At 39.8% G+C, this 144,179-nt stretch overlaps 1 long non-coding RNA gene and 1 pseudogene across 1 annotated transcript; one reads left to right on the top strand and one right to left on the bottom strand.

The window, feature by feature from the left end:
- Positions 1-26,634: 26,634 nt before the first annotated feature.
- LOC112605065 lies at positions 26,635-27,924 on the bottom strand (annotated as a pseudogene).
- A 36,245-nt stretch (positions 27,925-64,169) lies between these two features.
- On the top strand, positions 64,170-141,315 carry LOC112604855. Its single transcript, XR_003115292.1, has 4 exons — positions 64,170-64,346; positions 134,694-135,129; positions 136,071-136,245; positions 140,603-141,315. It is a non-coding gene; the product is annotated as an uncharacterized LOC112604855 (long non-coding RNA).
- Positions 141,316-144,179: the final 2,864 nt, after the last annotated feature.

The raw sequence follows: 144,179 nt of genomic DNA, 5'->3' as shown, positions 1-144,179 counted from the left end.
AAACCGCTGACACAAGTGGGTGTCTCTGACAAGGAGAGTTCTGAAAGGCGTAGGTGGCGCTGCGGCTGGAGGAGAAATAGGAGCCCTGAAGTCCAAGCATATTTGAGGAACAAAACACCCGAGGAGAAGCTGCAGAAGTAATTCACATACTAACGAGCAAAAAGCAATCAGTTTGTCCTTTGGCTAAATGTTTGTGTGTTTGTTTGTTTGCTTGTTCGGAGAGAGAGTCTCACTCTATTGCCCAGGCTGGAGTGCAGTGGCGCCATCTCAGCTCACTGCAACCTCCGCCTCCCGGGTTCAAGCGATTCTCCAGCCTCAGCCTCCCGAGTAGCTGGGATTACAGGCGTCCCCCAGCACGCCCCGCTCATTTCTGTATTTTTAGTAGAGACGGGGTTTCGCCATGCTGGCCAGGCTGGTCTCGATCTCCTGACCTCAGGTGATCCGCCCGCCTCAGCCTCCTAAAATGCTGGGACTGCGGGCGTGACCCACCGCTTTTTAAAAGCCTCCCACTGCCTCTCTCCAGCTCTGCTGCCGGGTCTGTGTGACCTCAAAGCCTCCCTCCGGTTCCTCAACTGTGGACCCAGAGGGTTGCTGTTCCTTAAGGTCCCTTCGATCCAGAAATTCCACTCCCTGCAATCCCGAGTGTCACTCTATCCTTGACAATTCAAGAAGTGGCATTTAAAATTTTAAAAATTATAGACAACCATTCCTCACAATCATCAGCCTTGTATTCCACCATTTCAAACGTTTTAAAACCTTGCTTGGTATCTTTTTGCTTCACACTGACAACCGCTTTTACTTTTTTTTTTTCTTTTTTTTCTTTTTTACAGTGCTTAGTCTTGAGATTTCTCTGGCTGTGTAAGTGAAGTCCTCTGCGTTCTCATTTATTTCACCTTTTTTTTTGAGTGGATTTCTGGTTGTGATACTGAACTGTGGATATTTGACCTAAATAAAGTGCCAATTTGGAAAAGAAACATGAGGAAAAGGGAGAAATGACAGTCACAAATGAGAGTGTGCAAGTGCAGTGCTCGGGCAAGCAGTTCAGTCTCTGCTTTAACTGAACTGTTACGGAAAGAGACGCCCTTTCACGACTTTCCAGTGCATTATTTTAAACCACATATATTATTAATATATGGTCAGTCATGGATTCTTCAAGAAAATGTTTTGAAACTCTAACATCTTAAACTTTGGCTTATATTGTTGTGAAGGTATTTATTCTTTCTTATTTTTCTTGAAAGCTTAGAGTTACTAATTGTTTTGTCATCAAATTTTCTGATTATAAATATCAAGGAGTCCCACCGTACACTACAGTTTCGTGGCATGGATTGTATTTTCCTTGTAATTCGAAGCTTGTAAATCACAAGGGCGTCAAAGGCCATGAGCTCTATAAACACCTTCGGACGACCACCAGATTTGGTTGCTACCATTGCTTTAAAAATAAAAGGTATGTAGTTCTTCCAAAAATTAAAAATGGAATATGATTCAGCAATTCCACCTCTGGGTACCTATTCAAAAGAATTGAGGCCAGGAGCGGTGGCTAGCGCCTATAATCCCAGCACTTTGGGAGGCCGAGGTGGGTGGATAATGAGGTCAGGAGTTCGAGACCAGCCTGGCCAATATGGTGAAACCCCATCTCTACTAAAAAATACAAAAATTAGCCAGGTGTAGTAGTGCACGCCTGTAGTCCCAGCTATTTGGGAGGCTAAGGCAGAAGAATAGCTTGAACCCTTGAGGCGGAGGTTGCGGTGAGCTGATATCAGACCACTGCACACTCCAGCCTGGGTGAGAGAGCGAGACTCCTTCTCAAAAAAAAAAAAAAGAATTGAAAGCAAGGTCTCGAAGAGATACTACTACACTCATGTTCACAGAAGCATTAATTACAGTAGTCAAAAAGCAGAAACAACCTGCAAGTTCATAACAAATAATAAACGGAGAAACAAAATGGGATCTATCCATACAATGGAATATTATTCAGATGTTTAAAGGAAGGAAATTCTGCCACATGCTGTGGCATGGATGAACCTCGAGGTCATTATGCTGAGTGAAATAAGACAGTCACAAAGGAATAACACTGCATGATTCCCACTGTATGAGCTAGTCAAAATCATAGAGACATAAAGTAGAATGTGTCACCAGGGGCTGAGGAGAGGGAGGGATGGAAGTTACTGTTTCATGGGTACGGAGTTTCCGTTTTGCAAGATGAAAAAGTTCTGGAGATGGATGGTGGTGATGGTTGCACAATAATTCAAATGTACCTAATGCCATCGAACTGTACACTTAAAATGGTTAAAATCAGGCCAAGCACCCTGGCTCATGCCTGTAATCCCAACAATTTGGGAGGCTGAAGTGAGCGGATTGCCTGAAGTCAGGAGTTCTAGACCAGCCTGGCCAACATGGCGAAAACCAGTCTCTATTAAAAATACAAAAAAACAAACAAACAAACAAACAAAAATTAGCCAGGTGTGGTGGCGGGCACTTGTAATCCCAGCTACTCAGGAGACTGAGGCTGGAGAATCGCTTGAACCTAGGAGGCGGAGGTTGCAGCGAGCCAAGATCGCCCCATTGCATTCCAACCTGGGCAACAAGAGCAAAATTGCGTCTCGGGAAAAAGAAAAGTTTAAATCACAAATTTATGCTAGTTATATTTTACCACAATTTTAAAAATACTGATATAAAAGTACAACTCATCTTCCTAGGAGATGATAGTACTGATCAACTGCCAGTCCTTTCTCATGGCACACTGTGGTTGTTACTTTGTGTAAACACAGAGACCGGATAAATCATCTGTTGGACAGCACTGAGAGACAGCTGTCTCAGGTGAAGTGTTCCAGTCCCGTTTCCGGAGGCTTGAGAAGCCCTATCATGATGTTTTGACTCATTACCCTGAGCCTTCATCAGCTGATGAAACTAATTTTTTTTCATCAGCTGATTAAGATTCAAGGCAATGAGTCAAAACATGCCAGTAGTAATTCCCAACTGCGTTGAAGACAAGATGTTAACTTTTCCACGCACATACATGCACGCAGACAGACATAAAATGAACCAACACAGCCTCCTTGCATATAGAAAAGTTCATTTTGTTAACGAAGGGGGTGACAATTACCACCTACATCTAAAAGGGGGAAACAAAAAATTGGTTGACCAAACAATTGAATTGATTAATAATTTTAATAAGAGAGAAATGGCATGAAATCAATTCATGAGAGAACACAACTGGAGGAAAGAAAATAAAAATCACACAGGAAATTGCCATGCACAAATCTAAACGAATTCTAGGAAAAACCAAAATTCCTAATGCTTTGTGCTTCCTCTTGAATCAACAAATGCGCTTCAGAATGTTTTTGATGGCAACTGTATCTCAGCTTAAAGTTCCAGGAATTTTCCACAACTGTTCTGCATTCTGCAGGCCTTTTGTCTGACTACAGAATATTGAGTTTTAGCAACAAAAGCATTTGATTGAATACTCTACCCCTTAATATCAGTTATATATGTATTTTAAATTCTATTAGGCATCCATTGGGAAACTACCTAATATTTGGAATGTGTTGCTTAACGTGCTAACTGATCTTATTTTCGTGTGGAGCTCACTGTCAGGGAGACCAAAGGCATAGTGACAGTTATTGCTGCTGCAAGGATTCTATGGGGGTGTGAGCAGAATGGTTAATGGACCTGCCGTCAGGGGAGTTAAGTATTTCCTAAATCTGTTAATAATCCAGCATTCCAAGAGCCGAGGAAGATTGGACATAAAATCTTCTGTCTATCAGCCTAGGTTTATCTCCTTCAGTAGTTTGAGTAAATCAACTTACAAGATCTGTTCTGAAAAGTGCCCCTCTGAAAATGTGACGAATGCTAAAACATGGCATGAGATGGTCTCAGTGGTGAACTGAAAGCAAACAGTTGACACTGGGAACAAACAATAACTGTGATCCTAATGTCTTTGAATTGCAACAACTGAGTGTGCAATGCTTTTAAATGCCAGATTCAAAACCAACCGAAAAGAGACCTGGTTCGCCCACAAACGATTAAGGAACACTTCTACCTACAGCCGGCTGCCGATCCACAGGCACTATGAAAGCTTTTCTGCTGGAATACTTTGTGAGAATTTTGTCCGAGGTTTTGGGGAGAGGGGAACGCATAGTACTAAAAAGATGTAAACATTCTCTTCTCTTTTTAACTGTTTTTTTTCTTTCTTTCTTTCTTTCTTTCTTCCCATGACGGCTGTATCTCTACTGTACCAGCGCCTGTCTGTTGCAGAAGAAACCATCACTGCTTAATAGGAAAGTAGTACTTCTGTTATGGTTGAGTTTAAAATGTGCTTTTTAGAGGCATCATCTCTCAGAGACCAACTCATGCATGTGTTCAGAGAGGGTCTTAATTGGTGCATGATTTACTACATGAAGCAAAACTTTGCTTGGACAGGCTGAAAGACTATGGTGAGGAAGAGCCCTTTATACAGTTTTATAGGCCTGTCTTCTCACTGGGAACATACATTTACTAATTGTATAATTGGTGGCACAGTTCTTCCATCATAAACATTGTTATCAGTTAATTAAACTTGAAATGCAGCTTTGTTCCACAACATGTTTTGTCAGATTGTTTTCCTTATTTATTTATCATCATAAAATTTTACTTGGTGACTGGCAGCTTCTCAGCCCTCCAATAATAATATAAATCAAAACATAAGATTTTAGTCTTCATGCAATTTCCTTTTGGTCTGAAAATATGAAACCAGATGTTTTTGGCATGCTAAAGATGCTTTTCATCTTTTTTTAGATTCTTTCAGTGCAGTCAAAGTAAATGCATTTTAAAACCAACTTATGAAAGTTAAATTCCCTTTGTTCATCTGTATGTAGTCTGGTTTGCATTGATGCCGTGGCATTGAGAGACCTTTCAGATAACATACTGAATGTCTTGGAGAAATTATACATGTGGGGCAAAAAGCTCAAAGGGCAACAGAAAGTGTATTAATAGTAGATCAATAGACCATGAACTGCGATTCACCAGAGGGTCTTACCAAGCAGCATGTGCAGGTTAGACAGCAACCAGTATAATCTTGACTATCTATATATTATCTGGGTGATGTGCCTAATTTGTTCACGTAGTTATCACATACTTGTTCCAGTTTGAAAATGTGGGGCCCATGAAAGCATAGCCATTGGAATTTCCTGTGACAGTGAATCTCATTTCAGCAGATATTACCATCTATCTCAGCCTAAGGCTATCGCTAAAACATCTAAACATTCCCAGATGGAACCTACTTTGCTGATATTAAAGGGATTTAGTGTTAGTGGAGAGGCTTGGGGTCAGTAAGTAGGAGCAGGAATAGAGTGACACATGGGCTAATCTCATTTGTACATGGCCTCAGATTGCCATTACATCCCTGGGCTATCTTGTGGTTTGGGTATTGGAACTCCTAGGACAGACTGAAATACTTTGGGATCTTGGTGGGGTGGTGTATGGAATTATTTATAATCAGCTTTGCTATCTCAGCTTTGATGTGGTTGCCCCATCCTCAGACCCAGGCTTCACTGCATAAATTCCATGGCCCAGTGCACAGGACACTTCTACCTTTTCCCCCATCCCCAACGATCATGGCACCCTCTTTACTCATGAAGAGGAGAACTCTGCTACTTCGTATCCTGCTTGATTTTCAAGGAAGTTTTCTTAGAATTATCCACATACGCAGACTTCATGGACTTCCTTATTACCCATTGCAATTGAGTTTCTATTTTCAGCATTCCACTGAATTTGCTATGTCTGAAGTCACCAGTGGTCTCTTAATAACCAAACACAATGTGTTTTTTCAGTCTTCAACATCGTTAACCCCTGTGACACTGGCCGCTTGCTTCTTCTTCAGTGTATCCTCCCTTAGCTTACTCAGACTAAGTTCTTTTGGTTCTCCTATTCCTCTGACCTTCTTTCCTAATGCCTCCTGCTCATTCCTCTTCCTCTGCCTGACTCTGAATATTGCACAGCACCTCCCCGTTATCCACAGTGGATACATTTCAGGACTCCCCGTGGATGCCTGAAACTGCAATGGTGCCAAACCCTATATACATTATATTTTTCCCCAAATGAACTTACTTATGATAAAGCTTAATTTATACATTAGGCATGGTAAGAGATTAACAATAACAAATAATAAAATAGAACAATTGTAACAACATTTTCTAATAAAGGTTAGGTGAATGCAGTCTCTCTCTCTCTCTCTCTCTCTCAAATTATCTTATTGCGTGCAACATTTTGAGACTGCAGTGGACTACAGGTAACTGAAACCTCAGAAATCAAAACCCTAGATAAGCGGGGATTGCTGTCTTCGGTAAGGTTCTGTTGTTGACCCTCTGACATCTTCGCTTCTCTTAATTTTCTGGGTGTGACACTGAGTCCCATCACTATCCATATGCTGATATCACCTATAATTCTGTTTCCCATTCATCTTGGTCCTCTTCTGAAGAGCACACTGTCTACCTGCCTAGTAGAAACCCACACAGAAAAGTCCCAAAGTCACCACAAACTCAGCATTTAAAAAAAAATTTTTGCTGAAATTATTGCTTTTCCTAAATAGTCAAGCCTAATTAATATTACCCAGACATCCAAGCCAGAAATCGACTGAGCATTTATGATTTTTTCACATAAATTACTCACACATCCATTTGCTCACAAGCTTCACAACTACCTTTGAATTATACAATGTTTAAAATAATTAGGAAATATTTGCCTCTCTGGAATTGGGTAAAATATTTCATTTGGATAAAGATTCTTGGCAGGCTAGCTTCAAGTTCTATAAACCATCACCTTCTCACAAATCTGACCTTGAAAGACACACAAAACATGGGAGATGTAAATTGGTAAAAATGGAGGAAGGAAAATGGCAAAGAGAGGCAAGGCACGAAGACAAGATAAAGGGCATTTCCCCAATTTCTTCTCCTCTTTTCTTATTTTGGAAAATGTTACTGAAATTCATCTGGTTATTTAAGTCAAAATGGTTTTGTTTCGGAGGTTTCTTTATTCCTTATTTCTTCCCTTTTCTTAGTCCTTAGGCCCAGTTGGATCATGAATGCTGTAGCGTCCACTTCCCTACCATCTTCCTAGACATTCTCAGTACTATGACCCACTTCAGGTCCTCCGGGGAGCTCACCTAATCTTGCTGCCCTGCTCTTCTTCAGTCTCCTTACTGCTCTCGGTGCCTTCCTCAGCACAAGAACTGCTTAAAATCCACTGATGCTGCCTCATTACTGTCAGGATAAAATCCACACTTCTTAGCAAAACAGTCAGGTCCATCATCTGTTTTGGTGCTTATCTCTGCTGTCACCCAACATTTAGGTGTGCTGAACGATCTGTATTCTAAAAGCGCCATTCTGATTCCTACCTTGTCCCTGCTAATGCTCTCTAGTGTCCTTCTCTCTTGTTATTCTCCACCACCTGCTGATTAGCTCACCTCTATGGCTCATCACTTCTTCCAGCTGCCCCACCGTCCTGGTAGAACTAACTTGACCGTACTTTTTTTTTTTTTAATTTCTCCTTAGGTAACCATATTAGTCCGTTCTCTCACTGCTATAAAAAAAAAATACCTGCGACTGGGTAATTTATAAAGAAAATTAATATTTTCTTTATATGTATAAATTAATATTAATTGGCTCACGGTTCTGCAGGCTGTGCAGGAAGCATGTTTCTGGCATCTGCACAGCTTATGGGGAGACCTCAAGAAACTTACAACCATGGCAGAAGGGAAAGAGGGAGTCAGCAATTCTCATGGTTAGAGCAGGAGGAAGGGGAAGGGGAGGTGCTGCACAGTTTTAAACTGATCTCGTGAGAATTCATTCACCATCAGGAGAGCATCTCCAAAGGGAGGGTGCTAAACCATTCATGAAGGGTCCACCTCTGTAATCCAATCATCTCCCACCAGGCCCCACTCCAGCACTGGGGATTACAATTGAACATGAGATTTGGGCAGGGACACAGATCCAAACCAGATCAGAAACTTTTACCATCTTCCTATATCTTTGTCCCTGTAGCACCATATGACGCCTCCATATTCAGTCTCATCAACTGGACGAGAACTCCTGAAGTTCCAGAACCATTCTCTGGCTGTGTTTGGTGTTCTCATTCTTAGCACAGTGGCATGAAACTTAGTAGATTAGTATATAGTTCATGATGTCTGCTCTGACTACTCATGAGCATGGCACTCTGTGAACCACAGGCCTGTGAAGCAGGTTCACTGTGCAGCAGTTACCAATCCCAGGCAATTATCCCACCATGTGGGGGATAGCAAAGTTCCTCACTACATCAACCACTAGGAAAAGGAGTCCAAACATTTCCACCCACTGCATCTTGGGCTGCAATTTATAACAGCTGCATAAGTTCAGTGAAACAGAACGTTTATGCAACAAGGTAAGCGAAGCCACTTTATTACTCACAGACAGGCAGGAAGGGACAAGAGCAGCCTGGGATTCCTAGTAACCCAGAGCCCTCAAGGCTCAGGAAAGCTGCTTGAAGTGGATGGAATCCCATCTGCTTATGCCCACATCACACAGCAGCTGAACAACCCCAAAGGCACTCTACTGTATACCACAGGGTAATCTGGAATCACTGGGCTACAGTGTGGTAGGACATCCTGTTCTAGGAGGGGTGGGCACAGAGCCTAGGCTTAAATGACAGGTCTTTCTTATCTCAGGATGTTATATTCCCAGTACATTCTACAGTTGTGAGAGCTGCAAGCAAGAAAGAGAGGAAGAGCTGAGTCCTTCAGGCTATTTTCCAGCATTTGCTGTTAGAGCTCTGATCCCAGCTCCACTACGCAAAGGCCAGCGTAACCTCTTTTTGCTTCTATTGTCTCTTCTGTCAAAAAATGATAACAATACAACATACCTAATGACATTGATGAAAGGGGACAAAAATGAGAACAATGGTGTGTCTGATGCAAACAGTGAGTGTTTAAATATGTTAGTTGTTATCATCAGCTTATCAGTGAGTGCTTATTAAAAAGGATTCGAAAAAGTACAAGAGGATATCAAGATGTATCAGTCCCATGAAACTAAGAATCATGCCTTGAGTTTCTTTGGGTCTGTTTGTTTTGTGTTTTTTTCCCTCCTCCATTTACTCAGCACAATGTCAAACTTAAAATCAGAATTGCATAAGTGTCGTTGAATGCTAGATCAAAAAGATAATAAATTGACGGGTTCAATTTCAGTTGGGGGGCAGATACAGGATCAGTAAACACAAAGAGGAAGAAAATTATCAAAAGTGGGTAGAGTCAGGGGCTGATCAGAGAGGAAGGAGACCAGAGAAGACCCCGGATCAGTGCTGAAGTAGATGTGGAAGAGGAAGCTCAGTCAAGTGTCCTGAGGTCATTGATCTGTGGGCCTTTGAGTGAAATAAGCCATTGTTCTTGTGAGGTACAACAGACAGGACAGTGAAATATTTCATTGACTAAGGAGGTAGTGAGAGGGTCCCCAGTCATTTTCTTTGTCCCTTTTCTTTACTGTTGTTCACTTCACTGAATTATTTGTTTTCTCAGAATTTCACAATCATGTATTAATTATCATAGGATATCTCAACGTTGATGTTACCTCTTTGTATTAATACATGTACCTAGATTCCTACTTCCATAACATCCTCACTAAGCTCCTCCTCCTCAGAGATTTAATCTCTCCCTCTAGATGAAGTCATCTCTGTTTGTAGTTAAAGGAACTTTGGAAATTGAGCTCTAAATTTGCTTTCAGATTTTAGTAAGTGACTGAGGTAAGAGGACCCCTGTCTCCTGGTCATGTTGAAATTACTCATTCAGCAAACTTTATTCCAACTTCCCAACTCCTGTGTACCTACTGTGGGTAAGAAAACTGAAGGTTGTTTGCTGTTAAGTAAATTAAATATAGTTTGCTTGAACTGTCTTTATGAATTTGAAGCATGTTAGAGGACACCCTTGGGAAATCCCTGAGACCTTCTGATATTGAAATGGGAAAGGTTCCCTTGTCTCCCTTGCAGGGCGTGCAGTGGGGGTGTGGCTCGCTTCTTTAGTGCCCCACTACTCAAACCTCTAGGGGAGCACACAGGTGGGCAGGCTGTGGGGCTCCAACCCTATTGCAGTGTCTAGGGGTGAATGTTTACAGTTGAAGCCTCAGTGGGCATGTGTTACAGGGTGCTCTTTTAGTTTGCTGTCTACAGGCAGCTCGTGTTAACCAGTTCAATTAGACCCTCTATCTTGTCACAAGGACAGAGGGCTTTCTGTATCCCAGGTTCTTGCCTTAGTGTACCAGAAGAATTGTATCACACGTGGGCTTGGAGAATGAGTACAAAATTTTGTTGAGTGGAAGTAGCTCTCAGCAGATGAGGAAGCCAGAAGGGAGATGGTTTTTCCCGCGGGCCCCGGCTCTCCTCTAACTGCCTCAGTCAAACTCTGCCTTGTCCCGCCAGTCAATGGCCTGAGGGTGTGCTGGCATCTGTTGGTGTGCTCTTCTGCTGGCGTGCTCCCTTGACATCCTCTTGCCTTCCAGCCACTTGTGTCTTCTTCTGGTGATGTGCTCCTCTCGATGTCTGGCTGCCTGTGTTGTCTGTCAGCTAGGGTCTCAGGTTTTCAGCCCAGGATGGGGGCGTGGCAGGCCAGAGTGGTCTTGGAAAATGCAACATTTGGGTTAAAAGCAGGAGTGCCTGTCCTCACTTAGGTCTGTTGGAGTGGAGCCCTAGCCAGGAACCCGCCTTTCTCTACCCAGCACTTCCCTTCCCAACTCCCGTATCAATGTAACTATACAATATGTTGTTGTCTTCTCATTGAAAACAGGCAAATTAGCAGGTTAACTGCTCTTTGTTTACTACAGGAAACACATGCCAAGATCAACTGACTTCATAGGTAATCCCTTTGCCTTCAAGTACCCACCTCAGCCCAGGAAGCCAATTCCTGCCCTGTAGAACAGTGGGCTAACAATGCAAACTACACTTCCCAGAAGCCTTTACCCACTGCTTCCTGTTAGATTCAGCCAATGGAAGCACTTACAGGAAATTAGAGGGTGGGTGGAGGAGGGGTGAAGCCATAGTACTCGTAATTCCTCCCTGTGTCCACAGGCTTTTCCAGCATGGGCTTTATCTCTTCTGGAAGTCTGTTCTCACCAAGCAGATCAGCCCTCAAAGGCCCCAGCTCCTGGACCCTGGTATACATGTACATATATCCCTTCTCTTTGCCCCTCCAACCCTTGTTGTGGTAATAGCTTCCTGCAGTTGTCAATGTCTGGATTGCTTCACTTTCCTTGTTTTCAGACCTTCTAATACCTCTGTAACTTGCTTTTGTATTAGACACCCATGATAAACCATCCGGGCATGAGCTGTCTTCCAGGCAGACTCTGACTGACATAGTCAAATCTGCTTCATACAGCCTTTGTGACCCGTATCTGATGTCTTTCCTTGGTGTGCACTTTGACCATGAGCTGATTTGCTGCAAGCACTTTAGAAACTGCCTTTTGAACTGGAGGAGAGAGGCTTCAAATTGCCTTTCTTCTTCAGTCTCACTGATTTGAGGGTCTCTTTGTCCAGGGTCCATTGAGGCATGCCAGACAGAAACTGCTGAGAACAGGCAGGGGGTGTGCAGGCAGCTTGGTTCCTTGGATTCTGATGGTCTTTGATGGAAGGTAGTTTCTCTCTGATGAAATGTTATTTTGAATATTATGATCCTTTGGCAAAATAATGCTGTCATCATCTGCGTAAGTTTGCTCTCTTCAGTAGCATTGCTGAAGGATGTTCAGCATTTTTATCCTACAGTGCACAGCTTTCAGGAAGAAAAACAAACACCTAAAGAGAAAACACACACGTGTTTGGTGGCAACCTCCAGATATCAAGACCTGGGTCACTGAAAGAGGTAACTCCATATTGGTTATAGTGAATTATAAGTGGTTTTTAAATAGTCAGTTGACTGCCTTGTCTTCCATCAGACCTACATCCCATCAATTTTCAATGCTGCTCAAAGAGCGTTCTTTCCAAAAGCCACGTCTGATCACATTTCCCAGCTTTAAAACCTCTATTGTATTTTCATAGCTTTCAGGACAAAGACCAAATATTTCAGCATGGTGGCATACCTCATACTTCAAATATGTAATTCCTGCCTTTCTCTGTAGCCTCCTGCCTGCTATTTCTGTCCACCCTCTTATTCCCTCTGGCTTCCCAAAGTTCCCTATATCTACCGTATTTTAAAAATATCGATCATTTTGTGTTTGGTGATCTATTTTCCCTCCTTTCTTTCTTTCTCTGACTCACCCCTAGTCTTTTCAGGCTCAGCTGACATGCCACCTAACATCGGCCCCTGCCTGCCTTCTGTCCTTAGCCCGATCTGGCACAAAACCAGCCCAAGGACTTCCATAGGAACTGCTGCATACGCTACACTTTACACAGAGTGGAAATCATCTGTTTTCCTGACCAGCTTCCTTGGCACACTAGCCATCTCCTGGGCAGGGACATCTTCTTGTGCTTCCTCATTTGTGTCAGCACGTAATGTAACCGGCTCTTAATACATGCTCCCACCATCAGTGCATAAGAGTTCCAAACGCTCCGCATTCTTATCAACTCTGAGTATTCTCAGTCTTTTTCAATGTTAGCCATACGAAGGCATGTGTGGTATTTCATCGTGGTTTTAATTTGCACCTCCCTAGTAACTAATGATGTTGAATTTATTTGGACATACTTATTAACCACTTATATATCTTCCTTTGTCAAGGGTTTGTTCAGGTCTTTTGCTCACTTTATTTTTATTTTTATTATTGATTTGTAAGGGTCTAATGAACACAATTTTTATGACTTGATAAGTACATATTGGTTTGGCAGAACTAAGAGAACTTTTGTCACAGTGTCTCTGAAATTTTGTTTTTACTTCTGTATAACAAGCAAAATGTGGCATTATTTTGAGTTATATGAATCACTGACTTTAAAATAATCCTATATTATATAAAAAGGAGAAATTCCAAATAATATCTGACTACAAAATATTGGTTTGTTATTTAGCACACATTTACAATAAACACATGATGAAATTTGGATTTTTCTTTCGGGAGGATCAAAATGTAACTGATAATCACAAAATAATGTGCTTCTTCAGAAAAAAGAATTTACTCTAACTAAAAATATTCCTATCACATTTTGGCTAAATATACAGTGGGAAAACATGACACTAACCATTTTCTACCAAAGGAATTTGTATCTGAATTATTTTTTATAGGAAATGGATATGTTTATCACAGAATCTGAACACACCATACAGGTAACAGAATTGGTCCTTAATGTTTTGATCATTGCCAGAACAAGCACATTTCCGGATTTATTTATTTTTTTCCCAAAAGGTTGAGTAAGACATAACAAATACTCCCTGCCACAGGCATGGCGTGGCGGTAGGTCGGATACCTGGGTTATATAAATCTTTACACTGAGCGTTTATGACATTTCAACTTAGAAGTTCATTCAGTTTGATGATTGAGGCAGCAGGCAATTATGACATTAAACAGTTCGCAGACCTTAACCCAAGACCCAAATGGTTTAATTTTTTTGATGGCTGACTGCCTCTCCCGATGTGCACAGACCAATGCAGAGCTTAAAACCCTCACCCATCTTAATTGCCCCTGCTTTGTTGCAAGCACCACTGACTGCCTTCCAGTTCCAAATGTCTCCGGTTATTAAAAATTATCAATAGAAAGTAATAGAAAGTAATCCAGACTTACACTGGCGATACAATTGGCCACATATGCCCTAGTGGAGCATAAAATAAGAAAGATCGTTACTATTACTACCCAAGTGTCATACGGAAGAACATACTTTAAAAGTGAATCACATTGTGCCTGTTGAGTCAATTATTTCTACTTGCAAAGACAGGGCTTCTTCCTGAAGAGGACTTCCCTTTCTTAGGTAAAGACACACTCATAGATTCAAATGTATGTATTCAAATGTGATTGAAGAACACACTTGAAAGATGCTACTCACCAGAGTTGCCAGATTGGGGGAGAATATAAAGTGGAATTTTATCTAGTGATACCATATTTGCACCTACTAATATTTCCTTTGTTCCTGAACTCACAGCAGTTAGTAGGTTGGCATCATATCAAATTTCTATCATTTTCACAATTTTCTAATATTGAATCGATTTTTCAGTACCACGTAGTAAATGTAATCAATGTTGGCTGTGAACTCTAGGTAGCAGCAGTAGGCCTCTAGAAAGATAACTGAAGGTTTAGGGCAATGCTTTTATTGAAGCAGATGGGGTTAGTGAGTGTAAAATATTTTAAGAAATGCCTTCTACGACCATTAAAAATCCCTGACATGAGAGTTTGAAATGCTTATTGGTTACCTGAGATAGATCAAGTTCACATCGACTCTTTTATTTGGGGCTTGAAATATATTTTACTAGTCACAGTGCTAGAAAAGAACATTAAAGATATTTTAGTTAATTTATTCTTTCCTACCATCTGCAGCATAAAGCTATTTTCAAAAACATATAGACTACTTTTACCATAAATGTAGTTTCCTTAAAGAATCTTGACAGTATTTTGTCAATAAGTTAATTTAAAAAGTGGGGTTGATACTTCTCAAAATCATATCCTGTTTCAACCCTCCTGAGACAAATTGTCTCACCCCCAACCCAGCTTACAGTGTTAATCAGTACATTTGCAATTGTATTTTGAATCCTTCTGTTGAAAACAAGGTAGTCTGTGTTACTTGTCAACAGAGGTTGCTTTTGTCTTCTTGGAAAGCCATTTGGTTACCCAACGTATCCTTCTCGTTACTTGGAAAGATCAGTTTCAATCAGAACACTACTGATTCTGGGAGCTAGTCATGATGGTGAGCAGAGGTGAGTGGAGATAATTGGCAGCTGTATTGGCCCAAATCCCCTTCTACGATGCTAGAACATAGGTCCTTGACCTTGCGGGCTTGATGGTTTCTTTGCTGAAGAGGTAGAACATTCTATATAACTTTATCACTCAAAGCAAAATTTATAATTGTCAGCAATTAATGGATTTTAATTTTAATTTTTACCTTTTTTTGAGACAGAGTCTCACTGTCACCCAGGCTGGAGTACAGTGGCATGATCATGGCTCACTGCAGCCTCAACCTCCCTGGCTTAGGCAGTTCTCCCACCTCCGCCTCCCGAGTAGCTGGGACTACAAGCATGTGCCACCATGCCTGGCTAATTTTTTAGTTGTTTTGTTGAGTCGTAGTTTCACTATGTTATCCAGGCTGGTCTCAAACTCCTAGGTTCAAGCAATCTTCCCTCTCCCAAAGTGCTGGGATTACAGGTGTGAGCCACCATACCTGGCCATGAATGGTGTTTAGAAGGTCAGTGATTATTTTACATCAAAAATTTGTACTTCCAGGGAAAAGGTTAAACTTTCTTCAGATTCTAGGAGGTTAGGAAACTCAACCTTGTATGGTATTCACTGGGTGTGCTCCATCTTAGTTCCCACAAATGTACGATGTTATTGTCTTAGGAGAGATTTGCCAAAACATAAGTGTCTGGTCAGTACCAGTGGTCAAGCATGAACCTCCAGATCCCACAAACACGTGTCCATTTCACTGGATTCCTTATCATTTATCCTCTATCCCATCTCTCATCTATGTTCCCCCAAGGACTTCTTCTTATCAATCTCTTACCGCCACTTCCCACAGCTGTTATTATTTATTTTCCTTTCTGTCTCTTGGCCAAGATTCTGAGTGCCTCCATCTTTATCGCTGTGTACCCCTCAGCATGCAGAAGAAAGTCCTGACACAAGAGAGTTAATAAAGTCTGAATGAGTGAGTGAGTGAGTGAATGCATGAATGGAGTGTCCAGAGATGATAAAACCAGCTCATTCTCCCTGAGGACCCAGAATAAAACTAATCTGAATACATAGATAAATATGGTGATAGGAAGTAGGTTAAACTGGGAAGCTAGGTATCTCATGGAGGAGTGAATCAAGGAAACCAGCACAGTTACAGAAACAACTCACTGTCATTTATTTATTATTTATTTATTTAGAAACGGGGTTTTGCCATGTTGCTCAGGCTGGTCTTGAACTCCTGAGCTCAAGTGATCCTCCTGCTTCGGCCTCCCACAGTGCTGAGATTATAGCTGTGAGCCAACGTACCTGGCCTAACAATTCACTGTTAACTACCTGGGCTTCTAATTTACTCAAAATCTCTGCCCTGAAAATCACATCTCATTAAAAAATCCATCCTTCCTTGATGTGGATGAAATCTGGCCCTGCCACTTTCTGCCTCCCCACTGCTACCCCCACCATATTCTGGGCCATCGCTGTACCCACCAAAAGCTCTGTTTGCTGCCCAGCCCACAGTCATGAACCATGTTGCTTCCTTCGTTTGGTTCTTCACCTTCCTTAGACATCCTTCTTTCTGCTCTCCACCTACTAAATAATATTGCTGTAATAGCATCTTCTAGTAAGGGCTTAGTATGTTTCAGGTACCATGCTAAGGGCTTCACTGAAGTACTACATTTAATTCTCATAACAACCTATGTCAAACTCTTTTGATCCTCATTTCAAAATTGAGGCATCTAAAGTTTCAAGAGGTTCAAAGTCACGCATCTTATTCGTCCTTCTCCAACTGAATTCAGGTGGCATTTCCTATGGGAAGCCACTTGGACTCACAGGACCAGGTAGGTATCTTCCTGGGGCTGCAGGGCACACGTGTCACTGTCGGGCTGTTACCTGTATGTGCCTTGGAACTCTATATTTCTTGAGGATAGAATCATGCTTTATGAACCATTATAATCTTGGGGCCAAAAACAGTGGTACTTGGCAAGGGCTCAATATAATTTCTTTTGTTTCGTGTTTTGTTTGTTTTTTAATACTTGGTTAAATAATAACTAACTTTTGGTCCTTGACTCATGGTCTTCCTCTCCACTCTGAGTCCTTCTGGACAATACATTCAACACTCATAGGCTTCAACTTTGTTCTCACACCACCAATCTCCAAGCTAGGATCAGGCAACCCATGTGCTTTTTCTGCTTGTACTTTCCAAGTGACAAACAGTGCTAATAAAAGCCTTTCTTAAGCCTCTTTCCTAGTTTAGATCCACACATCAACAGGCACATGGAAGAAGTAGTTAACAGCACAGCTCCAGAGTCACAATGCCCAAGTTCCTATCCCTGCCCTGCCTTACAGGTCTCTGTCACTGGGAAAATCATTGCCCTCTCAGAGTCTTCAAGCCCACATTGATACAGAGGGGATCATGAAATGACCTACCACATAGGAATGGCGTGAAGATTAACTGAGTCAGTAAATGAGGCATCTATACATCTTATATAGACTCATACACGTGTGTGCATACATGTGTATATAGTTGATTTTCATTATTTGTGGTAGTAGCAGTCACATTTTCATCAATCAATACAAAATTTTGGTTTACACACTTTAAAAAAATCTATATTGTTGATTCATTTTGCATTAAACTCACAGCCAACAGCACCATAACTTACGCTGAATGAGGCTCATTTAATACACATATTTTCTCCACAGGGCGCATCACAGCCATCTCACACAGGAACACTGGAAAGCACCTCAGCACTACAATTGAGGGCCATTTTAAACAGCAACATCTCCATCAGAAAGCCCTCAGATTGGAAAAATGTGTTACTACATAGATTGTGAAAAGGACACGTATTCAGGGAGCTGAAACAAGACCATTGTCTAGTTCAGCCTCAGCTGAGGACATACACATTGTGCAACTCCAATTTTTTGCCATTCTGTGTATGTCTACAAATGAATTTAAAAGCACCAAGAGAATTGATTTGAGAGTGTTACATTAAGTCTAGCTTAAAGCTGCCTCCTTATATATGTTAAGGTTATCCTAAAGGTTTCTCGGTGCATAGTGAACTGTCGCCTAACTGGATGTGTAAACAGACTATCACCTAATCTTGCAATAACTGACTGAGTCTCAGCCAATCACAGCAATCGTACTTCAACCACTCACAGGCAGTCAACTGTTCACATCATGTTCAAGTGAGGCAAACGCTGCTAAGCTGTAACCAATCCAGCTGTTTTTGTATCTCCCTTCCATTTTCTGAACATGACTTTCCTATTTCTGTTCATAGATCCTCTCCGACCACACAGTAGCATGGGTCCTCTCTGAACCTGTTCTGCCCATTTCATGACTCCGTTGCTCAATTAAACTCTGTTAAATTTAATTTGCCTGAAGTTTTTCTTTTAACAGGAATTACAAATCAATTTTAGCCAGTAGGTGAATTTGCAAAAATCTGATTCACAATGAGGATTGACCCTATATACTCACACATACATTACCAGGTACTTTCTGAGCAGCAGGATCTCTGTAATTCTGGTTCCAGCCCCTTCTTCTACCTTTGCCCTCACCACCTCTTTTTTGTTTTGTTTCGTTTTTTGTTTGTTTGTTTTTTTTTTGAAATGAGTTCTCACTCTGTTGCCTAGGCTGGAGTACAGTGGCACAAACACGGCTCACTGTAGCCTTGAACTCCTGGGTCCAAGCAACCCTACCGCCTCAGCCTCAGGAATAGCTGGGACGACAGGTGTATGCTACCATGCCCGAATAACTTTTTTATAGAGACAGGGTCTCACTGTGTTGCCTTGAACTCCTGGGCTGGAGTGATCCTACCACCTTAGCCTCCCAAAGCTCTGCAATTACAGACATAAGCCACTACATCTGGCCTGCCCTGACCATTTCTTGTAGCACCTGGTTCTATCAACCATCCCTGTCCTGCAACTCCGGCGCTTCAAACATGCTCAAACCTTTCCCATGTGAAAAAAAAGAGTGAGAGAGAGAGAGAGAGAATTCCATATGCACTGTCTCACTCTTACGTCCCCATTTCTCTCCTCTCCTCTTTACTGAAAGTTCTCAACAGACTGTTCTGCTCTCACTAACTCTAGTTCTTCACCTTTCGCCCCTACTTCAAACCATCATGAACCAGCATGTGCAGCAGCCACAATACTGAAACTGCTCTTCCTAGGACCACCAGCCACCTCCTCACTGCCCAGTTCAATACCTACTTTCTCGTGCTGACTTTTCTGGACAACTTCCCCCCATTTGACACTTCCGGTCACTCCCTACCTTAGAGACTCCTGGAATCCATCAGATCCTACCACACACTGCTGCCTCACACTTCTCGGGGTGTATTTTTGCTGTCATCTCCCTGGATTGCACTTCTCTTCCTGCCTCTGAGATGTCGTTGTCCACAGGCCTGTAACTCCTTCTTGCTTAAATGTTCTCCATGACTTTCAGTGTCTGGATGGTACCCATATGTGCATCTGCAAACTCATCACAAGTTGACTCTCTTCCTTGCCTGGGCTGATTTCTCCTCTGACTTCAACTCCTCACCTGTCCAATACCTAAACAGATGTAAGATTCAGCCTGGTGTTGTATAAGATTTAAAGTTTCTTTCAACGTCAGGACACAACACAAAGACACTCAGAGGTGAGAAACAGAATTTGTTACCTACAGCTCCAAACCAGAGCAGGCTGTCAGCAGGGCCACACAGGGGCTTGCAAAAGGGCAGGGTAAGAGCAAGCTGGGGCTGTCAGAGACAGCTTATATATGGCAAACGAGGTGGGCTTAGCTGGGTTTCCAGGCTGCTTGTGGGTTCACTAATTTGAATACTTTATTGGGTTCCTAGGCACTGAATCTGTCCCTAGTTGTCTGGCACCTGGCCCCAGGGAGATAAACGTGGGTGCCCAGGAGCCCCAGAGGGTGAGAGCCCAATAAGAAAGGTGGTCGAGGTATGGACTTAATCAGATGCCAAGAAGGAACTGATCAGTCTCTAGTCAGGGCCTCAAAACTGGGTCAAGACAGCATTACAAAAAACAACAGTATTACAACAGGCATCGCTGCTCCAGTGTGACTGAGAACTTCCCAGAGATCCAGCGTCCCTTTCCTAGGTACTGATCTACGCTTGTCCACTTACGGGTCTGTCTGCCTTACTTGGTTGATAGCTGCGATGGCAAGAATGTTGTCTTGTTAATCTTTGTACGCCAGAACTCGGCGCAAAGAAAGTGCTCAATATTTTCCAAATGGATTAATCAAAGGTGAAAAATAGAGAATCAAAATCTTAGAATCTAGAATCACCTAGATCTTAGAAAAGAACACCTATGTTTAAAAATATGATCTTTTTGGAAAAAAATATCAATATGCAGAAAATGCAAGAAACAAGCACAGGCTCTAAAGTGAAAGTTGGTGTCTAAGTGAACTAGGTATTAAGTTGCTATGGGAAAAAATTAATTCATTCGAGGAAAGATGAGAAGGGTATAACGGAGATTAATTAAAATTTAGTTTATCAGATTTTTCTCAGGAGATTGGCAATTTAGTCAGAGGAAAATCTTATTTAAGTGCATAAGTATATTTCAGCTTATAAGTGGGATGCATGATAAAATGAAAACAGAATATCAGTGTATGTTAAGTAGTTACCATTTTAGAATTTGAAATCCTCTAAAATTCTAAGACTAGAAAATAAAAGTCTCAGGCTAAAAGTTTGCATCTATCTCCGTCTGATGAATACTTAAAATACCAGATGCATAGAATCACTGTTGACTTTCACGTCCATAAAGCTGACGGACTCTAGTTGGTATTCATCTCATCTTTGAAAACCCATGGGATTGCTCCATCCGGGCAGTTTTCTATTCTCTTGGATTTCTTCCTATTCTCTGGCTGGTTTTGTTTTGGTTTAGGTATCATTTTCTGGCCCCTCCTCCTCTACCCAAACTCTAAATTCCTAAGGAATCCATCCTGGTCCTCATTCCTTTCTTAATCTATATCCTCCGTCAGATAACTTACCTACTCTCCTGGCTTTAATGCAAATTCTCTGTGCCATCAACTCCCAGTTTCATGTCTGTGTTCCCTAAAACATTTTTGCACAGCAAAGAAAACAGTCAACAGAATGAAGAGGCAGCATACAGAATGAGAGAAAATATTTGTAAGTCACTCATCTGAGAAAGGGTTAATATCCAAAATATATAAGGAACTTAAGCAACTCAATAGTAAGAAAACAAATAACCCAATTGAAAAATAGGCAAAGGATCTGAATACACATTTCTCAGAAGAACACATTTAAATGGCCAATAAGTATATGGAAAAAAAATGCCCCAAATCACTAGAGAAGTGCAAATCAAAACCACAATGAAATATCACCTCACACCTGTTAGAATGGCTGTTATCAAAAAGATAAGGAAGTGGTAAGAAGTGATAGAGAAGATGAAGAGAAAAGGGAATCCTTGTACTCTGTTGGTGGAAATGTAAATTAGCACAGCCATCATGGAAAACAATATGGAAGTTCTTCAAAAAATTAAAAATAGAACTTCCATATGATCCAGCATTTCCACTACTGAACGTGTATCCAAAGGAAATGAAATCAGTATGTCTAAGAGATATCTGCACTCTCATGTTTATTGTAGCGCTATTTACAATAGCCAAGATATGGAATCAACCTAAGTGTCCATCAACAAATGACTAGGTAAAGAAAATGTTACGTATACACAACGGAATACTATTCAGCTTTAAAAAGAGAAGGAAATCCTGTCATTTGTGACAACATAAATGAACCTGGAGGACATTGCGCTAAGTGAAATAAGCCAGGCACAGAAAGACAAAAGCTGCATGCCCTCACTTCTATGTGGAATCTAAAAAAGCTGAACTCATAGAAGCAGAGAGTAGAATGATGGTTACCAGAGGCTGGGAATGGGGGCAGTGAAAGTGGGGAAATGCTGGTCAAGGGATACAAAATTTCAGTGAGATAGGACTAATAAGTTCAAGAGATCTATTGTACAATATGTTGACTATAGTTAATAACAACGTACATATTGTATTCTAGAAAATTGGCAAGAGAGTAGATTTTAAGTGTTCTTACCAGAAAAAAAAATATAACTGTGTGATGTAATGTATATGTAAATTAGCCTGATTTAGCCATTTCGAATGCATTCATATTTCAAAATATTATACCATATCAAACTGTATGTTTGATGTGATATGTACATACCATAAATATGTACAGTTTTTACTTGTCAATTTAAAATTAAAATTAAATTAAAACTCTGAGGAAATAAGGGTAAAGTGAAGAGAGCATACACAAATTTACCTATGGGAGAGAGTACTGTGCTGAGGTCACCTAGCACCTCGGTCCTAGATGTCCCACTCCCCAGAAATGAGAAAATGAGGTCTGATACTCACCTCTAAATTTCTGAAGTTTAGCTTTGGGAACATCTCTGTAGTAAGGGGTTGATACATGGTAGCTACATAGGAAATCATCAGTTGGATAAATTTTTTCCCTGCTAATCCTACTGTCTCCGAGATCCCAGGGTCATTATGAGTGACTAACAATGATCTTGGGTGATGACTGGAAGGGGAAGCAGAGTCTGAATGAAAGAAGGTTGCTTTGTGAAGTGCTGTGGGTAACAAGGATGTGATGAAGTAAATGTTTGAAAATATATTTAATGTGCTCTTTTCTAAACAGGAAGCAAAAGGACTATCAGGTAAATGGCCTTAGTATTTTGGGTCAGAGCAAGAAAAATATGCTCTGGTGTATGATAAGTCAATTATAACAATAACAGAAACCAGCATTTGTTGGGATTTCCTCTATCCTGGCACCACCGTTGCACTTTATGAATGTTGGCCTATTAATCAAACCACTGTGTGATGGAAGCTGTGACCACCAGAGATCCCCTCTTATCATGCTGGTTATGGACAAGAAGCTGAGCAGGAAATTAGAAAGCCAAGAACAAACTTCTAATCCTAACTCCAGTCAGCTGTCGGTGACTTTGAATGTATCAGGCAATTTGTCTATTAGCTTCACTTCTCTTTGTAATTAGAGCTCTACAATGCAGCCAGGTGTGATGGTTCACACCTGTAATCCCAGCACTTTGGGAGGCTGAGGCAGGAGAATCTCTTGAGGTCAGAAGTTTGAGATCAGCCTGGGCAACATAGTGAGATTCTATCTCTGCAAAAAATAATACAGTTAGTTGGGCATGGTGGTGAATGCCTGTAGTCCCAGCTACTCCAAGATTGAGGTGGAGGATCACTTAAATCGAGGAGTTAGAGACTGCAGCGAGCTGTGATTGTGCCACTGCATTCCAACCTGAGCAACAGAATGAGACCTTGTCTCTAAAAGAAGGAAAAGAATTATATAATGACAAATTTTAGGTTTCTTGATGGAAACACAAGAGGAGAAAACAGTGAGATTCACCTGGGAACTGAACTTTATCCCCTGTAAAAATATCAAAATACCCTAAAATGCATGAATCCTAGAGAATCAATAGGATGTCCTTTAGGGGAAAAGAGGGCTAGTGGTTACGTTTTAGGAAATCTAAACTGAAGCTTAACCAAAGCTAACTGTGGCTCGTGACCTCTGTGTGTTTCGATGGGAGCTGTGGGGTGGAGGGAAGGAAAGAAAAGTTGCTACAGGGAGAACAAACACCACAATAAGTGGCCACTGGGTCTTCTAGAATTTTAGGCTGCATTCTTTGGTTACAGTAGAGATTCTCCTTAAAAAAGCCTCTTGACATTGGAAATTGAAGTTTTTAAAAGCTGTTATTACCCAGCTTTCACTATAAAGGGAATTCTCCATCAGGAATCTTTGCTTGCAGACCATAAGCGTACGTCCTTGCCCTGTCCTAAACCCTCCCCAGCGGTGGGAGGTTTCTGTGTGTCTTCCCTTCTGCAGATCAAATAGACAATTCCAAATGAATGGGCACACTACCTTGAAGCATTTCACTAGTCCATCTGTCGATCAGAAAGCATTTATTGAACATAAAACTACGTACGCTACGTAAACAATCTCCAATGCTACCAGACCCTAGAGTGTGTGAGATGCATGTATATTCAACCATGAATTTCTTTCTTTAGCTTGAAGCTAAAAAGGAGATCCCGATTTGGATTTTATAGCTCAGACATTTCCCTTCGCATCTCTAAAATGTACCCCCAAAATGATATTTTGAGCACTTCACAGAAAGGGTGCCAAATATATCAAGGCAGTGGAGAAAGATTTTTTTTTTTTTTACATTAACTCAACCTAGGGAATATACCACAAATAATCCTATGTCATGATCATGAAACAAATTTTGAAAACCAATAAAAACAATGTACTCTTATACTAATTAAGACCTAAATGGAGATGATTCGTTTTGGATACTGGACTACATTTTAAAATAATTTCCTCTATTGTACTCACTCCATTTTAATGAAAAGATAGGAATTTTGTTTGCATTCAAACATTAATAGACTCAACAAATATTTATTGAGTGGCTGTTATGCGTCCACTCCTGAGCTGGGCATTGTAGGAACAGTAAAATAATGCTTTTCAACTGCTCTCCTCCCACTTACATCGTTTAGAAAGAGTCACTTGTTTAATCTTCTCATCTATTTATTTCCCAAGAAAATGGTTCTTCTACACTGTAACTTTTAATACAATATTTGTCAAGATAAAAAGCAGCATGCAATTATCCAATTTTCATCTACTTACATTTTAATGACCATACTTACTTGCCCATTCAATTTTGCAACTTTTAGTAGCAGTTTGAGACCAGAGATTCTCCCAGATTTAGTTCCACATGGCCAAGGTCTGTTGGACCACAAATTATTTTGCAGTAGGTAGCTTTTTGCTCAAAACAACCTTCCATTTAAAGTGCCAATATTCAAAATAATTAATAACCTTCCATTTAAACTGCCAATATTCAGAATAATAATCACGTGGTCTATGATTTTATATTTAGAGAGTGACACCCATGTACAATTCTTGAATGTTTTACTCCTTGTTGTGCCTCCGGAACATGGCAAAATGAAGGGCTGGGTGATTTCTATCATACATTTGGCTCAAAAAGCAGGAAAAACTAAGCAATCATCTCAGACCTTGAATGTTCAAGCAGCCAGACCTGGAGCCCAGCAGATCCCTGGTAGCCCAACCTGAGAATGTAGAAATACAGCTGAGCAGGTCACAATTTCCTTCTCTCAAGTGTGCTTTGAAAAATATATCCATGTCACTGTTTAAATCACTTTTTACAGGGGAAAGATTATGATTTAGGGTATTTCCATGCATAATCGCTTAGATATGTACTTAGTACAAATACGTTCAATATGGTGCTATGCAAAGAGCGGTATTTGCTCTGACTCCACAGCGGAAGATGTTACCTCCACTGGCTTGCTTGCCAAGCTATATCTCTGACTGCCTTGAGGCCAGTTAGATCACCACATATTCATCCCCTCAAAATCCAACTTGCTCTGTTTACAAACATGGACGTGTTTATTACTTGCTACCAGAATTCAGTAAAGAAACCATAATCATAAATATAGCTCCTTAAAGGCAACATAGATCAACTGAAAAAAAAATTACTAATAGTAGCTAATAATTAAGTTATTATAAGTTTATATTCATCACAGAAATAACTTTGAAGAAGATATGGCAAGGGCAGAAAATGTAAACCTGGATATGCAAAGCATCAAAACAGATGTCTTGTAAAGACTGTAACTTACCACCTGTGTGACTTTGACTCCATTGCTGTCAGTTTCCTTTGCACATGTTCTTGCTCTTCTAAGAAGAATGCCAGGCACAGTCTGGGTACCTGTTGGCATCCCACATAGGGAAGATCTGCATCTTCTTTCTTTTTTTTTTAAGATTATAAATGAGTTAAATTCATCTATTAATTGACAGTCTAAGATTAGGTTAAAAACAGGCTATTTACAAGTGACATGTCTGAAAAGACAAGAGTTCCCTCTTTACTCATTCTTTCAAGCCCAGGGAGTTACCTGCAGCCCTCACACTGCAAGTTACCTGCAGCCCACACACTGCAGCATCTTCTCAATGCTTTATTGGTACGCGACTATAGCCCCTTCTTCATACCATACATTGTTGGCAGTGGATTATTTATAAAATAAAGCCTCAAAATTATTTTAGGCACAAAGATTTTTATTTACTCACCTTCCTGCTTTATTTAAGATTATAAACATTATATAAATATTATAAATCAGATTACTCTGTTTTGGACCCAGGGTTGTGATAGGAACCCTCTTGTTACAAAATGATGGCAGATATATGCTGTCTTTGTGTTTTTCTGGCGCCCCTCAACCTCTGGCTGTCCCTTCTCTGTCCTTTCTCAGTTGTCCCTTAACGGTCTATTCTAACGCTTGTAAAATAGAGACTAAAAGTACCAATCTCATTGTTACGAGGTTTAAGAGAAGGCCCAGCACCAAGCCAGGCTCTCAGGAAAATTCAAACAGTTCCTCCTTGCCTTTGAGTATAGCTCCTTCCCTCTCTCATGGGCTGACGAACCACCGAACCAAGCACACGGGTATAAATCCACAGGCCAGGTGAACGTCTAGGTGGTAAGGTACATGGGCTTTGTGACTCCACTACCAATTTCCAGGCTTAGGAAAGACTGACTTAGTGAGCAGTTCCAAGACCACTGAGCTCACGGTTCCCTGTGGCTGTGTCCCTTGTACCACCATCCTGACCAGGGCTTGAGGAGGGGTCTTTCGATTCCCCCTGCCACACTTAGAACGATATGAGGGGTGCAGCAGAGGCCAAAATCTGCGTGACCAGCCCAGCACCAGGGAGTCTATGGTGGACACTGACAAACCACTCCCAAAGTTGGTGCCATTTGCTCTTACAGAGGAGAGGCGGGGCCTGGGCAAGGGCAGCAGCTGGAAGGTGAAGGGCAGGCATGGTTCTCAGTAGCGGTTGTGATCTGGCTTGAAGGGGCCATCACAGGACATGCCCAGGTACTGGGCCTGCTTCTTGGTCAACTTGGTGAGTTTCACATTCAGCTTGCCTGGGTGGGATTCAGCCACTGCCTCATCCAGCTTCTTGGGCAGCAAGTAAATCCCACCAGAGTACTTGTCCGGGTAGGTCCACAGCTCAATCTGCACCATCACCTGGTTGGTGAAGGAGTCACTCATCACAAAGCGGGGTGGCCCATGGCACTGCCCAGGCTGACCAGCTGACCCTCAGCCAGCAGGATGGTGCCGTGACGCTCTTCAGCCAGTCCTGGCCACCTGGGGCTTGACGGTCACCTTCTCCACAGGGTTCGCATTGAGCCACTTGGCATTGATCTCCATGTCAAAGTGGCCAGGGTTACACACAATGGCATCATCCTTCATCTGCTCAAAGTGCTGGCCAAGGATGATGTCAACATAGCCTGTGGCAGTGACAAAGATGTTACCCTCCTGACAGGCCTCGTCTATGGCGGTCACCTCATAGCCCTCCATGGCAGCTGCAGGTGGTTGATGGGGCCAATCTTAGTGATGATGAAGGGGTCCCCAAAATCCCACAGGGCCTGGACACAGCCCTTGCCCACATCACCATAGCCTGCCACCACGGCTACCTTACTGGCAATCACCACGTCTGTAGCCCTCTTGATGCCATCTATGAGGGACTCCCGGCAGCCTTAGAGGCTGTGAAACGTGCTCTTGGTGATGGAGTTGTTGATGGCAGACACCTTCAGGATCCCCTTGGCCATCATCTTGTGTCGGTTGTGGACCCCGGTGGTGGCCTCCTCGGAGATGCCTTGGATGCCCGGCAAGAGCTGTGGGTACCTGGTGTGGATGCGGTTGGTGAGGTCACTACCATCATCCAGAATCATGTTGAGGGGCACGGCTTTGAAGTACAGTGATTGCTGGATGCATGACAGGTACCCCTTGCTTGTTTCACCCTTCCAGGCATGCACTGGAATGACAGCCTTGGCAATGGCAGCCGCCACCTGGCCCTGGGTGGAGAAGGTGTTGCAGCTGGACCACTGTACCTCAGCATCCAGGGAGACAAGGGGTCTCAGTGAGGATGGCTGTCTCCACGGTCACATATGGCCAGCCAGCGATATGGGTGTCCTTCAGTGGCTTGGGGGCCAAATACAGCTCCCACACATGTATCAGACCCAGCATCTCATTCTCCTCAATATCCAGGGCCTTGTGTCCCCAGGCAGCCAGGTCAATGTCAGCAACTTTACAGGACAGTTTGTTAGACATGCTGGCAACACTTCCACACAGTGTGATGGACACAGACAAAGGGGGCCAGGCCTCCGAGAGGGGACAGGCATGGGGCAGGTGGCACTGGGCAGGGTGGATCTGCATTTTCTAGTCCTGATCAGCTTCTGACCTGGCTGCTCGTGTTTAATGCAACAACATTGTATTTGTCAGGCTAAGCTAGATTTTGCTGCAGTGACAGATCACTCAAAAATCTGTATGGCTTTTCACACACACAAAATATATTTCCCACTCACACCACATATTCAACACAAAGACCACAGGGAGGCTTGACTCATCCCAAACACATGAAGACCTGGCCTCCATTTGGATATATTCTTCCACCGTCACTAGATATGAACACGGGAATCAAGTCAATGACACTCAAGCTCTTAAAACTTCCCTCCTGATATAAAATAATTACTGGCTAAAGCATGGCCTTACCTGACTCCAAGAAGGTAAGGAAATGCAATGCTACCAAGTGCCTAACAAGAAAATAAAAATATCTGATAAATGGTACTGATGATTTCCTAAAGTACATCCACAAAATAATGAGCTGACATTTTTTATTTTGAGCCGGAATATACTCCAAGACTCTGAACTGATAAATGATAGAAAATACAATATATACGGCCAAACACTGTCCTCTGTTAAGCACTGGCAGAGCCACCCCTGCTACCACTCCAGTGACCATCCCCTCCTTCCCAGTTTATGTAAGAGGACTGCAGAGTAGAGAAGGATGGAAGAGCTGTTGGGGCCTCATAGACCTGCAGTGTCAGGAGTGAAAAGGGGTCTCCCTCTCTTCTCCATAGTCAAATAAATGGGGCTTTATGAGACCCTGTGGCTTGATGAGGAGTGTCTATGAGGAGCGGACACGAGTGCCTCACTTCCCAGCTGAAAGCTTGCTGTCATTGAAAATGCAAGATGGCCGGGCGAGGTGGCTCAAGCCTGTAATCCCAGCACTTTGGGAGGCCGAGGCAGGTGGATTACGAAGTCAAGAGATCGAGACCATCCTGGCTAACACAGTGAAACCCCATCTCTACTAAAAATACAAAAAATTAGCCGGGCGTGGTGGCAGGCGCCTGTAGTCCCAGCTACTCGGGAGGCTGAGGCAGGACACTGGCGTGAACCCAGGAGGCAGAAGTTGCAGTGAGCCAAGATCGTGCCACTGCACTCCAGCCTAGGCGACAGAGCAAGACTCCGTCTCAAAAAAAAAAGTAAAAAAAAGAGAAAATGCAAGTCATGTAGGCCCACCACTAGAGAGGAGTCAGTGAAGGTGCCCTCAGGGAAACCTGACAGTATATTCTGGTTGTAAAGGGCATAGAGACTGTCAAGACTAGTGTCTGCACCTGGTCTAGCAGTTTCTGAGGTGGGAAGGACTGTGGAAATAGCCTTTGATAGCAGAGTAGACATGGATATAACTTTCCCTAGTTTCCTTCATCCTCAGAGGCAGGAAAAAAAAAAAAAAAAAGGAACTTAGTATTGGACATGACTCCGTAGTAGGAATACAGGGATAAAAGGAGAGGAGACCCTTCCCCAAGAGAGTTTTGAATGAAAGCAGGGAGCACTAGAAGGGCCCAAGGGGCTTCCTCCCTTTGAAGGAGTTCTCAGCCGAGGGCCACCCTAAAGAAACCCCTATACCTTCTTGCAGAGGCCAGTGCGTCAGAAGAGACCACCAGCATCAGATAAAACAAGACCGAGCCAAGAGTGAGACCGGGACCATCTCCCCAGCACCAGTGGACACCCATGTGTGAAAGAACACCTCTGACACTCTTATCCCTACCCCCAACCCTGCCTCAAACTCAAAAGACTAGGCCTACCCAGAGAAATGAAAGAGGAGAAGAGGGGCTGGGCGCGGTGGCTCACACCTATGATCCCAGCACTTTGGGAGGCCAAGGTGGGTGGGTCATGAAGTCAGGAGATCGACACCATCCTGGCTAACAAGGTGAAACCTGTCTCTACTAAAAATACAAAAAATTAGCCGGGCGTGGTGGCGGCGCCTGTAGTCCCAGCTACTCGGGAGGCTGAGGTAGGAGAATCGCTTGAACCCGGGAGGCGGAGGTTGCAGAGAGCCGAGATTGCGCCACTGCACTCCAGCCTAGGCAAAAAAAAAAAAAAAAAAAAAAAAGAAAAAGATTTTTCTATTTTGAGAAAAGAAGAGGAAAGGCAAAACTGGACCCATTCCATGGGTTGAAGAGTGGGTAATGAAAGAGCAGTGTTTCTCTCAATTATATTACTTCTTTTTTAAGATTTTTAATAAAACATGATAATTATGACAGTATCAAATGTTGCAGCACAATGCTTGGTCACAGCCACTTAGCATTGACATCTCTACTAATAGAACTTTCTATCTAAGTCATTTTTTCCCCCCAAGATGGAGTCCCGCTCTTGTTGCCCAGGCTGGAGTGCAATGGCACCATCTCAGCTTACTGCAAACTCCGCCTCCAGGGTTCAAGCGATTCTCCTGCCTCAGCCTCCCGAGTAGTTTGGATTACAGGCGCCTGCCACCACACTCTGCTAATTTTTTGTATTTTTAACAGAGACGGGGTTTCACTATGTTGGCCATGCTGGTCTCGAACTCCTGACCTTGTGAACCACCCACCTCTGCCTCCCAAAGTGCTGGGATTACAGACGTGAGCCACTGCGCCTGGCCCCCTTCTGTCTAATTCTAAACCACTCCCCTGGCAAGTCTTCCAACGCTAGCCACGTCACAAGGAAGCCTGCAAATGTGTTCTGCTATTGTGAATTACACATGGTTTAATTTTGTTTTAATCAAATTAATTCCTCTCACATTACATGAGCTCAAAATTATAGTGACAGTCTTAAACCAATTGTAAATGCAGACTTTGATTAATCTTTAAAAGGGCAAGTTCAACAGCATTGCATAGAGCAAAGAGGTGAAGCAGAAAAATAATTGTAGTGTTCCTGTTTATTTAAAAAAAAAAAAAAACTGCTTCTCCAGATTTCACATTCCTAGTAAATAAAGGGAAATTGTAGCACCTATTTATACTGTGTAATATGTATCAAGCATTTCCAGGTTTTCTCCACTTTTCTGTAAAACTTGGAAAAGGTATTGGATCTTGGCTCACAAATGCAGACCTTGAATATTTTAATTGGGAATCACACAATCATACATATGCTATATTAGATTATTTTCTATGAAAATTCAGTAGCTGAGCCAATACGAAAACTCTTCAAATATTTTAGCAAATGTCCAGGTGCTGTCATCCCATTTGGTACCCTTTGCAATTTGTCTTTTACATTGAAGATTTGTTGCCATGTCGGAATCAAAAGCACATCCTGATGTGAATTTTTGGTCAGGTTAAAAGCTTTAAAAACGTTTTAGGGGAATATTGCACGTTTCTTCATAGAGTGAATTTTGTTCTCGTCATTTCTTTTGGCCCCACCTACATGTATTATCCTTGCTAGTTTTTGCCTTCTTATATTCAGAGGGACAAAAACAATATTTAAAAGATATCTATCGTACAAAACGAAGTCTCCCTAGAACACAAAGAGGAAATTTTTGAGTAAAAAGAAAAGGGCTCAATGGAATTATATTTCTTTCTAGACCTATGACCTGATTTCCCTAGAGCTGTACTTCCAACCAAAATACAAGGTAAGTCGCAAATGGGAGCCACATACGGAATTTTCCATTTTCTGGTAGCTGCATTCAAAATAAATAAAAAGACACAGGTGAAGTTAACTTTAACGATATATTTTATTTAACCGATACTTTCAAATTATTGTCATTTTAACATATAATAACATAACATGTATTAATGTGGTGCTGTAAATTCTAATTTTTGCACTGTCTTCAAAATTCAGCGTGCATTTTACATCTACAGCACATTTCAAGTGCTCAATAGTCACGTGATATTAGCAGCCACCGATGGCCACAACAGCTCTGAACAAGAAGTTCTACAAAAGATCTGCTAACGTGTATACAAGTAGCCTCCATACCTATGCTGGTGGAATTCTAATGCTAATGCTAGTAATAATGACTGTGATAATGATAGAATTAGAATACTCTTAATTTTCACTATGATTAAAGCTCTGTAACAGGTTGTTACAATGGTGTTTAGGAAGCAAGCATCATCTAGCACTTACAGTTGAGGAAACTGAGGCTCAGCACTTGCCTGACGTCACTGAACTGACAAGAACTCTCTAGCTTCGATGCGACACAGCTGTGTTCTTTCCCACACACCCAGTGACACTCATCCCAGAATGTGGTTCTGAGCAAGACCAGTGTGGGGCTAGACCTCGCTGCCAGAGTACTTAGATCACTGGCAGGTTGTGAGGAAACCTGGGGTAGGCTTTGTGTTCCACGTATCCTAGGATTTCTCATAAGGATTGCAAAGTAAGTGAGGGTATGACTCTCTCCGGGATTAAGTCAGCTCTGGTGGAATTCCTGAAAGTTTGTATCAAGTCATGAATGTCTATTTTCCCAAATGCTCAGGAATCACTGGATATGCCTTGGGGCACACTTAGAGCACTCAGTAATTTAACTCATCTAAAGTCACACAGATGATAACTGCAAGAGCTAGCTGTACACCTCTGCTTGCCTGATTTTCCACGGCCTCTTTTGTTTGTCCTTTTTGGTCTGTACCTTGGAGAATCATATCTGATGCTTGTTTATTCTCACCGAAAAAACAAAACTAAACTAAACACAAACAGTGAATAGCCCTTCATCCATATAATGTCTTTGCTCAGTAAGATAGAGAAGAGCCCCCAACCCTCAAAAAAAATTTAACATTGAGGGCAGTCTCATAGGCGATTTCATTGATGGCAGTCTCATGGGAGATTTCAACCCTGGGGTTGTAACAGGCCGGGGTTTATGCTCAGGGGTTAATAATGCTAATAATAATGACTGTAATAATAAGGATAGAATTAGAATACTACTAATTTTCACTATGATTGAAGCTCTGTTAACAGGTTGTAAAAACATGTTTCAATATGAACAAGCTACAATCATAGTGAAATTTCAATCACAGTGAAAAGAGTATTCTATCATTATTACAGTTATTATTATCAGCATTATTAATCCCTGAGCATAAACTCCAGCCCATTGAATGCTTGACATGTCCAGACACATCTGTGGGGCTGGTGGGTGAGACCTCTTCACACAAAAGCTGGAGCAGGCTATGGGGATGGGACAAGTGTCCTCCGGGTTGTGGCAGGAAGGACAGGTCATCTGAGCAGAACATGCTGCTTAATACTCAAATTTTTCTACTGCTCAGTCCTCAGGGACTCCTGGCTGAAACCTGGGGTATGAGGCTGCAAGGTAAAAACTCCAAGTGGTCCCCCCACTGTGTCTCTACAGGCAATGACAGTGTAGCAACTTTGTCAGGAGAATCGAGAATCATTTGCATGGGTGACCCAGTCACTACACCCACCAAAGTACACATCCTGGGAGGACAGGGGACACTGTGGGGCCTTCCACGGGCCTCAGCGGCAGGGGACAGCCCTCTATGGCTCCCAGTTGCAGAGATGCTGCCTCTGATACCGGGGGATCTCACAGGCTTTATCTCAGTAAGTCAGAGCAAGAAAGAAGAGTAACCAGTAAAAGAGGCAGTCATCCCTCAGACCCGCTTTTAAACACAAAAGGAAATTTCAGGGAGGCTGAGACAGACATCATCTACTTTGCCTCTCTTTTATCTGAGTATATTCAGACTAGGGTTGCCAGATTTAGCAAATGAAAATACTAGACACCCAGTTAAATTTGAATTTCAGATAAACAATGACTAACTTTGGTGTCAATATGTCCTATGCAACATGCTACTAAACATACTACCAAAATGTTATTTGTTGTTTATCTGAAATCCAAGCTTAATTTGGTATCCTGCATTTTAGCTGGGGTGCAAAATCTGACCCCATGCTAGTTTGTACACAAAACGTGAGTTTCTAATGCTTTCACTGTGAGACTTGGATGGCAAATAGCACAGCCATTAAAAGGCCCAGACGGAAGTCAGAAAGCCCACATATGAAATGAGCTCTGACACCTATCAAATATGTGGCCTGAACAGTTGGAATTGTTTACCTCAGCTTTATTGTCTTCATTTGTAAAATGGAAACTGTATCTCTTCCTTCAGCTATTATTAGGATTTAATGAACCAATAAGTGGTCAGTAAGTAGAGGATATAATTATTCCAGAAAATGTTCTTGAGTAAATATCAAAAATAATCAACATTTATTATTGTGCATATACTTTGTATCTAATGCCCAATTGCTGTGGGATTATCCTAATTGCCTTTCAATCTCATAGAGTAAGTTTTTTTAAAAAAATTAATAACAGTGGGAACATTTTAAAAATGATTTTAGACCTTAAAAGTTCTGATATTGGATACCTTAGAAATTTTAGGAAACAGAATCCAGTGACTCAGGAATAAAATGAATGGCATTCTATTTTAATAATAAAAATTAAAATGTTACTTAAATTTCAAATGAATGATTGCAATATTTAAAGAGGGGTCATGCATCAAAAATACTAAGCAATGGAAAATACTTTTTAGCATTTATAAGGTACAGCTACTGCTCCTGAAATCCTAGATTCATCAACGGTGTGTGTTCAGTGTTCAGACAAGCTCAGTCACTGACATAATCATTGATACATTAGACCAGTGTCTGAGAGCACACACATACAGAAACACAAACAACACATACACATACAAATGTACTTTTTTCGAAGCCATAGAGAATCTCAGAATTCTGAGAGGGAGAAGATGTGCCACTATTTGACAGTAACACTTGGCAATAGTTCTGACAGTTTGAGGAGAAGCCAATCTCAGTGGTAAAACCCTTTTAGGGGCCCTTGGCTGGGACATTAAAATAGGAGTGTAGTGAACGAGAAAAGCAGGGTTGGCGAGAACATGAGGCAGGCTTCACTTTGTTTATTTCTGCCTTCACTGTAAACTGTGCTCATGGCGGAATTTACATTGTGCCAGTTTTGCGTCGCCTCGTAGCGTACAGACCCGGGGCAAGTGAAGGGAGACTGGAGAAATGAGAGTTAAGGGTATTCTCTCTTCTCATTTTAGCTTTTAGCAAAACTTTGAATTTATCCAATGACTTGAACTTTGCTAAAGTCATTGAGTGCCGACTAAATCCCAAGAGCTAGGTTAGCGCTTATTCTTGCTTGCAAAATGGGACTAATAACCATATCTATTTCACAGGAATGTCCTAATGATGAAGTACAAGAACGCTTATAAAGTGCTTGTCACCAGCGGCTGGCAGAGAGTAAACATTCAATAACTGTTAAGCCTAAAACTGAATGGTAAATTTAGAGCATTATAATTATTGAGCAGTGAGTCAGTACAGACCCAGGATTCAAACTGGGCAGCCTGGCTCCAGAGCCAGCCCTCTTAATCACTATCTTGCAATGTCGCCATTAATTATCCATTAATTTTCATAGAACATTTGAAAATGCATCATTGTGGTTATTCTTAATATTGATAAAATGAGGCACAGAGAATGTTAATGGCTTGGCCAAGATTTTAAGAAAAGGGAAGCTTCATCTCCCAGCCACCGTTCTCCACAGTATGGTAAATAAACCTTAATCAATGCGCACAGCACACTATTAGGAAAGTCTTGTAGGAAAAAATAATTAAATAATTAGAAGACATGGTCCCCACAAGGATTCGGCTTACTTTCTGGTCAGGAAGATGAAGCCAACACCGATGACTCAGAAAAGAATCAATGAGTAGTAATGCACGCCATGTGAATACATGGATATAAAATGTGCATACAAAGAATTGAAAGGAGAAAATTGAGAGGGAGCAGTCCCAGAAGCTTCCAGGAAAAGGGAAATTTAGAGCCAAGTTTAGAAAGAAAAGAGGGGTATGGCTTGGCAGACTCTTCTCACTCCAGCCACCTTGCCAATCAACAAATCCTCGTTGTCCAAGGGCCGTCCCCAAAGGGAACCGTGATGGCGGGTGTGTGAGCAGCTCCAGCCTGCAGCCCTCCCCACAAGGATAGCAGGAGACAAGTCAGTCCACTCTCAGAAAATGGCCCTTGACAAATGGCCAAAAGAATTCACCAGTGTGGTAGAAGATGACCCATTCCAAAAGAAAAAACAAAACAAAACTTTATATAAAGATGGAGTCCTGTAAAAAATCCCAACCCTCCCCCTTTTTCTTTCCTATGGCATTGCAAAGTATTTCCTTGCTAGTCTTAGAATGCACACTGGCTTTTCATACTTCAATATCTGGATTTACATGTGCTCTACAGTTTACTCCCCTTTTTACCCTTCTCCCTTTCTATGCTCTTATTCCCACCCTCTTCCTCTTCCCACACCACCCCAAAAGACAAACAAAAATAAAACAAACAAACAAATATGTGGAACTTCTTACTTGGAATGATTCAAGAGTCTCTATACTATTAAGACACTGAGTAATGATTGGCTGCCTTCCAGGTGGCTCTGCAGTCTGTTAAATAGCTCAATTAGTGAGCAGCGCTCTCTCACTCGCTCTCTTGCACGCACTCTCTCTCTCTCTCTCATTGAATTTTGCCAAGTGCATGCTGCATTGTTGGAAGGGGCAGTGCCAAATTAGCCTAGCAGCATCCCTTTATAGCCCTGACGTCTGGGACACCTCAGAGCAGCAGAGAAATCACCGTTCCCCAGGCCTTGCCGGGACCACGAGGCAGCAAAGAGCATTGTGGCAGGATGGTTTTTCCTTCTGAAGGGTGGTTAATGAGCAATGTAGGTGAAGACCCCTGAGAGGTACCTGGGCATCCTGCCCACCCAAATAGAAGACCGCGTTGAGATGGCAGTCGGAGACGGAGCCCATGACCAGACAGAGGGACAGAGGAGAGGAGCGCCGGGACAGTGCCGGACATAAAGTAAAAGTGCTGCTAGTTCATTTAGGTCTGAATGATTTTAAGTAAGGCTTGAATCCTTTTTTAAAAAAAACAACAACCACAGCAATATAATTCTTAAATAATATATATTAGCCAAAAATGCCAGTGCAATGTAAATCAGCTGTCTGCCTTTAACACCGTTTATTCCAGAGCTCGGCCATCGATTTCTCATTCTGTCTTCCTATAAAAGAAGGTTTAGGCACACACCCTCCACCCAGCAAACACACCTAAAGCGAGCCCTCAAATTGGTGCTATATTTATGTCTATTTGTGGTTCAACCAGACATAAACAGTGTCAGAAGAGAACAAATGAGAAAGCTGCATTCTATACAGAGTACACAAGCCCTACATAATTCACAATCCCTCAGTTGAAACTTGTTGCAGAGCTCTGAAAATTCATACAGAAAGCAGGACATTCATGTCATAAGGTAAACACATTTAGTCTGTTGTCTGTTTCAGTAACACATTTATTGGTACAGGCTATGTGATACTGATGTATTCATTACATCTTGGCATTTACAATATACAGTATTTCGCTGTTTGACTCATTACAGCCTTCATACCAATTAGGTGAAAGAAAATATTGTTTGCAAAAATACTTTTAGGGGGATTACATTTATCCTAGAATATTATGTATCACAATTTTAGAAACATTAAGTCCCAACATTTACATATAATTATTATGGTTATACCCTAGAGAAGATATTTAAATGTCTCTACCCTATCTATTGGGTATATGTTTCCCTTAGAAGGAGAACCCTGTCAAACAATTAGAGTGCCGAAATAAGTGAAAATATTCTTGGCTGCTAAATGGGAGAAGAAGTTGCCCCAAGATAAAAATTTTTAATGTAAAATTGCACTTTGATTCGGGTGGTTTATTTTTGTTATGACATTATGGGAATTTTATTCTTTGAATTTTAAGCATAAAATCATACAACTCAATTATCAAGATATTTGCACTGAGAAAATCAAATACTGAAATTAGACCGGTAGATTTTTATGTGGACTTGAATCTGCTTCTTTGTAATTTCTATGGGCACTTGGAAGTGTTTTGCCATGAATGCTAATGTGCTTTGTGTTTTAAGTAGTGATTCTGCACATTTTGAAACACAGGCAAATTTGAGCTGGGGATACAGGCAGAGCACTTTGTTGGATGCTGCTGAAGGAAATCATAAAGGTCCTTCAAAAATGAAATCTCCAAATATATATTTTTCGGATGGAAAGACAGTGTACCTATGAGTGCCTGCCTATCTTTCGGCTGGATATATAGCTTAATAAGAAAGATAAAGTTAATTTTAATTTTCATAGTAAGTCCTCACTACCTTCACACATACCCATATTTTCTAAAGGGCAGATCAAAGGTGATAAGAGATACCTATAAAAGTCACTAGTAAAATACTGCATTAGGATAATCCCTCATCCATTTCCTTTTTTTTTTTTTTTTTTCCCTGAAAAAACAAGGAAGGAAAATGAGAGAGAGAAAGAAAGCATAATCAAAAGCCTACATGACAAAGAGTTGACAGTCAGATTCTGTGGTAAATGATTCCAGAGTCGCTGGCCTGCGGAGACGCTGAGGAAGTCCCCAGCAGACCTGATTAATTCCAGTCCCTCCAGCTGCCAGGGGAGCAGAGGGTAAGCAGTTTCGCAGAGAGGAGCCTATTACCACTACTAGGCTGAAATAGATCTAATCAACTCACAGCCGCTCAAAAGAAAACTTTACAGGTTTAGCTCACTAAGGCAGTGCTTTAAAATGATGACTACAAAGGACCATGGGAGTCTGAAAGCATTTAGTCTTTATTGCAGCTCAAGGAAATTTTCTGCTGTGGTTAGGCCATGCTAATTTACTGAACATGACAAAGCCTCCCAGACTGTGTGACATCATTTGTTTAAAGGCCCCAGTGCTCATACTGGACAATTTCGAATACTACTTTTTTTTTTTTTTTTCTTCAAAAACAGTTAATTTGTTGATATTTCATCAGTTTGGGCTAATTACATGCACCATTATAAATGTCTGGACTAACCTACTTTAACATTTAATTTAAACAACAATGCTCTGTAATTTGTCATGGTGCTCACAAAGTGATGAATATTGCAACTTTGTTTTCTAAGCAATCAACATTTTATCAGTGAATCTTAGGAGGAAATTCCTGGCAGAAAGGAGATCCTGAGAAACTGATACAGTGTTCCCTTCCCCAGAGTCAGAATTTAAGTTATATAGCAATTTGTGTCAGAATAGTCAAAATGAATTGAAAACTATATGAACTAATAAACACTATAGCCAATAAAGTTCTAGATTTTTAAAAGTATTTTGTACTGTAGGTTGGATTGTGTAACCACCTTCTTTTTAATGGAAAATAAACAGAGGGAAAATTATTAAGGCCAGATTGAAACCAAAAAGCCATTTGTCTTTTTTTTTTTTTTTGGTTGTAAAGATTTGCAGAGGTAAAATCTGCTTTTGTTTAAATAATCAAGATTTGGAAACTGCACGAGTTACATGATATGTTGTTTAGAATGCTGTGTGTGATAGCAAATATGCACATACATACTTATGAAATTCATTGATTACTGATGAATTCCCTGATCACACCACCAACAGAAAATTAAAGGGGAGTACTCAAATCATTGAATTTAAGTTAATTACAGATGATAATCTGCAAACTGCTTCCTTCAGAAATTTTATGTCCAAGGAAGAGACAGTAGAACCCAAAAGATGAAGAGTGAGGAAGCAGAGATAAGATAAATGATGAGGAGTTGGAATTTTAATAGCCACTTCTGAGCCTCTCTGTTTAGACATTATGTCAAGCACAGTCCTGGGGGTTAGGGGTGTGTGATGCGGGGAGAGGGTGAGCAAGGCTGCTAGGCAGGCCACAATTTCAGAAAAAGCAAACTGTCCCAAGAAGAAGTCCCAATATTGCATTGGGATCTGACTTTTAGATGTAGAAAAGCACCCTTGCTGGCTGATCATTTGCATAGAACTGACCACAACACCTAGGAATATCGTTAGTACTGTTATATGAATGATAGTTGTTATTCGTATGCTCCCAGCTCTTGATCATCAGTTTTTACCCTTAAAATAGATTTTCCAGCTATTTATCCCTAGCTGATTCAGAGGTCATGGAGGTGCCTGGACTTCCCTACATGTCGAGGACTCCAAGATGCATCATAAATACCCATATTTGAATATGGATCTGGAAATGTCCAAATTTTGTCAGAACATTACCTTTGGTTCTATTATGTCCTTGAACTACATCACTGGAGTTCAAGCTGTATTTGTGTTTTAGATCAGCAAAACATTTCCTTTTCTGAAGGTTTTTCAATTTTGTCTCATTCGGGTAATATTAAACTAGTTAAAACGTCAACCCCAAGAATCCAGCAGCACCCGTATACTAGATACAAATGCCTGTGGAACCACAGATCTGAACAGGTCAGTCCTCAAGGCACCAAGGGCCAGATTTACGTCTGTCTCTTGCAGTGACAGTTGGTTCCTACTGGCCTCAAATGTGCAAGCAATTAGACAGCTGTACATACAATTGCTTTGACACGCTTCTTTTTTTCTTCCAGAGAGAAAAATTACCTTTAAAAATTTCAAGGATGAATTTTTGATGCTATTGATCGTTTTTTGAAATATGATATTTTATCATTTATGTGGATCTAATGGAGATCTAAATAGAAGTGTGATGTTTTGAGAAAGTCTTAGATGTGTATGGCATCAGATGGTGGGCTTGATCCTTGAATAGAGAACTGGGCTGTTGGAGCCCAGGTCATGAATATCCATATCAAAGTTCGCCTGTTTGTTTCAGTCTGTTCTAAAACCCAGTGACAACCTAGTACTTAGTATTGTTGGAAAAAAGAATCATTGATGGGAGGATAGGCAGGGCTAGGTAAGAGAAAAATTTAAAAGATTAGTATAAGCCTGATTCTGGAAAACAACTCAAAACAAATGACCTACCAAAGCCCAACCAGCAGCATCATTTTAACTTACAAACAAGAACTCTTGGAACTTTCTCTCTGTTATTTGGAAAGAAAAACAAAAGTATTAATAATCAAACTCAAGGTTGATAGCTTTAAGAGTGAGGAAAAAACAGCAATTACTCATGACGTTAGAACATTGAAGAAACAGAAGTGAGATGGATCACGACTGGAAACCCCTGAATGAAGCAAATGTTTTCTTGAGTACAAGAAGATGTATAATTTTAGGAAAGCTTGAGTAATTTGCCACCTTGTTTGTGTATATGTTGCTGTTGGATTTACTTATTATGGATTTTACCACTTTAATGTCATGGTTAGTGTTAAAGTACATGGAGTGTGTGTCTAATCAATGTCATGCCTATCCCAGGAAGTCACTAAGGAGCAGCCCTGTCACAACAGCCTCCAAAGGACAGAGAGTGAAGCACAGAGGAAATTCAAACGCATATACAGTGGGGTCCATTACCAGGGAGCCTGAGCTTGGGACAAGGGGAGCTCATCACCACCAGAAAATTCTACCAACATTCCCAAGAGTTTGTTTCCCATACTTTTAAAGGGAAAAAAAAATGGATGGTTCTGAAATCACCTGGGTTTCTTTTCTTTACATCTTCTGGCAAGATCAGTGATGGCAGATGTGATTCAGCAATAGTAGCATGGCTGTCCTGGTAGGTTTTTAGACTGCATTCCAAAGGCTATACTTTCTGACTGGCTACCTCCCTGTGGTTTGGCTTTTTAATGGAGTTCAATAGGCTTCATGTTTCTTATTATGATTTCCTTTAAAATCTCTGTAGACGATAATGTTTGTGCTACTGAATATTGCTCTAGTTTTCTTTAAATGCCACATCTTCAATACAGTATGGTAAGGATGTGCTAATTAAACTCAATCCATTTTACATCAATTAATTCAGACTGGTGATCTCTCATCAGATTGCATATGTTAAGTAGGACTTAGGGCTGGTCAACAGATGTAAACTATTCAGAAATGTGGTGAGCAACCAACTCCAATGACAATTCCTGAGCCAGACTTTTTCTTTTTACTTGTTCAGATGCTAAAGGATTATATTTCAGTTCAGCTAGATATTGGACAACATCAGAGAAGGCTACATTTTATGGCTCCCCTGAGTATATGTCAGTTGTAGTTATTTTCATTATTTCCAACATTTAGTTCTCCTGAAATGGCCACCCTTACTTTGATGCTTGCATTGATGAAGTCCATTATCACTGAGCAATACGGTGCTAAACTGAATGAGACTAGCATAAGGTGACTTTATATACATTACACATGTCCCTTCCTTCCAGGAAGTGGTCCCCTCCCCACCAAAAACACAAGAAGAGCACCACCAAATTTGACTTTTTAATAGATAGTTTCCACAGAAAAATACTACATAAAACGGTAAGCATTAAAGTTATTAATAGCCCTGTTTCTGTGTCCTTGGGAAATAGTGACAGAGTTTACATGCTAGCGAATCTTACATACGCAAAGGTCAGGCACTCCATACCTCAAAAGAAAAATCCACCAAAATATGAAGACCACCATATGTAAGTCCCAGCATTCCCATCACATCTCTTTAGTGTGAACGTAAGGTAGTTCACACTAAACACGTAGGGGAGTTTATTGGTAGAGTGAAGTTTAGAGCTTCACAGAATTAAGAGGTTTCTTTGAAATGTCTATATGGTTATGTTCCTAGTGACAGAAAGAGTGATGTCTGAGAGTGAAAAGGCTATGCAAATTACAACTATTCCAAATCAAAGTTGAAGTCCAAAGATCTCTGGCCACTCAAAGGGCTCATTTCTGCCCCCTGGTGGATGGAGAGGCATTTCCACACGCCCATTATGTTAGTTGTAAAACAGGGACTTCAATGGGTTTTCTAAGACAGTGATGTGGTCAGATTTAACCAATTTTCTTTTAGTGAATGCTTTATAACAAAGTGAAAATTTAATATGGGCAATTATGTGCTTCCTCTGTCCTTTAGCATGTGACATGACATTTTTATTGGGGCAAGTGCCTCTGTGTATTATTGTCTTGGGTTATTCTCCACCGTGTGTTTCTCTCCATATCAATTTCTTTTCCCTTCTCATCTGCTCATATCCAAAATGGAAGCTAAAAAGAGAAAGGAGACTTCCATCTCCCATTATTTTCTTCCTTGCATTTTTTTTCTGACATCTGTTCTCCTAAGTTTCACTCCTTTTCCTTACCTTTTCCTCCCTGATGTCCATCGCAGTATTTGCTATGCTATGCTTTCAACAGGTGGATGATTTTTATAGGACTAGCAACTTACAGTTTTCATTTATTTTCCAGGTCAAATAAAGCAAAAACAATATGAGAACAAATTAATAAACGCATGATAGTATGGCATCCAGAGCGATTTCATTTAGATTTTGCCACCCTTATAGAAGTATTTTTGAGTGTGATATGCTCTGAAATTTTATAAAATTCTTGCCAAAGGTAAAAATAATATGTAGTGATGACATTCCCTTTTCACAAATGCACATATTGTAGAACCTGTGCCTAGCCACAGGATCTCACAATCTTTTGGGATTGGCAATTCACACAGTGCAAAATCCCATTTGCAACATAGCTTTCCCCAATCCCATGGGATTCATTGTGAGAGCATTTTAATATAATAGTTTTCTTACAGTTGAGAACTCTGGAAAGATAGCCCCTAGTCTAAGACAGAGGAACATTCAGCAGTTGTGATAATGAATTGATAGCATAAAAACATAGTTTACCTTTTACATTTTTATCCTGTGTGTGCATTTCTTACCTACTTTTCTCTACATTTTTATGATTTCTTCTATTAGAAGGGCACAGAAGCACAGAATTTGGATTGCTATCACATTCATCTATTTCTTTTAAAGACAAGAACTGGGATCATACTCCTTTAAGAATAGTAGGTGTGCCCCATCCACATCCTAGGAAATCCACTTCACTTCTTCCAACCTGTAATAAAACAATGATTTATGAATATTGTCTCCCTTTTCGGTAGACACCTCTTTTCCCTGCTAAGGGTTGCTTGAAGACAGATCAATGTTCCAATTTAATCAAAGTGCCTCCCCAAGGCCCAGCCCCAGCTTTTTTTTTTTTTTTTTTTTTCATTTTTATTTTCAGAAGTATCGAGTTCACAAGAAAGTGATTCTTTCAAAAATGGTACGTACATTTCCAGGAAGAAATACCAGACGGAGTTCCGTATGCTTGCCTTCTACAGAGAGCTCACACCTCAAAATGTCCAGTGCTCTCCGAAAACTGAGCAGACCAAGAGTGTCAGCTTAATCATTGACTAAATATCGATGACAATACTAACATTGACATGTGGACAGGAGGAGTAAGAGATGTGAAAAGTACAAAGATGACACAGAAGCCTCGTTGACCCAGAACTAGACCCTTTCCCAACTGTGAACACCAGGCTGGAAAATCATAGCTCATTCTTAGAGCAGTCATCACTTTTAAAGTCAAACTTTTGATTTAAAGGGGAAAGAATCTCGGCTCTCTGTGTTTAGTGGTTATTCGGGGTTTTGACGTGAACTCTTTCAAGAGAGCCTCCCTTTTGTAATCACCAGGATTTGTGGTTTGCACAAATCTTTTCAAGTCTTGTCATCGTCACACATACTTAACACATTTAGATCTTTACACAGCTGTAAGTCATAAACAAAAACAACAGAACTTTTTTTTGGGGGGGGGGGAATTAGTTCAAATTAGAGCACATTTCAAATGAAAATAATCACACGCAAACGAAAAAGTTTAGCTCATATATAAGAAAAAAGGTGAAACCAACCAGGTGTGTTTTGCCTTTAGATCGTTCTTTTTTGTATAAACAGATAACTGACTTTTAAACCCCCAGACCGCAACATTTTAATTCAGTCATTGCCATTTAGGAAAAAAAAAAAAAAAAAGATGAGGAAAAAGCCACAGACAAATTAGACCAAAAAAAGTAACCAAATTTAGTAGTTAAAAAAATTGTCTTTTTTTTTTTTTTGGTAGATGAATTATCCTCATCTGTGATATACATTTAAGAATGAAACTTAAATTAGCCCCTTAAAGTGGTCCTGTGACTTTAATTATTCACAAAATACACAAATTTAATGAGTTTTTAAATATTAAAACTCTTCTCTATTGTCACTACGGTGAGCTCTTAATTTACAGAGCAATTAAGTCAGGACCCTCATTTATCAGGACATGTGCGTTTGTTGAAAATGTAGTCAGTTTTTATTAATTGATGCTATGGAAATACTGAGGTGAAATTAATGTGTGCCTTCAGAGGTCATGCCGATGGTGGTGGGGAGGTAGCAAGGAGCAAGACGTGAGATAAATAAGTAACTGCTATTCCCCGATTTCTCCAGAGATTGCTGAAATATTAAATGGCACAATCGTTATCGTTCTCAGCCAAAATGCTTGCAAGAAAATGCCCCCTGAGTTGTTCTCTGGCAAACATCTGTCATGGGTAGTAGCTGAGAAACAGGGAAACTTCAAAGCAGAACTTTCTGATGATTAGAAGGGTGTTGAGTGTAATGTTCTTACATTTTAATGCAAACCAAGTGTTGATGAGCTGAGAGGGTAGAATTAAAAAGTAGCCCAAATCTCCTTTGTTCTCCAGGAGGGGACTGATAAGAACATCTGCAGTCCGTAGTGTTCCTCAATACTTAACCAATTTGTGAGCCACAAGAAATTCTAGCTCTGGAGGTGGATGGTGGGAGTGAAGCGGACCAGCCTGCCATTCCCTGTTGCCTACCTATGGTGGCTCTGACCAGTCATTGGTGTTCACTGTTCAGCATGCATTCTTTATGGACCATCTTGTTCAAGAAAATAGTTGCAAAAGAGTGAGACAAAATTCAAATGATGTGCACTTGAGCCCTTGCCTGCAGAGGTGACGCTTGCCCCAAAAAGTTTGCTGTAAAGTTTGGAGGAGGAAGACACTTCCTGTCTTGAAATACAGAGAGTATCAAAAATATCTGAGGGATTTCATCAATATTTCAGGCAGTTGTTGGAATGATTTGTACATGAAGAGCCTGAATTTCTTCCAGAACTGGTAATGGGTAGATAGACACAGTCTAAGTACATCACCATTTTTGTAAAAACAGATTTGATAGTGCAACCACCTTCCAGCATTCTTTAATCCTGGAACTCCACAATCCACCCTGAAAACACTGAAAAAAAATACACAACAGAAAACACACAACCTAACAAAAATACCTCCTAACGTGTACAGATGAGAACACTATCCTCCTTACGGTAGTTTGATTTCTACCACATTCTAATTTTAAGCCAGCGAACAAACGGGTTGTCCTATCTGTTCCCTGAGGCTAAGGCTAAAGGGAGAAACAGGTATCTCATTTCTAATTCCTGGTACATTTGGACTTGGGGCCTCTAGAGCACCAAAAAGTTTGATGGGACCCTGCCAAGGGGTCCCCTGTAACCAGGAGTTGGTTAATATCCTCCCATTCCTCATTCAGACAGGGAACAGAGGCCAAAATAAAAATAAAAAAAAAAAAATAGCAGCAGGGTAACAAACGCTGTCTTCTGCAAATGCTCAGTAATAAATTGTTCTTTCAGCGGTGCAGAAGACGGATTTTTTCTTTCCTTTGCCTCTTTCCTCCTTTGCGGGGAAGCACCAATGAGCGGCTTGCTTTCCCACCTGGCCCTGGCTGCCTGTGCCCATAAATTTGCCTATGCAATGCCTGTTTACGGGTCGCTGATGGAACATGGAGACGGTGCATTTTGTAAGCGCCGGGTAGATAATCATGGTAATTGATGTTTGGAGCTGTGAGCTCCTAGGAGCACAGGGGTCTCTTTCTCCCAGTGAGGCCCTGCTCTCTGTTATCAGCCCAGCCCATAATTAAATATCACTCTTTTACAATATGTTTCAGGCTCCTTAATGAGTCTAAAGCAGAAATAGTCACCTCTTTCCCCTCGGAGCTTTATTTGCTTGTTATTAAACAATGTTATTGAGCTGCCTTCTTTCCCTGTGTTGCCAAACCTGCATCATTTCCGTTTGATAATTGCACAATTAGAGCGAAGGCTTTGCTTCCATGCATCAGCAGGCCCTGCGTGTGCCTGCGTGTGTGTCTGCGTGTGGAGAGGAGGAGAGGGAGAGAGAACGGAAAAATTAGGTGTTCGTATAGACTGCTCAAATGCATCTTATTTTCATTAACTGCCAGATTTTGCAAAATGGGAAGCGATTTATCATGAACCGTTGTCTTCTATCAACCACCTCCACCAACCAACACCATGACTTTCGCGGTGACCTTGTGCTGTGTAGCGGAGGGTCCAATTTGTTCATTGTTACCGGCTTGCATAATCCTATGCCCCTCCCCCACAGCCTCTTTTTTCCCCCTAGCAAAATCCAGTCATTTATATTCCGAGGCTAAACGGTATTCTTTTTGCCCCCAAAGCTGGCAAGCTGTATAACACTAGTAATTCCATCTAACGAATTGCCAGGGAGCTCCTCCTCTTACACACGCACTCTCTCTCTCTCACACACACACACACACTCCTCCACGCACACACTCACATGCACCCCCACTAAGCTGCTCTAAGCAGTGTATTAAGTAGCTGAAGAAAATCCATTCACATTCTGCTGTGTCGCTTTCTTCTCAAGTCATGAACCCATCACAGACTTTTTCTAGCTGTAGGTTGCCACGGTGAAGATTTACAATGCCAGTTATTCATACATCTGCCTTCTCTTTTCTCCCCCCCTTATTCTTAAATCCCTTGGGCGAGGGCAACCTTGATACTGAGACTCGTAAAATTCATGCAGGCTTTATCATCCTGGGTGAGGCCTCCAGGCGTGCGCCCGCATCCCCGCCAGCTCCCCGCCACGACGCGTGGGTGGGCCTGGGCCGCAGTTTCTCTTTCTAACTCCGAGGAGGGGGTGGGGGAAGCAGTGCCATGGGAAGAAACAGAATAGAAAACTTCCACAAATATGAAACAAAAGCAGTATTTGTTTCACTCATCATTTATTAATTTTTTAAAAATGACTTTTGTTGTCTCTGGAGGCGAGTGTTTCTTTGAGGCCGGAATGTGAAATAAAACGTGACCTTGGTGTGGGTAAAATAATACTAGAAAGTCCACTCCTCAATGTTCAAGACCTCACAGAGCAGCCACATATACTTCCTTCTCATGGTACGTCCAAGAACCTATGCGAGGAGGCCTCAATACCTTTTAAAATGACGGTTACTCTGTGTGTGTGTGTGTGTGTGTGTGTGTGTGTGTGTGTGTTCGCTTAATTATTTCTTCTCTTAAGTACTGGTAAGTTCATTATTCTTAAAGAACATGAAGAGGGAAAAATAAATATTTTCAACAGCAAACATTAATATTTTAATGAAGTCATTGAAATTTTCCCCAGTCTGAAAGTGAGATGAATGTGATGGTAACATAATGGAGAACTATGTTTTAATCATAAGCAAAAAAATAAAGACTTTAAACATATTGTAAGAAAATAATTGAGATCTTGGCACAATATCATCTGGAACACATTTCTAAAACCCTATGAGATTGTTTTTAGGTGGACTGAAATACAATTCTGTCTCAGAATTGTGGAGGGTTTTTTTAATCTTATTTTTTCATCCATTAATTTCAATAATATAAAATATGGCTTCCTTGGTATTCTTGAATTTCTCACGTTTGCTTGGTGTCGCATGTCCAGGGAGTCGCCGCTGCAGGTTCCCTTCACGGGGCAGGTGCCCACTGCCATGAGGCCCCAGAGGCCAGGCTGGCCATGCTGCATTAAGCACATGGTCTGGGCAGCCGGAGGACTGACTTTTTGAGGAAGAAGTCAGGGCAGCCCTGTTGGGCTGGTGGCAATGCTAATCCAAGAGCCATACTCTGATGTAGTTTGAGGCCTTGTCAGGTGCACCACGGACTACCTTTCAGGTAGTGTTCATCTTTGAGATAGGCTATGGATGTCTACCCTTCTTCAGTGAGCATAAGGAGGTGTCAGGAAACAGCCAAGCCCATGCAGGGGCCCTGACTTCTATTCACCTGTGTGTGAACTGGAGCCTGTGACCACTTATGCCTCAATTTCCTCCTCTGTAAAATGAGGAGAGTGTGCTGTCTTATCTGTAAGGATCCTTTCATGTCTTACATAATCCAATCATAAATCAATTAAATATAGGCAATAACTAGTTTAATGTAAAATTTCTCTTCTCCCAGCTCAATGCACAGAAGTCTCCCCCGGGTGTAGTTGGAGCATGATCCTCAATTCCCTGTGCGCTGGGCTCTGCCTTAGCTCTTCAGATCCCTAGGGAACCATGTAGGAAGTTGCCACAGTGAGTATCAAGGTGTTCTGTTGGCTTAGAACATCAAGAAACCCAAGGTTTTGATCCAACTTCCACAGAAAACTTGGAAAGAATCACATGTAGCATTTGTTGTACTCTCTGAGATTATGTTCCTGGAAGCAGGATAAAATGAGAGCAACACAATAAAAGAAGTTCTGTTGTACTTGATTTTATTTAGCTTTTTACTTTTTTCCCCCTTCTGGCCTAATCTCTTTTCCTTTAGGTAGAAATTTCCTCTTCCAAATGACCTCCTGGTCCACTCCTGTCCTCACAGCTCATGTGCACCATCCGCTCCCCATCTCAGGGGCATGAGCAGGTGGATCTGGCTTCCTTCATTGGCCCTAATATACCTTTGAACGCTGTCACCTAGAGCGTTTTTACTGCCTTGTAGCTCCACCTCTTAAAAAACCATCTGACCTGGCAGTGGCTCACGCCTGTAATCCCAGCAGTTTGGGAGGCCAAGGCGGGCGGATCACGAGGTCAGGAGTTCGAGACCAGCCTGGCCAACATGGTGAAACACCGTCTCTACTAAAAATACAAAAATAAGCAGGGCGTGGTGGCCCATGCCTGTCATCCCAGCTACTCAGGACACTGAGGAAGGAGACCTGCTTGAATCTGGGAGGCAGAGGTTGCAGTGAGCCGAGATCACGCCACTGCACTCCAGCCTGGGTGGCAGAGCAAGACTCTGTCTCAAAAAAAAAAAAAAAAAAAGGATTATAAATCATGCTGCTATAAAGACACATGCACATGTATGTTTATTGCGGCACTATTCACAATAGCAAAGACTTGGAATCAACCCAAATGTCCATCAGTGACAGACTGGATTAAGAAAATGTGGCACATATACACCATGGAATACTATGCAGCCATAAAAAAGGATGAGTTTGTGTCCTTTGTAGGGACATGGATGCAGCTGGAAACCACCATTCTCAGCAAACTATCGCAAGAACAGAAACCAAACACCGCATGTTCTCACTCATAGGTGGGAACTGAGCAATGAGATCACTTGGACTCGGGAAGGGGAACATCACACACCGGGGCCTATCATGGGGAGGGGGAAGGGGGGAGGGATTGCATTGGGAGTTATACCTGATGTAAATGACGAGTTGATGGGTGCTGACGAGTTGATGGGCGCAGCATAGCAACATGGCACAAGTATACATATGTAATAAACCTGCACGTTATGCACATGTACCCTACAACTTAAAGTATAATAATTAAAAAAAAAAAATCTGACCTATGTCTTTATCCAGGGAATGTGGTTGATATTTCAGTTAAACTTTCAAAACAACTATGGCTGCTCACCAATAAAGCATTGACTTTTATACTGTACAGTTCCATCCGCCTTTCTTTTATACCTGGATCCCAAATCTGGTATGGAAACTTGTCATCAAACCATTGTACCCAACTGAGATGCTGTTCCTTATGCGACTATCAAGTAAAGGTAATAATCCCAATCAACTTTTCCAGATTCTGAGGGTCAAGTATGATAATACATCATCAATATTTCTAAATATTCTGGAATGTACTATGTTGATATATTATTAGAAGTAGTGGTATTAATTTATGGAGGGACTATGATGATGAACAGGATGGCTTTCAAACATTTTTGGCCATGACCTACAGGAAGAATATATTCCAGGACACATCTGTGTAATCATAGACCACACAAAAGTTTCAAACAATACACCTTTACTATCTGTGAAGCATTCTGATATTTTCTATCCTATAGATAGATGAACATTTTCACACCTCCATGGGTCCTAGCCTGCAGTTTGAAATGCATGGGTGTGAAGTGCCATGTTAGTCCGGCAGAGACCACCATGAGCCTGTATCTTTAGGGAGCCTTTGTGTGAATTAGGAATTAGGAAAGGGCCTACAGACCTTCATCCCTGGCCAGAGCCTACAGCTTGGGGAGTGGAGTAGGGCAGGATTTCAACTCCTCCCTGCCCCCTCAGCTGGAAGCTTTATAGAGTCTTCTACCTACATAGCACTACATGGAAAACCAGTCAATATTGAAGGCTGGGGGAAGGCAATGAGCTGAGGTGTCTAAAGACATTATATGAGATTGTGAAATAGATGTCAGTTAACATGAATTGTGTAGGGTGTTTCCAAATCTGCCTGTAAACAGGTCAGATGCAGCCCATGATGCTAGGATGGTCTGGAAAAAAAAAGTGGGGAGCAAAGATTAACATGATTTTGGTTAATTTTAACCATGGTGAAAAACTAAATGAAAAACAAAAAAGAGAGCAATGGAATAGGATTTATCAAAAACCTGCCTTCCTATCCATTGCGTAGTTCTGTGAGTTAACGATGATGACTTGAAGAATATCATATTTCTCCTCCTGCTGCAAATTCTAAAAACCATTCTGATCCATCCCCGAACACCGACCTTGGTCATAAGTTACAATGTCTAATAAGCAGGAATGTATTCTGGGAGAAGATCTGTGGAAGTTTTTCCTCCTGGAAGCATCCTATCTCAATTGTCATTATTCCTGTTATCCACTAACTGCCAGGAAACAAACAACAAAAAAAGATAATTAAAGGCAAGAAAGTCCTGTCCACTGTTTCAACCTTCAGAGTTTACACTTTTAGTTTATGGGGCCACCTTTTCCATTTGAATGCAATATTCTCCATGCTCTTGACTTCTAGGTAACATGCTGCACTGAATCATCTTCATTAATGTAATATAGGTTAATATACCAAAATAGGCCAGGTGCTGTGGCTCACACCTGTAATCCCAGCACTTGGAGAGGCCGAGGTGGGTGGATCACCTGAGGTCAGGAGTTCGAGACCAGTCTGACCAATATGGTGAAACCCTGTCTCTACTAAAAATAAAAATTAGCCAGGTGTGGTGGCTCTTACCTATAATCCCAACTACTCAGGAGGCTGAGGCAGGAGAATCGCTTGAACCAGGGAGGTGGAGGTTGTGGTGAGCCGAGATCGTGCCATTGCACTCCAGCCTGGGCAACAAGAGTGAAACTCTGTCTCAAAAAATAAAAAAAAAACACATATATATGTAGCAAAATAATGAAGCAGCAGCAAATATCTTTCCTGTTTTTTCTAATACCTCCTCTTCTCAAACACACACACCACAATGATGGCCATTTTTAGAATAAAGAGATGATTTTGAACAGGAAGAAAAATATTTTATTCCAAAATATTATGTAAATACATAATGTACTGATATGATCCATTCCTTTCGTTTTCTCCATGTTTTTGCTTTAATCTCTGTTTTAAAAACTTACAGTAAATATTGTTCTTTAAAATATAGTAAATACTTTGATATGTCTTATGATTTAAGGAATTGACAAATTAACTGCTGAATCACTTTCTGTATTCTTCATATGAGGCACGCCTTTCTGGTGATACGATTTGGTGACATTAACAGCTAAGGGTAATTGTCAGTAGGACAAGAGACTTACTCCTCATCTGAGGCACATGGACAAGGAACTTTGTCCCATTGTTCCTTTCTGACTTGTACCGGAAAACAACAGTCTCAACACCATAAAATTACCCACAGGAAATGAAGGCATAGGCCCTTGGAGAAATCACACCTGATTATCTGCTTTACCTTTTCTCTTTTGTGCTATATTGTTACCTTAAAAGTCATGACTGTCAAAAATGTTTTTTCCATCCTGTTTCCCAGTCTTTTAACGCTCTTAAGACAGCTGGTGGTGTGGGAAGAAAGCAGGCATCTCTTACGGGGATGAAGCCTGCCTACAGTGCTTGCTCAATCCTTGGTCATAGAAGACCTTGACCAACTTCAGCACAGAAGCAGTCAGACAGTGAGCTCCACTTGGCCTCATTAGACTTTTACCTGTTTTCTAGATTTGTACCCAGAATAGTATCTTAGGGACCAGAGGTTTTCCACGTTGTCACTGGATAGGAGGTAAGGATCGCCGTCGTCTTTTCTCTTCTCACAGACAACCTCCTCTACCTGACCTTCCCATTCGCCTTTATGTTTCTCTTGCCCAATCCCCAAATCTCTTGATCTTCGGGGGGGTTCTTTCTTTCCTGTTTCCTTTATGAACTTTTAGGGAAAGGAAAGAAAGCATATTTGATGGGTCCCAGGTAGATGGAAATCCATCAACAGAGATGTTGGTGGCTGGATTTTCATATTTGAATCTGCCTTAAAGAACTTAGGCCTGACTGTGAAGGTGGAGTATCCACCCTGAGTGACATAGCCCAGTCTCTGGACAATGATGCCATTTGCAGTGGGTGAGGGAGGAGATAGCCACAGCAAACATTTCAGTTCATGGGGTGATAGTTGTATTGAAGCAAGACTCATTTCTACCAGCACTGTCATATTCTGGGGCAGATTCCAACCACCTCCCTTGAAAAGGGGATTGCCGTAGGTAACAAAAGCTCCACCAAATGTATGCAAGCAGGACTTCCCTGAGGAATTGTACATGGTGCTCTGAGAGTGCATGATAGCACATGACTTTCTCCCGTGCTTATCAAGCTGCTCTCTTCCCATTTGCGCCTCTACGTTCATGGTCTACTCTTCAAACCCAGAATTTAGCTCCTTGTTGCTTTGACCCTCTTGTGTGAACTGGTTACTTGTTGATGCCCAGACCTTTCAATGGGCCAAACCTTTTGGATGTCAGTTTCTTAAATCTTGAGTTGCTTGCAAGTATGATTTGCAAGCAGACGTCAGGGACTCTGGATGGCTTTTCTTTGCCAACCTCCCCTAGTCCTCCCTGGAGCACCCTTCTTCCTTACACATTCTCTGACTTTAACACTCAGGTATCTCCTCTGGAATGCTCCAAGTCTTCCCTCTTCTCTGTTCTCATAGCCCCATAAGTGCACCTCTACTTTTACTCATATCACCTTATGTTGTAATGACTTGCTGAAGTTATGTTCTATCTTACAAACCATGAGCAATCTAAAAATAGGGAAAATTGGAAGTGCCACTTTTAGTTCAGGACACACAGAAAAAGGCTATCAATTATATGTGTCCAATGTATGTTTCCTGAGTAAATGAGTGAAAACTAGATTTCCTCATCTATGGACTTTATGTAACTAGGAGTTCCCCTGAAATATTCACATAGCTCCATATCTAATTGGCCAAACACTCGAAAATAAAAGCGGGCTTAAAGGATATCTACCATTTTGGCTAATTTTAGATAATGCTCTTTAAAGTGGATATATGAGTATGTTATAGATATTAATTCCAAATTGTGTTTCTTGGTTTGCTACTGATTGTTAATGTAACCTTGGTCATTGTATTCATTTTGAATTTAACTCAATAGCTGTCTATTAAATGGCTGTGCTATATATTTCAATGAACAAATGCGTGTGAAAATCCCATTTACTTGTTTACTGCCTACAAGATAGCTTTCTAGAAGAATTAATTGATAAATTAGTGTAAGATATAAATTAGATAATAAAATTTATATATTTCGAATTTTTGATTATTATAAATATTTGATCTGCATAAGCTTTTTTGTTGTTGGAAATAAAACAAATGGGCTCCTTTTTTTTTTTTTTGAGACGAGTCTCGCTCCATCACCCAGGCTGGAGTGCAGTGGCGCCATCTTGGCTCACTGCAACCTCCACCTCCCTGGTTCAAGCAATTCTCTGCCTCAGCCTCCCAAGTGGCTGGGATTACAGGCGCCCGCCACCATGCCTGGCTAAGTTTTTGTATTTTTAGTACAGACAGGTTTTCAGCATCTTGGCCTGGCTGGTCTTGAACTCCTGACCTCGTGACCTACCTGCTTCGGCTTCCCAAAGTGCTGGGATCACAGGCGTGAGCCACGGCACCCGGCCACAAATGGGATCCTTCTGATGCTTGGTGTTAACTGAATTCCTAGGGAAGACTTTGAGGAAACATGTTTTCATGGTTGGAGAAATAACATTGAGGTAAAATATTCTTCCAATGTCATAACCCTTTTTGGTTTTTATAATAGAAAACTTCCCTTGTGTCCTCTTTATCCATGTGACTAGACTAGTGGTGTCCTTGGCCAATGTAGGTGGTACCGTAGCCTCGCAACCAGGAGGCATGTGTGATGAACTCCTTGTTTTAGAGGGGCTCAGTTTCTCATTGGGTGCTATTCTGCCTAAAGGCAGGTATTACTAGAATCACAGCTGTCAGTCATGGCCATGGTCCAAAACTTTCCAGGTGAGGTGGCTGGAAAAGGCCACCATTGTGAAATTAGCATTATTCTTTACTAGCATTGTCTCTCCTACCAAGAACTTTGAAATGGGTATTTCAAAGTACTCTTTGCAGATTCTGTGAGAATCCTAACTCTTTTGTGCTTACTCTACCTTCCATATTCTTGATTGGGGCAGTACTAATATTTTTGCTGTGATCTTGCTTGAGATCATCCTTTTATGAAATAAAAATAATAATATTTTGAATTTAACTCAATAGCTATCTGTTAAACGGCTGTGCTATATATTTCAATGAACAAATGTGTGTGAAAATCCCATTTACTTGTTTACTGCCTACAAGATTGGTTTTCTAGAAGAATTAATTGATAAGTTAGTGTAAGATGTAAATTAGATAATAAAATGTATATATTTTAAATTTTTGATTATTATAAATATTTGATCTGCATAAGCTTTTTTGTTGTTGGAAATAAAACAAATGAATTCCTGATGCATAAAGGAGTATTTTCACCAATCACATTCTTTAAAAAGTTATGTAGCTTCACACCTCTTTATTACCTTAGATCATTGCGTGTAATTCACACTTCATGTATATCCTTCCTGGATCAGAATTTTCAGGTGGAGGATGAGGTGCCCTGAAGTGGGGGGACCTACCCAAGGGCGACACCAACTGTGCATATCAGAGCAGAGCCTGCAGACTTTTGATTCTTAGCCCAGTATTTTCCCCCAAATCATTTCTAGTTCGCTCCCTGTTTTATTTGTTTATTGCTTAATTCTTAGAGAACACGGACAGAGGCTAAGCAGTTCACATCAGCTCATCCAAAGAAGAGATAAAATTAAGTTCTTTCCTTCCTTCTACTTTTCCCCCCAGGTTCTTACATTCTAAAATAGCTAGCTTTAGCAACATGCACTGTCTTTTTCCCAAGGCACATTACTCCTTCGCAAGTGTAAGTGTTAAAAATAGTTTTGCTAAGAAGGATGGATCAGATATGCCATTTGTAAATGAAGAAACTGAGGCAGAGAGTGACTAAGCAATTCGTTCAGGGACATCAGTGACTAAGCAGAAGCTCACTTGGACTTTGGAACTTAATTTATTCCAGAGAAGGGCCAAGTTCCAGACTATGCAACTTACACATGAAAAGGCAACCCAAACAAGACTTCTTCCCTGAATTTTAAATAGAAATCTTAAATTGCTTGCAAGTAAGCACAAAATTCCAAGTTTTACTGTGCAAAATCCTACAGTATAGGCACACAGATGGACAAATAAAGGGGAAAATGATGAATAGAATGAAAATTTAAAACTCACCTTTTTTTAAACGGTATTAAAATTACATTGTAGGATGCTTTGTGCATATTGGGAGCTAATACATTTTTTTTTTTACTTGTGCACACATTTCTGCATTACCAATATGTAATCAAGGTGTAATTAAATATGAATATTCCCCTTTTATGGATTTTAAGTTCAATCATAATTTTTTTTAGCTGTCTGGCTCATCCATGATTCTTAGGAAATGTTACCTAAACAACAGAGATCTGAACAAGCCAATCGTAATGAGAGTTGACCTTTGTGTCTTACATTATAATGTTTCAAATATGTGGCTATATGGTATATTTGATCAATATCACTGGACTGCATTTTACATTCCACAATTTTCCGTTGCCCAAGCCAAAATATAGGCAACATTCCAACAGGACAGAACACCTGGATAGGATCCCAAGAAGTGGCCCCAGAGATTAAAATCCCAGTGATTGCTGGTAAACCCAAGCAGACACACACCGAGAAGCCGGTGGTAAGAAATAACAAAGGTCCACGAACCACAGGCTCACCAAGGTGAACAGAGAGGAATACAGGATGAAAGAGGAAGACCCTCCACACAAAACAAGTCTGACCTTAGGCCAAATACTGTTGCCCTACAGCCTTTTTCTCTACTCCCTGACAGGGAAGGGTCCTGTGATCATGATGGCGTGTCCTGGCCCAGCAGGTATAATATAAAAATGCTTTGAAGCTGGACACAGTATCCTAACTACAGCTGCAGGTGAAATCTACCCTCGAGATGGCAGATTTTAGAAAAGCACTTACATCTAGTCACTAGAACCTGCCACAGACTAGTGTTTCTTCCTAGTTTTCTGTGGTATATGGGTCATGTTGTTTCTTGATTTTTATATGGAACCCCACATGCATGTAAGTATGCTTGTTATGTCTTACAAATCCAAAGGAAAAAACTTTGAATGTTGAAGTAAACACTGAGAAAGTGAAAAATTTCAAGGATTCTTTAAGTTGGAAACATTACCACAAGAAAACACCCCCCAAATAACTGTGTTACTATTTACATACAGAGTAACCTTCCGACCCCCATTGTAACCTCCTTAGGCTTGACTTTACATGATCCCAGATTCTGAGTTGGTTTATAAATTTTATATCATCACAGAGAAAAGAAAAAAATTGTGAAAAATAGAAAATAAGTAGCATGAAAAGACAAATATTCCACAAAACATTGTATAGAAGAAACATAACTTAAAACCGGGTGACTATTTAAAATGAATATGAATGAAAATTCTAAGTTTGTGTGTTTGTGTGTTCTATTTATATATCTACTTTCCCTCAAAGTAAGGGAAGAAATGAAAGATGTTTTTAACAGCAAGCTATCTATAAATTCAAAAGTCTCAGGGTTTAACAGAACTTCATACTATATTATGTCTTGGGATGAATTAAATATATTTATAGGTAAATTTCCCAAAACAAATTATTCCAGGCAATATTAGAAATGGAAAGATGCTCCACCACGAATTGTTTTTCCAGAAAGATATGAATGAATTAACACCATAAGCTTGAAATGATAATTTTATGTTAATCATCTTCTACATTTCAGAGCACATCAATACTTTTGTGCATTGGGTATGTGCTCTTGTGTGTGTGTGTGTGTGTGCATTCCTCTGGGTGTGTCTGTGTGTGTGTGTATACACATATAGATGTTAATTATGGGTCTGCTTTTCATATACAGGCTGGGTTCATCTTAGCAAATTCCAAATGAAGAAATAAATGTCCTTGATATTCCATTTAATAGACAGTGGGTGGCACCATCTTAAGGAGCAGATGATGTAAGGGTGCATTTGGCACTATTTTCCTTATTTAGGCTACAAACTCTATCCAAATTGTGAAGGACTTTCCACATTAGTAATTAATAAGGCCCCATTATGCTAACTATCATCCAACTTAGGACATCTTAGAGGAAAGATAAGAGATGAATAATTTGAAGTAATTTTCTTGTAATCATGCCAATCACTTGAGCAAAGTAGTTATTAAAGGAAACAGTATTATGATGAATTATAGGACATCTAGCACTGAATACCTTTTCTTATCAGCTGCTTATAGTTTCTGATTCTTAAAAAAAAAAGGCAAACAAGTAGAAGTCTATTCCGAATATCACTCTTCTTACTGTAAATAATAGTTTGTTTAGCAAACCCTGAATTTTAATGAGGCTTGAAAGACAGACTTTACCTTATTTCTGTTCATCTCCTTGAAAAGAGCTGAAGTTTGTCAGCTTTACCTTCCCTTAGAAGGTAGATGTAACAAGCGTGAGTCACCTTTGATGACAAGGGATTCTTCCAGTTCAGATTTGCTGAAGTGATTAGACATTATTTATCTAATTAAATGTTCAAAACACATCATTATTGAAAGGAATAAATTTAGTACATTTGTTGAGCAGTGTTAACTGAAATGTAACTGCACATCATTTGACTTTTTAACATTTTATTATATCTATTAAGTCTTTCTTGCTTAATTAAATCAACTTATTTTTTACAGTTAATTTAACGTGATTTCATTTTCGTTACAGATTCTGAGTCAGATATTATAGAGAAAGCCAACTGTATACGCAAATTAAGCTTCGACTCCTCAGGTGCTCTCTTGCATTTCATTCAAGTCTGGCATCTTCTGGGGATTACCATGGTTTGAAATGGTTGTTATTTTTCACACAGTAGAAAGCTTACTCTTCATCTTTATTATGATTTTTCAAAATGCAACCATTTTTAAGGCTACAGCGTCATCTGATTTGTCCTATTCGGATCCTAGATCACAGCCAGTATTTGGAAGAAACTGTGCTTTTAACGCTTGGAGAAAAAGTAAATAAGAATGTGAAAGTAGGAGCATTCGTTGCTTTGCCCGGGAGCTGTACTTTATTAATTACCCTATAGGAACAATGGTGTCGAAATAATAACGCGCCAGTTCCCGAGAAGGAGCAAAGTATTTGAGTAGCAATAACCACAGGGTGGGCTCCATGGAAGAAGTTATTTCATTATGATTATTATATTCAAGTGAGTGTGTCTCAGTGATCAAGAGTTAGCAGTATTCTTTTCTTCACAAGAACCCCAAACTATAAAATGGGGTTGGGGGAGGAGCAGGGTTGAAGCCACAAATGTTTGGTGCCAATCAACTGCAATGAATTGTGAGATGCCAGGATGAAGGCAGCGATTTGGTACATTCAAATCTACCCTGAAAAGTGTTAAAATGGAGAGCGTGGCTGGAAACAAATGGGAAAGGAAGATTCAAAGGTTGCAAGTGGTGGTGGTGGAAAATTCTAATTAGACATTTACGTCAGCTTGCAAAGCTCCTTATTTTCCCCAAATGTTGGAGTGTTTCATGTTCTGTCAGCCTTCCATTGAAAGTACTAAAAGGGAAGGTTTCTGAAAGTGTCCTCGAACTATCAGGATGGTGTTAAAAAGGTGGTAACAAAGGCATTTGCTCAAGCTTCCTCATCCTACACCACAGAATAAAATGAAACAAAAAAGACGTAAAAAAGAAAAAGAAAGTGAATTTATGTGTGCCTATGCATCCTCCCCAGCTCCTCCAGGGGCCTGTGAGGTTGGTAAGAAATGCCTCACTTCTTTCACCAGAGGTACCCATTTCTGGCTACTCTGTGGCCACTTGCACTGGCTTTGATTCCCTGGGGTAAGTGTTCATGATCGCAAATTTGACCAAAAGATTTTTTCATTACCCTCCAACATTTCCTTTCACCTCCAACCTCCAGGCAGGGCCCTGGCTTTCCCTTTGGAGCCGGGAATATAAAGACGTGGGGCCATCGGGCTGACCCCGAGGGCCTTCTGTCAATCATGGCCTCGCCATCTCTGCTCCCTTTCACACCAGGCAGCTGGACCCATCGCTGTCAACCAGGTAACAACCCCCAGACAATAGCGGCCTGAAAGCCTGGTCTAGACACTCTTTTAGCCACTTATTTGCTGCTCTTGGCAGCTGTTGAAGCATAAATAAGCAGTTTGTAATCAGAAAGCTGACATCATCGCAGCTCGGCTGAGAGGGGAGATTGTTCCTGAGCACTGAGCGGGGTTTTTTGTGTGTGTGTGACAACAGATTCTGGGGTGGGGATGCAGATTTGTGCCATGCTAAGCTGGTCTTTCTTTGATTTACAGAAGACAATTGGATCAGGTCCCCGGCTCCAAGGCGCACCAGAATTATTTTTTTCATGTTCAATTCCTGATGGGCAGTAAAATCGAATAATAAATTGGGTGGAAATACATTGTGGACTGGGCCTGGGGAAGAGGACAGTAGGGTGGGTGGGAAGTTTAGACGTGGGGCATTTTCCAGGCCGTGGGATGTACACCTCATCAGCCCCTTGAAAGTGGTTCTGTCGCATGGTTTGGGTGGGAGACACCGAGGACAGGTTTGGCGTTGGATGTATTAGGTCTGCATGCTTTGAAAAATGAATAGTTTCACAAAAGGCAACAGAGAAACGGATGTGTTTATTGCTGCTTTCCAAGTGTGTGTGTGTGTGTGTGTGTGTCAAGATCAAGTTTGCCATTCAAAGTGATTGGCAGTTATCCTCTTGAAAGGAAATAGACATGAGCCATTTGCCAGAAACATGGACTCCATCACCTCTACAGCTGACTAGAACCTCTCGAAGGTGTTTTCTTCCCCAAGACTGACTTTGTTATTGGAAGGAGCAGAGATGGCAGACGTTATTTATTTATCATAATTGATTTCTTATCATTGTTTTTTGGGGATATTCCCCAAGGAGAGAAAGCTTCTCTAGTTCCTTTTAACAGTGTGGTACTGATTGCCCTGATGTCTGCCCACGACATCTGACTCAACATCTATTGGTACCCAGCAGCTGTATACCCGCCAAGATGCCACAGAGCTTGCTACCTGAAAAGCCCATTCAGGTGGTTTTGCCCATCTCCAATTTCACTTCCAAAAAAAAAAAAAAAAAAAGTCCAGTTCCACAAAAATATTGACTTCCTATCTCCCTGAGGGTTTCTGGTATAGTTTGCTCTAAGTAGCTCATGATTTAGAGTACAAAGGCATTTCCAGAGTGCATGTTTAACAAAATGACATAGCAGATAATTGAAATTTATTTGCAATTTTCAAACTACAATAAACACAATTCTCCTTTTCTTTCATTAATAATCGCACGGCTAATGCATAGCAATCCCTCTGCAGCTTTTACAAGCAAACTTGAGCTGCTGTGTTGTAATAGCTGGAAAAGTTAATGTAGCTTGAACAAGGTTTCTAATTGTCCCTGTCTCTGTCATATTTGTCTACTTGAATGGTCCTAAATACCACAGCGATTAATTACTACAGAGCAGGTATTACAAGATGTTATCATCCTTCCCCAACTGTCTGGGTGAATGGAGAGAAGCGGGAGATTGTTACAGTGTTTCATCTTTGCTCTTCCTGTAAAGGCACTTTAACCAGAAGATTTAACGTGTCAAAGTTAACTGCGTTCTCTAGCAGATATTCACATTCTAATTAAAGATTAAGAACGTAGTACATTACACTGTGATTTGTCATACATGGCTTGTTAAATAGGAAACCTACCGGGATTCCCTAACATTTTATAAACATTATTCAGGGCTTTTAATGTGGGCAAAGCGAAAGATTATTCAACTGCATTGCTGTATGGAAAGCAGGTTGCCCTCTGCTCCCCACCCACCCTCCCTGCCAACCCCCAATAAATAATAAAATAAGACAACTTGAGTAGGTTGGAAACTGTTTTCTTGTGGACATTTTGTCCAAGCCCTGGTTCACCTCTGGTTTGTGTTTGGTGGTGGAGGGAGGGAAGATCTTAATTATTAACCCTACGTATTTCTTTTTTTCTTTCTTTTTTTTTTTTCTTTTTTTTTTTTTGGTTTTGCTTTTGGCTGTCAGTTTAGTAGAGGAAGGTAAGAGTCTTTGTTTGAATTAGAGTGCCAAAGGACGGAATAAAGATGAAACAGTGTTTCAATATGCAGCCTAAGCTTTCAGCTGAATCTCATAGCCCTAATTCTACCATATCCAGTACTAGTGGCACAGGACCGGTTCACATTCTATGATTGCCTGAGGAATAAATTAATGAGGTTACTGAGACACTGAACATTTGCATATTCACGGATGCTTATTAGGTAGAAAGTGAATGCCAGGTGCACTGAATTTGGGGGATAGAGAATTTGTTAAGAAGTCACATCTTTCCGTCCTCTAGAAAAGGGGTGTCCTGTCACTAAAAATAACATGCAGGCAAAACTCCTGCTTAGTGAATATCTGAGCAATTATGATATAATGGAAAGACAAGGCAAAGGAAGGTCTTGCTTGAAAGCAACAGAGAAACCAAGGCACTGCCCTTGTTATAAGGAGACCTGGATGTGGTGGTTCTGGAGCATAAAGGAGGCACATGTTACTTGCTCTCTTTGCATTTTATGCTTTAATTATGCTGATGGTGTACACAGCTGAACATGATGCCATTGTACCTAATGCAAAATTATCAATTTAAGGAGACCTTTACATTTTTACATATTATTATTGACAGGCCACCCATCCCAACTGAAACAGGGAAAAGCTTTTCTAAGAAAATGATGTCAAAACCCAAATCACAGAATTAGGCTTGACTGTCTCTCTAAGGGGTGTCGGTACATGGTTCTGCTGTTGGTGATTTCTGCTGGGGTTGTGTGTGGAAGCACATTGTTTGAGCTATTTGTATCTCATTATTGTGAGAAGTTTTTACGCTGCTCTGGGTCGTGGCTTGGAGACTGCCTCCTCAGAGCTTAAATGGGCAGATTTCATATTCTTCCCATCCTTGGGAATACTTCATAAAACAGAACGACAATGGTCCATGTTTTTTTCAGAGTACTGTGCAGTGGGAGAGCCTGTCTTACCTTTTTTTTTTTGCTATCGTTTTATACAGGTATTTTTTTTTCTGTTTCTTGTTTCTTTTACTTTTTATTTCCTCTTTAAAGAAAATGATTGGCAGCACTCAACCTCAAGGAACTGATCTATCAAAACCAAGCTGGGATAAGTATTTCTTTGAGAAATAATATATATTTACCAACAGGCTCTATTCTGCCCCCTTGTTTCACAGCACCTTGAATATCACTTCCTTTTCCTGCCCAAAGCAGGAGGTAACCCTGTATTAAGACCATCGTAGGTATGTCTGTGTGTGTACAATACACACATACAGCACATGTCTCTATTTAGAGATTCCATGATATGCGTTCTATATACACTTTACAGTCCCTTTTCTTAATTTCAAAAATATAATTTCCAACGTCTAAAAAGTGTTTTCAAAGACTTTTGCCCTATTTTTAAAAATAATGTCTAAATATGATTAAGTGTCTTCCCAGAGAAAAGTCAAAGAGGCTCCTAGTGTTAATTTCCATATTGCTTAAGACTTAAGCTTTTAATTTATTTTATCAAGGTTGAGGGAGTATCGTAATTGTTGGAACAATCCCTCTCCAAAAAAAAAAACAAAAAAATAGCCTGCACTTGTTTTTAAATTCAATTTGTTTTCTCACACAGATTTTTGATACACTCTTAAATATACTAGAAATCACAATTATTTTAATATGGCAGAGTTGTAACCAGGAAATTGCATATATTTTCATAAACGAGGCTGTTATAGATTTATTAATATTTGTTAATAGCATTATTTTTAGAAATTTTTTTAACGTCTTTCAACCCTGAAAGGGCCTGCTTGAAACATACACGGCAGCAAAATCACTGGAGTCCACAGGGTTTTTGTCACACACACAGAGCACAGATTTTTTTGATTATGTAGATTTCTTTTCCTACTGCAGTTTCATATGCAAAGCATGCATCAGCCACATCCATGCTATCTCCTAAAGCAGTCATTCTGAAACCCAATCTGGGGACAGTGCAGACTAAATAAAATTTCATTTTGATTTGGCCTCCCGCTGCGAACGGGACTGCTTTGTCTCAGCCGACAGAACCAGCAAGCCAGAAAGGTATGTCCTGTTTTGCATGGCTGATGGTGTGTCTTGCGGCTCACAATCAGGCCGTCTTGCTCCCGGCTCCTCCACTTCCTGCTTCTCTTTCTCTTTCCCCTTCCATTTGCTCCCGTGCTGCCTGCCTTCTACCTGCAGGGCACAGCCGTGGCAAACCCGCACCGATTGTTTACTTTGGCATATGCTTAATAGCGCGCGTGGCTGTTTGCTTTTTTTTTTTTTTTTTTTTCCCACTGTCTTTGTTGGTGGTGGCTTTTTTTTTTCTGTTTTGGTTTTTGTTTTGCTTAGCTTTCCTCGCCCACATTGGCTTTCTCTGTTTCTCAAGGTGTGGAATACTAAAATACTGACTGAAAGGAGAATTGTACAGGCGCTGCTGTGATGCTCCAGAGATTTCACTGGAAGATTTGTCATGCTGATTTTATTGTAAATTTGAAGATGCATTTAACAGCTTTGAAGGACCTTAGCTTCCATGGTCCTTTTGAGCCGCTTTGGCAGAAAAGCAATCGCCCATTTTAGAGAAGGGGAGAAATAGAGAATAAAGACTCTCCTCCAATAGGACTGAACGGTTTTGCCATCTTGGTATGTTTTATAAAATGCACTGTGGTGTTTTCCCGAAGAGCTGCTAAATATGGCTCTGCTTTAAACAATGACCTTCACTGGGAGTCATCTCATGAGAGACTATGTTGTGTCAAATGTTCTTCTTACACTTGTCCCCCCTTTGGGAGAATGTACTAGCAATCAGGGACAACCTGCTGTGATATTCTCAGAAGAAGCTTTAGATAAGATGGCGAAGCACCAGGGGACTGACAGGTGGTGGGAACTCAGTTTTCAAGCCCAAATTTATCCTTGAAATTGTTATTGCCCTTCACCAATTCATAGGGTGCTATAAAGGAAAGAAGTTTTTTCCCTGGCTCACATATTGGCATATCATTAATCTAAATCAAATTACAGCAAACTGGTAAAGATGGAGATAGAGTAAATGACAAATAAATTGCTTAAGAGAAGAGCACAAAGAAAAGTTCACTCTGACTCTGGGGTTCTGCCTAAGTAATTCCACATAGGATATAGATTAGCAGATGAAAAATACCAATTAGCTTCATAGGGACCTCACCCCACCCATCCAGAGCAAAAACAAAAAAAGTCACATCATGTAACTTTGTAAAGGGTCAAAAATTAACTTTTGCCAATCCATAATGTTGTGGCCATTCTAGAGTTTTGAGGGGAGTCGTGCTCCAGGGGTACTTCCAGATGCCATTTCTGAAATGTAATGGCTGAGGTCTTTGCCATTACAATAAATTATCCTTTCACCGCAAAGTCTCTCAGTTCACTATTTTGCACCTGTTAGCCAAGCGCTGTGGGAGAGAAGAGTCACCAAGAGCGTTAGTCATTTGTTGATAGACTCCCTACTTACTACATACAACAGATTGAAGAACAAAATGAAAGTTAGTTAAAGAAGACGTTGAAGAAACAATAGTGTGAAAACAGCATGAGATGTCATTTGGTAAATATGCCACAGCCTCGCATAAGGAAGAGGAAAATGGCAGTGTGGGCCATGACTGGCAGGCCTGGATCCATAGACTGTGATTTCCAGGATCACCCAATAGTAAGTCTTTTTCCTGTAGCCTTACCATCAGAGCCACTTGCTTGCTTCATAGCTATTGATGATATTGAAAAGCCCAAATTTGCTTTTTGTCCAATTTGTCAGTGCTCTTATAGGATCCACGTGTTGGAATTTTAGGGACTTCTTTGGGTAACTAAGCAAATGTTTTAAGAAGTAAACTCTACTATGCTGCTATACAGGCGGTCTTAAATACAATTATTTAGCAAGAATAAAGTACTTTTTATGAAAATTCAAATGCAAACACTAGTTATGGAACACAAGGTGCTCAAAGAAGATTTATTTATCTATAAAAAATGTATAGGCATATATGCTTACAGTATGTGTGTGTATCTATGTATAAATACACACACACAGGTCTAATACATCTAACATACACATATACAGAGACTGAACCAATGATGCTATCAAAAAGAGTCACAAAGCTTATCTTGAAGATTAAAATCAGTACATATGTCAATAAATATAGCTAGCAGATAAAATTCTAAACTATAGTTTGATTTATCATATCATACATATAATATACACCAAAGGTTTATATTAAGTGATGTAATATTTTTATTCATTGATGGTTTCCTCTTGAACTCCATCTGTAGGAGGCAAATTATTATAGTATGATTGAAGCTATCATGTGATTTGGGAAGATGGACTCCTCAATGCCTTAGCATAGGTCTGTATATCTCTGCTTTTGGTGTCTGTTATGCCTGATGCAGGTTGTCTTCCAAGTTTTAGTCCATATGTTCCAAACACACGATAGCTCAGTGTGTCTGCAAGCATGAGACATAATAATCTAATAGAAATTTTGAAGATAAAGACTATCACGGTGACTCTTGGTATGTGAGTTTAGTTTCTATACCTTTCGTTTGCTAATGTTGTGATGACCATAATCTGATCTTAACGTATTTCGTTAGCTAGACCCCTCTCCAAGTAAGAGAAACAACACTAGCTGGAATTAAATGTAAATTGTGGCGAGAGACAGTGAATTCAGTTTTCTATTCACCTTCTACCCTCCCCTGTCTGGGAAACAGTGAGGATGCTCAAGTATTCTCTGTGGAGGGAATGAATGAGCGTGTGAATGTCGCTGGTGGAGTGCATAGAAGAAGGGCGGGAGATGCTTGTACCAGCAGGAGCCTGGCTCCACATCACCTAGCTCTCAGTACTCATGAAGGGAAGAAAGAGATTTGGGAGACACCGATTCTCACTCTTAGGCCCACAGAAACTCCCCAGGCCTGTGGACCCAGTGAAAATGTATGTGCGTTTTTCAAAGGAAATAACTTACATGACGCGGGCAAACTGGGCTGAATAGACACCCCCCAAATGTTAAGGATTTATGAGTTCTAAGCAGGTCAGATCCAGCCACGGAAGAGTCATGAGTGGCAGAGGACAGAGAATCATAACATTCTCTGGAAAGGTCAGTATGGGGGGAAAAAAAAAATCTATGTATTTACATTTATTTGTTTATTTATACTCTGTAACGACTTTCTGGTTACAAAGAAAACATACCATATGGAGAGACTAAAGAGAGGCAGCATTTTAAAAAGTCAGTTATGTGGAAAATTCATTTTTGACTTCTGTAGGCAAGGTAGTTAAAACAGAAAACAATAAAGAGAATGCTAGTCAGAATCCAGCTACTGAGTTTGGGCGAGGTATTACTGACAAAACATCTTTGAGTTACTTCTCAAAGCATAATGCTAGACTTGGAGTCCAACTGCTTATGTTGTTTTAATACAAATAGTTATATTTGATAGAAAGGTCATTTATTGTACCAGTTTTAGTCAGAAAAAAACTCCCTGCTATTAAGATGTATATGGTAATAAGAAATGACTTCTGGAGATCCAGAGACTACATCAAGAACATCAGATTTTCCATTTAGGCTTAGGAAACCTTGGGAAATCCCCATAGTTCACCAGATTAGGACAGATATTGGGGTGAGATTGGTCACTGAACAATTTCAAATCTAATTTTACTGTTGGAGAGAAGATTTCTACTTGACCTATCAGATCACAAGTTGTATCATCTCATCAGAGAAATTCTGTAAAGTGTGTCTTGTCCACACATGGAAATAATCTTAGACCTCAATATTTCATCTCATGGACATGCCCAGCAAATCTTAAAGCCCGGAATAAACAGACCCTGGATATTAAAGGTGATAGCCTAGATAATCTTCATATGTGTTTGTCCTCAATAAATGTAAGAATTGACCCCACCTTTCTTACAAAGCCTACATCAAAATGGCCATTGTCCTTGTCACATATTTAGGCAGAGAGGGGCCCTCTGGTTAAGCTTCATTGGCTACTCTTGGTTAGTTGAGGCATAGGTGCTGCTGTCAGGATAAGACAGCCCCACAGCAGCCACTGGGGATGGACCACTGGCCAGTGAACTGGATTGAACTCATGGCGGGGACTCAGAATTCTACCGATAAAGAGACCTGAGCCAAGACCATGGCCACAGGAGGAGTTGCCTACCCTTTCCCTATCATTCTGTGCAAGCCAAAGTAAAGGACCATGAGCTCACCAGCCCCAGACTGCGGCCAGGAATGCAAACAGGCTTCTAGGGATCAGAGAGGAAGTGGATTCAGTAACGGGAGTGTCAGAAGATAATGCAAGGGCTCCACATGAGTGTAAGAAGTCCTACTTACTCTCATAGCCAGTAGGATCCATTAATTGCATTCACCTTTCCTCACACACCAGGACATCATCTTAGGGGAAGAAGCAGGGGGGTGAATACATAAGAGATTGGGCATTTTATCCAAATGGAAGAATGAACACCAACTGAGAAAGACAGCTTAAATTATCAGGCCTGACAGCTCCAAACTTGATGGGACATTTAATTAATTTCTCTTCTCTACCTCATTCACTACTGATTGAGGGTTTGGGAAGAAGCCTAGATAAACTGCAACCAAAATAAAGAAAATAAATTTTATTTTTGCTTTATATACAAGATGTATTGTGATTGAAATTCTGCAACCCAGCTACACTTAAAAGATCCTAGATTTTCACTTGAATGTCTGCCATCAGTGACCCAAGGAAACATTAGAAACTTCATATGCCAATCTCAGTATCAAACAAGTATTGGTTGCAATAAGTCACATTAATCTTCTTCAGTACCTACCATGCAATATAGCTTGAACTCCAGAGGATAAGACGCCTACGGTGTATGGATTTCTCACAGCTATGTCTCTATTTCTTGAAGGGATATTTGATGCACAAAAGCTGGTCCCAGTTGTACTGCCAATATCTCAAGTCTGAATCCCCAGCCTGCTTCATGGACCATGCTCAACAGGAGCCCAGACAGAGCCAGTTTCTCTCTCTGAGAAATTTAAAATTTGAAACATAGAAGGCCACTTGCTGGGGCTTGTTGAAAATGAGTGCATTCACACCAGCACAGCAGAAGACACATGAATTTTATTTCTTATTCCAGAAGATCTAGAAGCCAGCTGCCTTTCTTCTCCTTCCACAGCATGGCTGGTCAACTCCTGTTGAGTTCCTTGAAATGCCACAGTGTTATCTCAGTCAATACCCTCCCTTCTGCTTAAGTTTGTGAGAGTTCACTTCTGTTGTTTTCAACTTAAGAGTATTCTATGCTACTTACAAATATGTGAGAAAAATTCTCACCAATCAATATAACATTTGAGAACTTCCATCGTGTAGCCTAAGGAAGGAAGAATAGAGATGGTGGATGCTCACTTAGTCTTGGACTTGTGCCCACATACTAAAACTGAAGTGTTGTTGAATTTGGTAATGGTTGTAAATGTTCATTATTTCAACCAGACGTTTTCTAGAAAGGCACATAAATGCCTTCAGGAATGCCAATAGTTTGTAACACAAGGATGCCATCTTACAGAATTAAGTGTTCTAGGGTATTGTCCATAGAGTAACTTTCCAAAAGTTATGCAATGTTTCTTCTATTCTATTGGTATGTTTATTCATGTAAAACATGTATCAGATTGACTGTAAGCAGAAAACTAACTTAGAATTCAAGATAAGACTCAAAAGAATCAAGTAGTATCACAACATTGCGGAATAAAGGCAGAATCAAGCCACTACTACAGGAATCTAGACACAATTGGGATCTAATTATTTCCTACATAGAGACCAAGGTGAGAGTTTTGGGATACTCAAGGACAATGCAGAGAAACCTCAATTTTTAAAACAAATTATTTTGAAGGTTCGCTACTAAAACATGGTCTTTAGACTGTGCCATTAAATCAAATTTCTCTCCCGGGGAGAGAGGAGAAGAAAAGCCACCGGACCTGCCCCACACAGATCAGGCTTTGCTCAGGTGATGAGGAGAAGGGTTGAAAGATATTTCTTCTGCTTTTCATCCAGGGCAGCCTTCCAAACACTTTGATAGGCATCCCAATTGGTAATTGAAAAAGAATAGGTAGTGTGATGAATAAGTCATAAAATAAGGCTTGGTCTTCACTTGAAAGTCCACCTTGTAATGTTTTATGTAATTATAGAGTAACACAAATTGTTAGTACTATCATTCATATATATATAATATATACGTAGATAGGTAAAATAGAAGAATGAATATAGAAATAGACTACTGTAGGAGGGAAGGCTTCATCCCATTGTTTCAATGGTTTGTTCTGTATCTGTGCAAAGGGCAAAAGAAGGTGAATGTAGCTGTACCATTATCACCTGCCCACATTAAGGATGCATTTAATCTGCTCTAGTCCATTACAGACTGCTGTGCATTTCACTTCCAGACTCTTTATGCTTATTTTAAAAATACTTGAATCTTTTAATATTAAAGAAGGTTTTAAAGGAAAACAATATATTTTGGAACTGACATGTTTTTCAGAGAAGCAGTAACTATTTATGGGCTAGCGAAATGATGACTGAGAGTGTTTCTTCTTACCAGTTATCTATTAGTATTTGGAGAGCGTAAACACTAATGAAGGTGAAGAACTAGGTGGAACAAGGGGATAGGGTTTAGAGTCATGGGATGAAATTAAGAAAAGGGAAATTTAGGTTGATTACCAATTACCAATTGAAAATCTTCTTAATGTTGAGGTCTATTAGACTGTAGGGCAATCTTCCAAGGGAAGTGGTGGGACTCCCATTGCTTAGATGTTTAAAATTAGAGTGGACAGAGTACTAGCAAGAACACCCTGTGGTGAAATATCCACCCCATTGTGTGGAATGAGTGAGTTCACCTTGGTTGCCTTTACAGGCTCAAGCTTCCGTGAGACCTGGGGAGAGAGGAGAAGCAAAGCCACTCCAGCCTGCCCCACACGGACCAGGCTTCGCCCAGGTGATGAACGGAAGGGCTTAGGAACATTTCCTCTGCTTTTCATCTGGAGCAGCCTTCCAAACACTCTGATAGGAACCCCAACGAGGCTGTTCTGTTGGCAACAAACACGTTCCCAAGATACGTTTTCCACCTGAAAAACTGATGTCTTTCTGAGTCTTAACAAAACCCAATATTTCATGTCATGTGGCATTCTGACTCTCAGTAAAGTAAAAATTAGAGTGGCTAGCAAGTGACTTTGTAGTAAGATGTCTATCATGATATTTGTGGGTGTATATGTTTTCTCATTCCTGAAAGACAAAGGTATAGAGGGAATGGAAGATAAAAAAGAGAGTTTGGAATTCAGAGAAAACAGGTCTGATTAGCAATTGATACAAATCCTGCCATGTTCCGGGGGCCTACAAAGGTTAATATCAGTGGTTTCTCGAAGAGTGGGCATTTCCCTTTGTTCCCCAGACAGCCCGTCTCAATACCTGGAAGTCAACTTCAGAAAAGGGTCTTGAATTTAATGGGAGCATATCTGAAAATTATGATGTTAGAGCAGATGCAGTTATCGCCTCTCATTTTAATGAGATATTATTTTGTGCTCTTTGATAGGCCTTCCGTCAGTTATAATAAAGTGAGAAAGAATATTAGATCCACACGGTATTAGACAGTGTCTTTTCAGAATACTTTGTTATTCTGGGTTAAATAAGAATATCTAGCTTCAAAAGAAAGCCAGAAAAAGTATGACATGAACTAACGCATACCTGTATATAAATGGTTGATCTGAGGGGATGGTAGGAGCCAGATACGTGAGTGATGAAAATCAGACACGTAGCACCCCATAGCCTCTCATATCTCGAGGTGATACAGGAGAGTCAAAACATCAAGCTGAGCGCAGAGAGAGCTTGTGCCCTGAAAGTCTCTATTAAGTCAAATGGTCTTCTCTGTGAAGCCGAATGCCAACAGGCCCCTTCTTCCTTCACCTTTGTTCTACCTGCCTAGTAGCCAATGGTTATAGAAGTAATCCTTGGTCTACAGAGAAGGTAATTTGGGGCAAGAAGACATAAGCATAATGCAGGGCTTCAATTTCTCTTTTGACAAGTGTGTATGCATGAAGCAGGAGAGTTAAGAGAAGAGATTACAATCGTATCTTACATGTTCCGTGGGCCATTCTGGTTTCCCTTTTCCTCTCCACAATGAATTCTTTCTCTTTTTATGAGTTTAATGTTTTTTCTTGATTACACATCTCAGCAAGTTAAGTCAGTCAATAAAAATATCTAACTCCTACCAACTAGTTTCACACATGAAACAAATATTTTCCAGAAAAAAAAAACAACTTATTTTATTTTATTTTATTTTGAGATGGAGTCTCACTCTGTCACCCAGGCTGGGGAGCAGTGGCCAGATCTCAGCTCACTGCAAGCTCCGCCTCCCGGGTTCACGCCATTCTCCTGCCTCAGCCTCCCAAGTAGCTGGGACTACAGGCGCCCACCAACTCGCCCGGCTAGTTTTTTTTTGTATTTTTTAGTAGAGATGGAGTTTCACCGTGTTCGCCAGGATGGTCTCGATCTCCTGACCTCATGATCCGCCCGTCTCGGCCTCCCAAAGTGCTGGGATTACAGGCTTGAGCCACCGAGCCCGGCCAAAACTTATCTTTTTTTTCCCTTTGGGGGAAAATTTCCTCAGAAACTTGTGGTTATACACAAGGAAATATATGTTTCAGAGTTCACTTACATGCAAACTATTCCTTTTTTTTTTTTTTTTTTTTTTTTTTGAGATAGAGTCTCACTCTTGTTGCCCAGGCTGGAGCACAGTGGTGTGATCTCAGCTCCCTGCAGCCTCCACCTCCCCGGTTCAAGCAATTCTCCTGCCTCAGCCTCCCAAGTAGCTGGGATTACAGGTGCGTGCCACCACGCCCGGCTAATTTTTGTAATTTTTAGTAGACATGGGGTTTTGCCATGTTGGCCAGGCTGGTCTTGAACACCTGACCTCAGCATGATCCACCCACCTCAGCCTCCCAAAGCGCTGGGATTACAGGCGTGAGCCACTGCACCTGGCCACATTCAACGTATTGCTTAAACTTGTTGCTTGAAACAAGCTCCACATGGTGGTTATTTATCAGGAATGATGTTTTGAGATCAACTGTCACCTCTGCTCTGAGATCAAGGTGCCCAGCAGTTGATAACGCATCCTGACCACGAGGCTGTGGTCAACCTCCAGAAAGCGGCGCTGTGACTACACTGCACTCTGAGTGTGCCAAGGCTCGCAGCAGTTTCTACATCATAAGCCAAAGACAGACCAAACTGGAGAGGAAGGACAAAAACACCACATCCATATCTGTTCTCCATTCTCGGCCAAGCTGACAAAAGAGGTGCTTGGTTGATGAGCTAAATTTACAAAATAAGAAAGCAAGTGATTTGCTTTGATAAAAGTGATTGCTTTTGGTTAAGATTCCAGCCTCCTGAAGAATGAGTGTGTGCTCACATTCTGAGAAATTCCAAGATCATCAGTTAGGGAATCCTAAAGTCAAAATACAGAATCTAAGCAATGTTATTTATCTGAAGCAAAACCAACAAGCTTCACTGCAGAAAAAGCAACAGTCCTGGAAATATTTCAGTCACTCAAATTTACCTTCCCAATGGATATATCCAGTATTAACACTTCCAAATGCTTACTTCTTATGTTCAATTAAGGGGATAATTCTTTTTCCCAGATCTGAACATTGTAATTTACTTTTTAAGATGATATTAGTTTATATGTAAACACAATTTCAATTTCAAAGTACACAGATGTTAATTTTATCTTTTAAGAAATGTTCAATTTTTATTAACAAAAAATAAGTTGATTTAATTATAGCTAGGTTTTATTTAACCCACTGGCAAAAGAAAAGTTAAGTTGAAGCTATGCATCAGTACAGTTCACATTTCATAATAAACTTGTTCGTAAAAATATATTTTGAAAATCATGACCACTTAGTGTATTTTCCATCATACTTGCTGAAGTAGGCCTTCAAACGGAAACAGAATATTCATGTCCCGTAAAAATTTTGATGTCATCCTTAGGAATGGAAATCAGAGATACCCCCATACTGACTGTTGTATTGACAGGTAGAGTGTTTAGAGTTTATGTTTCAGGATATCGTTTATGTTCCCGCAATCTCTTGGAATTCTGACTTCTCCATGTGACTCACACATGCTCCACCCCCACTAAGATACTCCACAAACAGCCCTGGCTGCAGTCGGCATGAATTGTGCTTTCTCTCTATTGGACCCTTTTACCAACATGTGTTAAAGTTTTAAAGGGCTCACTCACAAACCCATGCGTGGGTCTCAGTATCTACAAAGGTTCTAGTAGCTTTGCTCCTCCTTGAAGTCTTCCTGGAATGTCTTCCATTTGCTTGTGAGATGATATGCGGTATCTGAAGAGCAGCTGGCAAAGCAAAGAAGTAACACAAGGCGGCCGGGCGCGTGGCTCACGCCTGTAATCCCAGCACTTTAGGAGGCCAAGGTGGGCGGATCACGAGGTCAGCAGATCAAGACCATCCTGGCTAACACCGCGAAACCCCGTCGCTACTAAAAATACAAAACATTAGCCACGCATGGTGGTGGGCGCCTGTAGTCCCAGCTACTCGGGAGGCTGAGGTGGGAAAACGGTGAGAACCCGGGAGGCGGAGCTTGCAGTGAGCCGAGATCTCCCCACTGCACTCTAGCCTGGGCGACAGAGCCAGACTCCGTCTCAAAAAACAAAAAACAAAAAACAAAAAAACCCAAAAAAACAGAAACACAAGGCCTGCATTCACTGCGAGCATCTCCAACTGATAAGAGTTCCCAGGTGTGTCTCCGTGGCCTTTGAAATGTGCTGGGATGGAGAGACAGAGCCTCTAGGCTGATCCCTGAGAAACCTTACTTCAAAGGTCAGCAAAGCTTCAGCTTACTGCACATTGTAGTCCTCTCATTCAAATTTAGCGGAAGCCTTTTGTCATAGGCAGGCCGGGTGTGGCTATCTGTCCTTTACAGATGAGGAAAGGGAGGCATTCAAGCTCAGTGTCATTTCCAAAGTCACAGAACCCGTAAGTAGCATGAATCAACATTCAAACAAAGTGTTTTGACTCCATGCTACTTCTCAGCTTATCCTCTGATTAACTGAGTCAAAATATGTCCTTCTACATGTGGTTAACAAGGGAGGATTTGAGTCAGTATCTCAAAAGTGAAGCAAGGAGAAGCTTAGTAACACTAAATGTCAGAGACTATGGTTTAGTCAAGTTTTGTATTCCTACCCCATCCTGGCACCACAGTGAATAAAATGGAGGAAGGCAGATGCAAGGGAGGAAGCACACGAAAGTGGATAAAATTCACTAGTTAAAAACTGCTTTCCAAATACGTGCAAAAAAGATTATATAATTTTGCTGACAAGATATACATATGACCAAAAAAAAAAAAAATAACATCAGAGCTCCTGAAAGAGCATGAGCAGTCCCCCATCTTAACTCATAGCCAGAGTTGGGATCAGCTACAAAATATGTGGGCCCAGCACAAAATGGGGATGTGGGGCCCCTTGTTCAACAATGATTAAGAGTTTCAAGACAGTGACCGGAAAGCATTAAACCTAGCATGGGGCGCTGCATGACTGCGCGGGTCCCACACCCATAAAGCTAGTCACGGGCAGCATCACCTTTTCTGCACGTTAGTCAGTTCTGCTTCAAGGACCAGATTTCAAGCTCAAAGTAAAGGAACACTACCTACCAATTAGGGTTGTTTACAAATAGAGCAGATTGCTTTGTTAAGCAGGGGTTTGCCCTTCCATGGAAAGTTCAGACAGAACCTGGAAGAACATCTGTCAAGGATGTTGAAGAAGGGATTGATCCCTACATTAGGACAGAGCCAGATTTGACCTCACAGGTCCCTGCTCATGCTAAGATTCTGTGAGTCAGATAATTTTCATCGTCAGATTTTTTAAAAGAACCACGTTATGTGACTCATTAATGCCATTGAAGAAGCATACCAGATTTCTTGATACCTTAAAGAGGTACCGTAACATCTCAGTGCTGGAAAATCTTGGCAGTATGGTCATTTGATAGCGTAGACGTGTCTGTACACACCTGAGCACTGAGAGCATCTGCACAGCGTGAAACATTCTTGATAATGGACCTGACAGACAGCAAAGGAGGCTTGGGTAATTTGATTGCGTCAAAATCTGTGTGTCTGTCGATGCTATGCAAAGCTTAAAGTCCACTTGCAGATGAAGTCACAACTGAAACTTTTTGGTCACTGTGAGTCTGTGGTATCATTGTAATTGTGGTGCATTACACAGAGAAGCTAAGAAACTAGAAGGAAATATTTGAAAGTGCCAGAGTTACAATATTGATATGAAAATTAAGGTGAGGGTCCACAGTTAAAAAATTGCAATTGCAGTATCCCCAAAGAAACCAGACCATACATACAGTGGAGTGGAAAAACTAGTCAGTTTCTCAATTCACATTGGATCCTAGGACCAAAGCAACAAGAAAATTATGAAATCACCAAAGTCTTACTGTTTTGCCCACGTAACAGAATCATTAACAATATTAACATCATATACTTTTATTGAGTCCCCTCAGGCTGTTCAGTTGTTTTAAATCTACTTAACATGAGTGAAATTCACCCTGGCTAGGAGTTAAGTCGATGTACTCCTGTTTGCATCCAAAGCCGTCATCCAATAGCATTTGCCATTGCCATTTTGTTAATAAAATAAGAATGGCATTGGTTTCCAGCATCCTGGATTTTTGTTGAGCAAAGCAGCACGGTGCATGAAAGGCATGTCAAGAGATGTGACGTAAATGGAAATGGCAGAGTAGCATAATGCAGCACAACAGGTGCACAAAATAGATGTTCAAAATGGTTTCTATTATTTGGCTTTTTTGGAATCAAATCAGAATCAAGAACAATAGTGGCCATTTCAGATAAATTACTTCTGCACATTCTTGCAGATTGAGCAGCTGTAAAGGAGGGGAGGGGGAAGTTGGGGGTGCTTGCTATTTGGAAGGTGGATGCAAATACATTTGTAATGTGTATACAGTATATTCCGTATATTAAATTTTTGCCTTTCATGTGCAATGATAAAAGTAGTTTTCTTTGCAGGATTGCATGTTTCATTAATACTACATTTTAATAATTAAAGAGCACAACTCTAGAGGCAATAGCTAAGATAAAAGTTTGCAGACAATCCATTATTTTTCTCAGACAGTCCTTCTGAAGAGCCCATGGAGATGCAGTTTAATGATTTAAGTTCTAAAATGGGTTGTTTAATAAAATATTGGGTGTTTATGTAGTTTTGTTCCAGCAGGCATTCTCTTTTCTTTTGTCAGGTGTGGTGTTGTTAATGATAGGAGGTGGGGTGATGGGCGGGTGCTCCCCTCTGCTCATCATTATCCACTTCTGCCCACTCTCCGGCTATTTTTGTTGCATTATGGTTACTATTTGTAATTTTTAACGTTGGGAAAGGAGACGCTTGTTGTCTTTTTAATCCTCTTTGTTAGCATATTCTATTTTATTAGACATAATTCAGAGGGAGAGAGGGAAAGGGAGGCAGACATTGGTTAAGGGGAATATATAATTGGGTGTAGTGGGATTAAACTATTATTAGTGTACACTTCTAATGGATGCCCCATAAAGAACCCATGGCAAAGGCATTAATGAGTTATGAAGGAAGAGTAGGCAAGCTGAACAGTGCTCCCATCATTACAATCCTACCGATACACACACTGTTCAGCAACTCCCTGAAAGAAACACCAGATTTCTGATGTATTTAAGCAGAGTAATTTTCCTTCAGAATTATCTGTTCTTTTTTAATCTGTAACTTCCAATTTGCAAGACTGCTCTCACATGCCAATCTAGATATTCAGTTCTGCTCCAACCTCAAGCCTTGACTATTTAAAAAAAAAAAATCCCTAAAACAGAGAAATATACAAATGTGTATGAAAAATGGCCTCTTCTTTGATTAAAAAAGAAAAGAAAAGGCAAGATATGTGAACACTAATGCCCCCAGGTGATGGGAGTAGGAAATGAGTTAAAGAGCACTATTTTTAGGTATTAAATATTCAAAAGTTAAAAAAAAATTTAAATGTGAAAACTATAATGTGCTTTGATGTCAGAGTTTAAAAAAATAATCAGAGCTACATCCTTTTGCTTTGATTCTTGTTGTTGATGCTGCAGGTGAAAAATCAAAAGGAAAGTGAAAGTGCATAGGGTTTCACAGATATGTTAGATAGCGTGCTTGAGGGTATTTGATAGCTTTCTCTTTGGGTTAAGCATGTATCTGAGGGATTACCCTCCACTTAAATTGGGTAAATGTGTATAGTAAATCTCTTCCACCTTATATTTTTTCCACCCTTCTTCTTCCAATAAAGTGGGGTTCTCCCCTCTTAAAGGAACATATTATAGATTGATGACAACACCAGAGAAGCCCGGATATATCCGCTAAAGTTACCTTTGCGTGATATGTTCAAACCTTACAGATTTTTGATAACACTTTGTATCTAAGATGCAATTACGACTGCACTTTACTGAAATTTATAATGGTGCATGCTTACATAATGCTTTCTCCCCAGTGAAAGCATCACTCCACAGGATGATTCTGAAGCTTCTTTATTTTTAAACTTGTGTAAGAATTAGTACTTGAGTCTTGTTTCATTATAAAGTTTTGAATCATATTCTTTCCTAAATAAATATATTTTTTTAAAACAATTTTAAATTCTGTAGCTGGCTGTGTTTTCTGTAAATTCTCCTTACCTTTCTTCTGTGGAAGCCTGTCCAGCAACTTGGAATGTGTTTGTAAAATATGAAGGAAGCTAGGATAGTGTTCCAACGGAAACTGAGCTCCCTCCCTAAAAGGAATGTTTATGTAAGCAATTTCACACGATAAGGTTTACGGTTAAGGTAGCACACATCCAAGACCCAGGATATAACCTTCCAAAGATGCAGTTTCATTTTTTGATGTATCTTTTCGCTTTTATAAAATGGGTTTCAGCTCTCATACATAAACTACTAGGTAGAGAAATGAAAAGTTCTTTGCATGAAAAATAGTATCCTAAGGTATATGAAAACTTGGCGCTGGAGGTAATTTTCACTTTTTTCCCCATTCGTTTTTATTGCTTTCCAAAGTGAAAACTCCATAGATTCAGAAGCCAAAGGGCCTTTTGAAAAATGCCACTTTCAGATTTCAGCCAACAGCCACAGCTGAATCGACAAGGAAGGGTTCTAACAAGACAGTTGCTTGCTGCGGGCTACAGCTCCCACTTTTGTTTCCTATGGAAACTAACAGGGGGCAAATTGAAAGAGTGATTATTTTAAGCCTCCACTGTCTTTCCTGATCCAGTGTCTACAGTATTTTCATAGAAAATGGGAGCAGGAAAAGCAGAGGAGATGTCAGGCCTTGTCAGTTTCAGCTGTGGTTGTTGGCAGAGAGCTGAAAGTTTTAGCTTTTCAAACAAGCTACAGAAATCTCTGTTCTTTCTACTTTTAAAACAAAAATGTTAGTTGAACATCCGCTTCACCTTTACCTGTCCCTTCCATGTCTTACTTTTGGCATCCTTATTTTTAGGAAGGAAACATGGCCCGATGGTTCGTATGGGCAGTTATGAGGGAAAATTGCAGTGCCAAAACTTTGTTCCAATAAATTAACCCATGAATAATGGATTCTGTCTAACTGCAGGACACTGTATCTGTGAATGCAAGTAACTGGTTTATTCCACTGGCAATTTATTCTAACCCTTGGTTTTCTTGGTTGTTTCCCTCCCTATGATCATGTCTTTATTTAGAAATCTCATCTTTCATGGGGTTAGAAAAAAAAAGGAGAAGGTACAATAAATATCAATTGCCCAGAGAACATGAATTAGTACCGATCATAATGCTAAAACTGCCTTAAATTAAGAATCAGTTCTGTCTTTGCATGAATAAAACTTCTCCTCCATTGTGAGTCACTTCTCTAGGTAACTTTAACAAAATCACTACATTTAAACTTTAGGAATTCAGTATATTTCCTTGTTTTTGATCCTCCAATTCTGGCAAATTCTTTCTTTAATCACACAGTGGTTTAAATGAGTTTATAGTTTAATCACATTCCATTTTAACGTGCCAGGATCTATCGCTAAACAGGGAATCGTTTCTTTGAATGTTTCATATAATCCTGTAAAAGGAGTTCTTATGATTGCTACTGATAGTATCTATTATTATTGGGTACTTACTATGCGCTAGGCACTTAGACTGCATTGTCTCTATTAATTCTCCCAATAATGTTTTGAGGTGCTTACTATTTTCCTTGTTTTGCAGATGAGAAAACTAAGGGTGGGTTAAATAACTTTCGAATGTCACACATTAAGACATAGAGTAGAATGCAAGCACAGGCCTTTCTGATTCAGAATGCACGTTCTTAACAACTGTGCTATATCCCATTTTTGACCTCCATTTGCGCACACATGAGGGAGAGAGGGTGGGAAATGACAGAAAACAATCATCCATGTCCTGCTTACACCGTAGACAGAAAGAATGCCCCACACTGTTAACCTGACACGTTGGACGGCACGGCATATATACTCATTATGGTGCTGCAAGGTAATTAGGAAGAATGAAAGCTGTTCACAGAAAGAGCTATAAATAATCAGAGATCTGATTTGTCTTCTTACTTTGTGGCTCCTTAGCGTCTCCAGCAAGCCTGGGTGCCCGCGGCTTCCCACCGTGCCCCTCCCGTCTTATTTGCAGAGGAGAGGCCTTGCTGTGGGAACGTCCTCGCCAGGCACTGCTCCTTCCAAGGCTGCGTGGGGACCAGAGCCTGGCCCTGATGCTGACAGGACAGGTGCACACAGGAGATATGTGACCTCATGGGCATGGACACAACATCCCTAGCATCCAGGCATCTTGGGTGCAAAGGAGAGGGATCATGTTTATAGCAGTAGAAGGCGCTGGCCCAGATATGTTCTATACCTTCTAAGACATCCTCTCCATCTCCCTACACACACACACACACACACACACACACACACCCCGAACAAACCATGTTTCAGTCTTGTCTCAGAGTCAAGAGTAGATCTCTATATTTAGGCTCCATCAGCTCAAAATTGCCTAAATTTTTTTGACAAGGCAAAAAAAAAAAAAAAAAAAAAAAGACATTCATCCTACAAATCACAGTTAATGCTATTACAAGTCAAATATCTACGAGCTTTAACAATTGATGTAAAGGTTGTACTTAAAGTTTGAACAAAGACCCCAAATTATTTCCCAGGTTGCAGAAGGTAGGGATGGAAAGGAAGTCAGGTACCACTAAGACATTTGTGACCTGGAGGTGAAGGTAAGAGAGCAGACTGGACCCGTGGGATGGGGAAGGGAGGGCTGAATAGCACCTCTGCTCTATGGCTAATCGCCTTTTATATGTACTGTCTGTACTCCTGAGCATTTTTGTCCACACAAGCTCATTTAGAAAGCTGGAAAAAAAAATCCCTCAAAAGTATGCTTTCTGCTTTTAATAAAGAAAAGGGGAATTTTTTTTTTCCCACTAAACTACTAAGGTAAATTGCCAACTTCCCTTTTTTTAGAAAAATAAAATCTGATCTTTCAGACTCAACTCTTATTGACTCTAATTTGATAACAATATTTTTTGAGACAACTGTGTATGTATTTCTTAAGAGGAACATTTCAGACTGCCAGAGCAAAACCCCCAAATGACTTCAAAAAGCCATTTTGCAAATCGAAAATACATAGCATTTTCATAGAGCAAATCTCCAAAACCTTTTAATTGAAAAAATTCTAATCTACAAACCTGCACTAGTCTTGATAGTATATACATAGATACATACGTGTGTGTATATGTACATAGATGGGCACACACATGCACACATATTGAGAGTATGTTAAGGGCACATGCTCCAAGGTCCGAGTCAACACTCTGGTTTGAATTTGAGACCTGCCATTTACTAATTGTATAAACTCGGATAAATTCCTTAGACTCCCTGTGCCTTGGTTTCTTCGTCTCTAAAATAGAAAACAATAGCAGCACGTATGACCCTGGTACATGGTAAGAATTATGAAAGTGTTTGTTAAATGAATATAATATCATAATGGTCATAATTTCCCTCCAAACAATCTGATGAAGTACTGTTGTGGTCTCCATTTTGTCTGATAAAGTCATTCAGGCTTTGAAGCTCCATTCCATCATAGTTCAGAGACACAGTTAATGTGGTATTAATTCCAAGTCAGCCTGACTCCAAAGCCTGTATTCTTTCCCCTAAATCACATTGTCACCTTCTCTTAATTTAGACTCATCAATGTATTTTCTTTCATATACCTACTGACTTTTAAGGCTTTCTATGTATTTTTTTTCTTGAAGATTTTTTAAGATATAATGGGTACAAATTCTTTAAAGATTATATAGGCTTTTGTTTAAATTTGTTTTTTGAACTTATATTTTATGTCGCTTTAAAAACGAAGACAAATGAATCAATCATTTCTTGTAGTATCTTTTATTATTATTTAAGACAGTTTATTAAATTCAATGTTAAAAATATTCTCTTATTTTTTCCTGAAATATTTAGTTTTGATTTTACATTTAAAATACACCATATGCAATATATTTTTGCCAATAGTGTGAGGTAGGGATCTAATTTTATCTTTTCTATATCTTTTTCTCCCAGTGGTTCTGGCACCTCTTATTAACAAGTCCCTTGTCCCTCTCCTTATTTGGCATCCCAGCTCAGCTTTTGTTGTGCTGTATTGAGCTCCTGTGTGTATGGGTGGGTGCACATTGTCCCTGAGCTCCCGGTTGTGTTCCAGTGGCCTACTTGTGTGATTGTCCATGAGTAGCACTATGCTTCACTCACTATAGCCTTATCATAAGCCTTGATACCTGTTTTCTTCTTTCCATTATTATACTTTTATAAATGCTTTTGTCTGCATGATTTTAAATTCTCTTTTGCATCTTTCTACTTTCTTTGGGGTTTAAATTTTTATTCCTGAGGTAGCCCTTCTTCAATGATGCCTGTGAATGGTAAGCAATCAGAATCTTGGTCTCAAAATGTCTGAATTTCAAACCTAGTCCCTAGTGATTATTTATCAATATTTGAAATTCTATGCTGACAATTTAGTTATGTTCTGCTAGTCCGCTTAATATACTATTCCACTCTCTTTATTTCTGGTACCTGCTGAGTTTACATTTTAGAACTCATATTTCACATATTTAAAAGAATCTTCATTAAATTATATTTGGCTTTTCATTATCTGTGCCAGGAGGTCATTCATGCTATCTAATTTACCATAATTCCAGAACCAGAAATCAAAGAATCCTTTATCACTGGATCTCAGCCAGGTGCCACGTTGCAGGGGACATAAGGAAGATTATGGTGGGACTCTCCAAGACTAAGGTAGCCTTCTTCAGCCTACCTTTGAAGCATATCTCTGTGCTTAGTGATACATTTCAGATGTGTTTTTTATTTCCATGTGTATTGTATTTCTCTTATGAAACACTTCCTGGATATTTGGACATTAGTTTTGGTGGATTGTCCACAGCATTCAAAGTCTAGAGGGTAGAACCCTTTGGGACCAAAAACTCCACTATCCTTTTCAAGCTTTCTGGGCATTGATGCTATCCTTGGGTCTCAATTGAGATAGACAAGCCCATATTCAGAAAACAGGATCCTGTTTGAGTCTGCTTTGTATCCCTATAATCTGGAACAGTTGACTGCACACAGAAAGGATCTTTTGAATGCTTGTTGAATAAAGGAATGATATAGAGGCAGGTGGAAGCAACAGGGAGAAACCAACATAAATCAAGCAAGAATCCTAAAATGATGCACTTCTCTGTAGTCATCCCTTGGTCTCCACAAGGGGTTAGTTTCAGGACACCCTCCTAACTCCACTGACACTAAAATCCATGAATGTTCACATCCCATAGTGAGTTCTTTGAAACCCACAGATAGGAAAATTTGGCCCTCCATATCTGTGGGTCCCAACACTTCAACACTGTGTTTCCCCTCTGGGGTTGGTTGAACCCGCAGATACAGAATCCATGCATGCAGAAGCCTCAGATACAAAAGGCCAGGTGTATTTACAATAAGTGATTTCACATGGAGAAACTCGAACTGCTTGATTTTAAACACGATATTTTTTGAAGAAAGATATTGAAACTAGGACATTTGTTCTGCTAAGAATGAAAATGTAGAGTTGTCCATGGACAGAAAAATATATTTCAAGGGTGACTTAAGCAGAAAGGAAAATTTGGTTCAGAAGAATAAAGCAGTATCAGGAGAAAAGAGCTTGGTAAGAGGGAGAGCATTTCCAGACTGTAGAGGGTCACAAAACTGATTTCTACCCAGGAATGCTGATTTTATTCACTTGGCAATTTTAATCTGAGAATCATTATCAACAGAACAGTTCTGAGGGATGACTTAAATGTTAGGCATACAGTATGAATACACATAATGATTGGAGAAACATCTATATTGTTGCAAATATGTGAAGAGTCCACGATTCTTTATAATTGAATAGATTTCCATTGTATGAATACACTGCATTTTGTTTATCCATAAAACAGGATGGATATTTGGGTTGTTTCCAGATTTGGGCTGTTACAAGTAAACCGGGATGAACATTTATGTACAAGTTTTTTGTGGACTTACGTCTCCATTGTCATTTTATTTCATAAACACCTAGAAAAGATGGCTGCAACATATGACAAGAATTTGTTTACCTTTATTTTAAAAATGTGAAATATTTTAAATACTTGTATAACTTTTACATTTGCAACAGCAGAGTGTGAGAGTTCCAGTTCCTCCACATCCTCCTCAACAATTACAATGATCAGTTTTTTAAATTTTAGCCATTCTAATATGTATGTAGTGGTATCTCATTGTGGTTTTAATTGATATGTCCTAATCATTAGTGACTTTGAGCATCTTTCCACGGGCTTATTTGCCATCTATCGGTCTCTGTAGTGAAGTGTCTATTCAAATATTTTTCCCATTGTTAATTGTTTTTTTTTCTTGTTTTCTTATTATTGAGTTTTGAAACTTCTTTATATTCTAATACTTAGTCTTTTTTCATATGCATATTTTAAAAATATTTTCTCCCAATATGTGGCTTGTCCTTTTTTTCTACAAAAAGGATCTTGTAGACAGAGAAAGTTTTTAATTTTGATGAACTCCAATTTCTCAGGTTTTGTTTTCTTTTTTAGATAGCGATTTTACTGTTGTATCTAAGAAATCTTTGTCTAAAATAATCACAGGATTTTCTCCTGTATTTTCTTCTGAAAGTTGTATAATTTTTATACATTTCACATTTAAGACTATAATACAGTTTGAGTTAATTTTTTCCAATGTTGAGATATATGGATAAAGTTTACTTTTGGGGTGGATAGATGTCTATTTTTTCCTGTGTGATTTGTTGAAATGTCTACATTGTTTTAATATACATATATTTTAGAACTTTTTGGTTCATTTAAATGTGCAATCTTTCTTTTGTTTTCTCCTTTGTTTTGATGCTTAGAAAAGCCCCCAACTAGAGTTCAAGTAAATTGCATTTCTACAAAAACTTTTTAACTTCTTCTTCATATTTTTTCTCTATTCCAAGTTTTTATCCAGTTAGAATTTATTGTGGTAGACAGTGACAAGTATATAAATATATCTGTTTCTATATCTACCTATTTTTATATACGTACATGGTGTTGTTGGTCAGTGTGTTACTATAATTAAGAACTCTACAAGACTACTTACCCCAAAATGGTGTCACAAGTGATTTTAGAAGTCACATAGAAAAACTAAAATTGAAAATACAAGAACACACAAGTTTTAGTTAGAGTGTGATGGAATTGAGATATAATCTATTACCACATAAAAAGATGATATAAAACTATTATTGAATATCAAATGTAAATTCATACTAATACATTTGGAAATATTGAAGAATCTAAGAAAATATAAAATGACAAAATTGGATTAAAAAGTTGAAAAATTGAATATAAAAATAAACATGGAAGAAATTGGAACTGTTTTCAAGGAATTACCTCATGAAATGCTATAGGTCCAGATGTTATTATGGTTGAATTTTCAAAAAATATTTCAAAGTATATAAACTAATCAGAACACAAAAAAAGAAAGTTTCCCAGTTATTTTTGCAAAGCTAGTACAACACAAAAACAAAACACGGTTTAATCCGTGCATATGGATGTAAAACATCCTAAACCATATTAGAAGATCAAATCAATCAAATCCAGCAGTACAGAGAAAAATGAAAGTGCCATAGGCCATTGGGCTTTATTCTAGAATGTGATGGTTAGTTCATCATCAAAAATCTAGTAATATAAACCAGTAGAGAAAAACCTCATGATTACCACTAAAAATCTCTAAAGATCTATGTTTTAAACCTTTAAATTAGAAATAATTATAGATTCACACATAGTTGTAAGATATAATACAGAATAGTAATACAGAAATAATATACCCAGTTTTTCTAACATCTTGCATAACTGTAGTACAATATCACGAGCAGGAAAATTTATATTAATACAGTCTGTATACCTTCTGTAGATTGATGGATATTCATTTGTGTTTGTTTAGTTCTATGCAATTTTGTCATAAGTATGGATTCATAAGACTCCACCACAGTCAAAATGCAAAACAATTCCACAATAAGGATCACTGATGCTACCTTTCATAACTATAGCCACTTCCCATGGCAACCACTAATCTGTTCTCTATTTCTATGATTTTATCATTTTATTTTCAAGAATCTTATGTACATAGAATCATAAAATATGTAACCTTTCTGAGACTGGCTTTTTTTACTCAGCATAATTCCTTGAGATCCATTCAAGTTGTTACATGTATCAATAATTTGTTTGTTTTTATTACCAAGTGGTTTTTATTACCATGCTATGAATGCACTGCAATGTTTTTAGCCATTCACTTGTCAAAGGACTTACGTATTGTTGCTAGTTTGGAGCTATTATGAATAAAGCTGCTGAATGAATTTATATACAAAATTTTTGTGAACGTAAGTTTTCATTGTTCAGTTGCTAAAACTGAGTGCAATTGCTGGGTCCTGTGGTTTGCTTATGTTTAGCCTTTTAATCAACTTCCATACTCATTTTCATTTTACATTCCCACCAGTAATGTATGAGTGTTCCAGTTTCTCTGCATCCTCATTGGCATTTGGTGATATCAGTTAGCCACTCTTCTAGGTGTGTAGCAATATATCCTGTGATTTTCATTGTCATTTCCCTAATGGCTAATGATGTTGAACATGTTTTCATGTGCTTTATTTGCCATCTGCATATCTTCTGCAGTGAAATGTCTATTCATATCTTTTGCCCATTTTCTAATTGGATTGTTTGTTTGCAAATATTTTCGACCAGTCTGTAGCATGTCTTTTCGTCTTCTTAACAAGGTTTATTCAGAGCAAAAGTTTTATTTTTGATGAAGTCCAATTTATCAGTCTCTCTCTTTATGGATTGTGCTTTTGATGTCGTGTCTAAGAACTATTTGTCTAGCCCTAATTCCTGGAAGCTTTCTCCTGTGCTTTTAAATAAAAGTTTGATAGTTTACCACATTTAAACTTGTGATCCATTTTGAGTTAATTTTTGTAGAAGGTGGGAGATTTAGGTGGAGGATCATTTTTTTTTATATAGATGCCGAATCTCTCCAACACAGTTTATTGAAAAGGCTGTCCTTTGTCTACTGAATTGCTTTCACACCTTAGTCAAAAATGAGTTGGGTATATTAGTGTAGACTATTTTTTAGTTCTCTACTCTTTTCACTCTTCTGTGTCTATCCCTCTGCCAATACTTCACTGTCTTGGATTATTATGTAGTGGGCTTTAATATCTTCTTACTTTATTCTTCTTCAGAATTGTTTTTAGCTATTTTATGAGCTGTGCTTTTCCACTTAAGTTAAACTTGTTTATGTCTACAAAAACCATTGCTGAAGTTTGATAGAAATTGCACTAAATTCATAGATCTATCTATTTGGGGAAAATTAACACCTTTATTATGTTAGGTCTTCTGATTCATGAACATTGTGTGTATTTTCATTTAGTTAGGTCTTCTTTGATTTTATTCATCAGTAGTTCATAATTTTCTGCATTGAAATCCCACACATATTATGTTAGACTTACAACTATTTCATTTTCTTTGTTGCAATTAAATGACATCTTATATTTTTGATGTTGAGTTCTACTTGTGTTATTGACTTATAGAAATACATCGATTTTTCTGTGTTGATTTTATATCCTGTAACTTTGCTGAACTCCTCACTTATTAATTCTTTGAGATATTTTTGTGATTTCTTGAAATTTTCTATGTACACAGTAATGTCAACTACAAATAGGGACAGATTCTTTTTTGTCCTTTTAGATATTCATGCCTTTTATTTCTTATTGCATTAGTAAAACTTCCAGCTCTATGTTAAAAAAGAATGAGGGAAGCAAACCTCCTTCCTTGATCCTGATCTTAGAGAGAAAAATTTTATTTTTTATTATTAAATATGATGATAACTATAGGTTGTTTGTAGATGCTCTTTGTCAAGCTGAAGAAGTTCCCCTCTATTCCATTTTTTCAAGAGTTTTAATCATAAAGGTCACTGAAATTTGTCAAATGATTTCTCTGTCTTGATATGACTTTTCTTTTTAGTTTGCGATATGATATATTACATTAACTGATTTTTGCATGTTGAACCAGTGTTTTATACTTGAAAGATGTCCCAGTTGGCCATGCTGTATAATTATTTTTATACATTTCTAAATTCATTTTCCAATATTTTGTTGAGGATTTTTATGACCAAGTTCATGAGAGATATGGGTCTGTAATTTTTATTTTTTGTCCTCTTTTTGTCTAGTATTAATATCAGGTATTATTATTTGTCTCATAAAATGAGTTGGGAAGTGTTCCCTCTTCTATTGTGCAGAGTTGGTATTAATTCTTTAAATATTTCATAAAATTTTTCAGGGAAGCCATGTAGCCTAGAAGGTGTTTGCTGTGTGTCAGCTTTTTATCTACAAATTTAACTTATTTAATAATTTATGACTATTCAGCTTGTCTATTTCATCTGAGCTGATTTTGGTAGTTTGTGGCTTTGAGGAATTAGTCCGTTTCTTCTAAGTTGTTGAAATTATGAACATAAATTATTATATAGTATTTCCTTTCTTTCTTTGTAATGGTTGCAGGATCTGCCACAATATCTCTTGTTTCACTCCTGTTACTAATGATGTTTGTCTCCTCTCTGTTCATATTTATCTTCTTGAGGTTTATCCCCAAGGAATTCATTTTTTGTTTTATTGGTTTTTATCTATTTTTTTCTTTTTAATTTCATTGACTTCTGCTCTTATCTTTATTATTCCCTTCTGTTGCCTTGTTTTCTGTGTATTTTGTCTTCATTGTTCAGTTTTTTTTATGTAAGAACTTAGCTTATTAATTTGAGACCTTTCCTCTCATCTAATGTAAGCATTTAATGTTATGAATTTTCCTCTCACCACTGCTTTGCCTATATTCTACCTATTTTGATATGTCGTAATTTTCTTTCATTGAGAAAGAAAATTCTGTCTTTTAAATGTTCTTTCACATTTTCTCTTTTCTTCATAATTTGTTTAGAAGTGTGTTGCTTAATTTCCAAGTGTTTTAAGATTTTCTTGCTGTGTTTCTATTAGTGATTTCTAGTTTGGTGGCATAGTTATCAGAGAACATGCTCTGCATGATTTCATTTTTAAAAAATTATCAGGTTTATTTTATGGCCCAGGATATGGTTCATCTATTAAAATAGAACATGGGTTCTTGGTATGTGTTCTTTTTGTTTTACTGTGTTCTACAGTTCTTCTATATCCTAGATGACTTTCTGTCTAGTAGTTCTATCAATTACTGAGAATGAGTCATTGAGTCTGCAGCTATGATTGTGAATTTTTCTATTTCCCCTTATAGCTATATCACTGTTCTTCATATAGCTTGAGGCATTTTGTAATTGGTATGCACAAATTTAGAACCATTATGCCTTCTTTGCAGATTGGCCCTTTTATCATTATGTAATTTTCTCCTAACATAAAGAGTGCTGTAAAGCAATTAAAATTAAACATCACAACGAAACATAAAATACATCCCTTTAAAGTCACAGCAATACAAGAATGCTTGTTATCATTATTAATATTTAATGTGTCCTGATCTTCTAGCCTGTGCAATAAGACAAGAAAATAAAACGGAACATATCTGGAATAGAGGTGATGGACATATCTCTTTCTTCTTTATTCAGATAATTTAATTTACTTCCTAGAAAACCAAGAAAGGAAATTAAAATTTTGTGAATTGATAAGAGTTTTTAGTTTGTGACTAGCTATAAAATAAATAGATAGAAATAAGTAGTTTTCTATAGTCAAATATTTAGAAGAAAATAGAGTCCACAGTACAAAAAAAAAATTTCTAAAAATCAACTTTTAATATGTATATTTTTAAAAACCCTCAAGACTGTACTGACTTAAAATAAGATCCAAAGAAGCAGTGAGACATACCATGATTTTGATTAAAAGATTATTTGCAAATAATTTAATACTACCAAAATATAATAATGCATTTATTAGGATTTCAGTGACATTTTTAACTACACAAAAATTATTATACAGTAAGAAATGGGTAAGAATGGCCAGGATTATTTAGAAATAGCAAAATAATGAAGAAGACTTGATCTACCTAGCACTTAAGTACCTTAAAAAGTTGTAATAGTGTGTAACTTCATGCTGTAAACAGTGTAAAGTTGGACCTAGAAAAGCCAGGCTGATTAAAGGTATGGGATAAAACTTTAGAATTAAATGTAAAACATACAAGTAGTTAGTATACTATTAAAAGTTTTATTTCACATCAGTGGGGAGAGCAGACCATTTAATTCAAGTTTTCAGAACAGTTGCCATAATATGGTGCATTATATTTTCTTCATAAATTTAATTTCCTTTGAATCTGGGAATACTTGCCATTTCTTCTTTTTTTTTTTCCTTAAAGAGACTAGCTAAAGATTGTAAATAAGATTTTTCTTAAAAAACAAAAGCCCTCAGACTTATTTATTGAATCTGTTTTTATTGTATTAATGCCTTTCTCTTTAACTTCTGGTTTGTTTTACTCTTATTTTTCTAACTTTAATATGAATAATTTGTGTTATTTTATTCTTTCTTGTTTAATATCAAAAGCACTTTATACTACAAATGTGTGTCTAGTTAGAACTGTGGCAACATACCATAGATCTTAATATATGTGAGCTTTGCTTGTAATTATTTATTAAATATTTCATAATCACCTTTCCTCCTACCCCTTCGGCACACATTATTTGTCTTTACATTTATTAGAAAAGATAAGGTTTTACAAGTATTTGTTTATACTTTTGTTATTAACTTGAGTTTTATTGCATTGTTGTTAGAGAATGTATGAATTATTTATTTTATTATTATTATTTTTTTTTTCTGAGACAGAGTTTCACTCAGTCTCCCAGGCTGTAGCGCAGTGGCATGATCTCAGCTGACTGCAACCTCTGCCTCCTGAGTTTAAGTGAATCTCTTGCCTCAGTCTTCTGAGTAGCTGGAATTACAGGTGCATGCCACCACGCCCGGCTGATTTTTTCATATTTTTAGTAGACACAGGGTTTCTCCATGTTGGCCAGGCTGGTCTCGAACTGCTGACCTCAGGTGATCCACCTGCCTCAGCCTCCCAATCTGCTGGGATTACAGGCATGAGCCACCGTGCCCAACCTGTGTGAATTTATTTTGTGAACTATATTGAGGTTTGCTTTGTAACTAATATAATCATATTTAAATTGTCCATAGACACATAAAAATGTGTGATATAGTCATGTTAGTATAATTATGTATCTATTACATCGCAATAGTTTTATGATTTAGACCTTATACACCCAATAATATTTTGCCTGAGATGTTAAGAATCCATAAAATTTGACAAAATCTCTCACTTCTGTTAATTTTTGGCCAATTGTCCCGGTGTTTCCAAAAATATTTGTTTGTATAATTTGATGCTATGCAATTATATCCATAAATTTTATAAGCATTGCCTTCTTTGGTGATTATATCCTTAATAGTTAAAAGAAAAATTGTCCTCTGTTTTATCTTCTGTGTGATTCACTTTATGTGATATTTATAGAGAACATTAACTCATTTTCATCTATTATGATAAGTGATGTGCGTGGTCTCTTTGTGTTATGATATTTTCTTTTTATTTACTTCTTCCATTTATTTTCTGTTCTTTTCCTTTTTTTGGTAATGTAAACTATAATTTATATGAGCAACTTTTCCTAATGATTTTGAAGTTACAGATCCTGTTTTAACCATACTACTTGATGCCTTTACGACACCTTTCTGGCCTCAGGGTCCTGCCACTGGCTCCATCAAGCACAAGGAACACTTGTCAGACCCACTGAGATCTGCTGCTTGATGTAGCCATGCCTTATCACCCAGCCCAGTGACTTTTAGATGCTGTTATTTCAAAGCTAGAGAAACATATTTTGAGTGAGTGCTGCCCATCTCGTTTGTGACCTGCACTTGCCCCTTCAAATTGAGGCAATTAGGCTTCTTCCAGATTCCCTACTTTTATTTTGCGAAAACGTACATCTCCCCATATGAGGAAAAGTACGAGCTTTCTCTTGGTGACTTCTTCAAATCCAGCCCAGCTGTACAGTATCTAACTTGCATTTCTAAAAAATTCTTTAATGCAACCATAATTTCAACACTGATTTTCTCCCCACCCTGCCTCCTGTCTGTATCATCTTTTGCTCATATTAATTGGACTCTGTGGAGGAGGAGTTGATGTTTGTGCTCAAGGTGGCTCTTTATCTAGCTAAGACTGATTCTTGAGGCCATGTGTGGAATATATTGTAGAGGAAGGCAAACTATGAAAGAGTTTTAAAAATGCAAATCACGTTTTGAGCTTCTAAAAAAAATTTAATTTCTCATACTCTGAAACTTATTTTTAAAAAATATAGACAGACATGCAATGCTGAATGATGGAGATATGCTCTGAGAAATGCATTGTTCAGTGATTTTGTAGTTGTGTAATCACAGAGGATACTTATACAAACCTAGATGGTACAGCCTACTACACACCTAGGCTACATGGTATGACCTATTGCTCCCAGGCTACAAACCTGTACAGCATGCTACTATACTGAATGCTGTAGGCAGTTGTAACACAGAGTAATTATGTATGTATCAAAGGATATCAAAACGTTAAAAAGGTATAGCAAAAATACAGTATGATGGAAACATATCATCATATATGTGTTTAGTCATTGGCCAAAACATCCTTATGCATTGAGATGCATGAGATGCATGACTGTATCTCAGTGTTTATAAAATGAATATGAGAACAACTTTAAGAATACAGGTTTAGTATCCTAAATATGGATATGGTTTGTTCATCTTCATATTTTAAGCCTAAAATTTAAATTCATGGAGAGATTCTTATTTACCTCATATTCCTCCAGGAGACGATTTTTAAAAGTAAAATGAAGTACCATAAAAATGATTAAATCTCTTGGATTTAGGACACAAGTGCAGTTGTTTCATGGGTATATTATGTAGTGGTGAAATCTGGACTTTTACTATAGCCATCACCCAACTAGTGTACACTGTACCTAATAGGTGTTATTTCACTCCTCATTCCCCTCCCAACTTCCCACCATTTGGAGCCTCCAGTGTCTATTATGTCCTTGTGTACTCATTGTTTAGCTCCTACTTGTCGGTGAGAACATGAAGGAGTCTTGCTCAGTGCAGTGGTACAATCTTGGCTCTCTGCAACCTCTGCCTCCAGGTTCAAATGGTTCTCCCACCTCAGCCTCCCAAGTAGCTGGAATTACAGGCACTTGCCACCAAATCTGGCTAATTTTTGTATTTTTAGTAGAGACAGGGTTTCACCATGTTGACCAGGCTGGTCTCGAACTCCCGACCTCAGGTGATCCACCCACCTCAGCCTCCCAAAGTGCTGGGATTACAGGCATGAGCCACATTGCACCTGGCCAATCATAATGTTTTTAAGTCATCAAAATTAAAATTTAACATATGTAATTTTATATATCTTCTTTTATTTCTCTAGAACCATGTAAATGATCAAATCTCATTACCCTATTTGCTATCTCTGTTTAGGTTATTTTAAAGGGGATAAATATATCTTAGCTTGAGAGCTTCCCTCACTTAGAATCTTTATATTTTACAAAGGCTATGTATTTTATATCTCAAGAAAGACTGCTTTATTTGTTTGCCAATGTAGAAACTGTCATAAAGAGCTTTATCCTTCTGACAATTTCCTTCACGTAGGTCAAAACAACATAGCAGAAAACATTTCTTCTGGGCTGCAAATTTTCTTTGGGAATGATTATAATTGTTTAAGTTATTTTTAAGATAATTCTCACCCTTCTCACACTATTTTCTTTTTTGTTTTTGAGACAAAGTCTCACTCTGTCATCCAGGCTGGAGTACAGTGGCACGATCTCGGCTCACCGCAATCTCCACCTCCCGGATTCAAGCAGTTGTCCCACCTCAGCCTCCTGAGTAGCTGGGACCACAGGAGTGTGCCACCATGCTCGACCAATTTTTTATTTTTTATTAGAAACAAGGTTTCACCATGTTGGCCAGGCTGATCTCAAACTCCTGACCTCAAGTGATCCACCCGCCTCAGTCTTCCTAAGTGCTGGGACCACAGGCATGAGCCACCGAGCCTGGCCAGATACACTGTTTGTTTCAAACCCCAAATAACAATAGGTTCAAAGAACACTGAAACAAAATAGCTTATGTTACTGCCTTCATACTTCTAACTGAAGTCTAATTTTAGTGAAATATTTTTGAAATGTAAAGGCTAGAAGTTTGTAACCTTCAGTATAATTGAACGTTTATTTTCCTACGATTAATTCCGTCTAGAATGACATGTGCAAAATAATGCAGTCATAGTAAACTTTGGAAGGAAACTTGGAAATCATTTTGTCAAACTATCTTATTTATAGATGAGAAACTTGGGCCCAGAGAAGTTCTATGATTTGTATAATGAAAGAACCATAATGTTAGCAGCATTTGTGTTTTCCAAGCAAAACAGGACTAGGCAGAAAGTTGAATTGGTTCCCTGAATAATTCAGATCAAAAGAAGCTGAGGTATCTGAATTCAAAAAGCCAGATTGTATGTTTGCCCTCAAGTATCAGGACAAATCTTATTTGGAGTTCCACATATCCACACCATTTGCGTGCTTTCTGGTTAAACACTTAGTCAATGATGACTATTTAAGCATAAGAAATTCAATTCTCCTTTTCACGGACATTTATTAACCATTTGTTATGTGCAGACACTGAGCTGAGTACTATACATACTCCATGTCATCTAAGTCCCACAGTTCCATAAGGGAGGCAATATCGTTATTCCCATTTTGCAAAAGTAGAAACTCTGAGCTCTTATATGGAGACAATTCAGTACTTTGCTAAAGTTTACACATCTAATAAGAAAATTAGATGCTCAAGGGGAAAAAAAAAAAGTGCATATCAGACTCCAAACTGTACTTCTCAGCCTGTATGCAGACCTCGGTTGGTGAAAAGTTTGTTGGAAACGTGGCTCTGCTTAGCCAAGAGTTTCTTGGGTCTCTTTACCTGTTGTTGGTGTGTCCCCAACCTCTTCCTCGATGGCCCTGCTTCTCTGGCTTGCATCGGGGCAGAGAACTGCCCTTCAGCTCCTGATTCCCCTCTCCAAAGTCTGGCCAGTGTCAGGTATGAAGACTGGCTCCCGTACCCCAAGTCAGTCCATCTCTCAGGTTTGACTCATACTCCAGAGCTCCCTGGCAGATCAGACTGAGGATGCTCATTTGCTTAGCATGACTCCCTGGCCTGGCTTCCCCTTTTCTGTGGCCTGCTTACCTCATCTTTCACCAGTTTCTCCTGGAAGCTCTTCCTTCCTGCATCGATTACACAGAAATCTTCACATCACGTCTTCTTCTCAAAAGTCTAACCTGAGATGGCTCGTGCTTTTACCCGAGCATCTGATGATGGGAAGATGTGGACTCTGGTGGAAGGCACATGATCAGATCCTTTTGTTTTCATCTCATTCCTCTTCATTTAATATCCTCTGTTGGATATTAAAGAAGTGTTCCCGAATCATGCAGGAATAGTCTGCGAGGAAATTATACTCTTCTTCCAACTCCACACAAGGAGGCCTATTTGGATAAAAGTTTTTCCAGAAATGATTACATATTTTTCTCTTTCAGCCACGCACAATAAAACATTCAGTCCCTTGACTCTCCATATTCTCCAAGCAAATTAAGAGTTATGTCCAACTTCACTGAAGAACTTGCAGAGCCCTTATGAGGGTGGGTGACCCAGAGCACAGTGACCAGGTGGGCAGCAGTGTGTGTCTGTGCATACCTGTCCCACTGGCTGCCAAGAGTTGCGTGAGCCTGACCATGTCTTCCCTGCTCACCAGGCTTCCACCGCTCCCCAGCCTCTTGAGAGAGAACAAGTTTCCCTGGCTAGATGAATGATGCCCTTTGGTCCTGTCTCTGCTTGTGCCACTAGCTTTATCTCCTACACTAGCTACCTTGTATTTGTTCTCCCTCACTATGAAATCATCCATAATTCCCCAAACCCAACCTGACACCACTTTTGCTTATGGTCAGACATTTCTTTCCCTGGGAATTCATGCAGAGCTCTCATCCAGAATTCTACAGGAAATCCATTTTCTCCACTTACAGAACTGAGGCAGGAGCAGTGGCATCACCGTTTGACTCACCCAAGTGGCCGAATGTCATTTTAAATTGGTCTGTTTGGTGACTATTCACAAACTCCGTGGATGTTGTCTTTTAAAATGAACTTCTTTGGTCAGGGACCTCAGGACCCTCTACTCTGAAGAATATTTTTCCTCTCCAAGGAGAAAATGTGCCACCTCAATAAGAGAATTCTATTTACCTGATTATAATGCATACATGCTTGGAACCCACATGGTTGTACTCGATAGACATACGTGGACCTCTAGAGTCAGGAGAGAACTTGCACAAACATTACTGGGACAAGCCCTTTGCTTACTGGAAGGCATGGACCCTTCGGTTACATTATCATACACCTTCTTTGACCCTTACTTTATCTCTTTGCTTGACAGAGACTTAGAGGTGTGAAGAGACCCCCGAGGCTCTGTTTTTCTTTATATAAATTGAATAGAGACATTGGAAAAAGAAACCGATGAAAACAGAGGTGAAGAGCCTGCTGTGGCTTTTCCTCGAACTCACCTTGGTGGTCATTCTACACCAGAGGACAGACCAGAGATGTCAAAGGGTTAATGGTCCGATTCTGAGGCAGAGGTCACAATATCTGTCTGCTTGGTTGCATGCCTATGGGTTTCAGTAGAAATTATTTAATCATATCTCATGTGGAAGCTCCATTAAATACCAATTCTCCTTATTTCGCAAAATGGAATAAAGCTACGAGTAACAGGATTTACACCCAAGACAACATCGCCATTGACACTCAATCAGGCTTTCATAAATAAGGTGATGAAGAATTCAAGGGAACCACTTCGATTATTTGAGTCAAAAATTTATAAGTGTGTTTTCTTTTCCTGGGAGGAATTTAAAAGCCAGCTGAGGAGAGAAGAGAGCCACATGTGGACAGTGACCCTAGAGTGCAGTGGCTGAGTGGTGCCGTGGAGCCAGGCAGGCTGAGGAGAGAGGAACTCACTGTAGCAGTGTGTCAGACACAGGCTTGCAGAGGTCAAGTTTTCACTGCATGGGCCAAGTCAGAGGTGACATGCAGATACTAAATCAGGGTTATTTGGCCCTGATGTCTTAATAAATAGTTACAATGACACAGTGGTGATACTTTTCATTTTGCCTTGGTAACAATCTGTTGATATCTAGGAAATGTCTGAAATTCTGAGTCTAGCCAAAAGTTTGTGGCTTCTACCATGATTTAAGACATTTAGTCTCTGCTTGTTTAGAAACTTCTACGTGGCTGCTGTCCTGATGCTGGACTAACTGGTCAGATAAGACCCATAGGATGCTTTTGGCTCCTCAAATCTGCAACCTCATGAGGGAGAGAGATCCAAAAACTAGCCCCTGTGTAACCTGTGATTAACAAGGCCCTGTGAGGAGAACCTGAGCAGAGGTCTCTGTTGCAGAGAGGATAAACAGAAAGCAACCCACCCAGCCCCAGGGAAGCATGGGGTTTGCTGGAGTAGGCATTTTAATCATGTCTTAAGTAGCAGTGGAGAAGGGGCTAAGAAAGGATGGTAGTGCACACAAAGACCCAGACGCAGGTACCGGTAATCAGGGGCCCTGAAGCCCTGGGTGTGTGGCAATAAAACCTGCTTCTTTAGGGTAGGTGTACATCCATGCACATGAACAAAATAATTTCACGTCACGGGAGCGTGGATTCCTCGTAATTCTTTGCCTTAGTAAATTTAAATATGTAACTGTGCATTCTGTTCAATTATACCACCAAATAATGCAAATTGATTTACTAAATTATAAATTGTAGGTGTTGCCTTCTTTAGCTGGTAGACTTCAAGGCAGTCGTTTAAAATGTTAATACTTAGACTTTTGCCCTTTCAGCTTGGTAAGAAAATATAAAATGTGTACTTTGCAATAATGAAATAAAAGGAGTCTTATTGGTAGGCACCACTTCAACCTGTCCCAGTCCAACAGAAGGCCATACATAACTTCCCTTCTCAGGCTTTGGAACTCACATGTCCTCAGATGAATACAAACGAGGGACAAAAATCCTTTTGTGTCAAGCCTCCACAAATGTGGAATCAGTTACCAGTCGATTTAAGAACAATTGGAAGCTTTTCCTGTTTTAAGATGGAACTGAAACAATACCTCGTGATGACTAGAAGTTGTCATAATTGTTTTAATTGATGTTATTCTTGTGTTATCTCCGTTTATTGTGTATTTATATGCGTTTGCTTATTGCAGGTCATGCTTGGAAATGGGCTTTCAGCTCCATTTACATACACAGTTAACAAATCAATCACGGCATGTATGTATATGTCTCAGCCCCACTTGTTTATATCAGATGGGCCTGCCATATGTAGTCTCTATACATTTCATGCCCACATGTTTATATCACACAGATAATCCATCTGAGATTGATTTCAACTTCACTTTTAAGTCCGGGGGACTGACAGAGCAAATATGCATCTTGAAATACAGGCTGAAGTTGTTATTTTGCTACAGAAGAACAAAAAGACCTAATGCTTTTTTTTTTTTTTTAACTCTTTGTTATGGATCTATTTAAAGTGATGTTCCTGCAGCTTGTTGCCAGAAATTGCTGGAGAAGAAAGTTGCTATCAGAACACTGCAGTTCTCTAATTTCACACTAGGCATGTCTCCTCTCACCCCACCCCCACTCCCCCTACCAGCACTAAAAGCAAAAAGATGGTGTAAACAAAGCCACAGAGACAATCAGTTGCAGAGCAATGCATTCTAACATTAAGCATTTATATCACAGCTGATGGAGAAATGGCATGTTCAATTTACACTCTATTTATAAATGATAAACATCTATACACACATTCCTACCTGTCTTTCATATCCCTATATCCAAAACAGGGCAAATAAACCAACAAATATGCAAGGAGAAATGAGGGAGAGAGTGTGCCATTGTTTCATTTATTCCATTTACAAACCTACAAGCCACAAATACACATCAGGGAAATGTGTTTTTCTCAGAGCTTCATAATGTTGATGTGTTAATTCATACATAATCACAGCCACGTGGCCGCTCTTGCTACAAGGCAACACCTTTGTCGCTTTCACTGGGGTGTGTGTCTGGTAGTGCACAGGATTGGGTGGACAAAAACACACTACGGAGGTCTGACATCTTTGCGCATAAATTATTTTGCCATCCACATTGGAAAGTAATCTCCCATATACGTAGCATTTGGACTTTTGCAGGAATAAACGTGTGAAGAACAAAGTATGTCCTTTAAGGCCCTTAGAAGTTGCCTGGCTCTTCTGTTTCATTTACTAAATATCCAGATCCAAACGTTAGGCAGGAGAGTGGCATGTAAGCAAATCTTCTGGGGGACACAGGGGGATTGCAGTGTGCAAATCCTATGAAAAAACCTGAAAAAGCTATTAGGGTCCATTGTGTCATTCCAGCTGTTACACAGACATACTTAGTCCATGTGTCAAAAATGCTTACTAAGTTTTTCTCTTAGAGGAAAATAAGCCATAAGTACACAATAGCCTTTGTCTCTTTCAAAGCTGGATAATGCAAGGGCTCTGCACATCTGTATCGGAGGTACCCATGGTTCTGCACCTAACGCTCTCACTCCTGCTCCGTACGGTTTGCTCTAAAATCTCTGGGTGCCGCTCACCCAGCTGACAGGGGCCACACAAAGTTCAGTGCTGGGCACACAGGCGGATGCAGACTGGGCAGACACAGCCTCCGCATTAAGTGCCTTGAGAGTGTTCCTTGTTCCGTTCCAAAAACTCACACTTGCAGAACTTTCTGGAGTCACATCATATACTCAAGTTAACAGACATACTGGACACTAATGACCTAAAAGACTCCACAGTGGTTGAAATGTTTAAACCACAGTTGCAGGAGCCACTGAAAATGACCACTTTGCAAATACTTGGGATGAGAACCAAATGTGCAGAAAGATGTGAAGTTTTCTTAGGAAAAATAACCAGAGCCTAGAAAAGACTACAAAATCCATAGAGAAAATAGAATCATTTAATTGTAGAGATCAAGGAGACCTCAGGGACAGTATGGTTCAAAATAGGACTGGAGGGACAAAGTAATTATTTGTAGAAACTTGCCAGGTACATGGCCAGAGATAATGCAACGGGCCAGGTCTCCTGACTCCCAGCAAAGAGATCTTCATGCCAGGCTATGCCTTCCTCCCCATATACACATGCACAATTCATCTCCAGAAATCTCCTTAACGAAGTTCCAGAGAGAAAACAAATTATATCAATTAAATTATGTGATAACATATGTGGAGAACAACTGATTTTATATAAATAAACTCAACAACAAATTTGTCAGTGGAAAGACATGTAATGATTCGCTATGACCTGAGGGCTTTTTCATTTTAAGCTTAGCCTATAATAATATTCTAGGCTAGAGTCGAAACTACCAATGTCCTGAAAAAATAAAAATAAAAGTGTTTGTAAGAATTCCCAAGTGAGCCCCCACTTTTTTTGTACCTGCTGTGGTTCAACTCACATCATCATAATATTTCTCATGACAAGGATCTCATTCAAATATCTAATTATTCTACTGTAGGCTTATGATTTGTCACCAGAATTATGTATATCTAATCATTCACTTGCAAGAATCCTTTGAATTTAGAGGATCAATTTGGTGACTAGAACGTAAGTGTAGCATCACAAATGAGAAAAGCCAACTTCAACGGGTCTCTGATAGGGAAGTGAGTGAGTATTGGCTGTGCCTGGTTATATGGTGAGTGCCTGCAACCACATCCCTTTTGCTATTTATGACAGGTAATCTAACAAAACATAGTGCAAAATAGAATGAGCGACTTAGTAAAAATTTGAAGCAAATGAGATGTTTCATTAAATACCAACTATTTTTAAGTACACATCAGTGGCAGAGTTTTAACAAATAGTCATGGTTTTCTTTTAACCAACTGATGCAGTAACTAAATCAGTACTATAAACTCAAACGCTGTTGCAAGGACAAGAGATTGAGTCAGACAGAAGGAAGGAAATTGGCTGCAGTGTATTGTTCCTTCTTACCCAGATTCATGTAGTAGATGGGCTTTCCCTGCATGGCAAGAGTGGGTACAGGGAGAAGATTGGCTAGGAGTTGGTTGGACTCTGCAGTGACTGGAGAAAATTGTTTATTTTACTCATTTATCCAAAATCGATGGAACCCACTTGATGCAAGCGCTATGCTAATTGCCAAGGTTATAAAAACACCTAAGACAGGCCTTGCCTTGAAACCATCCTGTGGGGAGGAGTAACAAGCATTTAATACAAATCACTACAACACAATGAGATCTTTTGTGTAGGGGTCAGGGGCCACAGAAAGCATTAACAAGATGTTACCTGAATCTTAAAGGTTTAAAAGTAGATCTCAAGGTGGCTGGTTGAGAGGAAAGCATTCCGGGGAGAAGCTAGTCCAGGGAAAGCTCAGAGGCCCAGAAAATGCAAACACATCGGGTGAACTTAATGTTGCTTAAGTGTGCGATTATGATTGGTTTTTCCTTTAATCTTTAGGCTTTGAGTATTTTCTAAATGCTATGTGATAAGCTTTTATCATTTGTATAATCAAAAATAAAAAGAGCTACTGCTCCAAAAATCAAAGAAAGATTGACAAATGAGATCGTGCATGAATTTGGGTTTTTCTCTGTACCCCACGCTAAGAGTCAACACCGTTTTTGAAAAGGCAACTTGGATGGTCAGAGTTGCTATTTAGTATGTGAAGCCAGCATCAGCCAAGATGTAAATGGTGCAAATAATTCCCAGAAGGTATAAGAGATTTGGAATTGACTGGATTTACGAATCAGAAATTCAGAAACATTTTATGTAATCTTTAGTGCCAAAAGTAATTTCCATAAGACTACCTATAACATTCTTTTTTAAAAATTCAAATATCTCTAATTTGGGTATCAACATTTCTAGCCAAATACAGTCAGAACGCTGTGTTATTGATCTTTAGTATAGAATAAAGATTGTCTAGTACAATCTGATCCCAATTTATTCTGAAGGACTTATTTCTTTTCAGGATATAAAGACCCATCATTGATTAATGTAATTGAAAAACATAAACAGCCAGCAAATACAACAGTGCATTGTTCATGTTCATATGCAACATACTTTTCGTATGCAACATACTTCTTTCCTGCATGATAAACTTCTGCTCACTGGTGGTGAGATGACCTTGGCCATCGACAGGGCCTGGATTATATTTAGACTCTATTTAGACTCTACTTACCAGGAAGTGCAATCATGAAATGTGTAGTATCAACATTTATGAATGAAACCTGTCTTTGAACAATCTATTTGAAAATTTAAAATTATTTTGAAACATGCTATTTTCACAAAGACACCCTGGTAAGATCGACATACCATAGCATTAAAGTACTTTTATTTTTTATGAATGATTCAAATTTACTGGATTTTAATGAACAATCGGCAGCTGAAAGAGTTTGGGATACATATAAATACGTGAAAACTGTAGGACCCTTTAAAATAATTTCACTGTTTTCACAATAAGCAAGCTGTAGAGTATATTAAAGATCAAGATCATGGGAAGCGAAAAGAACATTTTGTAGCACCAGAGATTTCAAGAGAAGTTAAGTTTGTAATGGGAACTAACCAGGGCTGCTGGTTTCTTGAATGGAGTAGGTGAAGTGTTGCAGAAGTAATATGCATCGCTTCCACTGCAAGGAACTAAATGAGTCATTATGAAGACACTCATTACTGGCTGTTTCACTTAATGGCTCCATGAAAAGATGTATCAAGGGCTACAAACTTTGTGACCAATGAGAGAGTGGAGAAATAATGAGGTAAACTTGCCCAATCTTTAGGCAGATAAAAATTCCAATAAGCCACAGTAGGGGGTGAGTGTTTGGGGTTGTACGTTCCTTGGTTCCAGGTGCCAAGGGTTTTCTAAAGCCTGATTGAAACCAGGAAATGAGAGGGGGGCGAAGGGTGGGGGAAGAGAGAGAAAGAGAGAGAGAGAGAGAGAAATTACTGGTAATACGATTTTATTCCTTATAGAAAGCATGTTTCAATGTTCTTGTCACATACTTGTTTAGACACTATTGAGTGTTATGTTTCTGTAAAACATTTCAAAGGTTGATGGAAGTTGTACATTTCACGAATTATGAAATAGTACACTGTGCACTCTCTAATAACAGATGTAATAAATGTATCTTGACGCTTATTTAAGAACAGTGTTTCTTCTCTTGACACCATAATGTAAAGACGTAGAATGGGAAACCCTCAGACATATATATTTGTTCCCATTCACATAGATCCCCAAATCAATTATTTAAGTGGAGTAAGAGGATTAAATGACACATCAAGCTACATATACAAGAGAGGACTTGATTTTAAAATTCCGAACCCATCCCAATTAATAACGCATTAAATTCAACCTCAGCCATCTCTAGGGATGAAGCGTCCACACAAACCCTCCCTCATCTTCTCGAACTTCTGATAGTGTTAAAGCTCATCCTGATATTTAACCTAAATCTGCCCTACTGCAGCATAAGCCTATTACGTCTTGTTTTGTCCCCATTGACTAATGAGAATAATTGGTCCCCATCCTCTTTATAATATCCCTTTATGTGGGAGTAAAATAGTTATTATGTCTCCCTCAGGTCTTCTTTTCTCTAGATTGAATGTGTCCAGTTCTTTTAACCTTTTCTCATGGGTCACATTTTCTAACCCTTTTATCATTTCTGATGCTCCCTTCAGAACTCCCTCTCATTTGTTCTGTCTGTGAAAGGAGAGATGCCCAGACCAAGCCTCCAAATAGAGCCTGTCCAGTTCAAGTCAAACTGAATAACCGCCTAGCATGGTTTAAACGTGCGCACGTCTTAGCATACACTGTGATCGTCCAGCTTTTCTTGGCAGACAGATCTGTTTGCTGGCATTTTATTACACCCTCCATTCCAACAGTCCACCTGGAGAGGGGAATTAATTGCCTTTTCTCGGATGACTCCTCAGACTCTTCTCAACAAGGAATATACTTGCTGGAATCTTTTCACTAACTGGGCCCTTGTTGTGATATCATGTTTCTCCAAAAAAAGCTCTCGTGCTGAGTACCCAACTTTTGTTTTCCAAATTATATATTAAAGCAAATTCACCTGAAGTGCCTTTAAAAAAAAAAAAGGGCTTTATTTTAGAGCAGTTTTAGGCTCACAGCAAAATGGAATGAAACGTACCGAGATATTCCGTATTCCCTCTATCCCCACAGACCCACAGCCTTCCCCGCTATCAACATCCTACACCAGAGTGGTACACTTGTTACAACTGATGAAACCACACTGATACATCATTATCACCCAAAGTCCAGAGTCTGCATGTGCATTCACTCTTGATCTTGTACATTCTATAGGTTTGGACAAATGTATACTGGCATGCATCCACCATTATAATATCATACAAAGTATTATAGTTTCACCAACCTAAAAATCCTCTGTGTTCTGCCTCTTTCCTCCCTCTCTCCTCTCAACCTCTGGCAACCACTCATCTTTTTACTGTCTTCATAGTTTTGCCTTTTCTGGAATATTACATGGTTGGAATCGTATCATATGTAGCCTTTTCAGATGATAAGTTTTTTAACTCTCAAAACACCCTTGTTCTCAACAGTGTTCTCAATCTCTAGAGAGAAGCAATATTTATATGTGGCCTGGGTGCAAATACAGAAAACAGCAGTTTTCTCTGCAATCCTACCAGGAACCATTCCAGTTCTGGGTTCCTAGCTGGGAACTCTGCCTCAGTCTCCTCATGTGTGTATTCTAAAGGAGTATCCCTTCATTTTAATGCTTAACAATTCTATTCTATAGTCTCAGGAAAAAAAAGGACAAATCCTCCATCATCAATCATGGCTCTTACGTTTTATAATCTTTTGAAAGGCACGCTTATAAATTTGAAAACAGAATCTCCAAACTATATCTTATCCTCTTTTTACATGAAATAAAATGAGAAATCCCTTTTAAAATTACAAGGAATTATGATTCCCTGCCAAAAAAGCCTCAAGTCCTCCCAGCTGAGGCCCCGGGATGATGGAGTAGAGACAAGCACCCCTTGTATCCATTCTGAATTCCTGACCCACAGAATCTGCACGCATCATAAAACAGTTATTTTTAAGGACTGAGCTTCGGAGTAATTTGTGAGAAAGCCAAAGATCACCAGAAAATTTACCCAACAGTTTTGAAGGGTGTCTGTCAGTCTAGGCAAGATGAAGAAATGTTGAAATTAGGGCATTGCAATTTGCTGCCTAGCTGGTACAATTTTCTCTAGCAATAACTACATAGCAGCAGCTCAAAGGGCAAGACAGGGCCTATATAGGTGTGTGAATGTTTAACTCGCCTAAATATCTGTGAAACTATTCCTTACATAGGAAATGAAACAAAAATCCCAAGCAAACTGTAGCACCCTACAATACACTTTTCAATGAAACTCTTTATTCCTTTTAACAATCAACACTTACTTCAAGATAATTTAAGTACACATCTCATTTTCTAAAAGCTTTCTTCCATGAGTTTAAATGTTAGCAGTTTGTTACAGCACTTCCAGACTCTTCAAAGGTATCTGGATTCAGAGTCTCATGTTAGTATGAAATACCATTATACATTTTTTTCCTAACAGAAATTGCTTCTGTTGACACAATGCAATTAGCGTGCAAACAAAGAACAAAGTTCGCATCTTAGTACAGAGAACACTGACTCTCAGTTACCGCATTCTGCCTCTGAAAGCTGCCCTTGTTTTAGTTCTTCCTAAAACCTTGTAAGACAGAATGAAAAGTTGGCAAATTGTGTGCAGAGATGTTATTTACTAATGAGTTAACTTTCTGCGCTCTCATCATCTTTCCTTTCGAGAGGATGCTGCAAGCCCCGGTAGGCACTATCACTCAGTGGAGACTCCGGGAGACAACTCCTGTTTTACTTTCCGTTCATATCAGATGATTCATCAGAAAATTTCCTTTCTTTTAGGGATGAAAATATGACACAAAGCAAGGCAAAGTGTACAAAGACTTTCCCTTCTTCTGTTTGGTTTGTCTGTCGTGAGGTTTTGGTTTCTAGGCAATGGAATCCCTTTTCCCCTTTCTTTTTTTCTTTTCCTTTCAGACGTGTATGTTCAGGGCATCACGGTAACTGAGCTAAATGCCAAGTGAGCTCCCCGCTGTGTGTGGTCATCCACACGCCACCCATCCGCTGGCCACAGAGATTCAAGCTATTTAATTTCGGAAATGACATTTCTCCACAGTTCTTCCAAGATAGCAATTTATGTCAATCATCCCGGAACCCCTTCTGCCAATGACAATGTCAATGGACTTGAATTTCCTATTGACTTTGGGGTGAGAGGGCTATCTCTTTGACTCTTCTGAGTGGTACCTTTCACTATCATAAAGTTTACTTCCCAAGGAATTTTCCTTGTGATCTCAAACCTAATCTGACCTTCCTTTTATAATCGAGCAGAAAAGGAGAAATTTTTGCACCATGTTTTATTGCCTTGGAAGCCTGGGTCTAGTTGACTGACTTCATAATGGACTCCTTCTATGATTTTATTCTAGATAAACTCTGTTATCACTCAGGGAGGGGATAAAAGTGACCAGGGCACCCAGATTTAGGGACATCAGTGCACTGTTGCCTCCTTAAATATAAAAATAAACCTGCAAATTGTTTTGCATGTGTAAATTCTAAAAAATGCTACATTCGTACGAATAAAAAGATGTGTCTCTTCTTCAATATTATTGTGAAGCTTTGAGAAAACATGTATGCGTCTTGGAGATGGGGAAGGATTAGATTTAAATTCATGTCTAACCTCCTGAATGCATAGCTGGGACTCTTCTGTGTGTCACTCAGACAAATCAAACATCTGCATCTGAAGGACACAGGTAAGGTTAACAATAAGTATATCATTAAGAAAAAACAATGTTGACAATATTTACATTCCTCCACTTCATTTAAACATGTTGGCGATCTGAATATTTTTATTTTACAAATAGTTTGCAAATTCTATTTCGAAGTGTTAAGAAAAGTGATTGTAATCCAGAAGGAGACAGTGCTCTGGGATAAAGGTAAATGAGATGGGGATCAGAAGGGAACTGCTTCTGCCTGTGCCTCAACCTTCCCATTCCCCAGTGAGAGGAGGGACTCCTGGACAAGCTTCCTGCAGCCATCCCTCCCAGGGAGCTGCTACTGGGAGCAACACGAGGCCTTCTCGCTACCCACTTTCCAGCTCCTACCTTGTGAAAGAAACAGGTGCTGACTGGGCACGGTGGCTCACACCTGTAATCCCAGCACTTTGGGAGCCCGAGGTGGGTGGATCACCTGAGGTCAGGAGTTCGAGACCAGCCTTACCAAAGTGGTGAAACCCCCTGTCTACTAAAAATACAAAAATTAGCTGATTGTGGTGGTGGGCACCTGTAATCCCAGCTACTTGGGAGGCTGAGGCAAGAGAATTGCTTGAACCTGAGAGGCGGAAGTTACAGTGAGCCGAGATTGCGCTATTATACCCCAATTTGGGCGACAAGAGCAAAACTCCATCTCAAAATAAAAGAAAAAGAAAAAGAAAAATGAAACAGCTGCTGCTGATCTAAAATAGGACTTACTGCCCTGAGGAAAATTTCCATTTTTCCTCTGCCTGGGCCAGAACTGAGCAAGTCAATTGTCCTGGCCATGGTGCCCTCACTCAGGGCTCTCCAGGGTGGCAGCAGAGGCCCCTGATCTCTTCTGCATGCCAGGCTGCCTTTCTCTCTCAGTAAAGACTGCGTTTCCTTTCTCTTCCCTCTCCCTCTCCCTGTAGCCGCTTCTCAGCTTGTAGGTCTTTGGATCTAGGAGATGAGAGTTTCAAAACTGTTAGCATCTAACTTTGATGAGCACTTTTGTGGCTGGCAAAAATAAATCATAAGTTGGTATTTCAACTCGTATTGTCCTCCATCCTAGAGGAGATAATAGAGAGAAGGGATGAATGGTAAGATCTTGTTAACGAAGTCCCATTGCTCCCAACATGAGCAGTGTGGTGTGGGAAGGAGCGGTTACGCCTGTGTGCTGTGCACGAGTGAACTGAAAGCACATGTCAACTCATCGGCAACGTTAGGCGGTGTCCATACTCCTCAAATCAACCCTTTTCCTCTAGCTTTTAAAGAATCTTCTGAGGACCAAATCTTCATAAATCCCATTTTTGTAAGGCTGCTCCAGATCAATTATCTCCTTCAGAAGCCTGTGCTCTGTGTCCCCTTGTGGGCTAATTGAATGTGTTGTTAATGCAAAGCTGATTGCTCAACGTTTGATTTTCCACTTAAAATTTTGGTTTCGGGGATGGGTGTAGGATGGCAAATAAAAACCCTATTTTCCCCTCCTGCTTTGGTCTCTATTAAGAAATCAGACACAGGGGACAGAAATGCAAACTAAAATATCAGCTGTGTTACTATTAAGCTGATTAGAGAATATGGTTTAGATATGCACCCCCTTGCCAATTTGGCCATTTTAGGGTCAGGGCCCAATATGGGCAAAGCCAGCTTCTGTAAGCTTGCAAAGAGCCAAGAGCAGGTCAAAATGCACCCGGCAGGGGACAGGTGGATCCAACAGAGACTAAGCTGTGCCCAGCCCACCAGGTTCCACTCATTCTCCCCAATTCACGGCTCACAGAGGTCTCTCCTACCCAACCAGGAAGGAGGGAAGAAGGGGTAGGGAGAAGCTGGAAATGTTTTTCCTGGGTTTTCCATGCTCAAAAAGTGACACAAAAATTTTCTTCTTTCTATGGTAACACTAGGATTGCAGAAGATTCCTGTTTACGATTGTGTGAACATTTGTGTCCCCAAAATTCCTCTGTTGAAATCCTCATCTCCAAGGTGATGGTATGAGGAGATGAGATCCCTGGGAGGTGACTGGGTCTTGAGGGAGAAACCCTCACGAATGGGATTAGTGTCCTTATAAAAGAAACGTCGATGAGCTCCCTCTCCCCTTCCACCATGTGAGCATGTGGCCTGAAAGCCCCATCTACGAGCCAGCAAGTGGTCCTCCGGAGACACCGAATCTGCCAGCGCCTTGATCTTGGACTTCCAGGTTCCAGAACCGTGAGAAATCAATTCCTGTTGTTTATAAGCCACTTGTTTCTGGCATTTCGTTATAGCAGCCTGGTCAGCGTAAGACACTCTTGGCACATAAAGCCACCTCCGACATCATTAGAAAATGAAATAAAAATTAGACAGCACTTGTAACATGCTTATCACAGCATCTGCCACACAATAAGCTCTCAATTCATGTTACTTTTATTGTTGGTATCATTATTGTGCCATATGAAGGTCGATAGCACCCTCAGATTCCAAAGTATTCTTTTCTAAATAAAACAAAATAATCTACTTGGTATTTCGAAAATGATACTATGTTTATTAGAAATGCCTTCTATTCCTTTAACAATAGCTGGTGAAGACAGGTTGATGAGAGGTGCAGGCGCGGCTTCCTAGAGATTGAAACCTTTTCACCTTCTGCCCTTGTCTTCTCCTCATTGATTCATTGTTTTCATGGGCCATAAGCACAGAGAATTTTTGTTTCATTTAGCCGTGTAACATCCCATATAGACCAACCGCAAAGACTCTTCTCCCGGCCAATGTACCTGGAAGTGTCCATTTTAGGGGGTTGAGTGCAAGGTATCCACGCTGCAGCCTGCCCCACTTCACCAGTGCCTGTGCACGCAGAGCTGTCTTGGAGTGACTGTGAGGGAAGCCTGCAGCTTGTCACGGCAACTGAGCAAAGGTGTGATGTGGCCGTGTGGACACGAAGGAATGGCTCTGCCCAGCTGCATTCCAGATGAACACTCTAGGATATCCATGGAATGATGAGTAATTTTACTCCTACCAACAATGTCCCAAATACTGCACTGCTGTGTACGTCATGTGCCAGTAAGCCTTTAGAAATCACAGCTACTGTAGAAGCAAAGTACCATTACCCTTACTGTATAGATGCACAAACTGACTCGCCTAGAAAGGAAGTGATTACGCAGAGGTGCAAGAGTAGTAGGTAACAGAGCTGGTTCAAGCTCATGCCTTTGTAATACAAACTCAGGCTTCATTTTTTTCTTTTGCACCAAGACTGCCCTCTTTGAGAAACAACAATATTTGGTGTGTTTTTTCAGGGAGTGGGGTCCTGGGGTTTCATTTATCATGAAATATGCATTATGCCTCTGCAATAAACTGGGTGCCAGGAAAAAGCCATCTCCCCTGACAACTACAATACAGTGGAGGACACTAAGGACTGAGAAAGGGTAAAGATGGGGCATGCCATGGGCAAGCACTTACGGGGGGTTGGGCTGAGTGAAGGGCTACCGGCATTCAGGAAAGCAACCTTGGCTCAGGTAAGAGTGGGCAGCTTTCAGCCAGAAGCAGGGTCTACAAAGTGAGGGGCGGTTGGCACCGGAACAGAGGTTACTAAGGCAGAGGGACCAGGGAGGCAGAGGGCACAAGATCATCTGAGCCATGTGGAGACCTGGAAGCAGCTCAGGAGAATCAGAGCCAGGGAGAATAGCAGGAATTAGTGCAGCAGTGAGATCCGAGGCGGGGGAGGTAAGCAAGGGTCCAATTTCACTAGCCAAGAAATTGTTGGTGTTAGCCTACAGGCACTGCTTAAGTTTACATAGGTTGCAATCATTTTGACCTAGAAGCTGGGAGCCAAGAGAACGGGTAGGACCTGTGCTGGCAGAGACTGTAGTGGGAGATAATGGTGATGATGGTCTCTACTGTCGTCTAAATCTTTTCAGGATGAAGACATATGTCCAGCTAGAATCATTTGTCCTTAAACCAGGTTAAGTTGCCGTCCATGCCAAATGAGTATTCAGGACAGAGGTCATGTACAGGTACAGTCAAAACTTAAAATCTTGTAAATTATATATAAAATTATTTGAAGCTATTTAACACCTGATAGCACCAAATAATAAATTCTTTGGATAGCTTCACAGCAACATTGCCTATGGAGCAAATTGGGGCAATACACGGAAGAGGCATTTTTTATGTTATTTTTTGAAAAGTGGTCCCTTCATCCCTCTGGAATAACTTTTATTTATTTAGGAACTCCTCATTCTGGCTTTCTGAATCTGATCTGGAAGATGGGCATTGTTTGGACATCACCGTTCTTTAGTAAAGGTGGTTTGGCCAAGCAAAATCCCAGGCAAATTCTGTTTTGAATTCCCTTGGCCTCCACAGAAGCCATCAATTTCAGCCACCTTCTGTCTGGATGTCCCCTGCCAACAATTTGCTGCTTGATCATTGTTTCCAATTGCTAAAGTGACCCTTAACTATGGCTGCTAGAGAATTCCCTGGTTCCCTCAAATCAATGGAAAAATCCTAGAACAGTGGGATTTTTTTGTTGTTTTTTTACTAGCCATGTGCTCCGTGCAAATTCTTTGATAGCTGCATGTTCTCGTGTCCTAAATAGGTACTCTAGTACTCAGAATGCTGGTGATGTGACCTCAAAAAAGGAGGTGCGGCTGTGAAGACAAGATGCTCTCTATAAAGGCCTGCGTGACCTGCCAAAGGCTATCTTTTATAGCACCAGAGAGGAGCAGTTTTTTAGCTTTTGTTCACTGCCCAAATGTTTTGGGAGAAATCTGTGCTAGAGTGGCCAAAAAGGAATAGAACCTACTCGCGTGTACATTCGTTAGGTTATATTATCTGAAAAACTAAGCATATTATGTTATAGAATTATCACCTCTAGTGAAGCCCAGCAAAGAAACTTCGACTCCTACACCAAGAACGGAAAAGAACGACTCTGAGAAGGGACAGCTTCATCTACTTTTGCACTCAGGCTGGAGTGACTCTGCCCTGTTTTCTCTCCTCAGTTCTTCAGGCTCCTTAGCAGCCGTGGAGGAACGCCTCAAGTGGTCTCACAAGTCCTGGACTCTGCTTCAGTGAAAAATTGTAGAGAAGCTGCTTTTGGGTTGTTGTTTGAACTTTCCACGAAGAGAGTTCGGATACAGCATTTATGTGTGTTAAAAATGTTTGCAGCATTTGCCCACTTACGAATGTATGCATTCTCTCTACATCTTTCTACATGTATTGCACGTCTTCCCCATAGCAGGAACCATGAAGACTCGGGGGGGGGCGGGGGGCACGAAGTACGTAAGTCTTGGCTCTCTGCTCTGGGAGCACTTGCCAGAACAGAGGGACAGACGGGCAAGCGTACAATTGAAATACAAGGAGATCATGTTTGTAATCGAGATATTAAGTGACTGCTATGAGAGGACTGCTCAATGAACCACCAGTGAGCTCCCTGGGGGTCAGGTCACGCCTCAGTGGAATGTGATATTTGAGCTTCAGGTACTCTACGGTTTACATACAGCTCGACCCCACCAAATCTCATGTTGATATGTGGTCCCCCTGTGCTGATGGGGAAGGTGGGGCCCGGTGGGAAATGTTTGGGTCATTGACGGGGAGTTCCTTTATGAATGGCCTGGAATGGGTCTCATGGTAGTGAGTTCTGCTCTCCTTAGACTGGATTACTTCTCGTGAGAATAAGCTGATTCCCCTGAGAGGGGGCTGTTATAAAGCGAGGACCCCCTCGGATTTTGCCCTTTCTTTGTTGACCTTCGTCCATGCTACCACCCAGCACAAAAGCCCCCACCGGAAGCTGAGCAGATGCTGGCACCATGTCCCATGAACTTCCCGCCCTGTGGAACCGTGAGCTACAGAAAGCTCTCTTCTTTATGAATTACTCAGTCTCGGCCGGGCGCGGTGGCTCACGCCTGTAATCCCAGCACTCTGGGAGGCCAAGGCGGGCGGATCACGAGGTCAGGAGATCGAGACCATCCTGGCTAACACGGTGAAACCCCGTTTATACTAAAAAAATACAAAAAATTAGCCGGGCGTGGTGGCGGTGCCTGTAGTCCCAGCTACTCGGGAGGCTGAGGCAGGAGAATGGCGTGAACCCGGGAGGCGGAGCTTGCAGTGAGCTGAGATCCGGCCACTGCACTCCAGCCTGGGCGACAGAGCGAGACTCCGTCTCAAATAAATAAATAAATAAATAAATTCCTCAGTCTCAAGTATTCTGTTGTAAAACAGGGACTTATAAGAGAAACAAAGACAGGGTCAAATGTGTTTCACACCCTTATAATCACTTCAGTTGAATAAAAAAAAAGTATTGGGCGGGTGTATTCTTTAGGTTACATTATCTGAAAATTAAGCATGTTGTTCATTTCAGTTGGCAAATGCACGGATATGTAACTGCGGTCAATACAAAATACACTGCAGAGCTGTAAGCTACAAATGGAAGCTATCACAGCAAAAGTGAACTTTCTGCTTATTTAACTTTCATATTTAGTACAAAACTATATAGCTTAAATATTTAAAAGGCTTATTTAATTTTTCAAGCCAAAGCTGGTTACGTCTTAAGAGCATGAATCATTCTCAAACATGAATTACAAATAAACAGAGATGCCTGTTTATTCAAAATTCAAATTGGGGAGATCAAAAAATAGACATAAAAACAGATTCTACAAAATTTCATTTAGTTACCACTGAATGTCAAGAATGTACTATTAAAATGAAAATTCTCGTGGTTTGTCACAGGATTAGATGATACCAGATTAACATGAAAAAATCATGAAATATTGAAGGGCCCTAGGAAGTACTAAGAAGTTAAATTCAGTAGACTGTTAATGCTAAATATGTTTGACTAAGTAGAAATTCCCTGAAAACTTATTACTTCAATATTTTATAAATAGTAACTGAATAAACAAAAACATTTACTTCCTCCCTATCTGTTTCCCCTGCATCCTCCCCGTCTCAGGTGAAGGCCGACCAAATCCTCCAGTCATTCAGGTCAAAATTGCACACTCAATTTGGATTTCCTTCCTACTTCCACTTCCCACAGCCGTCGGTAAATCCTATAAGCTTTATCTTCAAAATATGATGGCAGCCTGGGCAACATAGTGAGACCCCTATCTTTACAAAAAAATTGCCAAAAATATTAGGCAGGTGTAGGAGGGCACTCCTGTCATCCCAGCTACTTGGGAGGCTGAGGTAGAAGCATCTCTTGAGCCCAGGATTTTGAGGCTGCAGTGAGTCGGGTTCACTCTATTGCTCTCCAGCCTGGGCAACATAGTGAGACCCTGTCTCTTAAATATATATATGACCAGAGTCTGGCCTGTCCACCACCCATTAGGCTGTCCAATCATGCCATTCCTCCATGCAATTCTCCAATGGCTCCCTCCCACAAGTCCTTATGATGACTTGCAAGACCTTAACATTCAGGTCTCTTGTCATCTTTCCACTCAAGCCTCCTAATACTGCTTTTCTCACTCACACTGTTCTACACATACTGGTACTTTTGCTGTTTTCTTTTGTTTTGGTTTGGTTTGTTTGTTTGTTTTTTGTCTCCTTAGGCCCATTCAGCCCTGGTACAGGGGCAAATTCTGTCTGATGTGTTCTCTCAGGGACCTGCTAACTCCTTTACCACCTTCAAGTCTTTGTTCAAATGCCACCTTTGCAATAAAGGTTACCCCAACCATCCTACTTAAAATTGCAGTCTTCCTACTTCCCAAGCTCCCCACCTGATGATCTTTATTCCATATATTTTCCTAAGCAGGAATTACCTTTCAGTACTGTGTAATTTGCACACCTATCATTTCATTGTCTGTCTCCCCCTGTTAGAATGTCATCCTCACAAAGGTTAGGTTTGGGTCTCTTTTCTTCCCCGACCTGTCTCTAAAACAACTCTTGGCACGTAGGAAGTAGTCGTTTAATATTTGTTTAGCCTAAATAACATTGTCATCTTGCTCTCGCTGCTCCTTTTCCCTCCAATTTCCCCTTGAATCCACTCCAATGATGGCATCACTCTGGGTTCTCCTAGCTTACTGGTCACATCTTCTAGGACTTCCTTGCCAATTCTTTTTCCTCTTTCAGCGTAGAAATGGACCATTGGAATGCCACAGGAACCACTTCCTGATGCCTTCCAATTCTATCCTTCTCCCTTCCTAGGTGACAGAATCAGTCCCAAGGCTAAAATCACCAACACGATGCTGTTAGCATCAGATTTACACCTCTAGCTAAGAGCTAAGAACTTTCTTCTCACAGCCAGAATTGTACTGAGCTCCCCACTTGCCATTTCCACTTGGATATCATCAACCAGGCATCTCAATCTTAGTATGCCCCAAGCCGAACCCCTACCTCTCTCTCAAGATATGCTCCTTTTGTATTCTCCTTCATCTTAGTCAATGACGACTCGTTGCCCAGGCCAAAAACCTGGAAATATCCCTAATTATTCACTTTTTTTCATGTCTCAAGTTGTATCATCCAAATACGCCCAGCCCCTGACCATCCCCAGCCATGCCACTTTGAATCAAGCCTTCCTCTTCTCTAGCCTGAATTATTGCCTTCTAATTGGTTCCACACGATTCTCCAGCTTGCACCAAGGTGGCCCTCCTGAAACATAAGTTGGCTCATCTGGTCTCTCTGCTCAAAACCCTCCAATGTCTTCCAGTCTCAATACACGTTACATCCAAAATGTCTACCATGATCCATGAGGCCCACGTGATTCAGCTCCCCCCATGTCTTCAGTTTTCTCAGACTCTCACTCCTCTCCTCTTTCCAGCGACACTGAGCTCCTGGTTGTTCCACAGGCATGGGGTGGGCGGCGGGGGCCACATTCCCACCTCAGGGCTTTTGCACTGTGTTCTCTCCACCTGGAATGCTTTTCCCCCAGAGATCCCCAGCTCTTACTCTCTCACTTCCTTCAAGTCTCTGCTCAAATATTACCTTACCCAAGAAGCCCTCTCTGGCAGCTCAGAATAAAAGCAACACCCTCAGCGCTCTCCACCCGTTCACCATTCTGTCGTTTTTATCATTCCTACACCACTTGACTTTGTTATATTCATTTGTTTGTTGACATCTGTCAGTGGACAATGTGACCTCCTTGAAAGCTAAGGATTTTTCTATTGTATTAACAGAAAAGTGCCTGGTTTAAACAAAATAGTTTTTAATAAATGGACACTATCTTTCTGAAAACACTTTTACTAAAAGAAAATGATGTATTCCCTTCCTGGGGTAATAAATACTTCATCAAAATTAGCACATAATTCCTACCTCATGTCATACACAGAAATTCACCCAAAATGTATCAAAGGCCTAAATGAAAGAGTTAAAACTATAAAGCTGTTAGACGAAAACACAGGAGTAAATCTTTGTGACCTCTGATTGGGCAATGATTTCTAAGATATGGTATCAAAAGCACAAACAATACATATGGTACCAAAAGCACAAAGAAAAATAGATCAAATTTACCTGATAAAAATTTAAAACTTTTATGTTTCAAAGGACATCTTCAAGAAAGCAAAGAGACAACAGAATAAATGGTAGAAAATATTTGCCTATGATGTATCTGATAAGAGACATATCTAGACTAGAGAGAGAGAGTGAAGAATTCTTACAGTTCTACAACAAAAAGGTTAGTAATCCAATTTAAAAATAAGCTAAGGATCTGAATAAACATTTCTCCAAAGAAGATATATAAGTGACCAATAAGCCCATGAAAAAATGCTCAACATCGTTAGTTATTAGGGAAATGCAAGTCAAAACCACAATGAGACACCATTTCACAACCACTAGAAATAGCTGTAATAAAAAAGACAGATAATAACAAATGCTGGAGGATGTGGAGAAATTGAAGCCTTCATAAACTGCTGGTGGAGATGTAAAATGATGCAGCAACTTTGGAAAATAATTTGGCAGTTCCCCAACACATTAAACAAGTAACCCAGCAATTCTACTCCTAGGTATCTATTCCAAAGAAATGAAAACATATGTCCACACAAACACTTGTTCAGGAACGTGCATAGCCACTTTATTCTTAATAGCAAAAAAGTTTAAACAATGCAAACGCTCATCAATGGATGAATGGATAAATAAAATCCACTGAACGGATTGTTATTCAGCAATAAAAAAGAAGTATTGACACATGCTACAATGTGAATAAATCTTTAAAACATTATGCTGTGTGAAAGAAACTAATTTCAAAAGACCAGATATTATATGGTTCCATTTTTATGAAATGTCCATAATAGGTATATCTATAGAGACAGAAAATGGATTAGTGATTGCCTAGGGCTGTTGAGGCAGGGGGATTGGAGATGACAGCTGAAGAGAACAGAGTTTGCTTTGGGAGCTATGAAAATGTTCTGAAATTGTAGTGATGGTTGCATAACTCTGTGAATGTACTAAATATCTGTTATTTATGAGTTTTCTTGCTTATTGCATTTCTCAGAATGTGAGCCTCATGGGAGTAAACACTTTATCCTCTTCACTGCTGCTCCCGTAGAGCCTAGAATAGTGCCTGGCACATAGTAGACACTCAATAAACACATATTAAATACATTCTAGGGGACAGCATTGTTATAAAGACTAGAAATCAGTGATGTCAGCAGAGCATATAACAGGCACCTGGAATATGAACCCACAGTAAAGGCAAAATTTGAATATTTCTTGAACAGAATAAATATCTTAGATTGAATCATTTTATTCACTGGCAAAAACAGTTTTTGTAAAGAGATGTCTTTGATAACTGAGAGTTTGCTGCATTATTAAATGTTTTAATGAAGTGTCCTCTCATAGAAATTGTTTTATCTAAACACACTGGAGCCTCATCTTAATTTTAACTTTGCTAATTAAGTTATACAAAAAGATTTGCAGAAGGGATTTCAACAAAGACCAACAGCAGTTCCTGCTTGGTACACAATATACATTTGATTCTTCTTACACTTTTTAATGACTTTGTAGATAACCAGTCAAATCATGCTGATTATATAATCCAGTGTTAATAATTATCTTCATGGAATTTATAGTCAATTTTCTAAGGAATCCAACTATCAGAGAAACATCTGTTTGTCCCTCTTCTGTGATTTGTTTCTTGCTCTTAATTTCACTACTGAAACCAAAATGCCATTTAAACTACTTTTTATTCAAAATTCCACATTGCTCATGCAATGGGATATTGGGCTGTCTCACCTAATGTAATGCTACAAAGCTATTTATAGCTGCTGCAGTATCTGAAGGACACGAAAATGGTTATTCTCGGGAGTCTGCCTTGATAAAACAAACACTAAGATAGCTGGTAAAGTTTGGGAATTGACCACAAGGTCAAAATACAAATATATTTACCACCTAAAGTATCCCACACAATCCTTTATTGAGTTCACAATTTGTTTTAATGAATTTCTCAGTAATCCCCAAACTCAAGTCATCTGAATCACATTTCCTTATTTTACAGCAAGTATTTGCACCGCTCCATTTTGTTCCAGGCAAAAGGAAATTTCTTCCCCTTCCTCCATAAAAGGGCACTTCAAAAAAATACGTAGAATTATCACACAAAAGAAAATCAACAATAAACTCCATGTGATTACTGTTAGTCAAATAGCTCATTAATTGTTGGAAGTAATGTATGTTTTAAAAATCTGTATTTACATTTAAAAAATATTTTTCGAGTGTGACCAGGATTTTGAAAGGTACTTGTTTTTCTATATTAAATGTACAATAATTGAGAGTGACAAAATCAAAAACACCTTCATGGTTTCTAATAAAAAACGGAATATTTCCAATAAAATGGCTGTGTCAAAAGCTAGTTATGTTTTGGTTTTCTGCTGTCTTGCCAGGGTTGTCATGCTAAAGGAAATATATTTACCTGGGCTTTGGGAAGTGGTGCTCTGGCCAGCGGCCCCGGTGGTGGCTGCAGTTGCGTGAATGGTGTTTACACTGGGGTGATGGTGTCTGCATCACCTCTAGCAGACAAGCTCTACCCCCACCCAGATTCATCAACAATGGCTGTGGTTCTTCTGGAAGGATCTGGAGAGGAAAACAGGGAAAAGGAGAAAGCTCAAAACAGAACTGAATATTAATCCACATCAAAAGGTTTAAAATATTAATGTAAAATCCAGTGTGGGCATCCAAAGTCCTGCTCAGACTTTCTCCTGTTTAGCTATTTTCCCCTTATTCAAGCAACATTCAAATGAGAATCAGAGAAGCTCCAATTTAAGTCACTTCAGCTTTGTAAATACCAGGAACAGATGGAATAGAATACCTAGAACCCTTAGTCTTCCTTCCCAGCTTGGCAAAAGACCACATGCTCCTGTGACCAAAATTATATTCTAAATTTTGAGCTATTGTGAGGGACTATCTAGTTCTAAAATATTAAGAATTATACCTTGTCTACTGTACATTTGCTACAATGCTCTCAATTGAATCTGATGATACTTCAATTTGAAAGTATTATTAAGTCATGGGCAAGCACCTCTTCTTTAGATTTAATATTCTGCAACCACGCTCTTTCTCTTCTGCTTGAAGACCAGAGTCCTCTGAAGTCCCAAGAAGGACTTCAGTTCACGTCTTTCTTGCAATGTTTGCAAGATTTGTCTGAACCTTTTCTAATACGATTTGCATCCATATTCCAGCTTTTAAATGAAGGCACTGTTAAACCCATGCTTCATTTCCTTTTCCATCCTAGCGCCCGACAGCAATTTAATCTCTAAGCCCTCTGTCTCAGTGGTTCTACCAGAAGGTGGACTTGGGCTGGCCTGTGTTTACCACACTGAGATTCCCCACTCTGAGGTTCTCCCACAGTCCAATGGAAGTCCCTTACTTCAACAAAGGAAGTTTACTCCCCCAGCCATGATCCTGGCATTTCTCCACACCGTGTATCCTCCACACCGTGTATCCTGTCTAGTGAGTTGCCTTGTCTTCTAATGTGAATACTCCTCTCCTCCACCTTAGAAAAAACTTCTGCATTTTTTCCTTGTTCATTTTCATTGTACATGCTTTTTATTGCCTTCTCTAGTGCCCTACAACTAAGCAAGGAGAGTTAAACTATAAGAGCAATAAAAAATAAAATCGGAAAGAGAATTAACTTCTTCCTTCCACTCATAGAAATTGAATATCAAAATAGCAGGGATTTCAGGAGAAAAAAAAAATTAATCTCATAGAATGTGTTGAGGTCAGGGGTGTGCAGGGAAGTGGAGAGGATGGATTCCCCCATCCTCTGACCTTCAAGGTCATAGTTATTCCAAATTCTAAAAATAGATATATACTCACCTGAACAGTTTGTGTGTCTAACCACTAAAATTATGAAATGTTCCTCTTTAACTATAATCATGAATTTTGCCATAAATTCTTTTTTGTCTGATAGTAAAAGTTGCTGTACCAACATTTGGAAGTAAGTTTGATCTATTTCTGTTCTTTTATTTCCAATATTTCTATGTGGTTTTGTTTCATATAAGCAGAAGATAGCTTTAAAAAAAAAAATTCACTCTGGCCAGGTGCAGTGGCTCACACCTGTAGTCCCAGCACTTTGGAAGGCAGAGGTGTGGGCGAATTACCAGAAGTCAGGAGTTCGAGACCAGCCTGGACGACACGGTGAAATCTCATCTCTACTAAAATTATAAAAAATAGCCAGGCATGGTGGCGGGCACGTGTAATCCCAGCTACTTGGGAGGCTGAGACAGGAGAATCACTTGAACCCAAGAGGCAGAGTTTGCAGTAAGCCAACATCAGGCCACTGCACTCCAGCCTTAGCAACAGAGCAAGACTCTGTCTCAAAAAATAATGATAATTAAAAAATTCAACGGCTACTGTCAATCTTGTAATAAATGTGTTTAATTTATAACATTTATTGTAATTTCTAATATATTTGGAACTAGTTTTACTGCAATTCTTTTCTTTGTACCTTTTTTCTTTACTTCTAATGCTAATTCATTTGATAAAGCTGTATATATTTCTCTTTTAAATTAACCTCAGAATATTAACTACAAATGTTTCTGATAAGATCAGTGGTTATTTGATGTCTCTATTTCCTTTCTGAAAAAGACAGGAGACTTAGCTCACGTTAACTATATACTGAACAGCAATCTGTTTTACATTAAACGGTGTTCTGACACACAAAGTGTGTTTGTCAATTACGTTATTGGTTTTATTTTTTTTTTTTTCCATCCAACTCCTCTCAATTTTATTTTTCTTCTTGGAGAAGTCATTAGGAATTTTTTTCAATTAGGTCTGTAAGTATTAAACCCTATCTTCACACTTCTGAATTTTAAAAAATATTTCTCTTTTTATTTGTTAATAAATTAGCTGGTTATCGAATTTAGGGTTGATAGTACTGAAGAAATCCAACCATCGTCTTCTGGTATAATTTATTGCCAGTGAGAAGCTACCTGTTGAACTTAAGTTAAACTATCTTTCCTTCCTGGTGGTCTCTTTTATGTGATTCTGTTTCACTGTGATATCTCTAAATGAAGATTTATTTTCTCCTTATTTGAAAGTTTTTGGTTTTGTTTTTTTAAGGGCATTTTTAATCTAAGGACACATCTCTTTAATCAATGATGAAAAATTTTTAGCCATCATTTTATCTAATATTACTTCACCATTTCTTCTTTTTTCTTTTTCTGGAAGTCCTGTTTGACCTACTTTAGAGCCTTTTGACCTATCTTCTACAAGTTCATATATTTACATTTATATAAATATATATATATTTTCTTCACAGTAAATTAATTATAGAAATATAGAGAGAATATCTATCTACCTATATCTCTGTATGTATGTATATATATATACACATGTATGGGTACAAAGAAATAGATGATAGATAGATAGATAGATAGATAGATAGATAGATAGATAATAGATAGATGATACAAAGATAGGGGTAATCTGAATGAAATCCTCAGTACTATCTCTCTATTCCCTTGTGAATGTGTCAAATATAGAATTTATTTCAATTTAGTATTTTTTGTGAATTACTACTTTTTTGCCCCAAGATTTCCAACTTGTTATTTTACACAAATACATTTTGTTTAATTTCTGTCTTTTGCAATTTATTATTCTTGTTACACATGTTGTTCTTTTATTTATTTTACTATGATTCATAAACATACTGAAATCTTTTCCAGCATTGTCCTATTATTTTGATTTTTATCTATAGTGAATTTATATTTGGATTGTTGGTATCTTGGCTCTCTTTCTTAGCACTAGGATTCTGGTTTTTTTCTGGTTTGTTTGTTGTTTTCTTGAGACAGGTCTCACTCTGTCACCCTGGATGGAGTGCAATTGTGCAATCACAGCTCACTGCAATCTTGATCTGCCAGACTTAAATGCTCCTCCCACCTCAGCCTCCCAAGTAGCTGGGACTACAGGTGCACACCACCATGCCAGACTACAATTTTATTTTTTATGGAGATGTGGTCTCACCATGTTGCCCAGACTGATCTCAAACTCTTGAGCTCAAACAGTCCTCAGTCCTTGGCTTCCCGAAATGCTAGGATTACAGGCATGAACCATTGTGCCTGGCCTAGAATTCTTTAACACAGTTTGAAATTTTGATTTGTAGATCATCGGTAAAATATTTGATTTTATTGTGTGCAGTTCACCCCTTTCCTGCTCTTTCTTAGGGCAGAACATTTTGTTTTGTTTTGTTTTTTGTTTTTGGCATTCTAAGTGACATCCCTGGAACCTTAACTCCAGGACCAGTGTTACAGTGGTCACAGGAGCTTCTTGCCTTGCAATGGTATTTGAAATACTCTTTTCAGGGAATGGCTGCTCCTGGTTCTTGATACTAGACTGGTGCCAATGTCTTCCTTCTTTTTGAGCATACAGCTTCACGTGACCATAGTTCCTGAGAGTAGCAGGGACCAGGTTTTTCCCTTTTATTTCACCAACCTGGGAGATCCACTCCAGACCTTTTTCAAGCAGTAATCCCAGTTTTCCGCCCCTCATTTGCTTGAAGTATCTTTGGGCCCTGTTATCTGCAGTAGCAAAATTTTGTTCATTCTTACACACTTCAGACGTGAAGTCCAATAGGAATCCCAATTAGCCGGAGAACTTTGCATTTACGTTTCTTTGCCGGTCTGCTAGGAGACTTACCTTGTTATTGAGCAATTTTCTCTTTGAGTTTTTTCTTTTTTTTTCTATCACTGATAGACATTTGTTTGTGTGGCTTCAGCGACACTGAAGTTCAGAGTAGCAGCTCTGCAGTCAGGCTGTTTCAGTTCAAATCTCAGCTTAATCACACGCAACCTACATGAACCTGGGAAAATTACTCAATCTCTGTTTATCTCACCTTCCTCAACTATAAAATGGAAATAATTATTGCTGCAAGATTAAACGAGATCACACCTACAAAGCACTAAAACACCATAAGTGGTCATTGTATGCTAGCTGTGATATTGAGAACACAATTAGGCCACAGTCTTGACACAGAAGTTTGATAGCACAGAATTTCAGTCATAAAAAAGAAAGAAATCCCATCACTTGTGGCAACATGGATGAACCTGGAGGATGTTATGTTAAATGAAATAAGCCAGGCATAAAAAAAACCAAGTATACTATTTCATTCATAAGTGGAATCTAAAGAATTTGCTCTCATAGAAGTGGAGAGTAAGATGATGGTTACCAGAGGCTGGGAAGGATAAGGTGGAAAAGGGCATGGGGAGACATTGGCCAGTGGTACAAAGTTACAGTTAGAGAGGAAGAATAACTTCCGGTGTTCTATCAGTTCTATTGCACAGTAGGGTAGGGTGATGATAGTTAACAATAATGTATTGTATATTTCAAAATAGCTAAAAGAGAGGATTCATCACAAAGAAATAATAAATGTATGAGGTGATGGATATGTTAAGTACCCTGATTTGAATTTTTATACAGTATATACATGTATTGAAACATCACACTGCACCCCATAAATATGTACAATGATTATGCGTCAATTAAAAACAAAAATAAAAGAAGAATTTGTTAAGGAAAGCACAAAAGAAAGCAAGTACCAGAAGGAAAAAGATTACTTTTCTGATATTAATTTTTCCATTTTTTTCCTAATGCATATATCCCTACATAGTTTTTTTCTTCTATACTGCCAATGCTAGCAATTTGTATAGCTTGGTATATCATTTTGTAGATACTTTCTATGTAATCTGATTTTCCTTTTTAGCAATATATTATGAGCTTATTCCTAATAGATGAAAATAAGACTAAAATAACTGTTTTCGCTATTGTTAATAGCACTATTTGAATATTTGGCGACATACAATCAGGACATTTGAGGTAGTATTCTTTTGAAAGTGACATAACAGGATCTGTTTCAAGACGTATGAAACATACTGACAAAATTATCTTACAAAACATTTTTCACTTTATAATTCTACATTTCAACTTCCAATTCTCCCATCTCAAAATATCTTAAGATGAGAGTAAATCTTGAGATCAACAAAATGAAAATACAAGCAAAAGGCAAAATAGAACCCTGAGGAGTTAGCACTGTTGAAAATCAATAATGCTCTGTCCCGTTCCTGCCTATAGTTGCAGAAATACAACAGTGCTGGAGTAGTACTTAACAGCAATAAATCTGTTTTCACATGAAGGGGAAAAAATTGTTTCATAATTAATTAAGATGTGAAATTTCTCCACTTTTCAAATTAAGAATGTAGTGCAGCTTTGTCCAATAGAACTTTGTGTAATGATGGAACTGTTTTACATCTATGCCGTCTAGCATGGTAACCACATGTAGCTAGTGAGCAGTTAAGACATGGCCAATGCTATTAAATTGTTTATTATATTTAAGTTTAAAGAATTAAAATGTAATCAGCCACATGTGTCTAATGCCTACCATCACGAACAGCTCAGCAGACTCAGAGTGTTAATGAAACAAGCAAGAGATTAACATCAACAACAGGTAGAAGTCATTTTTGATAAGATAATAGATCTTTTAACGTATTTTAATAAGTCAAATAAATAATCAAGAGATTTATGATATAAAACAATACTTAATCATTCTTCAATGTACCATGTCTCCCCAAAAAATACTTTCTCCCCCCAAAATACTACATAGCATTCATAGTGCTGCTCTTTCTGACTTATATTTTTAGGAACAAGAAGAAAGTAATGAAAAAGCAAAATGATAGAGTGGATTTATTAAGAGATTACACATTTCATCCCATAGGTTACGTAATAATATGACTCCCAAGTCAGGATAAAACTCACTTTTAGTATAGTTGATTTATTACGGTAAATATGTATATACAATAGATTCACAGTTTACTTAGAGGTTAGGATTTTAGCTCAAGTGAAAACCAAGATAATCTAAAGAACATTGAAAAAATGTTCTTTACATCCACTATAAAATAATGTATGGTACTAACTCTCAATACATTTTCTACATTGACTAGAACTGGTTGGTTGTATATTATTTAATAAGAAGACTTGTGTTTTTATTTGAGGATGAGATCTCTTTTTATTTTGAATTATTATTTGATTTTCTTCCCATATAATTCCATTTTAAAGCAACAAATATGCAAATTGCTTTGTTTATTAATATTACCTAAAGACCTGGGTCCACTGCTTGTGTGTTTCTCCATTCCACTCATGCTGTTGACTTATCCCTTGTAAAACAATTTCATAGTTCTCAACTGTTCTTTGTTTCTTCTGATTAGTGTTTGTGCTTTCCCGTTTCTCTAGTGTGAGATTGCCATTGTACCACATTTGACACATGTTGCTTTCATTTCTCCTGTCATCATCCATAGTCTGAGAACTGATATATTCGAGAATTGCTTTTTTACTGTTTGCCTGCCTTCTTCCCACAAGTCTTCTGCGATATGACTTTCTCTCCCCTGCAGTCAGAATACAGTGGGTAATTGCAAAAGACCCTTCTGGAATCAGAACTGTTCCTCTCACCAATCCTCTGGAGAGTTTCTGGCTCTGAAGGAAACGCCTGATTGCAATCCCAGTTTGTTCCGACCATCATATGGTCCACGCTTTTGTACACAGACTGAGGCTGCAGATGGGAGGACAAAGCTTCATATTAATGTGGACCCTGTAGCGGTTTTTGAATCACGTTGGACATGTTTGCAAAGTCAAGTATACCTTTATTTCTAAGTCCTTTTTCCTAAGCACCCAAAATGTGTTTTGATGTATTACCATCTTTGTATCCTACTTTCCTAATGTTTCTCTTTGAAGGGAGAGTGAGGGGTAATATGTATTTATGAATAACACATACATATTTGTGTATCCCACCTCAAATGAAAAACTTGCGATCATTTCTCTTCCACATCCCTTTTCTGTTGAAGTCATCCAGTAAAATGATTTTGCCACAGGAGGCTCCCAAAATTTGTCAGTTGATCCAATGGATACACTTTTGAATTCTCACTACAAACCAGGTCATGGAGATAAAACAGCACATGATTACTACATGAAGTCATTCACAGACATCTCGCAGGCTGGGAACGACACAAGGAATGCTGGAGTCAAAAACCACCATCATTGTTTTGCAGTAAGTATTAAGGGATCAAGAGTCAAGTCCATAGACATAACTTAGAGGGCGTCTACTAACCAATCCTCTCTCTCCCATACCTCTAAGCACTCAAGTTGATAAGGGTTCTAGGATCCTTAGAAGAAAATCAGTTAGAAAAGAACCCAAGTCCACAAATAGCATGGCTAGCTAAGCAAGCCCATCTTCCAAGTCCACAAATAGCATGGCTAGCTAGCTAAGTGTCCTTAGACCTTAATATCTGTACCAAAAAAAAAAAAAAACTGCAACCAAACCTTATATTTATATTATCACTGTTGCTCTTTCTGGGAATTACAGCTCAGCCAAACAACTTCCTATCTCTGTAACCTCTGGTAATTTACTTTATCTCTCAGAATTGGTTTTCTCGTAGACTTGCTATAAGGATTAAATGAGATAGTCCTTATGATATCCCCAGAGTAAGAGCTTAATAAATGAGTATTGTTCTTGCTGATGCTGCTGATAATAGTGATGGTGGTTTGACATCTTCTACATGAGCAAAGGAACCCTGTGGGGTTCAACAGAAGTTGAAAAGTAGACACTGACAATGGGCTTTTTGTGCCTTATCACCAAAAACACAGAAGAACTTGATGCTTTGCCTGGCAGCACAGAGGGTCAAACGTGAAACTGCGCCAGGAGCTGGAAGGCTCAGGTGGAGGTAGAAGAGGACCAGAAGGCAGATTTGGGCAAGGGAGTGTGATTTAAAGCCAGGTGAGGATGGCAGACTTCCCTAGAGATGAGAGCGTCTCGGCTGGCTGATGGCATCTCCGCTTATACCCTGGTCCCCTAGAGCTCCTCACCAAAGCCTAGATCCCAGGCCCAAACTCAACCTGGGTGGTCAGAAGAGTGCAGGGCCTCTCCCTTCACTCCTTGGGCCCAAGAAGAGGGGAGGAGCCTTTACTGAGGCTGAGAAGACTGGTGGTATCTTCTACCCAGATGTGAACTTTATAACAAATATGTTGTTTAGATTAGGTGGCTGAACGATTCTTGGTTTCCCTAGCTCCATGTTGAGAATGTGTCAGATCACTCATAACTGGCAGGTATCTGTGTAACAGTCCTCAAGAAGGAGCAGGTATTATTGTGCACATTGAGGAAAAGGGCTGTGAAGGGCAGCTGTGTTAAACCATTCACCTCTGGTCCTGCAATTAGTCCTCCACAGAGCTGGGTCTGGAATGAGGTCATCGTAAGTCCTTCTTCTGATCTTTCCTGTGGCGACTACTGTCACTTCTTCAATTAAAGCTTGCAATAATTTTTCCTAGCCTAACGATAAGCAAAACAATCATTCAGGAGCCAATAAAATCGGGAAAAGCAAGTCAAGAGGATGGCAACCATTTAAATATAAGCCATATTTAGATATTTTAAACCAAGTAATGTGCTAGCAAAACATTTCCTATGCATGCTTTAATTAAGCAAAGATGCAGGGAGGCCCTAAAATCCTATATCTTGCAGTCCACTTTTACTGGAATAAACAAAAAGCTCTTATTAGCCAAATTTCCTTAGTCAAGAAGCAGAAGCGTCATGTCAATGAAGTTAACTGTTAAGAACAAAGTATTTTAACCTCACATTGTCATTCAGGAAAGAATTTTGAGTACTCTTTTTAAAAAAAATTGGCAGTTGTCATTTAATATATGATGTGATCTAAAAGCATATTATTTTTTAATGTTACCTAGGAGATTTCATCAGCTTCATGACACTCTTAATCTTTGGTATAATTGTCTAAATTGATAGAACATCTTTTATTTAACTGATGGAGGCACTGCCTGCCCTTTTATAAGTCAAGTAAACAGGTCTCTGAGTTCTCACTTCCTTTGTCTCGCTTTAAAAAAAAAAAAAAAAAAAAGCCTTCCTAAAACTCTCTGATAATGATAAAAAGTGGCATTGTTTTAAAAGATAAGAAGCACCCAAATTATTTTCTCTCTGACCTTTGTAGGTTCCAGGACAAGCAGCTTCTGTGGGTAAAATAGTTAAAGCTTTTTCTCAACAATGGATACCTGACATTGTTCCCTAAGAAAAGAATATATTGTTCCTCATAAGGAAAGTTATTAAGCCCTCATCTTTGCTCAAAAAACAATTTAACAAAAATAAAGTTGGGGAGTATTTTAAGATTTCTGAGGAAAAATTTGAAAGAAAGGAAGGAAAAATACCATAAATTACATTATCTGTAGGTGCTCATGGAGTTTTATATACTGTGCCTTATTGAAGCAATCTAAGATAGGTTTCAAGGATAATTCTTGGCAACCTTTTGACATAAGCAGAACATTTACATAGCTAAAGTTTAATGCGTTAAAAGTTCTGTGAAAAGAATTATTAGGAGAGTGAAACAGAAAAATCACAGTTTAAATTTTGTATACAATGTGTTACTCATACTTCAACCTCTGAAACTGGCTATTTCTTAAATTGAGGAGCTCAGTTTCAGATGCCATCTCATTCTGAACTTAAATTTACATGTTTTTGGTTTAAAAAAAAAAGTTACCAGCAGTTGTTCAGAGAGGCAGCATGCATTCAAAGGCTAATTCACTGGCCATGAGCTCCCATTATCATTTTTTTCTGGGGTTTCAAAACAAACAAGCATGATCTATGTATTCTTGCAGGTTGCAATGTCTGTAACAACAATATGACACTGTTGTCATCAATTCTTAAGGAACTATGAACTAAATAGCTGTGAAGGCAAAGCGATGATAATAAAACCTCTTCCCTTTACCAAAAAAGTTGGTATTGCTTTTGCAGTGGTTTTTGCCCCAGCTGGAGGTGCAGTCTATAGTCAGGGAAAAGGCCTGAAGTATATTAGAGCCACATAAAAGGAAGCACACATTGACAAATAATAAGATTCATTAAGGAAAATAATAGAAGAGGCAGTAATAGTCATTAGCTCTAGAATTCATAACTCTTCTGATTTCTCATTCACAACCAGCTTTGTGGTATGCCACAGTTTTTAATAGTCTAGCAGCTTTTTTTATTCTTCTTTTAAAAGATGATTGGCTTTGAATGCTAGAATATGCAAATATACATAAAAGACTGACTTTACTGACCATTTCTTTGTGTTTGGGTATATATTTCTGTATGGCATAATATTTCCACTTGCACTGGTTTCCTGGCATGAAAATGTTTATTGCGCTCATTAGCTAAGAGGGTATCGGCACCGGTCCAATGAACACAGATCTGCCTTCTGATTTCAGCCATTAAATTGCAATGGGATTCACAGGCTTAACATTGTGGGTGTGAGAATAATAAAATGGAACTCCATCTTTAGCCCAGTTACCATGGATGCAGTTAAAGGTCATAGTGGCAGCTGCTAACTAGTTGCCTTTTGAGCTGTGTTTCCCCTCCTGCTCTGTGTTTTCGAGCACTTTCCTTTCTATGGGTCTGCCGTGGAATACCTTCACCTACTTTGGTGACACACTAACCTCTTTAAGACAACGGGCTCCTTCTTTTCAAGACAATGGTTGCCATGGACCTTCTCTTGTATCTATGTGTCATGGATATGATATAGAATCAGGAGGCAAAAGCCTTAATAAAAATACAAATTGTGGTTCCTTCTGCATCCTGAATTACTTTCTCATTCTCTGCACACCGGTCTACATTCCCAACCAAAAAAAAAAAAAAAGTGTATAGTAAATTCCCATCTCCGTTTAAACTGGTAATGGGTTCAGGCACTGATGCATTCACAACGTGAAACATCAACTTCTTCTTCATTCGGCCCAAAGTCCTAGGAGTTAATTCCCTGTACTGCATGAGGTGTCAGGGTAATTACCGCTGATCAGCCCTATTTCTCCGCGCGCTGCCCGCTCTTCGGGCCCCCTGTTTACTGATGCACCACCACAGCAGCACGGAGCTTTCATTCAGGCACGCTTCTTAATCGAAAGGGTTTGGACAATGTCGGATTTTCAAAGAGAAGTGGGGGAAAAAAATTAAAAGTAGCCAAGCAAAATAAAGTGCATGGTAAGAAACCTGAAAGCAGTACAAAATATTTCCTGATGTCAACACTTCATTTCAATAGATCTTAAAACTCCTATTCATTTCCAGTGAAGGTACTGTGAGCCTTGCCATGAGCAACCTGACTGCATGATCATATTTTGAAATATCTGGGGAACATATACCTTTAAAACGCCATTTTGGAAAAACATATTCTTTTTTGTCCTGTTTAGAAATAAGTCCCAACCATGTAGCTATATATGCCAGAATACAAAAAAAAAAAGAAAAAAAAAACCTTACCAAAAAAACGTTGTGCCCCTCTGTTTTAAACATACATTTATATAACTTGTCATTTCATAAAAATAAATTAAGTATTATATGAGCCAAATGTTTCAATTCCACACAAGAGTGGTTTCTGGGACTCTTGGCAGGATGCCACTATATTCATTTTTATTTCAGACACAATGTGAAGTCTTTAATTTTAATATACTTTGTAACTATAATGGTTATAAGGCATATACTGTACTAATTCATCCTCATCCTTTCCTAGTCCTGGGGAGATTTCACTGAGGAACAGGAAGAGTTGTTGATTTCATGTCTCTTTCAGACTTTAAAATGTTGTAGAAGAGTGGCCTGGGGTGCAGCGAAAGCAGAAAGAGAGAGAACTGGTCATTGGGCACTCGGCTCGGTGCCCTAAATGCTGGATGTGGAGTTGGCTCTCCTCCTTCCTGGTCCCTGGTCTCTGAGTTCAAGTGATGGCCATGCAGAAAGGCGAAGAGTGGAAGACTTTGCTGCCGCCTGGGGCTCTTCCCCAGCTCCTGAGTTCCTGCTCTGGCAACAATTCAGCTGAAACAAGAAGAGTATTGGCGAGTCAGCTGACGGGAGCCTCTCTGACACTGCCCCATGTGATAGCAGCATGGGCACGGGCCAAATTCTTCTCCACAGCTCCTTTATTCTCTGAAACCCCACTGGCCAGGAGTCAGAGAACCAAGCAGGGACAAGAACACTGTAGGAGAATCTGGCCCCATTTAATCTGCAATACCCTGCCGGAAAAAAAAAGAAGAGGCTGATCCCCAGTAAGAGGGAACAGAGTAAAACTGACAAATACATATGTAAATCAATTAATCCCCAGTGATCGTCCTGAGGTTTCCTGGTGACCTCGGAAGCAGAGTGGTATTTCTTCATTAAAGGGGCTGGGTGGAGGTGGCGAGAGAGAGAAGTAATTTTCATAATCTGTACCACTGTATTATTGGGAACACCAGAATAACATGTTTCAAGCGATCACGGGGACTTCAGCTCTACTCTTCCTCTGCCACACTCCTAATCAGAGAATTTCTTCCTGTGCCTTGTTTACTGTTGATATTTTCTGGCTGATTGGAGAGGAATGACATTTTGACAATTTACTGTAGCAGTAAGCACTGTACAAACAAAAGGTGCTGATGAAAACTGGAACCCATTATTATGTAAATGATGGCTGAGTAACACAGAATCCATCTCCCAGTCACCATCATTGAGACCAGTTTTACTCAATGATAATAATTTTCATGATTGCAGACTTCAGAGTGATCAGAAATATGCTTTAGCTGTTGCATTTATCTACTGCTGGTACTTGACCCTTAATTAAATTCTGAAACTTTTTTATATAATAAAGTAAAATACAGCTGACACTTCTGTTCAAACAAAGAGGCTCAAACGCAGATCCACCAAATAAGATAAAGGTATTTCAGACTTACCTCGCAGTATTTATAGTAAACATGGATTGTACAGTGTATTTTGAAAGGGAGCTTAAAGTTTAAAATGCAGATGTGTGTTTTCAAGTAATTTCAATTCTGTACTTCGGCTCTGCTCTCCTTAAATGATGCTGAATCTCTGCAAGCTCATCTTGGACACGTCATAATAAAAAAAAAAAAAATCTGCGTAAAAGACATTTAAATGTGCTCTGAAAATAAGTTCTGTGGGTTCTTTAAACCTTCCATCTTAATATCTAGACTATTCAAAGTGAGTCTTCAAAACTATGGCACTTATGAAGATCCACACAGCTTAGTAAGCTATTGCACCGAGTTTTGAAAAGGAATATTTTCGTCATAAATTTGTTCTTGTCTTAAAAAGAGAAAGCCAAGGCAAATTTTAAAGCAGCATTTTGACTTTAATGAAAAATTGATTGGCTAAAACAGATGTCAGACTGAAACTACAAAGAGGCCAGGCATTATGCAGGTATCAGCTGCTTTGTTAAGAATGGCTGACAGTGAGGAGACTTTGGCTAATGTGCTCTTATTCCCTTTAAACCCTGCCAATGCTCCAGAGCATTTATTTACCTTGGAGTTTCCTCCCTCTTTCAGGGCAGGAAGAAAGATCTTCATTTAGAATATATTAATAAATACGAGTCAGCTTAAAGGGGCAACAGTGTGAGCCCGGTTTTTAATATTTCCTTAGATATAACCCTTTCTAACCAGGCAGCTCACAGAGCCAATGAGCTAAGAAGGTAATTACTTAAGTGGATTTCATGAAGAGTAGAAAGATGATTGTGCCACATTAAATAACAATTGTGTCCTTAATGATGTGTTGGGCTATAAGGCAAACATCCCTCCACCATCACAGGCAGGCGCTCCAGCGTACCTTTCTAATGACTCCGGTGGCTCCTGTCCCCCTGCCAGGATGTGGGGCTTTCAGAGCCTATGTAAACACTAAGTGAGCTGGTATATTTTTTTAAACTGCAGCGCCTGCAGCTGCGTGGTCATTGATAAATTGGCTATGAATTGCTGAAATACTTCATATGAATATAAACATTGTTGTAGTTTTGTAGCTTTAAGAAAGACAGAAATGTACTTGACTTGAGAGAGAAGACGGCAGTTCCAGAGCACAGCCTTCCAGAAAGTTCCTTCTCTGTTGTGTGTGAAGGATCTATTTTCACAAAATCCAGCGAGGTGGACTCAAAAAATGTGAGGGGGGTGAGAATGCGGTAGAGATAAATCATTATTTTAAAAAATTAAAGATTGAATAAAATGTAACTTAGCGTTTAAGTATCTATCTTAAACAGAAGCAGGAAATAATATTACAGCATATTAGATTTTATTGCTTCAGAACGTGTAGTATTCTGGATGTCCATGTCCACTCGACTTTGTGTAGAAACAGTAAAGAAAGACCACCGTAATAAATATATCCAGCACCTGAGTTAGGATTCACATTAGCTGCCACCTAACCTTAGAGGAAGAATTTTCACAGTGATGTAAACTTGAGACATGAAAAGGATAATTAATCCATGACTATAAATGTTCCTGTCTGCCCTTGGATGTTGTTATAATGACTATTTCCCCCAGAGCCCATAAGAGTATCTCTTTGTGGACATGCGTGCTGACTCTCTAGTCATTTACTCTCTGACGTTAACATTAACAAATTTGAATGTGAGAGACGTGATTCAAATAAAATGCACAGTCCAAATGTTGAGAAAGTACTTTCCACTAAATCCTATCAAGTTCTTTAGTATCGTACCCATTTCAGAGAACAGAGAAATAACATACCTAAAATTGGAAAACTCTTCCGGTCCTTGACTGTAAGCTATATTGTGGGAATTGAAATGAACAAATCTCTTACCTCTTTGTTTTATTTAGGGAATGAAGACATTTGGAGAGAAGCGATTACTGAAAGGAGACTCCTGGGCTGGAGGAAAACCGTGATCTATAGTTCATATTGACAGATATTGTGTTTTTGGTACTAGATCTGACTTTTGAAATGACTTCTCACAAATTCAAGTTTAGCAATCATGAGTAAAGTACCCAGGATGTGCTAAGCATCTAGCTTTGCAGATAGAAAAACACTTACTGTTTCTGAGCATGGGAGGGAATAGAAGTTCCTGGGTCCTGGCCTCACCTCATCAGGCACTGCAAATTTGACGCCTCCTTCCTGTTCACAGCAGACCTTTGGGATAGGGTATTAGATGTCACGGAATAGCTGCATAACTCACCGACTTTGTCAGAGCCTGGGTCTAAGCCGGGTCTGACAGACTCCAAAGCAAGCCCCGTTTACAGCATGACTGGGATCCAGTGGGTAAGACCAACCTGTCAATGCCCAAGTACAGATGCAATAATAGCGCTTCAACAGATTGTTGCAAGCCCCTCGTGAAGTATGCCAAACTCCAGCGCAGATGGTAACAAAGGTTACTTTTCACCTCCAACCTCCAATATCCTTTCTTTTTTTTCTTTTTTCTTTTCTTTTTTTTTTTTTTTTTTTTTTTTTTTTTGAGATAGAGTCTTCTTTGTCGCCCAGGCTGGAGTGCAAGGGTGCAATCCCAGCTCATTGCAAACTCCACCTCCTGGGTTCGAGCAATTCTCCCGCCTCAGCCTCCCAAGTAGCTGGAATTACAGTCACCCATCATCATGCCCAGCTAATTTTTGTATTTTTGTAGAGACGGGGTTTCACCATGTTGGCCAGGCTGGTCTGGAACTCCTGGTCTCAGGTGATCTGCCTGCCTCAGCCTCCCAAAGTACTAGGATTACAAGTGTGAGGCACCATGACCGGCCCCAATATTCTTTCATACTAGACACTGTGTAAGCTAATTATTCAGCAAGTATTTTGCACTGAACTCTAAATAGGCAAGTATTTTGTGTCCATTTTACAGACAAGAGGAATAAAATAGGTAAAGTATTTCCCCAAAGCTGTGATAAATGAATCCCATAGCTAGAAATGGCACAAAACCCATGGACACTTGCATGGGTAGTGGATGTCTGCCTTACCTTGGCACAATGCCTGGTCCTCACATATCATTTCAGTGACATTGCCAAATGGGAGAAACCATGCCTGGTACATGGGACACAGGCTCCCTCAAAATATCTTGAATGCATTTTTTTCAGGGGAGAAAATCCATTTGAATAAGAACAGCTAGTTACAGCTTATTATGTGCCAGACACTGTTCAAAGTGTTTGATGTATATTAACTTCTCAAAACCACTCTATAAGTTAGGTACGATGCTTTCCATCTCCATTTTACAGATGAGGAAACTGAGCCGTCAAAACTAAGTGACTTGCTTGAGGCTATTCAGCTGGGGAGAAGAAGACCGGGATCTGAACCCAGCTGAACCTCCCAAGCCTGGGCCACTGAACCATTTCATCTCTTGGAAAAACTTAATGGTCAGCGTGGCCCACCCAGTTCATGGACAGCATGGAGGTAACGAAGTTTGATCCAAAAATTATTGTGCATTGACTGAGCATTTATTCTTTTAAGACAGTATATTTGGATGCCTTTGCATGTACAGAATTCAAATTAATAATAATGTCCACAAAAGTTGCCCTGTATTTTTATGCTGAAATACAATAAAATGTCAACTTGGTTCCAGTGACCTTTATACAGTACATATTATGTTTAATGTAGTTCTGTATTGTAGCTAAATGTATTATCTAACTCGTTGATGCCAATAAGCTGATGCATATGAAAGATACCTGGAAAAAAAATTATCTTATCAAAACACTTCAGAGGAAGCCACAAAAGTATGATGATAAAATATCAGAGGAAGATAGAAAATTGGGGGTAGGTGAAGTCATGCTTTGCAGCATTTGCTCACGATATTTGAGAAAGTAACGTTTTCTGTCTTTTAAATGATTTCTGAATTTCTGTAACAGTGCTGCTCTGTTTTCTCGGTCAACCTTGCTGGATAGCCCGGTTTTCCTTTGCAGTTTGCAGAGCATGTGGCAGGACTATAGGCCTGTTTTATCTCTTTCTCACATAGCCCTCTGACAGAGAATCTGCAGAGGTCATCCCTCACCTCCAGAGCTGGTCTTGTCCCCAGCGCCCACGTGTGCTCTGTGGCTCAGAATGGTCTACAGGGCCTTCCAAATCCAAGGACAGGGTAAAGGTTTGCAGTTTATGTTTTTAATTTTTAGTCCATATTTACTGAGCTACCGAGGTGTGCCCAGCACTGTGCACACACTGATCCCTCCATAGAGCATGGTTGGAAATTTCCAGAGCAGCCCCTTTCTCTGAACACAGTGTGAGACAGCTCGCTGGTGGGTAGTCCCCCAAGGCAAACGTGACGATGGCCCCTTCAAGACTCTAACAAGAGCCCTGGGCTTCTGCATACATGACATTAAAGGCATTTTCTTTTTTTTCTTCTTTTTCCTTTTTTTTTTTTTTTTTTTTGAGGTGGAGTCTCACTCTGTTGCCCAGGCTGGAGTGCAGTAGTGCAATCTCAGCTCACTGCAACTTCCACCTCCTGGGTTGAAGCGATTCTCCTGCCTCAGCCTGCCAAGTAGCTGGGACTACAGGCACCTGCCACCACGCCCAGCTAATTTGTTGTATTTTTAGTAGAGACAGGTTTCACCATGTTAGCGAGGACGGTCTCGATCTCCTGACCTCGTGATCCGCCCACCTCGGCCTCCCAAAGTGCTAGGATTACAGGCACCAGCCACTGCGACTGGCCTATTTTCTTACACAATAGTTCTACTGGGGTTTCCCAGGCTGCAGACACAGAACCTGAGCTTATGGGGCAGGAGATTGAGTGAGGATACCTATGGGGACCCACATGGAGGAAGGAAGGAATGGGAACAAGGCAGGACTGGGAGGGAGAAGCAGGCCTCAAAAGAGTCCAGCTGACCTTGCGGAGCTCTGGAGATAAAAGCCCTTCAACGCGGTCCCCAGCTGAGACAAGGGGGTCAGGTCTTTATTCCCCTACACTAACCAAAGTCTGATACAGGATTCCTCAGGAAGAGGCGCGACCTTGGGCTGGGCTGCTCTCTCCAGCCAGGGACCTGTTCGGGAGAGGCTGGCAGCTGATCTGCTACCGCCATGCCCAGCAGCTGATGGAAGGAGTGTTTGAGTCCTAACGAGATGTGGAGAGCCTAACACAATATCCACTAAACGCTCCATGTCTTATCTTAAACTCAGAATCGTGTGCCATCTATATTATTAAATAGAAGGCAAAGAAATCCAGAGAACTAGCAACTCTCAAAAAAGACAAGATCTTAGAGGTATCCAAGTTTAGTGTCCCCAAAGGTAGAAATTACTCCTACAATGCCCTAGCAGTGAATCAGCTCTTTGTACACCTCTAGCGACAGGAGCTCACCATCGGGGACCTCTAGTTGTTATGTGGTTTTTACTTATATCTTCTAGGTGGAAATTGCACTTTGATAACAGTAACTGTATTGACAAATTACGGTCAATGTATTAAAACTGGGAAAGAGTTAGTATGGTTGTGCAAAATAATTTGGACCTCGGACTGAAATAATGGAGCAGATATTAATCATTTCCATTAACTTATTTTACAAGATGTTTTCCACTAAGTAGTCAGAGTAATCTTTTTTAAATGAAAGTCAGATTAAATTTTTTTTAGACTCAAAGCTCTCCACAATTGGAAAGTAGCTCATACTACTCACCCTGGCTTACGAGCCCCTCTGGTCTGGAGCCTGACTCCGGGTCAACCCTCATCTCCCACCCACCACTCACCCTTCAACCCCTTTGCCACCGCCACATGGGCCTTTCTGGTGCTCTCCAGATGCCCCCACCCACCTCATTCTGCTACAGGACTTTGCACTTGATGGGAAGCCTGGCTTGGTGGTCTCCTTCAAGACTTTTGTAAGCTTCCATTCAAATGCCAAGTTTTCAGAAGGGCTTCCCTGCCACACCCCATCTCAGAAGAGCTCCTGAGTCTCTTGACCTCTCGTGCTGCTTGCTTTCTCTTCACAGCTCTTATTAATTTCTAATAAGGAAGATTTATGTGTGCATGTTTGAGTGCATGTGTGTTACATATATACACACATATATACATATACACATACATACATATACATGCAGACATGTATAGATATACACACATATACATATATGTACATATTCACATATGTATGTGTATCTAGTTGACCTTTGAACAATGAAAAGTTTAGGGCCACTAACCCTCCTCAGTCCAAAAGCCATCTACAACTTTTTACTCTCCAAAAACTTAACTACTAATAGCCTACTGTTGGCCAGAAGCCTTGCTAATAACATAGTCAATTAACACATATTTTGTGTGTCATATGTATTATATATTTTATCTTACAGTAAAAAAAAAGCTACAGAAAAAATGTTATTAAGAAAATCATAAGGACGAGAAAATAACATTTACCATTCATTAAGTGGAAGTGGATCATCATAAAGGTCTTCATCCTTGTAGTCTTCACGTTCAGTAGGCTGCTTGGGAGGAGGAAGAGGAGAAGTGGGTCTTGCTATCTCAGGAGCGGCAGAGGTGGAAGAAAGTCCATCTGTAAGTGGACCTGTGAACTTCAAACCCGTGATGCTCAAGGGTCAACTGTGTAATAAAAATGTGTGCATGTGTGTTGAACACATATCATGTTCACCACTACATCTCTAAGCTTCTAGAACATTCCTGACACATAGTAGCATCAAATAAATATTTGTTGGGTGAAGACATTAATGAATGGCACCAATGAACACATAGAAGTTTGCTTAAAATGTATGGATAATGCAGTTTGCAAGTTACCGATTTTTTTTTTTTTTTTTTTTTTTTTGAGGCAGAGTTTCGCTCTGTCGCCCAGGCTGGAGTGCAGTGGCGTGATCTCGGCCCACTGCAAGCTCTGCCTGCCAGGTTCACACCATTCTCCTGCCTCAGCCTCCCAAGTAGCTGGGACTACAGGTGCCCGCCACCATGCCTGGCTAATTTTTTGTATTTTTAGTAGAGACAGGGTTTCACCATGTTAGCCAGGATGGTCTCTATCTCCTGACCTCATGATCCGCCTGCCTCGGCCTCCCAAAGTGCTGGGATTACAGGCGTGAGCCACCACACCTGGCCAAGTTACTGAAATTTTTAAGAAGGGGATGAGAATAAACATCAGCTAAAATAAAATAATCTAATGAATAGAAGCAAACATTATTTTTGTGCTGAGCTATAGTCCAGGAGAAGAGCATTTATATCACAGTTCCTTTCTAGGCACCTTGAAGACAGGGCTCATGTTTCATTCCAGTTGCATTCTCCAAACCGCCAGCATGTTACCTTAAATTATTAGGCACCCACTAGCTGTTTGTTGAATTTAATTGATTTGGCCAGTTTAACCTCGTGATCAAGACAGAAGACCACAGTCCCCTGATGCTGTTATGAATGCAGAAGGATAGTGTGTTCCAAGTGTCAGTATGTCTTTTTCTAGATCGTCTTTAATACTATTAGACTAGTGTACCAATTCTCCTCAGTATGTATAAGTAGACCCATGAAAAAAACCTTCAATATTGCATTGCTATTTAAGAGGATTTGCTAACTTTCATAGGAATGAAAGGCCCATTGAGTGGAACTCAGAAGGACTAGCCCATCAACAACATTTTATGGGGTGGACTCTTCTCAGCCCCATCGTGGACAGAGGTGTTGCTTTCATGCTTCAGAGGACGGCTCAGGACACACTTGACTGTTGGAGGGAGGCATGTGGGAGTCTGGCTGGGTTCCTTCATTTTAGTTTGGTGAACCAGCCACTCGACCTCCTTAGGAGAAGCTGGTATCATGTGTCTGGAAGCAAATAAATGACTGACTCTGACAGTCCCCTTTTAGGATAAACTGCTTCCCTAGAAATCCTCTCCAGTATCCTTGCCTCCACGACTTTGGGACACGTTGACCATGAGGAGGAGCTGGTCAATGATGGACAGGAGTCCAGATTAGCAGAGATGTGGTAATAAGGATACCGACGCGTAAATACTTGAAATATCCAATAGGAAGCATTCCACCTTTGTGCAAATGTGAACCACATCTCACCAAGTTCAGGCCAAGGCTGCCACCAGTGACGTTTTGAAAGAGAAAAAAAAAAAAGGTAGAGGAGAGAAACAGAGAAGCAAGGGTTGCAGAAGAGAGCAGAGGCCGCAAAAACAGCAGCAACGTGTCCCGTGTATTCTGTTTCCTTGTAAAGCTATGAAGCACGTTAAGGAGACACTTCATTTTTTGAGGATTCATGTTCTTGTTTATATTATAATAAACACGACGCATGTTCTTTCTAAAAATTTAGGCAATGCACTCATGCACATTAAAGTAAAACAAAATCACCTATAATCCTACCACACACAGATCGGCACTTGTTCATCTTTTCACAGGGATCCTAAGAATATCCTTTTCTCTATAGAATATAGTTAATTTCTGTTACCTAATAACTAACTGGTAACCATTTTAAAATTGTTCAGTTTTACATTATGCTAGAAAAAAGGAGCCATCACTCTAGGTGACATTTCTGTATATTGGTTCATTCATTCAATGAGGATGTTTTAAGTACCTACTATGTTCCAAGAAGTATGCTATTTGCTGGTGCTACACAATGAAATACATCATTCTTGTTCTCATGCAGTTCAGTGAGAAAGGAAAGTAATTACAGTTCAGTGAATTATAATTCAGTGAGTAGGAGCATCTTGCTTAGCTAGAGACCAAGATTTTCAAAAGACATAATAAATGAACTTGGTATTGATGAGTAAAAGTCAGTTAATAAGAACAAAGTTGGGAGAAAGGAACAGGGATGGGCAAAGACACGGAGGTTAAGAGTCAACATGGTGCATTTACGAACAGACAGGAGGTCCAGAGAGTTGGAGCTCAGGATGTGGGAAACAAAATAGTGGAGGTTGGCAGAGGGTGGGTCCTGCAAAAATACACAGACTTTGTCAGCCATGGGACTCGGAGTGCTGACAAGGCCTTATGGACATTTGTTAAGAGGACTGTAGGTGCCGTGTAAAGGAGGGGTTGGGAAGCCCACATGGTCAGAAGCTCCTGGAGGACCCAGAATGGCAGGAAGCATGTCAGGAGCTCCACAGAGGTGAGAGTGAGGAACAAGAGGAGGCGAGAGCTGGGTGGGAAAGGGAAGGGTCAGCATCAGCTGTCGAGGTATGGGGTAGTCCAGGATACAGGACTCATCCTTCTGGGGAAAATGGCTGACAAGACTGGGAACGCCCAAGCACCAGCTCAGTGGAGAAGCAGACAACAAACTAAGGAAAGGAAGTCAGAATTTAGTCACCAGAACTGTGCTCTAGAACAGGAGTCAACAACAATGTGGGATTTGGTGGTTTTGTAGAGGTTTGAGGCAAAACCAAGACAAATGAGACACCAGGCATAGTAGCAAGCCCTACTTCCCCACTCCTGACTTCCTTCTCAGAATGTCCACCTTCAGAAAACTACTTCACAGGTGCAGAGGATCCCAAGGTTTTCTTTGTTTCACTACTCGCACTTCACCTAAGTCCATCCAAAGTGTTTGCTCTTTTCCTGCCCTTTTCTCTCTCTTCCCCTCCTCCCTGTTCTTGCTCACTCTCTCTCTCTCTCTCTCACACACACACACATACTTAGAATGACTTTCTCCTCTCCTTCATGCTGCCAGCTCCTGCCTAGATTTTGTAGAGAACAATCTTTTCCTATTCTCTATCTTCGTTTCACGTATATGCCACAGAGGAGTCTCACCCCTTTCTCCTGGAATGAGACCTGCTGTGATGCATCTGTATCATGGAAGGCTATGGTAAGGACGACATGAGTTTGGAAGGGTCCCTGGAAATATTGCCAAAGCTACACATAGACACACATGCGCACACGTACACACAAGTCTTGGTCTGTGTTGCATCTTTTAAAATTAAACCTATGTTTCTACAAGCATCAGCATTTTAGACCAAACTTTTTAAAGGATCTGTTAGTCAATTTTATCACCTTATTATTTTTCTACTTGGTTTAACTTATCAGCATGGCAACCATGCTGACATTTGGCTTATTTCCTTAGTGTACCTAGCATTTCAGCAATGCAGTTGCTATGTATTAAACAGACTTTCATAGGTTAAATCTAGACTGTAATGACAAGTTGTAATAAATTCCTTTGGAAAAATGTAATCTGAGATCCCAAGCAACGAACTTCAAATGAGCACATAGAAGTTACTTACTCATAATTGGGAGTTTCCTGAATAGAGAACAGATATAGATAGATGTAAATATATCTAGATAGAACTCTAAATGTGATAGAACTCTAAATATCGTTGTGTTGTAGCTAAAGATAATGTTCCACAGCAGGAAAAATGAGCACATTCATCAATTATCCACATGTTTAACATCAGTTACAAAAATCTAATCATTAGTTGAAGAAAACCTTATGTCTCAATCAGAAAAATATCTATAGGAACACTGTTTACTGAATTTAGATTATTGGAATAAATGGTAAAAATAGAAGTCAAACCAGCTTGTGAATTCTAAACCTAATTTCATTTGCTGATGGCCACTTTCAACAGTGGAGTATCTGTAAGCGAAATTAAAGCTAACAAACAAAAATCAGAAGAAAGCACAATTAATTAATTTGCAAATTTGTTCTTTCCTGCCACAGATCAATTTTGAGGCATAAATACCACAAGCAGGAATTTAGAAAAACTTGTCTCAAAATATATTCTTTAAAAGATTAGTGCCCTACAAGATATTAACAGTTGTTCTATTAAAAAGAAAAAAAAAAACTCAGCCAAGTAGATTTGGGCACGCCGAAAATCACAGTTAAACAGGTTTCCTTTCTCTAGAACTTCTCACAGGTTTTACTATACTGACATGCAATGTGAATTTCTGAGGAGTGACATTATTTCTCAGACTTCTTTGTGCCTCAACAACTAGTAGTAGTGCTTTATAACTCACATGGCAGGAAGGTTAGGCTCAGATTGGGAAGGTCTTTCAAAATAGGTGGAAATCCTGATTGATTTAAACTGCACTATGGGCCAGAAATCAGTATCAGCATGCCCAGGTGTCCAGAAGGGATTCGCCAGAGCTTTGTTATAAATGCAAGTTCTGAAACAAGGGATACATACAGCCAGCAGTCATAATACCTATGCCTTCCAAACAAATGTACGGGGAAAAAAATTAAGGAAAGCTCCCCAGAGCTGCCATTTTTCAAAGCACTATGTTCGAGAAGTGGGAGGGCGGGTGGGGGACAGTAGGGAGGGATCTCTACAGCACCAAAGGTGACTAAGGGGACTGAACAGCAAACGTTAATATGTTTGTGTTCATGGGCACCTTGGAGGGATGGGTCAATCTAGCCCCAATTGTGGAAATCTCAGACATTCAACGTAAACTGCTATGGCGATTGGTCTTTCCCTCTGAAGGCTAGACCCTTATTGCTTTATAATGACAGTACTTTATATTT

Source organism: Theropithecus gelada, chromosome 13 (genome assembly GCF_003255815.1).
Source record: "Theropithecus gelada isolate Dixy chromosome 13, Tgel_1.0, whole genome shotgun sequence".
NCBI classification, from domain to species: Eukaryota; Metazoa; Chordata; class Mammalia; order Primates; family Cercopithecidae; genus Theropithecus; species Theropithecus gelada.
Note: the sequence above shows the minus strand (reverse complement) of the source record. Positions and strands in the feature narration are given on the sequence as shown.